Source organism: Bos grunniens, chromosome 7 (assembly GCF_055505025.1).
Source record: "Bos grunniens cultivar Pamir isolate PY7600 chromosome 7, Bosgru_T2T1.0, whole genome shotgun sequence".
NCBI classification, from domain to species: domain Eukaryota; kingdom Metazoa; phylum Chordata; class Mammalia; order Artiodactyla; family Bovidae; genus Bos; species Bos grunniens.
The window spans coordinates 40,629,607-40,773,785 of record NC_141171.1 but is presented as its reverse complement, the minus strand read 5'-3'; the positions used below and the strand labels follow the sequence as shown (position 1 = coordinate 40,773,785).

The following is a 144,179-nucleotide window of genomic DNA, read 5'->3' as shown; positions in this document are numbered from 1 at the left end:
GCCACTTGTTAAGGATTTTCTCTCCGGGACTTGGAAGCGACGAACCTGAAAGAAGGACACTCGGACAGTCTCTTGCAAGGACTGACAAGTTTATTTCTGCAGTCAAGCCTTTTTTATAGAAGTAGGAACGAAGAGCTTAGAGTATACAGCCAGCAGAGTGCGTAGGGGGTTAACACCTAGTCAGTAAAAATATTTCAAGGACAGCGCGCTCTAAGTGACCCATGTACTTATCCCATAACCCGTTTTCTCAAGCAACATCCTTAATATTTATTATTAAATCTTGGCGCCAGGCATAACCAAAGGCAGGAGATGTTTTTCTGCCCGAGCACACCAAGCTGGGGTATTTCTGGCCCTTCGCCATTTTCCCAAGGACTTCCTCCAACTGGCTATTTTGTACTGGGCTTCCCAACAAAGCTGAAACTCCAATACTTTGGCCACCTTATGCAAAGAGCTGACCAATTATAAAAGACCCTGATTCTGGGAAAGATTGAAGGCAGGAGGAAAAGGGGACAATAGAAGACAAAATAATTGGATGGCATCACTGACTTAATGGACATGAGTTTAAGCAAGCTCCAGGAGATGGTCAAGGACAGGGAAGCCTGGTGTGCTGCAGTCCATGGGGTTGCAAAGAATAGAACATGATTCAGTGACTGAACAACAACAACAACAAAACAGTGTTTTATTTAGCTCTTTAAATTGGCGTTGGCACTACCTCTTGCAATAAGACAAGAATTTCTTTGAGAAGTTGTAGAAAACAGAATATATATGATTTTCTTGGAGCCCAGCTGGTCACACTTCATTAATTTAAAGAATACAATCCTACATACAGTTTAAATTATTCTAACTTTATATATAAAGAAATTAATTTCCAGACACGTTGTGAACTCAAAGTCAGGTCACTAATGGCCAGTGACTACCAAATAGGACAAGCTCTCAGACCTTCTTAACACACAATATTTCCATGAAATCAGATAAAATGCAATGCTACTCATTGAAGTAAGAGATAATTAGTAATAAGATTCAAACTATGCTGTTAAGGCTACAAGTTTAAGCTCTTGTTTTTGTAGAATAAAAATATGTGCTCACTGCACAGGATTCTGTCTTTTCTTGGACTTTGAAAATAGGAAGGCTTATGGAAAATTGGAGAGAATTTTTATATTTGGGCCTAAATCTAATACCTTTTCTCTTCTGTAGTATGCAGCAAGACATTGAGGATCACTTATCACCTAATACCTGTCAGAATGGCTATCATCAAAAGACCACAAATAAGGACTTCTTTGGTCATATGGTAGTTAAGAATCCTCCTTGAAATGTAGGAGACATACATTTAATTCCTAAGTTGGGGAACTAAAATCCCACATTCCATGGAGCAACTAAGCCCATGCACCACAACTGAGCTCTCATGCTCCAGAGTCTGTGCATTACAACTAGAGAGCCCGCATGCCACAACTAAATAGTCGGTATGCCACAATGAAAGATCCTGCATGACACAATGAAGATCCTACATGACATAATGAAGACCCAATTCAGTCAAAGAAATAAATAATTCTTTAAAAAGAATGCCTTGAAAAAAATACCACAAATGATAAATGTCTGTGAGAATGTGTGGAGAAAAGTGACCCCTTGTACACCATTAGTGGAAAAGTAAATTTGCACAGTCACTGTGGAAAACAGTATGGAGGTTTTTCAAAAAACTAAAACTGGTACTGCCATGCTGCTGCTGCTGCTAAGTCATTTCCGTCGTGTCCAACTCTGTGCAACCCCATAGACAGCAGCCCACCAGGCTCTGCCATCCCTGGGATTCTCCAGACAAGAACACTGGAGTGGGTTGCCATTTCCTTCTCCAATGCAGGAAAGTGAAAAGTGAAAGTGAAGTTGCTCAGTCATGCCCAGCTCTTAGTGACCCCATGGACTGCAGCCTACCAGGCTCCTCTGTCCATGGGATTTTCCAGGCAAGATTACTGGAGTGGGTTGCCATTACCTTCTCTGGGTACTGCCATATGACCCAACAATTCCTGGGATTCCTTAAAAAACTGGTAATAGAACTGCCATATGACCTAACAGTCCCACTGCTGGGCATATACCCCTAGGAAAACAGAATTAAAAGAGACACACACACCCCAGTGTTCATTGCAGTACTATTTACAATAGCTAGGACATGGAAGCCACCTAGATGTCTGTTGGCAGATGAATAGATAAGAATGTTGTGGCACATATATACAATGGAATATTATTCAGCTATAAAAGGTAATGCATTTGAGTCAGTTCTAATGAGATGGATGAACCTGGAGCCTATTATACAGAGTGAAGTAAGTCAGAAAAAGAAACACAAATACTGTATATTAACACATATATAGGAATTTAGAAAGACGGTACCGATGATCCCACATGCACGGCAGCAAAGGAGACACAGATGTATAGAACAGACTTTTGAGCTCAGTGGGAAAAGGCAAGGATGGGATGATTTGAAAGAAAAACATTGACACATGTACATTACCATATGTAAAATAGATGACCAGTGCAAGTTTGATGCATGAAGCAAGGCATCTAAAGCTGATGTTCTGGAACAGCCCAGAGGGATAGGGTGGAGAAGGAGGTGGGAGGGGGCTCAGGATGGGGGGACATGTGTATACATGAAGCAAATTCATGTTGATATATGACAAAAACCATCACAAAATTGTAAAGCAATTACCCTCCAATTAAAATAAATTAATTAATTTTTTAAAAATTCCACTCCTGGATATTTATCCAAAAAATATCAAAACACTAATCCAAAAAGATACAATGCACTCCAATGCTATGTTCATAGAAATATTATTTACAATTGACAAGATATGAAAGCCACCTAAGTGTCCACCAACAGATAAATGGATAAAGAAAAAGAGATGTGTTGTGGGGGGGACCTCCAAGATGACAGAGGAGTAAGACATGGTGATTACCTTCCACCCCCACAAATACATCAAAAATACATCCGTATTTGAAACAACTACATAACATCAACTGAAAACTGGCAGAAGACCACAGACTTCCAAAAAGGTCAGTTAATTTCCCCATAATGGAGTAGGACAAAAGAAGTAAGGAAAAAGAAAGAAAGAGAGAAAGGAATCATGATGGGACCTGTGCCTCTGGAAAGAAGCTGTGAAGGAGGAAAATTTTCCATACATTCAGACACCCCCTCACTTGTGGAGACAGTAGGGAGCTTCAGAGCCTCAGAGAAGAGTGCAGCAGCAGGGGTGCAGAGGGAAAAGTATAGAGAATTCCACACAGGGATTGGTACCAACCAGCACCCCCCAACCTGAGATGTTTGTCTGCATGCCTGCTGAGGCAGGTGGAGACTGGGTACTGAGGCTTAGGCTTTGGAGGTCTGACCCCAGGGAGAGGACTGGGGTTGACTGCCATGAAGACAGTCTGTGGGGTCTAATATGACATAGCCAAGGGAATCCAGGGAAAAGCTTCTGCTAGCCAGAGAGGCAAGAGATCCCTGTCATGGGGTATACAAGAAGAAGGGTAGGCCTCCCAAAGACCCTCTAACTCCATAAATCACGGATGGCAGGGCACCAACATCATGAGTTCCAGAGGCAATGCAAGCTGTGGCTTCTATCTCTGACCCCAGATGTGGCCACAACAGCTACCACTGATGCCACTAAGCTGTGAGCAAGTACAGGTCACTGCCCACACCATCCCAGAAGATTGTGCAGCCTGGCAATGCCAAGGGACCCAGGGCCAACTCCCCAAGGAGAATGCATGGCCCCCCTCAGGCTGTAGCAACATCCTCAAGATCTCTACCACCACAGGTGCATTCCAATTGTAACTGCTGGATTCCTCACTCTGGCCAAACTGAGCAAGTGAAGTTGAACCAAAGTGAAGTTGCTCAGTCATGTCCAACTCTTTGCGACCCCATAGACTGTAGCGTACCAGGCTCCTCTGTCCATGGGATTTTCCAGGCAATAGTACTGGAGTGGATTGCCATTTCCTTCTCCAGGGGATCTTCCCAACCTAGGGCTCAAACCCCAGTCTCCCACATTGTAGACAGACGCTTTACCGTCTGAGCCACCAGGGAAGTCAGACTGAGCAAGAGAGCCCTAATTAACCACTGCTTTTGCCCCCCTTCTGTCTGGGCAGGGAACTGGAGAGCAGCATATAAGCAGAGGTGGGGCCAAAACTAAAACTAAGCACAGTGGCTGTGTGATTAAAGAAGAGGACAACTGTGGACACTGGAAGCAAGTACAAGCTGGAGTAAAGCCAGATTAGAATCTGAACTGGCCCCACAGTGCTCATAGCAGGTCCAAATACCTTCCTAGAAATATTGAATGACTTCCTGAGTAGGCAGATTGGCTGGAGCTCACTGTGGGGAGCACGAACACTGACAGTTGAGGCCACAGGAAAATAATCTTCTTACTACTACTGTCTCTATATTTAATTTTCTTCTGTTCTTTTCTGTTTTGTTCTATTGTTATTTTTATTGTTCTTTAATTTTTTATTTTTTACTTACTTTTTAATGCTTTCATTTTTAAATAAATTTATTTTATTTTATTTCCTATTTCTACTGCACTCTTTTGTTATATTGCATTTTTCTGGACTTAGAAAAGGCAGAAGAACCAGAGATCAACTTGCCAACATTCATTGGATCATAGTAAAAGTAAGAGAATTCAAAAAAAACATCTACTTCTGCTTCATTGACTATGCTAAAAACTTTGACTCTATGGATCACAACAAACTGGAGAATTCTTCAAGAGATGGGAATACCAGATCACCTTACCTGTCTCCTGAAAAACCTATATGCAGGTCAAGAAGCAACAGTTAGAACTGGACATGGAACAAAAAACTGATTTAAAATTGGGAAAGGAGTACTTCAAGACAAAGGTGTCCACTCTCATAATTATCATTCAATAAGATTTGGAAGTCCTAGTCACAGCACTCAGAGAACATAAAGAAATAAAAGGAGTCTAGATTGGAAAAGAAGTAAAACATTCACTGTTTGCAGAAGACATCATGCTATACACCTAAAGAAAACCCTAAAGATGCCACTAGAAAATTACTAGAGCTGGTAAATAAATTTAATAAAGTCATAGGATATGAAATGAATACACAGAAATCCCTTCCTTTCCTATACACTAACAAGGAAAAATCAGAAATAGAAATTAAGGAAACAATCCCATTCACCTTTGCAACAAAAAATTAAAATATCTAGGAATAAACCCACCTAGAGAGACAAAAGACCTGTATGTACAAAACTATAAGATACTGATAAAAGAACTCAAAGACAATACAAACAGATGGAGAGATATATCATGTTCTTAGACTGGAAGAATCAATAGTGTGAAAACCACTATACTACCCAAAGCAATCTACAGATTCAATGCAACCCCTATCAAATTACCAATGGCATTTTTCACAGAACTAGAACAAAAAATTTCACATTTTGTACAAAAACATAAAAGAGCCCAAATAGCAAAACAAACTTGACAAGGAAAAACTGAGCTGGAGGAATCAACCTGCCTGACTTCAGACTATACTGCAAAGCTACAGTCAACAAGGCAGTACGGTACTGGCACAAAAACAGAAATATAGACCAATGGAGCAAGATAGAAAGCCCAAAAATAAACCTATGCACCTATGAGCACTTTACCTTTAACAAAGGAGGCAAGAATATATAATGGAGAAGAGACAGCCTCTTCAATAAGTGGTGCTAGGAAAACTGGACAGCTATGTGTAAAAGAATGAAATTAGAACACTTCCTAACACAATACACAAAGATAAACTCAAAATGGATTAAAGACCTAAATGTAAGACCAGAAACTATAAAACTCTTAGAGGAAAATATAGGCAGAACACTCAGTGACATAAATCAGAGCAAGGTCTTCAATGACCCACCTCCTAGAGTAACAGAAATAAAAGCAAAGGTAAACAAGTGGTACCTAATTAAACTTAAAAGTTTTGCACAGCAAAGAAAACTATAAACAAGGTGAAAAGACAGCCCTCAGAATGGGAGAAAATAATAGCAAATGAAACAACTGACAAAGGGTTAAGTCCCAAAATACACAAGTAGCTCATACAACTCAATACCAAAAAAAAACAAACAACCCAGTCAAAAAGTGAAAAAAGACCTAAGCAGACAGTTTTCCAAAGAAGACATACTTAATGGCTACCAAATACAGGAAAAGATGCTCAACATCACTCATTATTAGAGAAATGCAAATCAAAACTACAATGAGATATCACCTCACACTGGTCAGAATGGCCATCATCAAAATGTCTAAAACAATAAATGCTGGAGAGGATGTGAAGAAAAGGAAACCTCTTGTACTGTTGGTGGGAATGCAAATTGATACAGCCACTAAGAAGTATGGAGTTTCCTTTTAAAAGTAGGAATAAAACCACCGTATGACCTACCAATCACACTCCTAGGCATATACACTGAGGAAACCAAAACTGAAAAAGACACATGTACCCCAATGTTCATTGCAGCACTATTGACAATAGCTAGAACATGGAAGCAACTTAGATATCTATTGACAAATGCATGGATAAAGAAGTTTTGGTACATACACACAGTGAAATATTACTCAGCCATAAAAAGGAACACATTTGAGTCAGTTCTAATGAGGTGGATGAACCTAGAATCTGTTATACAGAGTGAAGTAAGTTTGAAAGAGAAAGATAAATATCGTATACTAATGCATATATATGAAATCTAGAAGGATGGTACTGAAGAATTTATTGGCAGGGCAGCAATGGAGAAGGCAATGGCACCCCACTCCAGTACTTTTACCTGGAAAATCCCATGGATGGAGGAGCCTGGTAGGCTGCAGTCCATGGGGTCGCTAAGAGTCGGACACGACTGAGCGACTTCACTTTCACTTTTCACTTTCATGTATTGGAGAAGGAAATGGCAACCCACTCCAGTGTTCTTGCCTGGAGAATCCCAGGGACAGGGGATCCAGGTGGGCTGCCGTCTATGGGGTCACACAGAGTCGGACAAGACTGAAGCGACTTAGCAGCAGCAGCAGCAATGGAGAAGTATGGAGACATAGAGAACAGACTTATGGACACAGGGAGAAAGGAGGAGAGGGTGAGATGTATGGCGAGAGTAACATGGAAGCTTATATTACCATATGTAAAATAAATAGCCAACGGGAATTTGCTGTATGTCTCAGGAAACTCAAACAGGGGCTCTGTAACAATCTAGATAGGTGGGATAGGAAGGGACGTGGGAGGGAAGTTCAAGAGGGAGGGCACACATGTATACCTATGGCTGATTTATGTTGAGGTTTGGCAGAAAACAACAAAATTCTATAAAGCAATTGTCCTTCAAGAACAAAACCAAGAGCATTAAAAGAAGTAACCAAGAAGGAATCTAGCTTCTCTATTCAGCTTTAAGTAAAGTCACATTTATGACTTCCTTTAAAAAGTCATATAGGACTCTTTTCTTCTTTCAGGAGAAAAAAGAGTAGTCATCATAATTGTATGTTTGAAAAATTGAAAGATCACTTATTAAATAAAGACCATTTATTTTAAAAAAGAATGAAATTAGAACCCTTCTTAATGCCATACACAAAAATAAATTTTAAATGGATTAAAGACTAAATATAAGGCCAGAAAGTAGAAAACTCTAAGGGGAAAACATAGACAAGAATACACTTTGACCTAAATTGCAGCAAGATTCTCTTCACACTGCCTAGAGTAATGGAAATAAAAGCAAAAATAAACAAATGTGACCTAATCAAACTTAAAAGCTTTTGCACAGCAAAGGAAACTATAACATGATGAAAAGACAATCCTCAGAATAGGAAAAAATATTTGCCAATGAAGCAACTGACAAAGAATTAATTTCCAAAATATGGGCAGAATATGGGAGGGGATATGTGTACACCTACAGCTGATTCATGTTGAGGTTTGATAGAAAATAGCAAAATTCTGTAAAGCAATTATCCTTCAATAAAAATTAAATTAATTTTTTTTAATTTACAAACAATAAATGCCAGAGAGGATGTGGAGCAAAGGGAACCCTTTTGCACTGTTGGTGGGAATGTAAATTGATATGGCCACTATAGAGAACAACGTGGAGATTCCTTAAAAAACTAAAAATAAAACTACCATATGACTCAGCATTACCACTTCTGAGCATATAATCTGAGAAAACTATATTTTAAAAAGATACATGTACCCCAGTGTTCATTTCAGCACTATTTACAATAGGACAACAGTCTATAAAATACTTTTGCTTATACACTGGGGAAAGTAAGTACTTGTCTGCACATTTTCAGCCAACTATTTTTCATTAAACAGTTGCAAGGGAGTATGCTATGGTGCATTATTTACCATCTGCTTGACTTAAACATGTTAATCACACTTTGGATTTGTAGGTTTAGTTTATTAACTCTTTGAAAACGTCTCCCATCTACCTCCATGACCCAGTTGTCAATTTCTAATGAACAAGTCTATTAGATTTATTATTCATCTGAAAAATCTGAAAATAATAAAACTATTTTTATTAAATGTGTCTTTAAAAATACATCCCTGTGACATTGTTGTCAAGTCTGCATTTTAACCTAGAAATAGACATTAATATGTAGATGAGAAACAGAGAAAAAGTAAATTGGCAGAGATAGATCAATTTAGTTAGATGAGAGGGGGAAGGCATGGGACTCATCATATTCATCATCGTGGGAAATGAGGCAATCCTGCCTTCAACATTTCCTACCTAACCTCTCTTGGGCCCTCTGCTATAAGTGATACTCCTTTAAAAGTGATACTTTAAAAAAAAAAATCATCCCTTTGTTTTAATTAGCCCCTTGTTTGCAATATAGAGTCATCTACTCAGAAATATTCGGGATGAGTGAAAGAAATACCTGTTCTGCTATATGTGTGTGTGCATGCATGCTAAGTCACTTCAGTCACAAAGTGTCTGACTCTTTGCAACCCTATGGACTGTAGCCCACTAGGCCCCTCTGTCCAAGGGATTCTCTAGGCAAGAATACTGCAGTGGGTTGCCAAACTCTCCTCTAGAGGATCTTCCTGACTCAGGGATCAAACCCACGTCTCTTTACATCTCCTGCATTGGCAGGCAGGCTCTTTATCACTAGTGCCATCTGGGAAGGCCATATGTGGGCTATATGTGGGAGGAGATTAACTGTGTAAAGGAAGATGGGGAAGAAAAACTAGCAGTCAGCTTCTGGATTGTCAGAAAAGCATTTTGGGAGAAAGAACACGTGAAAGTTGAAGCGTACCTCCCATAGTATCTATCAAACATCGTCTTTCAGTTTCTTTGTAATACCTCTCATGAAGCCTTTGTGAATTTCAGAAATTATTTAATTTTATAATGAAAGATTGTACAGGTCAGAAGCTGTTTGGCTCCTGATCCTAGAAATTGTGAAAACAATGTTATCTGGAAGATGAATCTGTACTGAGAAAATCTTCCCAGTGCTGTGTCCTAAATATCTGAAATATTCCCCGAAGCAGAACAAGGAAGAACAAGAAGCTACAGAGGTGTGGCATCACACGGGGACCTCAACATTCAGACTCAGAACTGGAATGGTAGTCTAAACAGAGCCTTAACTAAAACCAGATTACAAGAAGTAACATCATAAGGGTTTGCTGGTAGCTCATTTCTGTGCTATACAGCGGGTCCTTGTTGGTTATCTATTTTAAATATAGAAGTGTGTACACTTCGTCATACACCTGAAACCAGCACAACATTGTTAATCAACTCTACTCCAATATAAAATAAAAAGTTAAAACATAGAAAGGTAGACAATTATATAGGTATGTTTTACACAATGTACATAATTATGTGATTTATATTATATAGTATCAATATAAATATAATATAAATGAGCATGTATTTTAATATGTATATGCTGAGAATTCTGTGGATGCAGAGACCTATATTGAAGAACACATCAGCACATTCATGTTGTCAGGGCAATGAAAGACAAAATGTTCTGGAAAGAAAAAGAGTGATAAGCAGAGAGAATGGAAGACAAGTCTGGAGATCTGGATAGCCCCTGATTTTGCTCAGAGCTCTTCCTGCTCCTACTTTTGCCACTGACAGCATCTCTCATTCATTTCCTGCCTCTCGTATCTTGTCAAAGCCACAGCAAGTATATCATAAAAATAAGGCTTCTTATTTTTCTCACCCATCTGGACAATTTTCCTTATTTTAATTTAATTATCCTATTTAATTTGAGTCTAAGCAAGAAACATGGCAGACGGTATGGTCCAGTGGTAATGCATCCTAAAGCTGGTCTGAAAATAATTACCTGTATTTTTCTTCTCCTGGTCTCCCATGAAGCATGTAACTATCTCTGCATAGCCTGTTAGCGGTGCACTCTGATGTATCAGTTGAATAATTACAGCAACTATCTGGAAGCACTTATAAATTAACTATTCCAGAAAAACCTCTAGTAGTCATAAGGCATTAGCAAACATAAAGTTTTAATTCAGGGTCATACTCTCAAATGTCCTGGAAATGATTTTAATAGTATAGTGTTTCAAAAATATAAATTAAAACCTGTCATGTTGTCTGTAACACTGTCTCTCATAAACGGTGCTATTTAATCATTGTTGTTCCTTCTTTATCAGTCTTTCTATTCTCTTTTTTCTCCTAAAAAAATCTTAGTTTTTTTTTTTAATTTTCTTAATTTTATTTGTTTATTTTTCCCAAATATTATAAGTCTTTATTTTTTCCCATTTGGTTTTTCTTATTTGGTTAATCTGAAAATACAGTCCTTATAAACCAAATTTAATTTTGAAACATTTTTCCCACAGAAGCAGTCCTTCATTTTTCTTTCATTAATGGTGGTGGTGGTGGTTTAGTCTCTAAGTCGTGTCTGACTCTTTCGACCCCACGGACTATAGCCTGCCAGGCTCCTCTGTCCATGGGATTCTCTAAGCAAGAATACTGGAATGGGTTGCCATTTCCTTCTCCAGTGGATCTTCCCAACCCAGGGATCAAACCCAGGTGTCCTGCATTGCAGGCAGATTCTTTACCAGCTGAGTCGTGATTCATACCTACATGACTGAGATAAAGTTGTCTGAAATGGGTTATTAATTTATGTACAACATATGATGACTTTAGTATGCTTAACATAATTTTTATTGTGACACAAATAAAATTTGATGATCTGAAAGGAAATCTTGCTTTTCTTTTTTTTTTTCATTTTAATTGGTTGGAATAGATGCCAAAGAGACCAAATCATGGATGTTAATAAATAATGATCTTATCATCTTCTATTTATTTCTGAGCATGGGTCTTATTCCATATAACTAGTAAAGGTCTTAGCATACTAATCAGTGAACCATTTGACATGGATACTATGGATGTTGCCTACGGGGGTCCAGCCCCGGTGGATCCAGGGAATTCGAAGTGGGGACAGCGTGGGCGAGGATCAGGAAACAATTGCTTAATTAAACGTTAATTAAGGATATACAGAGTGGTTAAATAAGGATAGTTCAATGAGGAAATTCAGTGGAGAAAAAAGGCTGAATAATTCAGCCAGAAGGTGAGAGAAGGAATGACATGGGGAGACCAAGCTTCGGTGAACAAGGCCCGCACTTTATTTTCCAAAGTAGTTTTTATACCTTAAGTTATGCATAGAAGATAATGGGGGAAGGGGTAGAGTCATGCAGTAAGCCAGGCTTTCTTCCTGCAAACTTATCATATGCAAAAGTTTAGGTGATTTGCATCATCTTCTGGCCCAGAGGCCTGTTAACGTTTTAAGACCCTTTCTTCAGAAAACTTATTTTTCTCTAAAGGTGCTTAGTCAGGCACCACCCTCCAAAAGCATTAGATTAAGTTGCATTCCTACAGGGCAAAAGTGTGGTGGGCTATAACAAGAAAAAGAATTAACTTCAAGGGTCCAAGGTTACAAACATTAAAGCTACTACTTACATTTCTATACACCAATCATATCAATCAATACACTGCCAGGGACACAGTAGGTAAGGGATATGGAGACTTAGCAGCAAACATTGGCCCAACAAGTGAAAAACCCTTCACCAATACAATTTCTAATCAATCTTTTAACTGCTCAAAGGAATCTGTATTTAGACAGTTTAGAACATCTCATGCCTCTCACAGTTGGGAGGCTTTGAACAATCACATGTGGCCGGAAAAACCTATTCAGGCGGGCTAGAGGACTTCCAAAGGAGTTTGTAGGTTGAAACACTATCACATCCAGGAACTTTATTAACTGTAGCTGTAAGTTAACCCTTTTTTCAGAGAGAGGTAGTGGGGGACAGTCCCCCATAAAGTCAGAGGTGTAGGTGAGAGCACAAAGCAGTAAAGTAGGCAGACTCTGGTTTTGGGGGTAGATGCTCGAGAATTTCCAGGGGGACTCCTGAGGCTCCATCCCGCCTTTGCGTATGCCAAGCCTCCTTCATTATGACCTTTGCCATGGGTGGAGTTCCTCACGCTGGCTCCCAGCAGTTGCCATTCATTAGGGTAGGTCAAAGGTACTGAAGTACAATAATTACCCATGACTGCGTCACATAGATTGCATGTTCTGCTCAGAGACAGATCAATTCCAACATCTTTATGGGTTTAAGACAGATATAACTCAGAAGTGTGATTATGTGTCATCTCAGTCAGTGCTTGCCAATGAACATCCCTGAAGGTCGAAAACCCAGGTCTCCTGAATTGCAGGCAGATTCTTTACAGTCTAAGCCACCAGGGAAACCCAAGAATACTGGAATGGGTAGCCTATCCCTTCTCCAGGGGATCTTCCTGACCCAGGAATTGAACTGGGGTCTCCTGCATGGCAGGCGGATTCTTTACCAGCTGATCTACCAGGGAAGCCCAAGTATAAACTACTATTTATTAAATTATATACCATGAATACTAAGAAATTTGCATCTATTATTTCAGTTTTCCTCATAACAACCCAGGGCTCAGATAGTACTATTTCTATTTTACAGATAAATAGACTGGGCCTCAGAAAACTTTTGCAACTCATTCAAAGTCCAATAGTGAATACATGGGTACTGGGATGAGAATTCAGTTCATTTCATTACAAAAGTCTATTTTTCACCACCAATTTTTACTGATTTCATGTTCAATAAATATTGGTCTGGAGATGTTTCTTGTGGTTATCAGGTACAAATATTTTTCTCCTTTAATTTTAACCATACCTGAAATAACATGAAATTCCAGAAATATAGGCAATCTGTATTATACCCTCCCCCTCCACAAGAGAACCTTCCAGTTCATTCCAAGGAGAAGAGGCATCTCTCTTCTCCACTAACCATAGCCACATTAAGTATTTTTATCACATTTGATCATTAAACTGATCATTCATTTGTTCACTATTAATTCAATTATTAATCTATTTAATCCATATCAAGACAGACTGCTTCAGGTTATATTCTCCCAAAGTTTGGGAGATTGTTGGAAATACTGATATCAATACCTTTTTTATAGCCTATAATATAATAATTTTAAGAAAGAAATTTCAGAAAATCTTGAAACATCTGTCATAATTAGGTTCAGCTTTCTAAAGCATAAAACCAAATTGGTGCTAAAAACAAAGTGGAAGACTCTCTCTCATATCACAGATGCTAGAGGTCAACAGCTCATGGCACTTCCATGATCATCAGGGACCCTGGCTTATGTGAATGCTCCATCATTCATAGTGTGCAGCTTTCATCTTCAAGTTTGTCTCAAGGAGAAATATGGCTGCTAGAATTCCAGCCATCAAGTCTAAACTGGACACCAAAAAAATGGAGAAAAGAGGACTGACAAATATTTCTATGAGATTTCCCAGCATCTCATTCATCTCATTACAGTCTTCTATCAAAGAAAGTGAAAAATATAACTCCTTCACAAGGTTCCTTACAGTCTGGAGTAAAAAGGACTGCCAAAAATAAGAGTGGCACAACAGATATTTGAAGTGTGGAAGTTGATCATTAGTATAAAGAGACTCTGTCTCAGTCCTGAAAGTTTCTATGTATACCAGCATTTCCTTATCACCAAACTCTAAATTTCATCTATTTTTTTCCACCTTCACATATATTTAAGCCTCTATACCTTTGGAAATCATCCCATCTAAACATGAAGACGATTCCCAAGAATTCCTACATCCCACATCTGGCTCACCATGAAAGAGAGCACATGTGAAATAAATTGGAATCAGGGAATTGCCCCTCCTTATCAGTGTCAAAGAACGTTCAATCTACTGTATGCTGCTGCTAAGTCGCTTCAGTCGTGTCCAACTCTGTGTGACCCCATAGACAGGAAGCCCATGAGGCTCCCCTGTCCCTGGGATTCTCCAGGCAAGAACACTGGAGTGGGTTGCCATTTCCTTCTCACTGTATAGTCATGCTCACTTCACATGCTAGCAAGGTTATACTCAAAATCCCTCAAGCTAGGCTTCCATAGTACTTGAGCCAAGAACTTCCAGATATAAAATCTGGGTTTTGAAGAGGCAGCTCATATAGCCAACATTCACTGGATCATGGAGAAAAGCAAGGAAGTTCCAGAAAAATATCTACTTTGGCTTCATTAACTACACTGAAGCCTTTGACTGTGTGAATCACAGCAAATTGTGGGAAATTGTTAAGGAGATGAGAGTACCAGACCACCTTACTTGTCTCCTGAGAAACCTATATGCAGGTCAAGAAGCAACAGTTAAAACCAGGCATGGAACAATGGACTGGTTCAAACTTGGGAAAGGAGTACGACAAGGCTATATATTATCACCCTGCTTATTTAACTTATACGAAGAGTACATCATGTGAAACGCCAGTTTGGGTGGAATTACAAGTTGGAATCAAGATTGCAGGGGGAATGTAGGAACTCTTGGGAACTGTCTTATTGTTCAGATGGGATGATTTCCGTTGCTGGGGGAAATGTCAACAACCCCAGATATGCAAATGATATCTCTCTAATGGCAGAAAGTGAAGAGGAACTAAAGAGCCTCTTGATGACTATGAAAGAGGAAAGTGAAAAAGCTGGCTTGAAACTCAACATTCCAAAAACTAAGATCATGTTATCCACTCTCATAACTTCATAGCAAATCAGATCAGATCAGATCAGTCGCTCAGTCGTGTCCAACTCTGCGACCCCATGAATCGCAGCATGCCAGGCCTCCTTGTCCATCACAAACTCCCGGAGTTCACTGAGACTCACGTCCATCGAGTCAGTGATGCCATCCAGCCATCTCATCCTCTGTCGTCCCCTTCTCCTCCTGCCCCCAATCCCTCCCAGCATCAGAGTCTTTTCCAATGAGTCAACTCTTCGCATGAGGTGCCCAAAGTACTGGAGTTTCAGCTTTAGCATCATTCCTTCCATAGAAATCCCAGGGCTGATCTCCTTCAGAATGGACTAGATTGGGAAAAAGTAAAAACAGTGACAGATTTACTTTTCTTGGACTCCAAAATCAGTGCAGACAGTGACTGCAGCCATAAAATTAAAAGACACTTGCTTCTTGGAAGAAAAGCTATGACAAAACTAGACAGTGAATTAAAAACGCAGAGACATCACTTTGCCAACAAAGGTCCACATAGTCAAAGTTATAGTTTTTCCAGTAGTCATGTACAGATGTGAGAGTTCAACCATAAAATAGGCTGAGCGCCAAAGAATTGATGCTTTTGAATTGTGGTGTGGGAGAGGACTCTTGAGAGTCCCTTGGATTGCAAGGAGATCAAACCAATCAATTGTAAGGGAAATCAGTCTGAATATTTATCAGCAGGACTGATGCTGAAGCTGAAGCTCCAATACTTTGACCACTGGATGCAAAGAGCCGATTCCCTGGAAAAGACCCTGATGCTGGGGAAGACTGAGGTCAGATGGAGAGGAGGGAAACAGAGGATGAGATGGTCAGATGACATCACTGACTCAATGAACAGGAAGTTGAGCTAACTCTGGGAGATAGCAGAGGATAGAGGAGCCAGGCATGCTGCAGTCCATGGGATCGAAGAGTTGAACACGACTTAGTGGCTGAACAACAAAAACCCACCTCATCACCCAGGCACAATTCACCATCTTTTTTGCAGGCAAGCTTTCTATCCTCATTCTAATCCTAGACAAAACGCTTCCTAAAACCCCAGAGGATAAAAAGAAACCACTGCCATAAACTGATATCATGCCAAATCAAGACATCTAGAACTATAGGCAAAAATAATTAAGTTGAAACATACAGAGTAAAAATAACTCTCCCTAAATGTCACTATCCATCGTGTTTTATGGTACACACTAACTTTTATTTCAGAGAAGGCAATGGCAAGCCACTCCAGTACTCTTGCCTAGAAAAGCCCATGGACGGAGGAGCCTGGTAGGCTTCAGTTCATGGGGTCGCTAAGAGTCAGGCACGACTGAGCGACTTCACTTTCACTTTTCACTTTCATGCATTGGAGAAGGAAATGGCAACCCACTCCAGTGCTCTTGCCTGGAGAATCCCAGGGATGGGGTAGCCTGGTGGGCTGCTGTCTACGGGGTCGCACAGAGTCGGACACGACTGAAGCGACTTAGCAGCAGCAGCAGCAGCTTTTATTTACATGAATTAAAACTTGTACCACTTCACACTGGCTGCCTACCAAAAGATGTTTTTATCCATCCTTTCCATGTGACAAATAGAACAGGCAGTTGAAACCATGTGTAGTAGTCTGAAAAAAAAAAAAAAAATCCAAAGCTATTACTCTGTGCCAGTCACTATTCTGAGTGCTTTATGCTTTATAAAAATCAACTCATTTTGCACTTATAATAGACTGAATGATGACATGAGGGTTTCCTGTAGTTTTCTGATCATGAGTGAGGCACACAGAAATTAGGTAACTTGCTCAAAAATACACAGACGGTGACTAGCTGAGTTTGGTGCTGAAGGCTGTTCAATGTCCACTTTCAGGTTGAATTATGTGCTAGACAGATTAATTTTTCACTCTGGTTTTAAAGCATTCTTGAGCTACCCGAAAAAGTTAAAAATACAGAGTTCTCATTCCTCATTATTGGTCCATTTCCTCTGGTCTTCTGGTCTTCTAGGATTTACCATTAATTGCAAGTACTCCAAACTCTCAGACTACATCAATTATCAGATAACCCCTCAGACACTAATTAAACAAAACATCAGGGATAACTTACAAGCCAGAGGAGAACAAGGTTTTTCTCTCAATGTCTGGGGAGAAAGAACAGAGCCCTTTTAGAAATAAATGTAGACAAGGAGATCAAATTTCATCTGAGGGATAATTTTGAAGTGAGCATGGAGCATGACATAGGAAGGTTTGTCATCTTAGAGTCTTATCCTCAGAGGTAACCTCCACTACATAAGCACATAAGCTTGCTCCACCAAATCAAAATGTCTGCAGGGACTCTGGAGACCAAGACTATAGCAGATCCATGGAGCTCACCCAGAAGGCACTTAGTCTCCGCACCAATCGTGTTGTGACGGAAGGCAGTCTTTTCTTCTAGACTAAGAATAACCTCTCCACATGTACTCAGAGGACAAGCTTCAGGTAAGGGTGAAGTCCTAGCAACTTCATGAGAGAAAGCATGTTGTATCTTTCTAGAATATGTTTCCAGTGGCTTCATCCCTAAATGTCTCTGCCCAACAAAAAGCACCACATGCTGCTAATAAAGCCTCCATTCCTTAACCAAGCTCTCTGTATAAGTTAAGAAGTTAGCCCTTAACTCCAGACAAACTAAAGCCGGCACCATGCAGTAGAGGTGGTCAGTCTGTGGTATGAGGAACACTGGACTGCAATGGAGAGCAAGATGATATGGGACAGAGGACAGGCAGATCAATGAAGAGTGACCAAGCATTAAGCAGCTTATACAATACTGTGCACCATAGAAGCTAGAAAAGGCATCCAGGAACAGAACAGGCTGCCCCTGCCTCTAGGTAGATGAGCTATTCAATATTCACTGGAAGAGTGGATGTTGCTCCGCGTAAATGAGACTCCAATCTCATTTATGCTGCCTCTGAATATTTTTGACAATGTTGAGTCATAGTCACAAAAACAATATTAAACCCTGCATGGTCATGAAAAAAGATAAACAGAGCAAGTAAAGCCAAACAGTCCCAGAGACAGCAACTTTACAGATGCATTTTAGCAGGGAAATGAAATATAAAGAGAGCATCAAAAGGCAATGGAAATGGGTGGGGGACCAGCTTTATGCAGGAGAGGCCATCCTGTCTCAGTGACATGTGTCTGCTTGCAGAAGCTGGTGCCCCCGCTGTGAGGGTTTGTGTCCCTTCTTTCTGGTCCCAGAGACCCATCACTACTGAGTTCCAGCTCCTTCTTCTTCCTTCCTCCCCACCCCAACCCCACCACCACAAGAAAGACTAACCCATGCAGCTCAGCACTCTACATACCATCTGGAATAAGGAGTTATTTGAAGAATGAGACCTTTGGATTTGTGAACATAATCAGTAATCACTTCATAAATTAATTGCATTACTCATGCTAAGTGCTTTGAATGGCACAATGTGTAAGATTCTCACTTTTAGAGAAATTACAATCTTCCAAAATTAAAAATTAACATATTGGAAATTATTAACAAAAAACATAACACTTATAAGATTTTCCTTTACACAAGGTCTTGAATATTTTTCAGAATATTTAACTAAGATTTGTGAATATAAAAGGGAATTGTTCATACTCTGGAGGCAATGATGTCCTGGCTCAGCAGTTATGACATCTGGGGGCTTATGAGGAGGTAACTTACCCTCTGGATGAACCAATATCAATGGACTTAAATATCTTACCCCATGGAGTCATACTGCAGCTTCAGCCTGAATGAGGAAGATGTTCTTAAGCTTTGTGAACTTCTGTTTTCCCAGAGTTATTGAAGTAGGAACTGAAACAGTCCATATATAGTGTCTGGTACACAGACTAAGTGATGACACTCATTCAGTGCTGATTTACTTCCTATCCTTTCTCATGGTTTGCTAGAAAATGTTTGTTTGTCTGTTTTATAATCTCTATAAGTAAAACACCTTGAAAAATCATACCTCAGGCTTCTTGCGAGGATATGGTTACCTATGCTCTTCAAACCTCTCTGTCTATGGGATTTTACTGGGGATGACCCACAGTGAGGATCAGTGAGGATGCTTGATGAAAGAAGTAGAGGTTGAGCTATAATGAAATCAAGCATATGATGTAAAGTAAAACAGCCCAGATTTGCAGTTGAGGTGTGTGTGTGTGTGTGTGTGTGTGTGTGTGTGTGTGTGTGTATGCGCGTGCGCACGCACGGTCATCCAGAAATGCCTGATACACTGAACTGGAAATTACAAAAAATCTCTTCTCAATTCCCTTACCACTCTCCCTCCTCTGACATTACTTTTCTCTTTCTGGCATTCTTTTCTGTCTTAGTCATTTGCACAAATGCTGCTGCTCTCCCAGTCACTAACTGCTTTTACAAAAGCAAAGTTCTAGAAGAAAAAACAGCAAAAGCAAAACTAAACAAGAGGGATTACATCAAACTAAATTTCTGCATGGCATAGGAAATTACCAGAAAAATGAAAAGGCAACTTACTAAATAAGAGAAAATATTTGTAAATTATAATAACTGATAAGGGGTTAATATCCAAAATATATATATAAATTCATACAACTTAATAATAAAAAACAATCAATTCAATTCCAATGTGCAGAGGGCCTGAGTAGACATTTTATCCAAAGGAAACATTATAAACAGCCAGCAAGAAAAGGTGTTCAACATCACTAATCATCAGAGAAATGCAAGTCCAAACCACAATGAAGTATCACCTCACACCTGTCAGAATGGCTGTCACCAAAAACTCAGCAATTGTTGGTGAGGATATGGAGAAAAAGCCACCCTCATTCACTGTTGGTGGGAATGTAAATTGGTGCAGCCACTATGGTAAGTGGTATGGAAAAAAATAAAAGTGGGACAATTAAATATGATTCAGAAATTCCACTTTTGGGTGTTCATCTGAAGAAACCAAAAACAATCCTGGCATAACTCAGAGATATCGTGGGTTCTGTTTCAGACCACAACAATAAAGCAAATATCGATAAAACAAATGACACATTTTTTTTTTTGGTTTCCCAGTGCATATAAAAGTTACTATATTGTAGTCTATTAAAAGTGTAACAGAAGTATATTTTAAAAAATGTACATACCCTAATTTTAAAATGCTGTATTGCTGAAAAAAGAAAAAGGCTAACCATTATCTGAGCCTTCAGGGAGTTATAAGTGTTTTGCAACAGTAATATCAAAGATCACTGACCATAGGGAATTCCCTGGAGGTCCAGTGGTTAGGACTCTGCTTTTGCACTGCTGAGGCCCTGAGTTCAGTCCCTGGTCAGGAAACGAAGATCCCACAAGCCATGTGGTGCAGCTAAAAACAAAAAGAGGACAGGATCACTGATCACGAATCACCATAATAAATAAAATAATCATTAAAAAGTTTGCAATATTGTGAAAAGTACTAAAATGGGACACTGAGATGTGAAGTGAACAGATGCTATTGAAAAAATAATGCCAATAAATTTTTCAGTGCAGGGTTGCCACAAACTTTCAACTTGTAAAAAATATAATAAATGAAAAGGCCAATAAAGTGAACCTCAATAAAACAAGCTATACGCATAATTCAAAAAGATGTATATACACACCCACTGAAGCATTATTTGCAATAGTCAAGATATGGAACCAAGCTAAATGACCCATCATTCATCAATGAATGAGTGGATAAAGAAAATGTGGTATATATACACATGAAATACTACAGGACGATAAAAAAATAAAATCTTGCTATTTGTGACAACATTGATGGGCCTTGAGGGCATTATGCTAAGTGAACTAAGTTAGAGAAACAAAAATACCATATGATTGATTGTACTTATATGTGAACTACTAGGGGAAAAAAAAAAGCTCATAGACACAGAAAACAGACTGGCAATTGGCAGAGGTGGGAAGATGGACAAAATGGACTAACAGGGACAAAAGGTATGAACTTTCACTTATAAATTAAATAGGTAATGGAGATGTAATATACATCATGGTAACTATAATTAATAATACTGCTGCTAAGTCACTTCAGTCATGTCTGACTCTGTGCGACCCCATAGACAGCAGCCCACAAGACTCCCCCATCCCTGGGATTCTCCAGGCAAGAACACTGGAGTGGGTTGCCATTTCCTTCTCCAATGGATGAAAGTGAAAATTGAAAGTGAAGTCACTCAGTTGTGTCCGACTCTTAGCGACCCCATGGACTACAGCCCACCAGGCCCTCTGTCCATGGGATTTTCCAGGCAAGAGTACTGGAGTGGGGTGCCATTGCCTTCTATTATTGCCTTAATAGTAGTGTATTGTATATTTGAAAGTTGCTAAGGGAGTAAATTGTAAGTGTTCTCATAACAAGAAAAAATTGTAACTATATGAAAACAGAATGTCAAATAGAATTACTATGGTAATAATTTTCCAATATATATGAATAGAGAATCATTATATTGTACACCTGAAACTAATATAGCGTTATATGTCCATTAGACCTTAATTTAAAAAATTAAAAGGCAAAGTGCTAGAGAGAATAATGATTAAGATCATAGCTTTCAGTATTGATTATCTCTTGCTGCTACATAAATAATCTAAGGTAAACGAGTTATCTTCCCCAAGTCAGTCTGCTTAGCAGTAAAACAGGAGTGAAAACATCTGCCTTACTGGATTGTTAAAGCCCTAAAGCCACCTCATGCGAAGAGTTGACTCATTGGAAAAGACTCTGATTCTGGAAGGGATTGGGGGCAGGAGGAAAAGGGGACGACAGAGGATGAGACGGCTGGATGGCATCACCGACTCGATGGACGTGAGTTTGAGTGGACTCCAGGAGTTGGTGATGGACAAGGAGGCCTGGTGTGCTGCAATTCATGGAGGTCGCAAAGAATCGGACACGACTGAGCGACTGAACTGAACTGAACTGAACTGAAGATAATCATATAAAAGTGAAAGCGAAAGGAAAGTGAAGTTGCTCAGTCGTGTCCGACTCTTTGCAACTTCATGGGCTGTAGCCTACCACGCTTCTGCGTCCATGGGATTTTTCCAGGCAAGAGTTCTGGAGTGGGTTGCCATTTCCTTCTCCAGGGGATCTTCCCAGCCCAGGGATCGGACCTGGGTCTCCTGCATTGTAGGCAGACGCTTTACCATCTGAGCCACCACGGAAGTCAATCATGTAAAGCTGTTATTAAAGAATCTCACTCACACTGAGTGCTTACTCAAATAAGATAAAAAATAAAGCCAAGCCAAATCTGAAAAAAGAATAATTTGTATTTATTATTACAATAGCCTGTATCTATTTTTCTTTCTTCCTCCATACCTTTAGGATTCCTTGGTGGCTCAGACAGTAAAGAGTCTGCCTGCAATGTGGGAGACCCAGGTTTGATCCCTGGGTCAGAAAGTTCTCATGGAGAAGGAAATGGCAACCCACCCAGTAATCTTGCCTGAAATATCACATGGATGGAGGAGCCTGGTGGATTACAGTCCATAGGGTTGCAAAGAGTCAGACACAACTGAGTGACTTCACTACCCCCATACTTTTATCTTTTTTCAATATCCCTGCAACGGTTCCCTTTCTTGTATATTTTAGGTTCTGAGAGGAAACCTTAGAATCAGAAATTAGGAAAGGAAAGCGACATGATCACTTTTCATTTTAAAAAGGGAGAAAACCCTACTTTGCCCTGCTGCAACTCATGTATCAAAATCTGAGTGCTGATTTCCCATTAGAGATAAAATAATGAAATTCAGTAAGAACTATCCTAGAAGTACTTTTGATAGAATGGGTGGGGGGTGGGGGGAGAGATGCAGCAACTGGATGTTCCACAAGAATATAGGAAATATTATAATATAGCTTTGAAAAAGCAGAGGAAGAAAGGTAATTTGCATTTATTTATCCATTTCAACCCCAGAGTTTGAATTCTTTTCAAATGTATTAGAGTTCTTTAGAATGTAAGACTGTGGGGGTGGGAGGAAATATGCTTATTACCTCATCTAGACTGAAGAGCAATGTCACCCCACTCCAGTACTCTTGCCTGGAAAATCCCATGGACAGAGGTGCCTGGTGGGCTGCAGTTCATGGGGTCGCTGAGAGTCAGACATGACTGAGCAACTTCACTTTCACTTTTCATTTTCATGCATTGGAGAAGGAAATGGCAACCCACTCCAGTGCTCTTGCCTGGAGAATCCCAGGGATGGAGCCTGGTGGGCTGCCATCTATGGGGTCGCAGAGAGTTGGACACAACTGAAGTCATTTAGCAGCAGCAGCAGACTGAAGAGATCTCTATGAATTTTAGATTTTATGTATAAAACCAAACATGCAGATGTAGAGAATGAACATGGGGTCGGGGGGAAGGGAGGGTGGGATAAATTGGAAGAATAGGATTGACACACATATATATATATTACAGTACCAAGTGTAAAATAAATAGCTAGAGAGAAGCTGCTGTATACACAGGGAGCTCAACTTGGTGCTCTGTAATGACCTAGAGGGATGGTGGGGAGTGGGGAGGGAAGCTCAAGAGGGAGAGGATATATGTATACATATAGTTTATCCACTTCGTTGTACAACAGAAATTAAAACAACATCGTAAAGCAATTCCAATTTAAAATACAATATAATTGTATTTTAATGCCAGTTGTATAATTGGCATTAAAAATACCAATTTTTAATAAAATTGGAGAAGGGGCAACAGAGGATGAGATGGTTGGATGACATCGCCGACTCAATGGACATGGGTTTGGGTGGATTCCAGGAGTTGGTGATGGACAGGGAGGCCTGGCATGCTGCAGTTCATGGGATCGCAAAGAGTCGGACATGACTGAGCAACCAAACTGAATTTGGTATAAATAATTTTAAAATGAATACTTCATAGGTTACCTGCACACAGGACTCAATTCCCTTTCAATAGTTTCATGGATTATATCATCTCCACCAAGAACTTGAGGGTGTACAGTCCTATGGGGAGTGCAGGAGTTTGGAAATTGACGCAGCTCAGTAGTAAGACCCCTTGAATCAGCAAATAGCAACCCAGTTGCTTTCTGACAGCAATGGAATCAGTTGTGTCTTTCAACTCCGAGAGGAAACAGCTCCTTGGCAAAGAAGTTGTAGAGGGAATTCAAATGTCATTCAAACTGTCTGTTTTCTCTAGAGGCAATTGTATCTTTCAGTAGAAAACTTGAGGTGCTATGTTTCTTCCACTGACCAACACTTTTCTCCGTTTGCTCAGAATTCTACGTTCTGGGGTCTCATTTGTTGACATGACTGAGTCAAAGGTGGGCGCGACTTAACTCCTCCACTCAGAAGATGTTGGACTGTGCTTTCTATTTACTGACAAATTGAATAATCGTGCTGCACATGTATGAACTGTCATGGGGGGAGAGACCAGCATGGTACAGAGGGTCAGGGAGGCAATATAAGCCTTAGGAGGTAAGTAGGATGTGTTCTTATCAAGAAACCCCTTATCTGTTTACAAAGCCCTTATTCTTATTTTATACCACCTTTAAGCTCCCTCCCACTACCACCTCCAAAAGGCAAAACAAGAATGCCTGAGAAAATGACCAATGCCTTGTTAATGACTATGTAGAGAGAATTCAAACCTTCTGACAGTGATGGGAGCTATGGCAGACTTCGACCAAACTGGAAGAAAATTGCTTTCACAAACCTAATGTCCCTTTATCATCCTCAAGACTCTGTAGTTGAAGCAGGTACTTTCTCCACACATTACAGATGCAGAAATTAAGTTTCAGAAAAATTAAATGGCATAGTCAAGGTCAAAGACTATGAAGGAGAGCAAGACATATATGTAACTCTTCTAATTCATGGTTCTGATTTCCCCAATATTTCAGTGTCCCTACAGAGATAAGGCTTCCCCAGTTGCTCAGCTTGTAAAGAATCCTCCTGCAATGCAGGTGACCCCAGTTTGATTCCTGGGTCAAGAAGATCCGCTGGAGAAGGAATAGGCTACTTATTCCAGTGTTCTTAGGTTTCCCTGATAGCTCAGCTGGTAAAGAATCTGCCTGCAATGCGGGAGACCTGGGTTTGATCCCTGGGTTGAGAAGATCCCCTGGAGAAGGGAATGACTACCCACTCAAGTATTCTTGCCTGGAAATTTTCATGGACTACACTCCATGGGTCCTGAAGAGTTGGATATGACTGAGTGACTTTCATTTTCACTTTCAAAGAGGTAAGGAAAATCAGATAGGTGGAACCTGTGAAAGCAAGAGCAAGCACAGGAATGAGAAAGACAATTTTTCATTTATTTATTTATTTATTTTATGCCAACTTTCTCAATTCATCCCAGGTGCTGGAAAATGCCTCAGCATGAGAAGTGACAACCAAAGCATTTGGGGGGATCCCCCTAAGGACTTCATCCTTCTGGGTGTTTCTGACAGGCCATGGCTGGAACTCCCTCTCTTTGTGGTCCTCCTAGTGTCCTATGTGCTGGCCATGTTGGGGAACATTTCCATCATCTTGGTGTCCCGCCTGGATCCCCAGCTCCACAGCCCCATGTACATCTTCCTTAGCCACCTCTCCTTCCTGGACCTCTGCTATACCACCACCACTGTTCCTCAGATGCTGGTCAACATGGGCAGCTCCAGCAAGACCATCAGCTACAGTGGATGCACAGTACAGTATGCAATTTTCCACTGGTTGGGATGCACTGAGTGCATCATTTTGGCAGCCATGGCCCTGGACCGCTACGTGGCCATTTGCGAGCCCCTCCGATATACCATTATCATGCACCGCCCTTTATGCCAGCAGCTAGTGGCTGTGGCCTGGCTCAGTGGCTTTGGCAACTCCCTCGTCCAAGTGGTCCTGACAGTGCAGTTGCCTTTCTGTGGGCGACAGGTGCTAAATAACTTCTTCTGTGAAGTGCCAGCCATGATCAAGCTATCATGTACTGACACAGCTGTGAATGACACCACACTGGCGGTGCTGGTGGCCTTCTTTGTGCTGGTCCCCCTGGCTCTCATCCTTCTCTCCTATGGCTTCATTGTCCGTGCAGTGTTCAGAATTCAGTCCTCCAAGGGTCGGCACAAAGCCTTTGGGACCTGTTCTTCCCACCTGGTGGTGGTCTCCCTCTTCTACCTACCTGCCATCTACATGTACCTGCAACCTCCTTCCAGCTACTCCCAAGAGCAGGGCAAATTTATCTCCCTCTTCTATTCCATTATCACCCCCACCCTCAATCCCTTCATCTATACCCTAAGGAACAAGGATGTGAAGGGTGCTTTGAGAAGGCTTCTGGCAAGGATCTGGAGGTTCTGCATAAGGTACAGACCTGAGATGTGGTAGTTTCCATTAGTTAGAGAAAACTAGGCAGGTGTATTGTGTGCTTAGAGTACTTTTCATTAAGGAGTCAATAATGAAACAGTGTACTTGTTTTTGAGAGAGCCCAAAATTCGCTACCCAAAGTATCTCACTTCCTGTGTTCTCACAGTATCTAAAGTCCCACCTTTCCCAGGGATCTTTAATTCTAAGAGGCCATAATTAGGAACCATTTAAACAGAATTGATGAAAAGATGCTTGCTCCTTGGAATAAAAGCTATGACCAACTAAGACAGCATATTAAAAAGCAGAGACATTACTTTGCCAAGGTCTGTCTAGTCAAGGCTATTGTTTTTCCAGTAGTCATGTATAGATGTGAGAGTTGGACTATAAAGAAAGCTGAGTGCTGAAGAATTGATGCTTTGAATTGATCTCTGCAAGGAGATCCAACCAGTCCATCCTAAAGGAAATCAGTCCTGAATATTCACTGGAAGGGCTGATGTTGAATCTAAAATTCCTATATTTTGGCCATCTGACACGAAGAACTGACTCATTTGAAAAGACCCTGATGCTGGAAAAGATTGAATGCAGGAGGAGAAGGGGGCGACAGATGATGAGATGGTTGGATGGCATCACTGACTCAGCGGACATTAATTTGAATAAACTCCAAGAGGTGGTGATGGACAGGGAGGCCTGACATGCTTCGTCCATGGGGTCACAAAGAGTCGGACACGACTGAGCGACTAAACTGAACTGAACTGAATTGATGTCCAGTAAGTGTCAAATTATTTAGCTTCTAATTTCCTGATCTTTTCCCCTTTTCATGTTCCTGTTTTTCTTCTGCTTCTCCCATTTATCTCTTTCTAAACTTTCTTCCTTTTCGCATTACTTTTAAGCATAAATAAGGTGAAACTAAGCAATCTTATACTACTTATAAGAAATTTATGCTCTTCTTCATATATTTAAATCTTCATAAATTATATGTGCTTTTGAAAAAATTCCAAAACTGAAGTAGATTACTTTCTTATTCCTGTCTTAGGTGGTGCTTTTTTCAAGTTAAAGTTTTTTCTATAGAAAGTTTTTTCCACCATTTACTGAGAACTAGTACAAGCATATGTACTGTGAGTATATAAAACTCTATATTGGTTCTATGAGTACAAAAACAAAAAAAAAAATGGCATAATCTCTTTTCCAAAAAAGGGAATGCATTCTAATTGAGAACACAGGATATAAATACAATCCTAACTAATGACAATAAAAACTTTAAATAACAAGTTCAAGTTTATTGCAATAGCTAGTATTTGTAGCAGACTTCCAAAATGTAAGTACTACATTAAGTGCATTTACACAGACCATCTTGTTTAATCTGCAAATAACTTTATAGTATAATCACTGTTATGATTCTTCATTGTCATAAAATAAATTAATTATTAGAGAGGTTGCAATAGCTTGGCCAAGGTCCTTCCAGTAAATGAAAGAACTGAGGCCAGAACTAAACCAGAACCGTGTGGGCCACTTCTCTTAGTAGTAAAACAGATGATAATGTTAGAACCTTATATTTGTATTTTGTTTTTTCCTGTTCTAGATTTCTTTAAATTTAATTCATTCATTTTTATCCCCCTGCCATGCATATGCCACATATGCAAGCATAAGAAATAGTGTATAATAATAGTAATATAAATAATGTATAAAAATTAAGAAAAAGCAAAATTGAAGAAGTCCTTCTACAGTAAGGACAAAAAAAGGAATATGAATCAGAAAGCTAAAGCATTTGATTTAAGAGGAGTGAAAAAGTGAAAAAATCATGACTATTCCTGGTACCAAGACGACGAAGGACTTTTCCCCCCTGGGCGACCATATAGCAGCCACTGGGTAGTAGCAAACATACATAATGATGCATGAGAGCTTAGTCCTCTCGTTTTTCCTGATGACACAGATCCAATTCAACAAAGCAGTGTGACCTGGAAGAAAGTCAATCCACACATATAGCTATGAAATGAACTGACCTAATTCTAGAACACATGGAGAGTATTAAGTTTCTCAAAAGACATGCTAGATTAAAGATGATCTCAAGGTCTTTTCTATCTTGCAATGAGAAGTGGAGACTAATTTTCTTTTTAAATGAGGACTGACCTTAGTGACTTGATTGACCATTTGAATGAACTTATGGTTGCTGGGGGAAAGGTAGGGGAGGAAGGATAATTAGGGAATTTGGGATGGACACGTACACACTGCTATATTTAAAATGGATAACCAATAAAGACATAATGTATAGCACAGGGAACTCTGTTCAGTGTTATGTGACAGCCTGGATGGGAGGCGAGTTTGGGGCAGAATGGATACATGTATATGTTTGGCTGAGTCCCTTTCTTGTTCAGGCCTGAAACTATCACAACATTGTTAACTGACTATACACAATACAAAATAAAGATTTTTAAAAAATAAATAAATAAAGATAGGGTTGTAAGAAAAACCTGGCAGCTTCCAGATAATAATATTCCTTCTGGGTCCCTAAAATCCCTAGGTAAGAAGTCCAGCTATCCTAAGACATCCTTGCTAGGGAAACTGCAGGTAAATTCTACTATACAAAATGAACGAGGCTTCCAGCCAGCTGTGCCACACCTGAGTGGAACCATCCTAGACCTCCCCACTAGTTGAAGACCTTCTAGTGACCTTGGTAGACATAACATGGAGCAGATGAGTCTCCCTCCCAGCTGAGCTCTGCTCAAATTCCTAACCCACAAAATGGTGAGACAGAGAAGCCTGGGGGGCTACAGTCCATAGGACTGCAAAGAATTGGACACAACAAAAGTGACTTAGCAATAAAATAGTTGTTACTCTAGTAATAATAGTTGGAGAAGGCAATGGCAACCCACTCCAGTACTCTTGCCTGGAGAATCCCAGGGATGGTGGAGCCTGGTGGGCTGCCATCTGTGGGGTTGCACAGAGTTGGGCACCCGACTGAAGTAACTTAGCAGCAGCAGCAGTTGTTACTCTAAGCCACTAAATTTCACTCTGGGTGGGACAGCAGAGGGCAGTGGCAGGCAGCCATAGATAACTAGAATACTAGGAACCCCTAGACTATTCAATATTAGTTATATAAAGCCACAGGTAAACATGGTGAATTTTCCAGAAGCATCAATGTTATGCAACATTTTAGGGGAAAATATTTAAATAACTCAACTAATAAATAAATTAAAACATGTTTATATTACAATCAACTGACATGATAGATATAAAAATATAGGTAAATTTTTATAATGAAACACAAGACTCCAAATATTTTATATGCTCTTGGTGCTCTGCTTTGTTTTACAGTAAACTTCTTGAAATTCACTTTCCTCTGCCTTTGTAACTACTTTGTAGAAAAATGAGAAAAACTTATGAAAAGGAAATAATAGAATGTGTGTGTTCTTCATGTACTCTTTCAAAAATATCATTTTTCCCAAGAAAGATTTGGAAATATATTGGTTTGTACTGTGAATATAGAGAGACTCTTTGAGAGGTTCTTGGAAGTAGTTATATGTTGCCAATTAAGAGCAAAGCCATGGTCTTCAATGGTCACATCTTGGATACTTTACTCAAAATGACTCAATGCCTAACTTGGTGTCTCAAGGTGTCTACCCTGAGTAGACACCCTCTTGAAGTGAACATGAAAGTCAGCAGAATATCAAAATCTTCCTCAAGAAAGCTTGGCAATATATATTCTAAAATTTCACTGCCACCTATAGAGGGTCAGCCTTTGATCGATAAAGGTTTTTCACACACTAAATATGGGGTTTGCAAAATATTCAGGTAGTTGTTAGCCATATTACCTTGTGGCAGAATCATTAATTATTGAGATTTGTATGGAAAAAAAGAATGATATTAACTCTAGGGTTTCCATGGCACTTATTTCTTTTTTATTTTTGTTTATTTTTATTGGATTATAGTTGATTTACAATGTCGTGTTAGTTTCTGCTGCACAGCTCAGTGAATCATTTTTAGACTGTTTTCCCATCTAGGCCACTACATAGTTTCGAGTAGTTTCCTGCACTACCCAGTAGGTATATCTATTTTATATGTAATAGTCTGTATATGTCAATCCCGATCTGCCCATTTATTCCTTCCTCCCTTACCCTCTGGTAACCATAAAATTATTTTCTACATCTGTAACTCTCTGTTTTGTAAATAAGTTCATTTGTATCATTTTTTAGATTCCAGATATAAGTGATATCATACGCTATTTCTCCTTCTCTGTCTGATTTACTTCACTCACTATGACAACCTCTAGGTCCATCCATGGTGCTACAAACAGCATTGCTTCATATTTTCTTATGGCTGAGTGATATTCCATTGTATTATACATAGGTACCACATCTCAGTTTATCCATCCCTTGGTCAATGAACCTTTAGGTTACTTCCATGTCCTGGCTATCGTAAATAGTGCTCCGGTGAAGACTGGAGTACATGTATCTTTTTGAATTATGGTTTTGTTGTTGTTTTTCAGTTGCTAAGTTGTGTCTGACTCTGTGATCCCATGAACTGCAGCATGCCAGACTTCACTGTCCTTCACTGTCTCCCGGAGTTTGTTCAAACTCATATCCATTCAGTCTGTGATGCCATCCAATCATCTCATCCTCTGTCACCCTCTTCTCCTCCTGCCCTCAATCTTTGCCAGCATCAGAGTCTTTACCAATGAGTTGGTTCTTCACATTAGTTGGCCAAAGTATTGGAGCTTCAGCTTCAGCATCAGTTCTTCCAATCAGATATTCAGGGTTGATTGCCTTTAGGATTAATTAGTTTTATCTCCTTGCAGTGCAAGAGGCTCTCAAGAGTCTTCTCCAGCACCACAATTAGAAGGCATCAATTCTTTGGTACTCAGCCTTCTTTATGGTCCAGCTCTCACATCCTACTGGATGACTGTAAAAACTATAGCTTTGACTATATGAATCTTTGTTGGCAAAGTGATGTCTCTACTTTTTAATATGCTATCTAGGTTTGTCATAGCTTTTCTTCCAAGGAGCAAGCATCATTTAATTTCATGGCTGCAGTTGCTTTCTGTAGTAATTTTGGGGCCCAAGAAAACAAAATCTGCCACTGTTTCCATTGTTTCCTCATATATTTGCCATGAAGTGATGGGACCAGATGCCTTAATCTTAGTTTTTTAATGTTGAGTTTTAAGCCAGCGTATGCATGTCACTTATTTCTGACATTAATCATTTAGCAGACCCAAAGTCTAATCAGGTCACTCTTAGTCCATGAAGATAAAATAAATAAAATAAATGTTTTAATTCTTTATTTCTCTAAAGAATTACTACAATCTTCCATGTTTCCCTCATTAGCAATTATCAGATGTTTTAAAAATCATGTAAGTTAAGCACACAAATTTGACCTTTTTCAAGTGCTTTCACTTTTTTAATGCCTTTGGAACTCATTATATTTCAAGAAAAACCCGAATTTCTAAATAAAACATATGCTTATCCTTGTCCTTTCTCTTAGTTTCATCTCCTGTGATGGCTGTCCATCCACCAGGCATTAGTTCTTCCTCTGCTCATCCTTGTCTCCTATATCCATATTGCAGTTGTAAAGACTGATTCAAGGCATAAGGTTCTAATGCAGCATCCTTTTTTCAGTTGATTTTGAAAACTACATTTTCATTCTACATAAATTCCAGCCAAATTCTCCGGCATAAGGATAACCATTTTATGTTATATCACATAAACATGTAAGTCTTGTGCAGTTCAATTCAGTCATTCACTTGTGTCTGACTCTTCACAACCCCATGGACCACAGCATGCCAGGCCTCCCTGCTTCCAGAGTTTACTCAAACTAATCTCCATTGAGTCGGTGATGCCATGCAACCATCTCAACCTCTGTTGTCCCCTTATCCTCCTGCCTTCAATCTTTCCCAGCATCAGGATCTTTTCAAACGAGTCAGCTCTTCGCATCAGGTGGCCAAAGTATTGGAGTTTCAGCTTCAACATCAGTCCTTCCAATGAACACCCAGGACTGATCTCCTTTAGGATGGACTGGTTGGATCTCCTTGCAGTCCAAGGGACTCTCAAGAGTCTTCTCCAGCACCACAGTTCAAAAGCATCAATTCTTCGGTGCTCAGCTTTCTTTATAGACCAACTCTCACATCCATACATGACTACTGGAAAAACCATAGCCTTGATGAGATGGACCTTTGTTGGCAAAGTAATGTCTCTGCTTTTTAATATGCTGTCTAGGTTGATCATAACTTGTTACTCTCATTTTATTCTGGGGGTGGAGGTGCAGTTAAGTCATCACAGTGTTTCTCTAAGTGCTTATTTTACTGAAAATGACAGGCCTGGCATTTTATAATACAATTATGGTGCATGGTTTATATTAATATTTTCAAATTCATCACATTTGGCCATCTCTAGAACATAGTAACAACCAATGACCTTGAGAGATGTTGAAAATAGATATTACTGCTGGCACATCTTGACAATTTCTTTTTTCATTCCTTTTTATCCCAAGGATATCTGTTCACTATGTTGCTGAACTCAGGTTTGGCTGCTCGCTTCTCAAAAGTCATGAAAGAGGTCAGGTTGGTGGAAATGAAAACTTGCTTTGTTTCAGAGCCTGGCAACCGGTGGGAGGTGGAGGGAGTGGATGCCTGTCCAAAGGCCAACTCCCCTTGACAGAAACAGCACAGTCAGCTCTGGCAGTCATCTTGAAATTGGTCATTGGTAGTCCAACAAGCATCATCTTAATTCTTTTTGTTTGTTTGTTTGCTTTAACTTTTTATTTTATATTGGGATATAGCTGATTAACAAACAATGCTGTGACAGTTTCAGGTGAACAGTGAAGAACTCAGCCATACATATGCATGTATCCATTCTTCCACAAACTCCCCTCCCTTCCAAGCTGCCACATAACATTGAGCAGAGTTCCATGTACTATACAGTAGGTCCTTGTTGGTTATCCATTTTAAATATAGAAGTGTGTACATGTCTATCTCAAACTCCTTAACTGTCCCTTTCCCCCTTACCTTGATTATTTTAAGTACAGTTGATCTTCGGTTCCAGGGTCAGTTTGTTCCCATTTCCTTGAGGCCAGTTATCAGAATTCTGGCAGGTTATGTCACCACTACAGTCTGGTCATCATGTAATTAACTTGTCCACAGGGTAGATGTTTCAGTATCTATAAGACAGCTCACAGGACATGATTCAGAATATTATCTATAGCCTCTGAGAAGGAAGCAAAGGTCCTTGACTATGCTTAATGACTAAACTATTATTATTTAGTCTCCTTTGTCTGCTTTCCTTTGTTTCTGTATGTTCTCATTTCTCTGATGAAACTTATTATTTGCCTAATGTTTTTCCACAGAGAAAGGCAAGCTGAGAACATGTGGAGGTGGGGGCAAGGACCCTAGGGTCTTGCTGTTTCAACTATATAATGTGTGAAACACACATCATGAAAATTAGAATCATGATCTTACCCCAAGTATATTGAGATTTATCGTTTTCTTCCTTTGAACCTCAATATCATCTATTTTATGAAATCTTCCTTGCTGAACTAAAAGAGGCACACCAAAACTTCCCCTAGTCCCATCTCCTCACCCCTAACTCCTGAAACCTCCCTTGGTCATCTCTTGGCACACATACTCAATTCTCATGTTCACTTATTTTTATTCACACTCCATACTAAATAGTACTGTGCTGGCTCTAAAGTTATTGCCTCTCAATGTCAAGTTGACTCCTTTGCATTCCTCTTTGCAGAACTGGGACTCTGAGTAAAAGGCTTCTTACTGGTTGGCTGCTTCCTATAAATTCTTCCATTTAGAAGCATGGTACTCAGGCTAAAAGAGACAGAATTACTATTTCATCCTGCTTTCTTATATGTCTCAAATTCATCTCAGCAACACTGCTTTCCCTCAGCTGCAGCAGCTTATTCCAGAGGCAGCAGCTGCTCCAGTATGCAACACTTGAAGAAGCAGACCTTCATATCCCTCTGGAACACCAACATCAACCCAGCAGCTCTCCTTTCTCAGAGGCTGAGATTCAACCCCATGGGACCCTCTTCCAAAGATCCAATAAATCCAACTCACCTGCTAACTGAAGTTGCTTCCCCCATGAAACTTTTGTTTTTCTCTCTCTTGTCAAGTGGACAATCACTAATCTAACCATCTGGTTTCTATCATGACTGTACTCAAAGGGGGCAAAGACAATACAAAGAGTGCATAGGGTCAGTGTAGAAAAAAGTGAAACCAATGTTAGTGGAGTGTAGACTTCATAATATGTCAAGGTTGGACATAGAAGCAAGTCAGTGGAGTAAAAATGAATCCTTGTTAATGCATTTCAGATCATTGCCCGAATGTCCATGAATATAATTCATTGTCATCCTCGTCCATACTCAGTGTCAGCCATGCCACGGGGGAATGTCATCCCCCCACTGTGTCCACCAGGAGAGGCAGTAGTTTGAAGCAGTCTCTCCACCTGGAAAAATATTGCAGTCAACAGTTTACTGCATAACATCCATTTTTTTAAGGATAAAAATCTAAGCTTTAAAAAATCCTCTATAGTGAGAGAAAATGTCAAAGGACTAAATCTTCAGGAAAAACATGTAGCAAAATAACCCTCTGAGATATACTTTTATGTTTAAAGCCAATGGTTTTATTGAGGTGTTACTTCATATCACACAATTCATTCATTTATAATGTACAATTCAATATGACACCTAAAGCACAAGCTACAAAATTTTAAAAATAAACAAGTGAAACTGAAAATGTTCTGCACAGCAAAAGAAACCACCAGAGAAATGAAAAGACAACCTAAGGAATAGGAAAAAATATTTGCAAACAATATATCTAATACAGGGTTGATATTCAAAATATATAGAGAACTTGTACAACTTAATAAAAAAAAAAACAATTAAAAATTGGCAAGAACTTGAGTAGAATATATGAAAGGCTAAAATGTACATGGAAAAATATTCGACATCACTAGTCATTAGGGAAATGCAAATCAAAGTCACGGGAAGCTATCACTTCACACCTGTTACAATAGCCATCATCAAAAAGCCAAGGGCTAAACACTGGCATGAATGTGGAGAAAAGGGAAGATTTGTGAACTACTGGTGGGATAGTAAATTTTTTCAGCCCCTACTGAGGTTCTTCAAAAACATAAAAATAAAACTACTATATGATCCAGAAACTCCACTTCAGGGATAGGAATATATCCAAGAAATGAAAACACTAACTCAAAAACATATTTGCAGTTATGTCTATAGCAGCATTAGTTACAATAGCTATGACTTCGAAACAGTCTAAGGGTCTATCAATGGAAGAATGGATAAAGAAGTTGTGACATAGATATAAGTATAGATAGAGATAATGAAATACTATTCAGCCATAAATAATGAAAAAGTCCTGCCAACTGTGATCTGAATGGACCTTGAAGGCATTATGCTAAGTGAAATAAATCAGACCAAAAAAGACAAACATTATATAATCTTAGTTTATGTGTAGAATCTAAATAAAAATAAAACCTCATAGGAAAAAGAGATAAGACATGTCTGGTGAGGAAGAAGGAGGTGAGAGAGGGAACTGGAGAAGGGAGGCCAAAAGACACAAAGCTCCAGTTATAAGATAAATAAGTAATAAGAATGCAATGTACAGTGGGATGATTTGAGAGAATAGCATTGAAACATGTATATTACCATATGTGAAATAGATCACCAGTCCAGGTTCAATGCATGGGACAGGGAGCTCCAGGCTGGTGCATTGGGAAGACCCTGAGGGATGGGATGGGGAGGGAAGTAGGAGGGGTTTCAGGATGGGGAACACATGTACACCCATGGCTGATTCATGTCAATGTATGGCAAAACAACACTACAATATTATAATTAGCCTCCACTTTAAATAAATTTTTTAAAAAAGAATGCAAGGTACAACATGAAGACTACAGCTAACATAGCTGTATGCTATATAGGAAAGTTGCTAATAAAGTAGACCTTAGAGTTTTCAACACAATGATTTTTTTCCTTCTTATTCCTTCTTTTTTATTGTTTCTATATGAGAAGATGGATATTATTGAATCTATTGTGGTAATCATTTCATACATATATAAATCAAACTATAAAGCTGTAACCTTGAACTTGTATAGTGAAGTATGTCAACTACCTTCAATAAAACTGGAAAAATGGAAAATTCAATGGCTTTTAGTATATCTACAGATTTGTAAACTCATCACAATTTTAGATTTCTTTTCTTCAGAGAATGCTCACTCTCCTTAGTCACCACACCGCTAAAAGTTCATTCCACCACACCCTAGTCCTAGGCGACCATCTACTTTCTGTCTCTATAGATTTGCCTATTTAAGACATTCCTCTGAAATATTTGAGGTGCATTTTTTCTTCCCAGTGATTACTGGTACCCTAGAGTTTCCCCACTGAGACTGAAGCATCTGCTGTTTCAGTGGTGTAAAGAAACCGTTCTTAACCTTGACATTTATCTTTAAAAGCCTAAAGGAAAACAACCCTGAAAATTCATTGGAAGGACTGATGATGAAGCTGAAGCTCCATACTTTGGCCACCTGATGCAAAGAGCTGACTCACTGGAAAAGACCCTGATGCTGGCCAAGATAGAAGGCAAAATGAGAAGAGGGTGGCAGAGGATGAGATAGTTAGATAGCATCACCGACTCAATGGACATGAATTTGAGCAAACTGTGGGAGATAGTGAAAGACAGGGAAGCTTGGAATGCTGCAGGCCATGGGGTCGCAAAAAGTCAGACACAACTTAGTGACTGAACAGCAAAATTCAGTTTCTCAACAAAATTTCCTGGAAATTGTTCTAGCCTTTCCATATGGAATAGTTTTGGTACTCTTGTCAAAAATAACTTGACCCTATATGTGTGGTTTTATTTCTACATTCAATATTTTATTTCATTGTTTTATATAACATAATTTCTATATATATGGAATAATTACTTGATAATTATGATTAAAACTTTAAGAACCATAGAGTCTATGTAAAAGAAAAAAAAAACTAAATGGAAAATATGGCCATGATTATTTGAGGGTCAGGAATTTAGGCAGGACTCTACTGAATGGTTCTTCACTGACATCTGCATGGTCCCAAAGAATCAGAGTCAGGAGCTCTGGCTTGGTGTGGTGTTCCATAAGAGCTAATAGGAAAAGGATATACATTCAAACTTTTCAAACTTAAGACTACAGAAGCAGGGACTTCCTGATTATCCAGTGGCTAAGACTCCATGCTCCCAATGCAGGGGAATTACTAAGTTATTAAGATCAAACCTGGGTTTGATCCCTGGTCAAGGAATTAGATACCACATGCTGCAACTAAAGATTCTGCACACCACAGTGAAGATTAAAGATCCCCATGCAGTCAAATAAATTAATTAATTAAAGTAATATATACTTTTTTTAAAAAGGACTACAGAAGCAGCAGTCAAAACTCAACAAGAAATGACCATTTTCCACCTTTTCCTCCCACATATAGTCATGCACTCCCTCATTCTCTTCATTACCTGCAAGGTATTTGTCTTTGTCCTTCTTACTTTCTTCTCAGTCTCCCCATGTAGTTTCCCAACTAAACAACTTCAACCTGAGAAGAGAATGCAACATAACCAAGCACTTTGGTGGTTGTGTTCTAGGATGTTGGTCTCTCTGCTGGTCAAGGTAAAACTCACCCCCCAGCCTTCCTCTCTAATCTACCTCCTAACCCACCCTGTGGCAGGTGGCCTGACAATTTGGTGCATGAGAAGAGTTTTCCCTAGTACTCCAGACCTACATATTTTTACAGAACCAAATGAAGGAGATGAAAATGGGTAGGCAGCAACCAGAAACAGCTATGTTGATAACTTCTCAGTTCTTCCAATAGATATATAAACCCTGGTTTCACAATGGTACCAAAATATGCATTCACTATTCAGAGATGTTTTTATTTCAGGCATTGGCATCTGCATTATGTAAGTCATTGTTATTAGTAGTTACTTGATAGTGTAGCCATAACAAAATCTAAGTGGCAAAGGGAAGGTGCAGGCATCCTCTAGTCCAAGGCCACGGTATAAAGGAAGAGGAAATGGAGTGCCCAAAAGTAAGGTAATATTCACAGGCTTCTAAATGATAACTAAGTGATAACTGATCTGAGATGGAAACTTAGGAAATATGTTTGTGCTTTTTAGAAACACAGCACTTCCCCTCTAGCATATTGTGGATTTTGGCTTTTGTAAAATTTTTTGTACTTTGTGCCATGAAGTAAGAGAAAGAGAAAACCTACAGATAGATCTCTCCCCCTTGATGTTTTTCAGCCTATCATTTTGTCTCTACCATAGGGAAAAAAGAAGCTTCTCTTCTGTGTAGCTCAGTCGGTAAAGCATCTACCCGCAATGCAGGAAACCTGGGTTCAATTCCTGATCCCCTGGAGAAGGAAATGGCAACCCACTCCAGTATTCTTGCCTGGAGAATCCCATGGACAGAGGAGCCTGGCAGGTTACAGTCAATGGGATCACAAGAGTTGGACACAACTTAGCACTATCTTTCTTTCTTAGGAAAAAAATATGTATATAGTTGGCTTTGCATTTGTCCTTATGTACATACATAAAACTATGATGGTGACTACTGCAGGAAAACAGAATGGAGTTAGAATGAGAAAGTTTAATGCTTCTTTTTACATAAACTCAGTATACATGAGGGGGCTTCCCAGGTGGCACTATCGGTAAAGAACCCTCCTGCCAAAGCAAACGATGTGGGTTCAGTCCCTGGGTCGGGAAGATCCCCTTCTCCCCCTGGGAGAAGGACATGGTAACCCACTCCCATATTCTTGCCTGGAGAATCCCACGAACAGAGGAGCCTGGCAGGCTACAGTCCATAGGGTCCCAAGAGTAGGACACAGCTGAAGCAACTTAGCACACGTGCACGCAATACGTGAATTTTCTTCTATAAGGACATATATAATTTATTTTGTGCATGTGTTCAACTGCTTTTCACATTTTTCAGTTTCCATATCAAACATTTTAATTTACACTTAAAACAATTTTTGGTTACAAAAAAAAAAATACTTGGTTGGCCAAAAAGTCATTTGAGTTTTTCCTTAACATCTTATAGAAAACCTAGACAAACTTTTTTTTGCCACAGTAGCCCTTTTCAGCTGACAGAATTTTTAAAAATATTTGGATCAGTATTATAAACACAAAGATGACCCACCAGTTGAAGGATACATATAATTTAGAATATAAATATATATATATATGAAATATTTTCTCCTGAATCCCAAAGTCTTTTCTGAGTATCTTTACATTTTTGTCCATGAGGAAGAAATCACTAGATTCTGAATCCAAACACCAGACTAGGGAAAGCATAAGAATGGGACCCAAACTGAGAAGGCTCCAAGGTCAATAGGATTTATTGAGTTTTCTGCTTACTGAATGGTTTAAAAACAGTAAAATCTAACTTAGATGAACAGAAAGACAGGGCAAAAGTCCCTTAAGGTGGATACCTATAAATTTTCCATCTCTAATAACTAGGAGCAGATATGGTTAGATCCCAAGGTGATGGAGAACTCACCATAGGAGACATTCAGACACAAAGCTGATTTTCTTCTGGGAAGGGAGTCCCAGTTGCCTCATCAGTCTCAGCAAGCTGAGGCTTCTTGAAATAGGCAGGAAATTTCCACAGCACTAGTACTGTCATCTCTTCATGATTCTGTGCCCAGGATGCTAATAAAGACAGGTCTCTAATTTCAACACTTCTTCAATGACCATGGTGTCCTGGAGGTAAGCCATTTATACCCTTGCTAAGGCTATGATCAAACTTGGGCTGATATACTATAAAATGCACATGAGAAGGGAAAAGGAACATGTGATGCCTTTGGGAATGGCTATGATTAGGTACATCGAGGGGAAAAGTAAACCTACTCCATGCACAAAGAACAATATGAGCAAATCACACTGGTAAAAATAAAAATAAGAAAACCAGAACTGTCTTACGAAGTATGAGGATGTGAAGTTCAAACATGATAGGATATTATTGAGTTATGAGAAAGAAGGAAATCCTACCATTTGCAACAACATAGATAGAATATGAGGGCATTATGTTAAATGAAATGTCAAGACAAAAGTAGGTAAATACTATATGATATCACATGTGTGGAATCTAGAAAAACTGAACTCACAGAAACAGAGTAGAGTGGTGGTTGCCATGGGCTGATGGGTGCAGAAATCAGGGAGATGATCAAAAAGTACAAACTTACAGTTAGAAGGTAAATGACATCTTGGAATCTAATTTATAGCACAATTATAGTTAAAAGCATCATATTATGTACTTGTAAGTTACTAAGTCTGTAGATCTTAAATGTTCTCACTAAAACAAAAACAAAGAGTAATTATGTGACATAATGGACCTATTATTGAGGTTTTGGTGGTAACCATTCTCAATATATAAGCATATCAAATCAACACATTGTACACTTTAAACTTATACAGTGTTATATGTCAATTAAATCTCAATAAAGCTGGAGAGGCAGGGAAAAGAAGCAACTTCATCTGAAAAAAAATTATGCCCAGAGTACTTGAAGGCAGAACAGTTAGTCAAAGGATAAAAGCAAGATTTCTCTTTCTAAAAGACTAATTAACCTGGATTTAACAGTGGTCAGCTGAATGAGGAGAAGGCAAAGGCACTCCACTCCAGTACTCTTGCCTGGAAAATCCCATGAACGGAGGAGCCTGGTGGGCTGCAGTCCATGGGATCTCGAAGAGTCGGACACGACTGAGTGACTTCATTTTCACTTTTCACTTTCATGCATTGGAGAAGGAAATGGCAACCCACTCCGGTGTCTTGTCTGGAGAATCCCAGGGATGGGGGAGCCTGGTGGGCTGCCATCTATGGGGTCACACAGAGTCGGACACGACTGAAGCAACTTAGCACCAGCAGCAGCAGCTGAATGAAACCCAATGAGAATGATTACCATTTTTTGTGTGTGGAAGATAGCATACAAATATTTGTGGGAATGCTATTTTTTAATTAATAAAATTCGTTTTCAGAGAAATTTTAGGTTCACAGCAAAATGGAGGGTAAAAAATTCCCATATATTCACTCCCCCTATACATGAATAATCTCCCCACTATCAACATCCCACATGACAGTGGTACATTTGCTACAACTGTTGAATCTACAGTGATAAATCATTATCAAGAGTTTACCTTGAGATTCACTCTTGGTGTTGTACATTCTATAGATTTTGATAAATGTATAATGATGCATATCCACCACTATAGTATTGTACTATAATTTCACTGCCCTAAATATCCAATATGGTCTGCCTGAGAAAATGGTCTTTGTTTGAAAATTCTGTCATTGATTTGTCTGTCTTTGCCTGGATTTATAAAGTGAGGAAAACATACAAATCAACATTTTCTATAATCATTTTGGACATTTTTACTACCAATTAGCTTGTGTTATAACCAAAAGTTTATCACAATAGATACAGTTTATCTGTGCTTCACAACATTATGATTTTTGTGTAATGCTTTGTATTCATTTTACATTAAATTATTTTCCAAATAAGTAGTAGAGATAGATGTGAATTCACCAAGGATGAGCCCAGTTCCACTCAAACCAATAGATTTTAAGACTGGTGCTTTTGCACTGCAGTATTCTGACAATTCTCCCCAGATGATCAGCTCTACTGGTCATGCCGAGTATGTGGTCCAGGACGGGTGAATTTCTCAAAACCAAGAAAGGCTAAGGAGAGTTCACGGAGAATGGCAAAAAGTGGGGCTCCAGACTGCTAGGACATGGCAACTGAGAACCAGAAAGGTGATAAAGTCAATCGACATTTTCCACCTCCTAGGATCTGTTATTGCCCCTCACTCTCTATAATCTCTGCCCCGGTACATGCCAGCTTTCAGCATCAATGATGTCATTACGTAATGGGAATACTTTATGGCAAGTGGATCTGCATTTGTTCACTCAAGAGTGCTCTGGAAAAAACATAGGTTCTGGTAAGAACAAAACAAGTAAAAGAAGTTTCCACGAATTCTTGGGTCCTCAAGGATTTGTACTAACCAGTGTTGGGAAGATTGACATGAATAGCTGGAGCTTTGATTAGAAGGATCACAACAGCTGTGAAAATAAAGAGTTTCAGAAGTTAATCACTGATAGACTAAACATTGTATGACTGAAGATTTGCCATTATAAAATAGGATGCTGCAACACAGATAATGGATGATGCTTTCTGAGCTTCAAGTACAAGGACCAGGGTTTCTAGAACAATATAATCCTAGACCTGGAAATATTATATTTCATTGTTTATAAATTATTAAATTAGAGGCTACAGATAAAGTGAATATATTTCAAATAAACACATAGTAATTAAGTGTTACTCACTCAGTCATGTCCAACTCTTTGAGATCCCAGGGACTGTCACCCACCGGCTCCTCTGTCCAGGGGATTTCCCAGGCCAGAATACTGGAGTAGATAGTCATTCCTTTCTCCAGGAGATCTTCCCAACCCAGGGATTGAACCAGGTCTCCTGAATTACAGGCAGATTCTTGACTGTCTGAGCCTCTAGGGAAGCCCCAAAATAAATAAACCAAAAATAAACACATCAGTTCAGTTCAATTCAGTTGCTCAGTCGTGTCCAACTCTTTGCGACCCCATGAATCGCAGCACGCCAGGTCTCCCTGTACATCACCAACTCCCGGAGTTCACTCAGACTCGCATCCATCAAGTCAGTGATGCCATCCAGCCATCTCATCCTCTGTCATCCCCTTCTCCTTCAGCCCCCAATCCCTCCCAGCATCAGAGTCTTTTCCAATGAGTCAACTCTGCATGAGGTGGCCAAAGTACTGGAGTTTCAGCTTTAGCATCATTCCTTCCAAAGAAATCCCAGGCCTGATCTCCTTCAGAATGGACTGGTTGGATCTCCTTGCAGTCCAAGGGACTCTCAAGAGTCTTCTCCAACACCACAACTCAAAAGCATCAATTCTTCGGCTCTCAGCTTTCTTCACAGTCCACATCAGATCAGATCAGATCAGATCAGTCGCTCAGTCGTGTCCGACTCTTTGCAACCCCATGAATCGCAGCACACAAGGCCTCCCTGTCCATCACCAACTCCTGGAGTTCACTGAGACTCACGTCCATCGAGTCAGTGATGCCATCCAGCCATCTCATCCTCTGTCGTCCCCTTCTCCTCCTGCCCCCAATCCCTCCCAGCATCAGAGTCTTTTCCAAAAAGTCAGCTTTTTGCATGAGGTGGCCAAAGTACTGGAGTTTCAGCTTCAGCATCATTCCCTCAAAAGAAATCCCAGGGCTGATCTCCTTCAGAATGGACTGGTTGGATCTCCTTGCAGTCCAAGGGACTCTCAAGAGTCTTCTCCAACACCACAGTTCAAAAGCATCAATTCTTCGGCGCTCAGCCTTCTTCACAGTCCATCTCTCACATCCATACATGACCACAGGAAAAAACATAGCCTTGACTAGACGAACCTTTGTTGGCAAGGTAATGTCTCTGCTTTTGAATATTCATAGTAGTGAACAAAATAAACTCTTCATGGAGCCATTAAGTGATAGCTGAGTACTCCCCTAGAAGATAAAGTAGGATTAACACACAAATCTCATGACACCTAACATTAGAGGCTTCCCCTATCAGAAGTGCAGAGCATTTATCAGTAGCATGTTATGTTGGAAAAGAGAAACTTGGAGCTACAAGGGAACAGAGATCATTTAGATGAATATATATATATATATATATTCATGATGTATATATATATATATAGAGAGAGAGAGAGATACACACATATATATAGCTAAGGAGTCAAGGAATATGGTAAAAGGAAGGCGGAATTCACCAGAAGGAAACTTAATCTACCTTTGGCACATCCCTACTATAGCATGGCCCAGAAAATACCTCTTCCCTTCATACATTTCCATAGTGCCATGTTAAGCTAGCACATTCCAGATTCAGCTTCCAGCTCCAAGTAGGTATCTCCTACCTGAATTGATCACAGGCTGGGGCGTAATGAGAAAATGAATGAAACATAAATTCCTCCTTGAAGAAAATGATCCTGATACAGAAATGCATCATAAGGATTGTTTTGGGATAAATGATATCAGTTAGAAAGTAAATAAACGTAGTCACAAATATTGAGCAATAATTAATATTGGCATTATTACCGAAAAGTATTAATGAGAAACAGATACTATTATGATGCCTGCTTTGAAAACCAGTGGTCAGAAATGGCACTGTTCTCCTAAGTGTTAAAAAATGGGCAAAAAGAAAAGAAATGGCACCTTTTTAACTGAAGTTGCAAAGTGATAAATATTTAGTGAGTGCTTTACTTTGAAAATCCCTTAGAGGGATGCTGAAATGAATTAAGTGAAGTTCTTGTCTCAGGGAAGTGAAAATCTCATAGGCATATATGACAACTTTCTTATTCAAAGGGCTCAAGCTCATTGTGTATATTTCCCCTAATTGAAAGTTCTATGCATTTTTGGAAGCCAGAGAAAGTAATATCTGTGAATAATGAGCAGAGCAATTTGGTATTTACTTGGAGTTTCTGATACCAGAGATTTGTCACAATATGTCAACATTTAGGACTGCTATTTAGAAGAGAACACAATAGATAATTGTCACATGAGAATGAAAATGAATCTAGTATGAAATTAGATGAATAAAAGTATAAATAGATAGGATGCATTTTTTTAAATTATCAACTATTAATGTAAGAGAACTACAGTAGGAGTGCTTGGGTGATACAAACTGAAATTGTCAGCAATCCAAGTATTTAAGATTTAGACCAGGATAGAAATGTGAATATATTAAAGTCTTTGATAGCAACCAAGATAACATTTTCCTAGATTTAAAGTAGCTGAAATAACACTAATCTCCATTTGGCCTCAGAGGTGGCAGGCACCATGATGATATGATCATCAGAGTAGCCAGAGGGCATCGGAAAGAAGCTCACTGCACTTGTACAAGGACAGGTTCAGCATGATGCTAGCTAATGGCAGGGCTGTGGGGAGGTGTCAGAAGATGGTAAATAATCAGAGATCCCTAGCAGGGTGAGGAGGGGACCTAGTTATGACTGTTCATCTAATTAATTAAATTTATGCTATGGGAAAGTGAAGGTCCTAAGCAGATGGAGGAGAAGGAGGATGAGAGAACAGCCATTTCCCAGAGGACTGTGTGTGAAGCTCAGGACTTGCTGCAGCATCCTAGCACGAGGGAAGCCGGACCTGCACTGCTAGTAGTGAGTAATGAAGAGGAAAATGCCAGGGAACACTGCCAGTAACACAAGGGAAAGTTTGGGCATGCACTTAGCTTATGTGTTTAGCAGGGAGTGGAAAAGCTTCATTATTTCTCCTATGCCATACTTTATATCATTATATTATATCCGACTCAGAAACACTTTATGATTCCCCAAAATATGCACAAAGTCCAGGTGAGACATTGCCCTTCCATCAATGACTACCTCTTTTGTTGTTAGTTTTCTCTTTTATGTTTTCCTGGAGTATAGGATCATATACATGGATTCTCTATTCTTCTCCACCACCTGTAACCATGACTTCCTTTAGTTTAGGCCCTGAATGGGGTTTCCATGAATTATCAAGACTAGATAAGTAGAAAGACAGGGGAGGAAAGGCAAGTTAGGGACCAGCATCCTGAGGAGGAACCACAAAGCCGGCACCTCAGGGTTTTGGCGGAGGTTACATCCTAAGTGCAGCCCATTAGACCACCCAGTGCTGGTTAGAGAGGAAAGACTTGCAGTGAAGGGTAGGATGTCCTTACCCTTTTTCTGACCCACCTCTCACAAGCAACACCATCAGTAAAATCAATCCCTCCTAGCATCAGAGTCTTTTCCAATGAGTCAACTCTTCACATGAGGTGGCCAAAGTACTGGAGTTTCAGCTTTAGCATCATTCCTTCCAAAGAAATCCCAGGGCTGATCTCCTTCAGAATGGACTGGTTGGATCTCCTTGCAGTCCAAGGGACTCTCAAGAGTCTTCTCCAACATTACAGTTCAAAAGCATCAATTCTTCAGCGCTCAGCTTTCTTCACAGTCCAAATCTCACATCCATACATGACCACAGGAAAAACCATAGCCTTGACTAGACAGACCTTTGTTGCCAAAGTAATGTCTCTGCTTTTGAATATGCTATCTAGGTTGGTCATAACTTTCCTTCCAAGAAATAAGTGTCTTTTAATTTCATGGCTGCACATAGACATGTATTATTAGGAAAAAATCACAGGCAGCTCCACGGAGTTGGGGGTAAAATGGGACAAGCATATCTTATAAGCTAAAATGTTTTGGAAGGAAGATCAATTAGCCAAGGCTTTTCCAGATGTGGGAAGAGAGTATCTAAGAGGCTGCTTGTTGCCAACCTCTGAGCACCTGCACACACACTGACAAAAAGTACGTATCCGCTCACAAAATCTTGGTGGCTTCATTACTGCTTGATGGAAATGCCATTCAGTGACACAACATTAGATGTCGAATTCTGCTCACTAGCAAAGAGTAGATGTGCCTCAGGATGAGTACAGAAATGGATTGCTTTTGGGGGAGGGGGGTGGTAGAGGGAGTGGGATGGGTGCAGAGTTCCAGTTAGAGTAAACAGATTTCAATCAAAATCACTTACATAGAAGCTAAAGGGCAGCCTGGATTCCAAAGAAGAGATTAGAAGAATCATTTAATGCTACTACCGAAGGATGGCAAGGGTTGAGGTGTTTTGTGGAGGCTTTATTGCAGTTTTACTGAGTTATAGTTAACATACATCACTGCATAAGTTTAAAGTGTACAGCATAATGGTTTGACAGACATACATTATGAAATGATTACATGCTTCATCTCGTATAGATAGTATAAAAAGAAAAAGGGAGAAAAAAATCCTATCCTTGTGATAAGAACTCTTAGGATCTGTTCTTAGTAACTTTCATGTACATCATAAAGTGAGAGTCTAATTGCTCAGTCATGTCCTACTCTTTGCAACCCTATCGACTATAGCCCACCAGGCTCCTCTGTCCACGGAATTCTCCAGGGAGTGGATAGCCATTCCCTTTTCCAGGGGATCTTCCAGACCCACGAACTGAACCCAGGTCTTTTGCATTACAGGCAGATTCTTTACCATCTGAGCCACCAAGGAAGCCCATTATAAAACAATGTTAACTATACTTATCATGTTGTATTATATCCCTTACTATTCATTTATCTTATACTGGAAGTTGGTACATTTTGACAACCTTATTCCAATTCCTATTCCCCCAACCTCTGCCTCTGGTAACAACAAATCTGATCTCTTTTTATAGGAGTTGTGTTTCGTTCTTTTTGCATTCCACATTTAAATGATGTCATACTGTATTTGTCTTTCTCTGTCTGACTTACATTCAGAAAACAAAGATGATGGCATCCGGTCCCATCACTTCATGGGAAATAGATGGGGAAACAGTGGAAACAGTGTCAGACTATTTTTCTGGGCTCCAAAATCACTGCAGATGGTGACTGCAGCCATGAAATTAAAAGACGCTTACTGCTTAGAAGGAAAGTTATGACCAACCTAGATAGCATATTCAAAAGCAGAGACATTACTTTGCCAACAAAGGTCCGTCTAGTCAAGGCTATGGTTTTTCCTGTGGTCATGTATGGATGTGAGAATTGGACTGTGAAGAAGGCTGAACGCCGAAGAATTGATGCTTTTGAACTGTGGTGTTGAGGAAGACTCTTGAGAGTCCCTTGGACTGCAAGGAGATCCAACCAGTCCATTCTGAAGGAGATCAGCCCTGGGATTTCTTTGGAAGGAATGATGCTAAAGCTGAAACTCCAGTACTTTGGCCACCTGATGCGAAGAGTTGACTCATTGGAAAAGACTCTGATGCTGGGAGGGATTGGGGGCAGGAGGAGAAGGGGACGACAGAGGATGAGATGGCTGGATGGCATCACTGACTCGATGGACATGAGTCTGAGTGAACTCTGGGAGTTGGTGATGGACAGGGGGGCCTGGCATGCTGCAATTCATGGGGTTGCAAAGAGTCGGACATGACTGAGCGACTGATCTGGTCTGATCTGATCTGTCTGACTTATTTCACTTAGCATAATGTCCTCAAGATACAATGACATTGCCGCAAATGGTAGGATTTCCTATATATATAGGATATATATATTTCCTATATATATAGGAAATCCTATATTTATAAATATAAATATAAATATAAATATATATATATATATATATATATATATATATATATATATATCACAGCTGCTTTATCCATTCATTCAACAGACAGGTTGTTTCCAGGTCTTGGCCATCGTAAACTCTGCTACTATTAGCATAGGAGTGTAGATATCTTTTTGAGTTATTGCTTTCATTTCCTTTGGCTCTATTGCCAGAAGTGGATTTGCTGGATCATACGGTAGTTCTAATCTTAATTTTTTGAGGATCTCATATATGTTTTCCATTATGTCTGCACCAGTTTACAATCACACCAACAGTGCACAAATGTTCCCTTCTCTCTATATCTTTGTCAGCATTTGTTATCACTTGTCTTTTTGTGATGGTCATTCTAGCTGATGTAAGGGGATATATCATTGTAATTTTGATTTACATTTCCCTAATAGCTTGTGATGTTTAGCATTTTCTTGTATTCCTATTGGCTTCTTGTATATCTTCTTTGAAAATATCTATTAAGGTTCATTCAGTTCAGTTCAGTTCAGTCTCTCAGTCATGTCCGACTCTTTGTGACCCCGTGAATCGCTGCATGCCAGGCCCCCCTGTCCATCACCAACTCCCAGAGTTCACTCAGACTCATGTCCATCGAGTCAGTGATGCTATCCAGCCATCTCATCCTCTGTCGTCCCCTTCTCCTCCTGCCTCCAATCCCTCCCAGCATCAGAGTCTTTTCCAATGAGTCAACTCTTCGCATCAGGTGGCCAAAGTACTGGAGTTTCAGCTTTAGCATCATTCCTTCCAAAGAAATCCCAGGGCTGATCTCCTTCAGAATGGACTGGTTGGATCTCCTTGCAGTCCAAGGGACTCTCAAGAGTCTTCCTCAACACCACAGTTCAAAAGCATCAATTCTTCGGCATTCAGCCTTCTTCACAGTCCAACTCTCACATCCATACATGACCACAGGAAAAACCATAGCCTTGACTAGACGAACCTTTGTTGGCAAAGTAATGTCTCTGCTTTTGAATATGCTATCTAGGTTGGTCATAACTTTCCTTCCAAGAAGTAAGCGTCTTTTAATTTCATGGCTGCAGTCACCAACTGCAGTGATTTTGGAACCCAGAAAAATAAATTTTGTCACTGTTTCCACTGTTTCCCCATCTATTTCCCATGAAGTGATGGGACCGGATGCCATGATCTTCGTTCTCTGAATGTTGAGCTTTAAGCCAACTTTTTCACTCTCCACTTTCACTTTCATCAAGAGGCTTTTGAGTTCCTCTTCACTTTCTGCCATAACGGTGGTATCATCTGCATATCTGAGGCTATTGATATTTCTCCCGGCAATCTTGATTCCAGCTTGTGCTTCTTCCAGCCCAGCGTTTCTCATGATGTACTCTGCATATAAGTTAAATAAGCAGGGTGACAATATACAGCCTTGACGTACTCCTTTTCCTATTTGGACCCAGTTTGTTGTTCCATGTCCAGTTCTAACTGTTGCTTCCTGACCTGCATACAAATTTCTCAAGAGGCAGGTCAGGTGGTCTGGTATTCCCATCTCTTTCAGAATTTTCCACAGTTTATTGTGATCCACACAGTCAAAGGCTTTGGCATAGTCAAGAAAGCAGAAATAGATGCTTTTCTGGAATTCTCTTGTTTTTTCCATGATCCAGAGGATGTTGGCAATTTGATCTCTGGTTCCTCTGCCTTTTCTAAAACCAGCTTGAACATCAGGAATTTCATGGTTCACGTATTGCTGAAGCCTGGCTTGGAGAATTTTGAGCATTACTTTACTAGCATGTGAGATGAGTGCAATTGTGCGGTCGTTTGAGCATTCTTTGGCATTGCCTTTCTTTGGGATTGGAATGAAAACTGACCTTTTCCAGTCCTGTGGCCACTGCTAAGTTTTCCAAATTTGCTGGCATATTGAGTGCAGCACTTCCACAGCATCATCTTTCAGGATTTGGAATAGCTCAACTGGAATTCCATCACCTCCACTAGCTTTGTTCGTAGTGATGCTTTCTAAGGCCCACTTGACTTCACATTCCAGGATGTCTGGCTCTAGGTCAGTGATCACACCATCATGATTATCTGGGTCGTGAAAATCTTTTTCGTACAGTTCTGTGTATTCTTGCCATTTCTTCTTAATATCTTCTGCTTCTGTTGGATCCATACCATTTCTGTCCTTTATTGAGCCCATCTTTGCATGAAATATTCCCCTGGTATCCCTAGTTTTCTTGAAGAGATCTCTAGTCTTTCCCATTCTGTTGTTTTCCTCTATTTCTTTGCATTGATCGCTGAAGAAGGCTTTCTTATCTCTTCTTGCTATTCTTTGGGACTCTGCATTCAGATGCTTATATCTTTCCTTTTCTCCTTTGCTTTTCACTTCTCTTCTTTTCACAGCTATTTGTAAGGCCTCCCCAGACAGCCATTTTGCTTTTTTGCATTTCTTTTCCATGGGGATGATCTTGATCCCTGTCTCCTGTACAATGTCACGAACATCCATCCTTAGTTCATCAGGCACTCTATCTATTAGATCTAGGCCCTTAAATCTATTTCAGGTTCATTACCTATTTTTAATTGGATTATTTGGTGTCTTTTTTTTTGTTTGTTTGATTGCTTGGTTGGGATTTCAGGCAATGTTTTGCTCTTTTTTTTTTTTTTTTTTTTGATATTGAGTAGTATGAGTTTTTTATATATTTTAGATATTAACCTCTTATCAGATAAAGGATTTGCAAGTCTTTTTTCTCCCATTTTGTTGGTTATCTTTTAATTTTGTTGAACATTTCTTTTTGCTGTGCTGAAGTATTTTAGTTTTATGTAGTCACGTTTATTTTTTATATTGCTATTTATGCTTTAGGTGTCACATTTTTAATATTGCAAAGACCTATGGGGTTTTCTTCCCTATGTTTTCCTCCAGGAGTTTTATGTTTCAAGTCTTACACTTAAATCTTTAATCTATTTTGGATTAAGCTTTGTGAGCTGTATAAAAAAGTTTCGTTCTTTTTACATATGAATATTCAATTTTCCTAGCACCATTTGTTGAGCTCTCTTATTGTTGGCTCTCTTGGCAAATGTTAGTTAAAAGTATGTACTAAGTTTGTTTCTGGGCTCTGCGTTCTATTCCAATTATTCATTAGTCTGTTTTTTTGCCAGTCTCATACTGTTTAATTTCCTAATTTTATACTATAGTTTGAAATGGAAGTGTGAAACTTCTCACTTTGTTCTTTTTCCTCAAAGTGAAAATGATAGTTGCTCAGTTGTGTCCGTACATTAACTTTGTATCCTGAAACTTTAATGACTTTGTTAATTTGATTGAATAGTTTTTAGATGGTGCTTTTAGGATTTTCTATACATAAAATTCCCCTTCATGGATCACTGCCTTGTTGTAGCAAAGGGGCTTGCATAACTCAATGAAGCTATGAACCATGCCGTCATGCAGGGCCATCCGAGATGGATGGGTCATAGTGGAGAGTTCTGACAAAATATGATCCACTGGAGGAGGGAATGGTAAACCACTCCAGTATATGTGCCGTGAGAACTCCATGAACTGTATAAAAAGGCAAAAAGATATTGTTGTAGCCAAACACCCCGGGAAACAAACTCACTCAGAAGGACAGTGCAGATAGTGGAGTGCAGTTTATTACACCAGCAGGTCCAGGGCAGAGTTTCCTCTTTAGCCAGGGACCCTGACCATTTTTTGTGTCTGCCTTTTATACCTAGTGTGTATGTACCCAAGCCCACATTCCCAATTTTCTCAAGTCTGCTCTGGAAAATGTTAGAAGGAGATATAATTAAGTTACAGTCATGTTTCACATTCTGAAAGCCAACTAGCTATGCAGTGTAGCCCACATCAGTAAGTACCATTAGGTTTACAGAAGGTATTCAATAACATAGTAAGTTATCGTATTCTTCTCCTAAGGAGTCTAGGTATGAGGTCAGCCTGGTCTAGTGTTCATCCATCCAGGAGGCCTGCTCACCCATTGGTATATTATCTCCATGGTTACCAGATGTGTAGTCCAGAGTTCATTAAAAGTATAAGGTGGAATTGGAGACGGCAATGGCACCCCAATCCAGTACTCTTGCTTGGAAAATCCCATGGACGGAGGGCCTGGTGGGCTGTAGTCCATGGGGTCACTAAAAGTTGGACATGATTGAGCGACTTCACTTTCACTTTTCGCTTTCATGCATTGGAGAAGGAAATGGCAACCCACTCCAGTGTTCTTGCCCGGAGAATCCCAGGGACGGGGGAGCCTCGTGGGCTGCCGTCTATGGGGTCGCACAGAGTCAGACATGACTGAAGCGACTTAGCAGAAGCATAAGGTGGAGTTAGTTCAGTCTGGGCGATCTGCTTCTTCCCTTCTTCAATATGATACTGAAAGATGAGCCATCCAGGTCAGAAGATGTCCAATATGCTACTGGGGAAGAACGGAGAACAAATACTGATAGCTCCAGAAAGAAGTGCCTGGGCCAAACTGGAAACGACACTCAGTTGTGGATGTGTCTGGTGATGAAAGTAAAATCCGATGCTGTAAAGAACAGCACTGCAAAGGAACTTGGAATGTTAGGTCCATGAATCAAGGTAAACTGGACCTGGTCCAGCAGGAGATGGCAAGAGTAAAATGACATCTTAGAAATTAGTGAACTAAAATGGATGGGAATGGGTGAATTTACTTCAGATGACCATTATATCTACTACTGTGAGCACGAATCCCGTAGAAGAAATGGAGTAGCAAGAGTCTGAAATGAAGTGCTTGGGTGCAACCTCAAAAATGACAGAATGATCTTGGTTTTTTCCCCAAGGCAAACCATTCCACATCACAGTAATTAAAGTCTATGCCCAAACCACCGATGCTGAAGAAGCTGAAGTTGATCAGTTCTATGAAGACCTTGGGCTTCCGTGATAGCTCAGTTGGTAAGGAATCCACCTGCAATGCAGGAGACCCTGGTTTGATACCTGGGTAGGGAAGATACACTGGATAGGGGATAGGGGCTCAGCTGGTAAAGAATCTGCCTGCAATGTGGGAGACCTGGGTTCTATCCCTGGATTGGGAAGATCCCCTGGAGAAGGGAAAGGCTTACCCACCCCAGTATTCTGGCCTAGAGAATTCCACGGACTGTATAGTCCATGGGGTTGCAAAGAGTCAGACACGACTGAGTGACTTTCATTTCACTTCATGAAGACCTCCTAGAATTAACAACAAAAAAATTTCTTATTCATCATAGAGGATTGGAATGAAAAATAAGAAATCAAGAGATACCTGGAGTAACAGGTAAGTGTGGCCTTAGAGTACAAAATTAAGCAGGGCAAAGGCTAACAGAATTCTGCCAAGAGAATTCACTGGTCATAGTAAACACCATTTTCTGAAAAGAGATGACTTTACACATGGGCATCACCAAATGGTCAGTACCAAAATCAGATCAATTAAATTCTTTGTAGCCGAAGATGGAGAAGCTCTCTATACAGTCAGCAAAAACGAGACCGAGAGCTGACTATGGCTCAGATCATGAACTCCTTATTGCCAAATTAAGACTTAAATTGAAGAAACTAGGGAAAACCACTAGACCATTCAGGTATGACCTAAATCAAATCCCTTACAATTATACAGTGGAAGTGACAAATAGATTCAAGGTATTAGATCTGATAAACAGAGTGCCTGAAGAACTATAGACAGAGGTTCATAATATCGTACAGGAGGCAGTGAACAAAGCCACCCCAAAGAAAAAGAAAGGCAAGAAGGCAAAGTGGTTGTCTGAGGAGTCTTTACAAATAGCTGAAGAAAGAAGAGAAATGAAAAGCAAGGGGAAAGGGGAAAATACACCCAACTAAATGCAGAGTTTCAGAGAACAGCAAGGAGAGACAAGAAGGCCTTCCTCAATGAATAATGCAGAGAAATAGAGGAAAACAGCAGAAGGGGAAAGACCAGAGATCTTTTTAAGAAAACTGGAAATATCGAAGGAATATTTCATCCAATGATGGGCACGATAAAGGACAGAAAAGGTAAAGTCTTAATAGAAGAAGAGATAAAGAAAAGATGGAAAGAATACACAGAAAAACTGTACCACAAAAAAATCTTAATGAACTGGACAACCACGATGGTCTGGTCACTCACCCAGAACCAGACTTTCTGGAGTGTGAAGTCAAGTGAGCCTTAGGACATGCTGTCAATAAAGTGAATGGAGGTGATGGAATTCCAGCAGAGCTATTTAAAATCCTAAAAGATGGTGCTATCGAAGTGCTGCACTCACTATGTCAACAAATTTGGAAAACCCAGCAGTAGCCACGGAACTGGAAAAGATAAATCCTCATGCCAATTCTCAAGAAGAGCAGTATTAAAGAATATTCAAACCACCGGACAATTGCACTCATCTTCCATGCTAGTAAGGTTATACTCAAAATCCTTCATGCTAAGCTTCAGTATTGCATGAACTGAGAAAACCAGATATTCAAGCTGAGTTTATTTTTTTTCACCATATATTTAAGGTTTCTTTATTTAAAAACACATAGGGGATGCAAATAAGAAGATATACTTTGAATCTAAGCTTGCAGATTACACCTGTTCTTTAATAGCCTGATTTGCTGAAAAAGTATATGATAAATTGTTGAAAATGAAGGCTGTTTTTTCAGTAGTTACTGAGTTTTAAGGTTTCCTTGGTGATGGTAAATAATCTGCCTGCAATTCAGGAGACCCAGGTTTTATCCCTGGGTGGGGAAAGACTCCATGGAAAAGGAAATGGCTACTCACTCCAGTATTTTTTGTCTGGAGAATTCTATGGACAGAGGAGCCTGGTGGGCTGCAGTCCACGGAGTCGCACAGAGTTGGACATAAATGAGCAACCAACACTTTTACTTTTTCACTCAGTGTTAAATTCTAAGATGGATATTAACACCACATATACATACATACATATATGATATTAAAATAACAATTGATTCAGACTCATCAGATTCATACATACATATATTAAAATAACATTTGATTCAGATATATATATATTTATTAAAATAGCAATTGATCAAAATAACAATAGCTTAGACTCATTAAAACAACTTTCTTGTTAAGTAATAATTATTTTTCTTCCCTCACACAATTCATTTCTCATCTAGATTTTTCCAAAGAAGGCTATGTTATTGTCACAGACCCTTCTGTTATTAGAACTTAGGAGGTCATTTCTTATAGAGTAAAATGTCTCATACTTACATGGAGATTTCCAAAGATTTAGCATCTTTATTAGTTCTTAAGATCTACTATGATATCATTGCACAGAAAGTCAACTTCTAGTCAACAATTTTAAAATAATCTGACTCTGGATGTTCAGAACTTTAGTTAGCTCTCAATTGCTGTAACTGTGGATTTTTTTTACTCCTCTCTTGAAAATACATATCAATAAAACCAGAAAGCAACAGTCATTCACTGGCAAGTAAATAGCTGCCACACTGTATATGTTTTATTTAGAGCACCAGTGTTTTGGTCATTAAATGGAGGCAAAATGATTTGTGAATACTAAGTGCCCTGCAAACAGGTATTAGCATCTATGAATTTTGCATGCCACTTGGACTAGGCTGTTAATCAAGCTGGATTTAGAAAAAGCAAAGGAACCAGAGATCAAATTGCCAACATTTGTTGGAACATAGAGAAAGCAAGGGAATTCCAGAAAGACATCTACCTCTCTTTCATTGACTACGCTAAAGACTTTGTCTGTGTGGATCATAATAAACTGTGGAAAACAAAGAGATAGGAATACCAGAAGATCTTACCTGTCTCCTGAGAAACCTATATATGGGTCAAGAAGCAACAGTTAGAACCTTGTAAGGAGCAACTGACTGGTTCAGAATTAAGAAAGTAGTACGACAATGCTGTTTATTGTCACCCTGTTTATTTAACTTATATGCAGAGTACATCATGCAAAATGCCAGGATGAATGAAACACAGGACGGAATCAAGATTGCTCAGAGAAATATCAACAACCTCAGATATGCGGATTATACCACTTTAATGTCAGAAAATGAAAAGGAACTAAAGAACCTCTTGATGAGGATGAAGGAGGAGAGTGAAAAAGCCAGCTTAAAACTGAATATTTAAAAAACCAAGATCATGACTAGAGAAGGAAATGGCAACCCACTCCAGTATTCTTGCCTAGAGAACTCCATGGACAAAAGAGCCTGGTGGGATACAGTCCATGGGGTCACAAAGAGTTGCACACAGCTGAGCGACTAACACTGAAGATCATGGCATCCAGTCCCATCACTTCATGGCAAATAGAAGGACAAAGAGTAGAAGCAGTGCCAAATTTCCTCTTCCTGGGCTCTAAAATCACTGTGGATGGTGAGTGTAGCCATGAAATTAAAAGATGATTGATTCTTGGGAAAAAAGCTATGACAAAACTAGACAGTATGTTAAAAGCAAAGACATCATTTTGTCAACAAAGGTCCATATAATCCAGGCAATAGTCTTTCTAGTAGTCATGTATGGATGTGACAGCTGGACCATAAAGAAAGCAGAGCACCAAAGAATTGATGGTTTTGAATTGTGTGTTGGACAAGACTCTTGAGAGTCCCTTGGACAGAAAGGAGAATAAACGAGTCAATCCTAAAAAAACATCAACCCTGAATATTCCTCAGAAAGACTGATGCTGAAGCTGAAACTCCAGTACTTTGGCCATGTGATGTGAAAAGCCAACTCTTTGGAAAAGACTCTGATGCTGAGAAAGATTGAAGACAGGAGAAGAGGACAACAGAGGATGAGATGGTTGGACGGCATCACCAATTTAATGGACATGAATTTGAGCAGCCTCCAAGAGATGGTGAGGGACAGGGAAGCTTGGCATGCTGCAGTCCATGGGGTTATGAAGAGTCAGACATGACTTGGCAAATGAACAGCAACACAGAATTAAATCATCTTCGAATTAAATCATCTGCAAATTGGAATCCTTTCCAATTCTATTGCCTTTTGTATGTCTTTCATGCCTGATTCCTCTGGCTAGGACTTGTAGAACTATGAGTGGTAAGTGAGTGAACCCCCTGTATTATTCCTAATCTTAAAGAAGAAGCTTTCAAACTTTCACCATTGAGTATGATGTTAGCTGTGGACTTGCCATATATGGCCTTTATTATGCTGAAATAGGCTTCCCTGGTAGCTTGCTGGTAACCAATCCACCTGCAATACAGGAAAAGACCCTGGTCCAATCCTTGGGTCAGGAAGATCCCCTGGAAAAGGGATAGGCTACCCTCTCCAGTATTCATGGTCTTCTCTGGTAGCACAGATGGTAAAGACTGCCTGCAGTGTAGGAGACCTGGGTTCGATCCCTGGGTTGGGAAGACCCCCTGGAGGAGGACCTGGCAACCTAGTCCAGTATTCTTGCCTGGAGAATTCCCATGGACAGAGAGGCCTGGAAGGCTACAGTCCATAGGGTTTCAAAGAGTCGGAAATGACTGAGTGACTAAACACAGCACAGCATGCTGAGATACTTTCCTTCTATACCTAATTTGTTAAAAAGTTTTATCATGAACAGATGTTGAATTCTATCAAATGATTTTCTGTATCTATTGAGATTGTCATATGATTTATCATTTCATTTTATTAATGTGGCGTATCACACTGATTGATGTACCTATGTTGAATTATCCTTGCATCCCAAAGCCAAATTCCATTTCGTCATGGTGCATGATTCTTTAATGTGCTGCTGAATTTGATTTACCAGCATTTTATTGAGAATTTTTTCACCCATAGGTATCAGGGATATTGGTTTTAGTTTTCTCTTCCAGTAGCATATCTAGAATCTGACTTTGGTACCAGGGTAATGCTGGAATCATAAAATGAGTATGGGAGTTTTTCCTCACCTTTGATTTTTTGGAAGAGTTTGAGAAGGTTTGGCATTATTTGTTCTTTGGGTATTTGAAAAGATTCACCAGTGAAGCAATCTGATTTTGGGTGTTTCTTAGTTGGGAGATTTTTGATTATTCATTCAATCTCCTGACTAGTAATTGGTCTATTTTGATTTTCCATTTCTTCCTGATTCAGTCTTGGTTGTTTGATAGTTCTAAGAATGTTTCCATTTCTTGTAGGTTGTCCAGTTTTTAGCATGTAGTTGACTGTAGTGGCAAGGGTTAATTTTGAACATTCACTTACCATATTCTTGGTTTCTAGGAAAATGCTAGAATTATCCAAGTTTGAAGAAATGAACAGATGAAAATATCCAAAAATTAACAGGATGAATAAAAGGTCAGCAAAACATCAGAAAAAATATTAATATAGGATAATAGAGACAGTTTTCTAAAATCACAAATCACTTTTCTCTGCTACCTCTAGGTGATATTCTAATTGATGTCTTGCTTCTTGCAGTCCCAGATGGGCACTAGATGGACATGTCAATGGCACCATCCCAGATGACTTCATCCTTTTGGGTTTTTCAGATAACCCCAGCCTTGAAATGACCCTTTTTGTGACTGTGTCTATCTCTTACATGGTCACCCTAATGGGCAACACCACAATCATACTTCTGTTCCACCTAGACCCCCACCTCCACACCCCCATGTACTTCTTCCTCACCAACCTCTCCCTCCTGGACCTCTGTTTCACCACCAGCTGCATACCCCAGATGCTAGTCCATCTCAGGGGCCCAGACAAGACCATCAGCTACCTGGGATGTGCAGTCCAGCTCTATATCTTCTTGGGACTGGGAGCTGCTGAGTGTGTGCTGCTGCTGGTCATGGCCTTCGACAGATATGTGGCAGTATGCCGACCCCTACACTATACAGTCATCATGCAGCCTCGAGTGTGTCACAAGCTAGCATTTTTGGTCTGGACAAGTGGGATATTTGGCACCTTGGTGCAGTCACCCACCACCATGAAGCTCCCCTTTTGCCATCATCACCGGGTGGATGACTTTGTCTGTGAAGTCCCTGCACTGATCCGTCTGGCCTGTGGGGACACACATTCCAATGAGCTCCAGATTTCTGTTATTGGCTCTGTTTTCCTGATGGTGCCACTCCTGCTCATCCTTATCTCCTATGGTCACATTGCCCGGACAGTGTTGGCCATCCAGTCCCATGAAGGGAGGAGGAAGGCCTTCCAAACCTGTTCCTCTCACCTGGTGGTTGTTTTCCTCTTCTACTGCACAGTCACTGCTGTCTACATCCAGCCCCGAAGCCATTTTTCCCAGAAGGGAGGAAAGTTTCTAACTCTTTTCTACACTGTGGTGACCCCCACTCTCAACCCTCTCATCTATACCTTGAGGAACAAGGACATGAAGGGGGCTCTCAAGAGGCTATTTGGGAAAGACAGAACATCCAATGTGCAGTAAGCAAATCAGCTCAGATTCATGAGCTAATTTGTCAGCCTTTGTCCAGTTCAGTTGCTCACAGCATTAAATATGTGGTATTTCTTTTGTGGGAACTCTCAATTATCAACAAGAATATGAAAGGTCAAAAGCCTTATTTGTCCAGACAGAGGATCCATCAATACTAAAATCTGATGCATCCTGCAATATTGTTCTTAAATTTAAATGGAAGTGCAACATTGCTCCCATCAGGTTACCAGCACATAATAGACACCATATATTTTATTTTTTTCAGTTTTTATTGGAGTATAGTTGCTTTACAATGTTATGTTAGTTTCTGCCATACAGCAAAGTGAATCAGTTATACATAGACATATATCCCTCATTTTTAGTTTTCCTTCCCATTTAGATCACCACAGAACACTGAGTAGAGTTCTCCGTTCTAGAGTAGCTTCTTATTAGTTATCTGTTTTATATATAGTGGTGTATATATGTCAATCCTGATCTTCCAATTAATCCCATTTCCTTCCTCCTTGGAATCCATAAGTTTGTTCTCTATGTCTGTGTCTCTATTAAAAGAGAGAACTTATTATAAGGAATTATTAACTAGCTATTGAAGGAAGGAAAGGCAAAAGGAAGTAGCTACAACCCCTAGCACTAAGGAAGCACAAGAAAATGACTGAAATTGCTAAATCTGACTATTGAAAAGAGCAACCTCAAGATGCCACCAAGCAACAAGCAAGGTCACCTGGACAGGCTTTTTCTACCTGCAAAGGTTTTCTCTCAATGGAGACCAGTTAGACCAACTCCCGCTCATTGTCAGCACTGTCAGGTTTACCTTCTGTGCTGTTTCTTTTAGTAATACCTGGTTGGGAGACTGCCTTCGAAGGGATAGTATCTATAATAGTAAGTGGAAATCTTGACCAATTTTCACAGCTAATGACATCACCTCAGTTTTGGCCCTAAAAGTGGATCTGCTGCTGCTGCTAAGTCGCTTCAGTCGTGTCCGACTCTGTGCGACCCCATAGATTGCAGCCCACCAGGCTCCCCCGTCCCTGGGATTCTCCAGGCAAGAACACTGGAGTGGGTTGCCATTTCCTTCTCCAATGCATGAAAGTAAAAAGTGAAAGTGAAGTCGCTCAGTAGTGTCCGACTCTTTGCGACCCCATGGACTGCAGCCTACCAGGCTCCTCCGTCCATGGGATTTTCCAGGCAAGAGTACTAGAGTAGGGTGCCATTGCAGGCTGCATCAATTCTGGCTGATAGGTCTCTGGGCCAGATATTCCAGGACTGGGAACAATTTGAACAACAGGAATGAAGAAGGGAAAAACTTATTAAGTTATGTCACCCAGTTTGGCCACAATATCAGTTCGGAAATTGAAAATGGAATGAAGTACACTGTGTTCAAATTTTCATGGCCTTGCATTTAGGTAATAGAACCCAAAAAGAAGTTAAGGCATGTGTAACTTGGAGGGATAAATCCAGGAAGTACATAGAGGACATTTTAATAGACCCTCCCTACAGGACCATGCAGTCAGTATACTTAGTTGGGAACGAGGCCATCTGTGAGGGAAATCCACAATGGAATTACTTGGTGAATTCAATTGGTAGAAATAGATGGGACCATATGATTACCCATTTAATAGAAGGTATGAAGAAATTTACAGTAAAACTTGTTAAATATGAAAAGGCAAAACAGGTCCAATAGGGGTCAGATGAAAATCCTGTAGTATTCCAAAGGAGACAAGTGGAGATTTTTTAAAAGTATACAAACATAGATTCCTCCTCTCCTGAAGGACAGGCCCTTTTGGATTCCATAGGCCAGTCTTTCCCAGACATCAGGCACAAAATTCAGAAAGTGATTTCTGAATCACTTCAGTGTGAGTTGTTCCAATTAGCTTAGTCAGTTTCAATAATAAGCATATGGCCTTATATGCTGAATGCACCCAGAGAAATATTTTAAAGGCCCAAATGTTGGAAGTAGCTTTTTCTGCTCGGAGAGCCCCAAAGGGGAAGCTGGTTTTTCTGATCCAATCTGGCCCTGGCAGACCAGCCGGCTTACAAGTACCCAGGCAGGACTAGTGTACTCCATGCAGATGAAAGGGGCACTGGATGAGGATTGCGATCAAGGAGACCCTGGCAAACAAGCAGCACATTGGAAGAAGGAATGCCCCAGATGCCAGAGAGTGGTGGGTGGCCCCTGGGCCATCGATAGTTTTGCAATCAGAAGACTGAAGGAATCAAAACGTAGCTCTGACTAAAGATACCATCTACCTAAGTAATGTAAAGCCTTGGGTGGTCTTTGATGTGATGGACTGCTTGATAGAATTCCCTATAGATTCTTTTTTTTAATTTTATTTTTTAACTTTACAATATTGTATTGGTTTTGCCATATATCAAAATGAATTCGCCACAGGTATACATGTGTTCCCCATCCTGAACCCTCCTCCCTCCTCCCTCCCCAGACCATCTCTCTGGGTCATCCCAGTGCACCAGCCCCAAGCATCCAGTATCGTGCATTGAACCTGGACTGGTGACTCATTTCATACATGATATCATACATGTTTCAATGCCATTCTCCCAAATCATCCCACCCTCTCCCTCTCCCACAGAGACCAAAAGACTGTTCTGTACATCAGTGTCTCTTTTGCTATCTCATATACAGGGTTATTGTTACCATCTTTCTAAATTCCATATATATGCGTTAGTATACTGTATTGGTGTTTTTCTTTCTGGCTTACTTCATTCTGTATAATAGGCTCCAGTATCATCCACCTCATTAGAACTGATTCAAATGTATTCTTTTTAATGGCTGAGTAATACTCCATTGTGTATATGTACCACAGCTTTCTTATCCATTCATCTGCTGATGGGCATCTAGGTTGCTTCCATGTCCTGGCTATTATAAACAGTGCTGTGATGAACATTGGGGTACACGTGTCTCTTTCAATTCTGGTTTCCTCAGTGTGTATGCCCAGCAGTGGGATTGCTGGATCATAAGGCAGTTCTATTTCCAGTTTTTTAAGGAATCTCCACACTGTTCTCCATAACTCTTTTGTGACCCTGGGGAATGTAGCCCTCCAGGCTCCTCTGTCTATGGGATTTCCCAGGCAAAAATACTGGGGTGGGTTGCCATTCCTCCTGCAGGGGATCTTCCTGACCCAGAGATCAAACCCACCTCTCCTGCACTGGCAGATGGATTCTTTACCACTGCACCATCAGGTAAACCAGTCTTTTCTGTAAATATTAGTAAAAAGATTTAGCCGTCTAGAAAAATGAGTTTGATTTGTTCCATCTGCCAGAAGCCTAATTGCAATCCAACAGTTTGTAGCTGATGAGTTTTATGATATTGTAGCTGACTCAAGGCTGAAATTTTGTAATGGGAACTATGAGACCTCTGTGTGTGTGTGATTGTTAAGAATTTGTGTGTTACCGCTGCATGGTATTGCCAAAAATTAATTCAAAAGAGTTCTATTTAATTGGCTTAAAGGAAATTGAGTGCTTATACAAATACTCAGAAATAGAAAATAATCCAGCCAGAATAAATTTCAGGTTCATATCATCTGGAAAATATTCAGTACTAAACTCATATTTAGTACTAAATGTGGCTTAACCTTGTTGAATTAATATATACATGTCTTTAGAGTCATCAGTGTTAAGTACAGAACTTCTGTTGTACCTATATTTACTAGAGATCAAATAAGACCTTATTCTGTTACAAATTTGTTAACAGGAAAGGTGAACTTAATGTGGAAAAAACTTTTAAAGAAAGTAGAATGTGTGTTTTCAGTAAAGAAGATACAAGGAATGAAATTGTATTTTATTAAGGGAGAAGAAAGTAACTCTGTCTTAAAGCTGACTATTTCTGAAGAGAAAAAAATTAAGTGATATATATAGAAAATGATGGGAAGGTTTTTGGAAAGTGGACCCTGAGGAAAGTGTTTTGTGCATTGTCAGGATTGACTGTGTTTAGGATAAATTTAACTGAGTAATGAATTTTAAAAGTAAGCTGATGTAAGACTTGAATGGGCTTCCCTGGTGGCTCAGACAGTAAAGAATCTGCCTGCAAATGCAGACCAGGGTTCAATCCCTGGGTTGTAAAGATCCCCTGGAGAAGGAAATAGCAACCCACTCCAGTATTCTTGAATGTGGCTTTTCTCTCTGTTAAGAAGACAGGAGACCCAGGTTTGATCCCTAGCTAAGGAAGATACCCTGGAGAAGGGAATGACTGCCTACTCCAGTATTCTTGCCTGGAGAATTCCATGGACAGAGAAGCCTGGTGGGCTACAGTCCATGAGGTCACAAAGAGTCAGTTAGCAACTGAGCATGCACACATACATACATTGTGAAACAATCATCTCAATCAAGCTAACTAACATATTCATTATCTCACATAGTTGCACTTTTCCTTTTGTGTATACATGTGTATTTGTGTGAGCTGAGAACATTTAAAACCTACCCTCTTAGCAAACTTCAAGGATACAATTCAGTATTGTTAACTATAGTCACATTGTTGTACATATAGCTTTGCTTTTAAAGTTTGTCTTCATTACATTTGTAATTTATTTGTATTATATAAGGCAGAAATATAATGTTTCTATGTACATGGCTGCTTGTCCCAGTCAGGTTCATTGACTAGTCTTTCCTTTTCTCAACGTTTTTGGTGTCATAAATCATATTACCATGCATGCCTATGCTTGTGCATGAATTCTATCCTGTTTATATTACATCAGTCAGTTATTAATCTCTAGTGTGTCAAGTTCTGCTATGTTGTTGAGTTTCTTCCAGATATGCTTTGATTCTTATTTTTCATATTCATTTAAACATTATCTTGCTCAATTCTGTGGAAATCTCTGTCAGTATGTTAATAACAATTGCATTGAATTTCAGTTTGAGGGGAGGGATAATCAGCAGTGAATGCCGCTGAATCTTCCCATCCATGAATATGACATATCTCTCAATCTCTCCATTCATTCAGGTCTTCTTTTGTATGATTTTTATACAATTTTTAAGAAATTTATTCCAGGTGAATATTGACTGAAAGAAAAATATACAAGTTAAATTTTATTCAAGATCTTACTGAGGACTTTAGCCCAGGAGACAGCCTCTCAGATACCTCTGAGGAACTGCTCCAAAGAGGTAGGGGAAGAAGCCAGTATACATGAGATAAATCCAAGACAAATTCTTAAAACTGAAGGCCTTAGGGAATGAGTATAGCAAAGAATACATCTTGGTAAAAGATTATTGCTAGTCACAAAGAAAAAATATCTCAAGTTAATGATTACTGTGCTTTTTTATGTAAGGTAAGATGAAAGAAACTGGGCTTAAAATTCTTCCTGAGATACATCTAACTAAGAAAACTGTTTGCCCACAACACAAAGCATCTTGTAGTCATCTTTAATTTCCTCTGTCTGAAGCACAGAGTGCACTGTTGGTCAACGACTACAGTGGATGTAGTAATTCAATTCAATTTAACTTGTAGACTTCAGTTCAGTTCAGTTCAGTCGCTCAGTCGTGTCCGACTCTTTGCGACCCCATGAATCGCAGCACGCCAGTCCTCCCTGTCCATCACCAACTCCCAGAGTTCACCCAGACTCACGTCCATCGAGTCAGTGATGCCATCCAGCCATCTCATCCTCTGTCGTCCCCTTCTCCTCCTGCCCCCAATCCCTCCCAGCATCAGGGTCTTTTCCAATGAGTCAACTCTTCGCATGAGGTGGCCAAAGTACTGGAGTTTCAGCTTTAGCATCATTCCTTCCAAAGAAATCCCAGGCCTGATGTCCTTCAGAATGGACTGGTTGGATCTCCTTGCAGTCCAAGGGACTCTCAAGAGTCTTCCCCAACACCATAGTTCAAAAGCATCAATTCTTCTGTGCTCAGCCTTCTTCACAGTCCAACTCTCACATCCATACATGACCACAGGAAAAACCATAGCCTTGACTAGACGGACCTTTGTTGGCAAAGTAATGTCTCTGCTTTTGAATATGCTATCTAGGTTGGTCATAACTTTCCTTCCAAGAAGTAAGCATCTTTTAATTTCATGGCTGCAGTCACCATCTGCAGTGATTTTGGAGCCCAGAAAAATAAAGTCTGACACTGTTTCCACTGTTTCCCCATCTATTTCCCATGAAGTGATGGGACCGGATGCCATGATCTTCGTTTTCTGAATGTTGAGCTTTAAGCCAACTTTTTCACTCTCCACTTTCACTTTCATCAAGAGGCTTTTGAGTTCCTCTTCACTTTCTGCCATAAGGGTGGTGTCATCTGCATATCTGAGGTTATTGATATTTCTCCCGGCAATCTTGATTCCAGCTTGTGCTTCTTCCAGCCCAGCATTTCTCATGATGTACTCTGTATAGAAGTTAAATAAGCAGGGTGACAATATACAGCCTTGACGTACTCCTTTTCCTATTTGGAACCAGTCTGTTGTTCCATTTCCAGTTCTAACTGTTGCTTCCTGACCTGCATACAGGTTTCTCAAGAGGCAGGCCAGGTGGTCTGGTATTCCCATCTCCTTCAGAATTTTCCACAGTTTATTGTGATCCACACAGTCAAAGGCTTTGGCATAGTCAAGAAAGCAGAAATAGATGTTTTTCTGGAACTCTCTTGCTTTTTCCATGATCCAGCGGATGTTGGCAATTTGATCTCTGGTTCCTCTGCCTTTTCTAAAACCAGCTTGAACATCAGGAAGTTCACAGTTCACGTATTGCTGAAGCCTGGCTTGGAGAATTTTGAGCATTACTTTACTAGCAATTGTGCGGTAGTTTGAGCATTCTTTGGTATTGCCTTTCTTTGGGATTGGAATGAAAACTGACCTTTTCCAGTCCTGTGGCCACTGCTGAGTTTTCCAAATTTGCTGGCATATTGAGTGCAGCACTTTCACAGCATCATCTTTTAGGATTTGTAGACTTGGATGGTGACAAAAATTATCTTTGCTTTTCTTTTGCCTGTACACTTAATAACTTTTATTGCTATGATTAATAGGATTTTGTTATATTTTAAGTGGCAGGTGTTTAGAAATAGTATTTCTTTTTAATTAAACTTTTTATTTGGAAATAACATCATATGTACATAAAAGATGCATGAACAAGAACAGTTTAAAGGATAATTTAATAACTCCCCCACCCCAACATCTACCCATTATTAACACTGACATTGACATTCTTGAATATAGTCTCCTTTACCTTTTCATAGAACTTCCTCATTTGGAGTTTGTGTGGTGTTTGCTAATTAAATTTTGGGTTCTCAACCAGAAACACGCAATAATTGATATCAGTTTCTCCTCAAGTCATCTTACCTGAAAGAAGGTGTCCATCTGCCCTCCCTGATATTTTTTATTAGATGGTCAGGGTACTGTCTAGTTTCTGCTTTTTATATAGTTAGTATTTTTCTTTTGCAACTGATTAGCCAATGTAAAAAGATAATTTCAGACTACATAAGAATCCTGCTCATCATTTAAATTTCCTATTAGGTTTTAGCACCCATTGCTGCTTCATGCCTGACTTAATTTTTACTATGATGATTGGAAAGAATGATTTCTTTCTAACTGTTTGTGTTGATGTTTGCATATTGATTTTCTATCCATCATCTTTACTTATTTTTTAGCTCTCCTAGTGAGGAAAACTTCATGGATTTTTCCAAGTTAATAGTTATACTGTGGGGTCTTTATTCAGATATTTCTCTTGACCTTTGAGAGGTAAAATCTTAATTCAATTTTGAGAGCCTAGTGCACAGAAATGTTTCTATCTTTCCAGCTTAACTGTGTGTTTCTAATTATATTTTATCCTGAATGTCAAGGTATTTTTAGCAGAGAGGCAGTCTGCAATACCTCACTTTACTAAGATGCAAAAATACAAATATTGAGACTGGAGTTACTCAAAAGTGCTGGTACTACAGAAGACAAAGACTTTGCATCAGAATATAAATTACATACTGCTTCCCTATTGAAAGAGTCTTACCATGAAAAAAAGTTAGCTCATCTAAAAAAGCAGTTTTGATCCCTGGGTCTGAAAGATCCCCTGGAGAAGGAAATGGCAACCCACTCCAGTATTGTTGCCTGGAGAATTCCATGGACAGAGGAGCCTTGAGGGCTATACTCCATGGGTTGCAAAGAGTTGGACATGATTGAGTGACTAACTTTCACTCTTTTCAGAAATCCAATGGCTACACTTTGACAAGCAAGGTCTAGATGACTCACTTGAAAAAGGAAGTAGTATTTCTATCTTGAACAATTCCATGTGGTTCGAGAGTTTCTCCATGTGTGGAAAAGTAATTAATCAATACATATTAATGAGTTAATGCTGTGTGAAGTGTGATAGATGAAATGCTCTTGTGATGAGATAAATCCAAGACAAATTCTTAAAACTGAAGGCAAAATGCATTTTCTACATAATACTTCTGTTTATGAATATAGGCTCCATCTACTCTAAAATTTTCCTTTGCATGATTTTCAACCTCCTGTCTTACCAGAACTGAAATTTCAACCATCAGAGTTAGAGGGATTTTTTTCCTCATTCATTACAATTGAATCATTTGGCAAAGAGATTTTTTTAATACATGAAGCAATTTAATTTATCTTTAGTAGTTTAGATAAATAAGTAAACGGCTTTCTAGGCACCCTCTCTTAAAACCAAGGAAAGGAAACAATTTAACTCAATAAATACAGTAAAGATTTTTTTCTATTTTCAAAACTTCCAACCAGCTATAATACAATAAAAATCAGTTATTTTATTAGAATATATAACAGTTAAAAAATTAAAAATAAATAAGTTGCTGCCACAAAATTGCAGCATAATATATAGTTAACTCATTCTGTTATGGTCAGTTAAGAGAAAGATGGCAGGAAAGATGATATAGTCAAAGAAAAAAAGTGGGGAGAGGTACAAAGGAAAGGAGAGTTAGAGTAAAAAGAGAAAAAGAAAGAAAAAGTGTTTTCCTGAATGAGTTACATACATGAGGTCACCAAGAGGAACACATCCTCTGACTGAGCCACTGCGGTAAGAACTGTATCATTTGATGATTTTACTGCACTGGTGTCTTCAACCTAGGGGTAAAGGAGATTCTCACATTCACCAAGCAGAAGGACCATCAGCAAGTTTTCACTCTTCCTCACTGGACCAGAAGAATTGCAGAGAGGTGATCTTAATGCTGAAGGAGGAATGCTCACTACCATTTGTCCACACCTGAATGGCAGAGTGCTTCCACCACTACCGAGAAGGCTCAAAGACAATGGTTAATTCAGGCTTTTCTTCTTGAAGTGTTTCTAGGGCACGTTTTGTGTCATAGTTGAAATACATTTCACACAACCTATAAAAGCAAAAAGAGAGCCTTGGATTACACTCTTCAAATGAACACTTTGAGAGTTTTGGGCTTTAAAAATCTCGTCTCCTCTCTTAACCTCATACTTCTAAGCTTTCCAGTGCTACATATCATGCCTAATGTGATTTCTGTTACATTTTTAAGCTTCATGTTTGGAAATGTTTAAAAGTGCAAATATAAAGAGAATAGTATAATTAATCCTGCCATCTAGCTTTGACAGTTAACAACTCATGGCCAGTCTTATTTCATCTATTACCCACCCAACTCCTCACATCAGTGGATTATTGTAAGCACAGCAGTTCAAGCATCTATAAATATATCAATGTGTGAAATGAAACAACTTTTAAAAGAGAATTACAATGCAATTATCATACCCATAAAGGTTAACAATAACTTTCACATATCAATATATGTCCAACCAGTGTTTCAATTTCCTCAATGGTCTGATAAAATTTTTATATTATGTTAATTTAATCAGGAGCCATATAAAGCCCACACATTGAGAATTCCCTGATGGTCCAGTGGTTAAGATTTGGTGCTTTCACTCCTGTGGTTTAGGTTCAATTCCTTGTCAGGGAAACAAGTTCCCATAAGTCACAGCCCACCCCTCCACTCTGCCAAAAAAACCCCATATATTGTAATTTCTTGGTACACCTATCAATGATATGAGTTCTTCCTCCATCTCTCTCTCTTTTTTTTTTTTAATCTCCCTTACAACTTAAGTAAGAAATTATGCCATTTGTCCTGTATCATTTCTAGTAATCTTGATTTGGGTATGTTACGGATGCTTTATGTTCCTTCAAAATTCATATATTAAAGCCTTAACCCTCAATGTGATGTTATTTGGAAATGGAGCCTTCAGGATGTAGTGAGGGTTACATGAGTTCATGGGGATGAGTCCTCAAGATGGGATTAGTGCCCTTATAAGAAAAGATACCATAGCATGTACTCTCTATCTCTGTCTCTGTCTGTCTGTCTTTCTCTCTGTGTACCACGTAAGGGCACAACAAGCCCAGAGGAAAGCTCTCTGCTGCTGCTGCTAAGTCACTTCAGTCGTGTCCAATTCTGTGTGACCCCATAGACGGCAGCCCACCAGGCTCCCCCGTCCCTGGGATTCTCCAGGCAAGAACACTGGAGTGGGTTGCCATTTTCTTCTCCAATGCGTGAAAGTGAAAAGTGAAAGTGAAGTCGCTCAGTCGTGTCTGACTCTTAGCGACCCCACGGACTGCAGCCTACCAGGCTCCTCCGTCCATGCGATTTTCCAGGCAAGAGTACTGGAGTGGGGTGCCATTGCCTTCTCCAGAGGAAAGCTCTCACCAGAAACCAAATCAGTCAGCACCATGATCTTGGATGTTCCACCCTCCAGAACTATGAGAAATGAATGACTATGATTTGTTTAAGGCATATAGACTATTCTGTTTTGTTATGGCAGCCTAAGTTCACAAGGCAGGTTGACTGCATCCATGGATTCCCCAGTCTGTGTTGAGCTTATCCCTCATCTCCAGAGTGTCCTAAAGATACAGATAATAAGTAAACAAGCAAATGATATAGCTTATATGATGGTGTTCAACACAGTGGAGGAAAATAAGCAGAGAACAGGAAAGGCATTGCTGGGTTGCTATTTTCATTAGGATGGTTATAGTCAGACTCACAGAAAAGACCTCTGAGCAAAGAATTTAAGGATTCACAGGAATAAGACATGTGGACATCAAAGTGTAAGAAGTCCCAGGCAGAAGGAACAGCAAGTGTATAGTGTCAGAGGTGACACTGTTTTTTGAAACAGCAAAGAGAACAGTGTGAATGGAGAAGGAACTAGGGTTAGAAGATGACTGCAGAAATAGCAGGATTATGTGGGGCCTTAGACACTGCCATGAGTTTGTGGCTCTTGCTTTGTGAAACAAGCATGCTAGTAGGAGTGATATGCTCTGACTCACATTTTAGCTATACCCTCCATCTGCAGTGGTAGATGCAGAATAGCCTAGTAGAATGCCATCAGGACAGTCCAGACAAGAGGTGACAATGGCTTGAGCCAGAAAAGGACCTGTGAAGCTAGCTAAAAGTGGTCAATGAGTGGGCATGCTGTGAAAACAGAGCTAAAAGGACATGCCAATGGACTGGATATTCACATAAAGAAAAAGTGTCAAAGACAACACAAGGCTTTCTGTACCTGAACAGTTCAGACTGAGTTACCATTGACTGAGATGGGTGAGAAACGGATTTTACACAGAGGGGACAGCACAGGTTTGGGTTTGGACACGTCAAGTTTGGATGGCTTATTAGATATCCAAGCATAAAGGTGAGACAAGCATTTAGACATGGAATTCAGGGAGATATGAACTGGAGGGAGGGGTACAGCACATATGTGGTAAAACCAGAAGGCTAGATGATATTAAAAAAAAAAAAAAGCAGAAAGTATAGAGAAGAAAAATTAACTCAGATTGAGTTCTGGGTATTCAGCATGCAAAGGTCAAGATGAGGAAGAGAAACCAGAGGAGACTGAGCAGAAATAGCCAATGTAATAGGAGAAAATTCAGAGTAGAGTATGTCGTCCCTAAAACCAAGTGAAGGAAATGTCTTTCGTGAAGGATGTGATTACCAATGCTAGCAGAAGTTACGAAACTAATTAGGAAGCTCTTACTAGAGAGGTAATCAATGAGTGGCTTAGTGGTATCATTGATGATGGAAGGGAGCAGATGGTCCCAACACCCTGAAGATAGGCCAAATTTTATGAATTTGTGATCTTGATGTTTCTGGAGCACTTTTCAATTAGAAATTCTCAGAAACAAGATGCACAACACCCTACTATGCAAGGACTTTTACAATAGATGGGTCTAATTTTACAAAGTACAATACCTTGTATAGAAATGTAATTCTATTTAGCTACTTTCTTTGCGAATTGTTTCTTTCAAGAATATGGATGGAAAGTCTTTTCACACCCAACTGAAATTTAGTTATTCCAAACATCTGGACGAAGTTGAATATGGAGTTCATGACTCACATACAGTATATAGTAAAAAAAAAAAAAAAAATCTGCAATTGAACAAGGCTCAACCTTCAGACTGAGCAACTAAACTGAACTGAACTGAATAACCTTACCCAGAGTGCAAATGAAGCCATCCTGGATTTTGGAAACTGCAAAAATTTTTCTTTAGCACTGTGAGCCCTGCCATACAAATCTCTGCAGGGCACACTTACCTCAGGCTTTTCAGGAGGCAGCCCTGCTGTTTGAGCACTTCACAGAGAAGCATGACCCCCAGATCACCCAAGTCGTTGTTGCCTAGGCACAGCTTTCGCAGGCTCTGGTTAGAAGTTAGAAGTGTAGAAAGATCCCAGCAGCAGTGTGATGTGAGGCTGCAGTTGTCTAACCTGCAAGAAAGAAGGCGACTTTTTAAAAATGTCCCCTTAATTATCCTACACAGGTTTCCCAGATCTTAGCCTGTAATGTTTCAAATGTAGGAAAAGCTCAGGATTAACAAGCTTTGAACTGCTTTATGTGCCAAGAGTTATTCTCTCTTCTTTAAATGAGAATATTTTTTCCAGTCTACTGGATTGTGCAGATCAAATTAGTAACAGCAGTTTGTGAAACAGTTCTTCCCAATTCTGTGCCTCCTCACAAATTTTCCTAAAACAAAAGTGCGTACCAACCCCAAGGAACTCTAGTATTCACCTTTACACTATCTAGAAGTACAGCTCCTCCCAGTACCATAATCCTGTAATAATCCAAACCCTAGGAAGACATATCGCTTCTCATCATTCTCCCAAACGATCCCATTCCCTGGGGCCACTATGCATTCCCATCACCATAATAAGCTAAGAGACTTACTCCAACACCTGAAGCTTGCAGTTGCGGTGCAAGAGTCCCTCACAGAGTAGCTTGACCCCCATGTCTCCAAGAGCATTGCCCTGTAGGTAAAGGTGGGTGAGATTCTGATTTGTACTGAGCACTGAGGATAGAGCTGGACAACAACCTGATGTAAGGCCAGAATTCACCAACCTGTGGAAGGAATAAGGAAAAGAAAATTCAATGTGGGGTGGGGAGGATAAATCAGGAGCTTAGGATGAACATACACACACTACTATATATAAGATGATAACCAAAAGGACTATATAACACAAGGAATTCTACTCAATATTCTGTGACAACCTATATAAGAAAATAATCTAAAAAAGAATGAATATAGGTATATGTATAACTGAATCACTTCACTGTACACCTGAAGCTAACACATTGTAAATCAACTGTACTCCAATAAAAGTAAAATAAATTAAAAAAAAAAAAAAAGAATCCTCAATGCCCAACCTTTCTTGGACATCACATAGCTGTCTCAACATAGGAATGTCATCTTATCTGAAAAGTTTCATCCCTCAACTTACAGACCAGAAGCCAGCATCTTGAATATAATCTGTAAACAGTATGACTCCTTATCTCTGGCCTCATAAAAGATACAGATGATGTCTAAGCAGATGCTTTCCTGGGGTCAATAGAAGAGACAGAGCAAAAGCAAACTGATTCACATTACCTCCACATTTCTCCTTCTTCCTACATATATTCCCTCTGGCTATACATGTTCCTCACAACCACTTCTTCAAGAAAGACATCCCAGATTATCTCTTACTAGTAATACTAATTCTCATTATTTTTATATTAACAGTGCAGAGACTACCTTATTTGATTTTTCTATCAACTGGGCAAGGGGGCAGTGTAGCTCTAACTGTAGAATATTTTTTTACAGATGAGAAAGCTGAAGCTCATCAAATCATGTTCCCCTTAAGGTCAAAGAGAAAGTATTTGGAAGAGAAGGAACCTATACTAACACCTTCTAGAATCATCCCCTGCTCCGTTGCCCCTTCTATCCACCTCATACTATGTTCTGCACTATAAAGGGCCTCTCAGAGTATAAAGCCTAGTTTTGCATTATACTCAGTAAAATTAAGACTGTTGATGTACGACTACTCTTGGGTCAAGTTGAGCATACACCATATATTTGTGAAATGTATACCATATGTTTGTGAAAAAGCATTTCACAAGCTGCTCAACTTTATAACTAGATAATATTATAATATAGCATTGTCACCCAACAACAGCATGAGGGCTCTGAAATAGAGAGCTGTGTCACTTCTGAAAAGAAGCTCAGAGGGTGGTATAGTATACAGAAAGTCACAATGTGAGACCTTGAACAAAGCCTTTATTTAAGAGTATCTCATGCAGGCACATTCCTTTCTGCCAAAACCCTTAACCATGATATGTTTTTAAATTCTAAGGTGTCTTGGAATCAGGAAAAATAGAAGAAAGTCATTCAAATAGTATAGCATGAACAGATGACCAAAAGGAAACAGAAGTACTTACCCACCCACTGGTCTCCATCTTCATAGTTAAGGATGAATCACAACAAAAAGACTGAGCAAGCAAGACAATGAGGGAAATGAAGCCCGAGATGGGTGAGCAAAAGAAACTGAGTGGTTTATAGCAAGTTTTATCTCCAGCTAAGAAGAATTTTATCAGAGGATCTTTAGTGAACGTGCAGAAGGGTTTTTCAGGACTCCTGGCTGTTAGAATGAACATTTGTAGTCCCTTACCCCCAAATTTCGTACGTTGAAATCTTAACTCCCAATGTGATGGTATTAGAATGTGGGGCCTTTGAGATGTGATTAGGTCTTGAGGGTGGAGTCCTCATCATGGGATTAGCACCCTTATAAAAGAGACCCCAGAGATTTGCTTTGCTCCTATTACAATGTGAAAAAACCAGAGTGGCTGTATGCAAGGCAGGAACAGAGTTCTTATCAGGAACCAGGTGATCTACAGGCCTAACCCTAACCCTAACCTTGGATTTCCAACCACCAGAACAGTGAGAAAGAAATATTTGTTGTTTGAGCCACCCAGGCTGTAGTATTTTTGTTATCACAGTCCAAATGGACTAAGATACTGGTAAAGATGAAGAACGCTCCAGAAGTCTAGAGATAGTCATCAAAAAGGAAAGGAAGAATATTTTGAAAGTTACAGAATAGTAATTTTTACCACTGTTTCCAAAAAAGGGTTGGAAGGTATTATACAACAAATGTCTGAGGAGAAGTACAATGAAGTGGCAGCAATTACCAGCAGATAGGGTGGTTTTGTTAAGAATAAGTCACATCAGGCTTACCAAAACCACTGAGATTGACTGAAGGGTACACAGAGCATATAGTGAAATGTTTAGAAAATCAAACCACCAAGCCCTACCAAACAATCTATTAGGTTTGAGGAATGTAACCAACATCCTATATCTTGGTTTCACCCAATCCATTCAACTCAGATCTACATTTACATTTACTGAACATAGATATTTCACCATGTATTATATGGTGATTGATTTTTTAAAAATTATTAATGATTTTGTGATTTATGTCACAAAAATGTCTCACAAAGAAAACTGAGGAAGAAGGTCTAACATCTACTGAGTATCTACTAAGTGCCTGGCTGTGTGATGATACATTTAAATAGGATTATTTCATTGAAGTATTACAAAACCAAGATGCAGGTGTTATTTTTAGCTTTATTTTTAAATAGAAAAACTGAGAATCAGAGAACTTAATTGAATAAGAAGGCGTTTTCTAGATGAATGGTGGGAATGGGAGAGTAAGGGTAACCCTTCAGGCAAAAGGAAAATGCTACACAAGGGTGAGGAAGGGCGAAAAACTAGCCAGATTCTTAGAATTAAAAATTAATTTAGTATGACTCAAAACAGAGTGAAGGGCCTGGTAGGCAAGAGGGAAGGAGCAGTGATCTAGGGCTGACTTCAAAGAAAAACTTCTGAAAGTTTTTTGAGCAAAAGTCCAATATTAACCAATATGCACTTTAGAAAATTCCCTGCAGTGTTATGTAAAAGAAAGATGAAAGGCAGAGGGGATTGAAAGTAAAAACAAAATAAAAATTATCCTCTGTTTACTTGTCAGCTGCCTGGAAAGTCCCACTATTCAACAACATGGAATAGACAGGGCAAGAAGAGGGCAAAGGAGAGGGATGAGAAATAAGTTACAAGAAATAAAGATTTGCAAATGCTTAGTATGCGATGCTTGTGTAACACTGTGGAGGGGGCAGGGGCAATATATAGTCAGAAAGAAAGGTCTAAAGTTCAAAATAAGGAAATTTGACTGTTTCTAACAAAATATAAAATGCCTAAGTTTTGCCTTATTAATTCTACTTATAGGTTTCTGTCTCAAAAGAAATATGCTTACATAAAGTATATACAAATATGCATTTTTCAGAGTTATTTGTAACAGTAAAAAAGAAACTCATATAATAGTACATCATTCAATGAGCAGCAAACTACATTACTGTAATGAATACTACAGAGCATTACCAAAATCTGTAGATTTGTATATAGCAGCATGGCAATGTGTCCACAATAAATGAAAAAAGCAAATCATGGAAAAGTATCCACATACTGATTCCTGTTTGGACAGACATAGTGTTATGGGTTGAATCATGTCCCCCAAAATTTCATATGTTGAAGTCTTATCCCCTAGTACTTCAGAATGTGACCTTATTTAAAAATATGGTTATTGAAGGTGTAATTAGTTAAGATGAGGTAATTAAAGTAAGCTCTAGTCCAATAAGACTGATATTATTATAAAAGGGGGACATTCAAACACAGAGACAGACACACATCAGCACAGTTAGAATACCAAGTGCTGAAAAAACTAAGATTGAAGTAATGCACCTACAAGGAATGTCAAAGATTGACAGTAAACAATGAGAAACTGGAAGAGAAGTATGAAACAGATTCTTCCTCACAGCCATCAGAAAAAACCAACCCTGACAACACCTTGATCTTGGCCTTTTAGCTTCTGCTATTGAAATAAAATAAACTTTGGTTGGAACTATTTTAACAGCAGAATACACATTCATCTCAAGAGCACTTGAAATATTTTCTAGGATGGATCATATGTTAGGCCACAAAACAAATCTTAAAAAATTCAATAAGACTGAAATTATGCCAAGTATCTTCTCTGACCACAGTGGTACAAAACTAGAAATCAATAACAGGAGGGTAACTGAGGAAACTCAAATACATGAAAATTTAAACAACACTCTTCTGAACAACCAATGGGTCAAAGAAAAAATGTTACAGGAAATAAAAAATAGCTTGAGTTAGACAAAAATTAAAACACAATATACCAAAACTTATAGGATGCAGCAAAATCATTTCTGATAGGGAAGTTTCTAGGTATAAATGCACACATCAAGAAAATTGAGAGATCTTAATTAAGCAGCTGGACTACCCTGATGGCTCAGAGGTAAAAAATCTACCTGTCAATACAGGAAAAACAGGTTCAATCCCTGGGTCAGGAAGATCTCCTTGGAGAAGGAAATCCCAACCCACTCCAGTATTCTTGCTTGGGAAATCCCATGGACAGAGGAATTTGGCAGGCTATCGTCCATGGGTCCCAAAAGAGTCAGACACAACTTAGCTACTAAACAACAGCAACAATTAAACAACTAACTTTACACCTCAAGGAACTAGAAGAAGGGGAATAAAGTAAGCCCCAAAGTTAACAAAAGGAAGGAAATAAAAAAGATTATAGCAGAAATAAATAAAATAAAGAACAGGGAAATAATAGGAAAAATATTAGCCAATTAAGTAGGCCCTTAGACAATTTACAAACGTTTAGCTAGGAAAAAAAATAATAATAATAATAAAGAGAGAGAGAACCCAAATCAATAAAATTATAAAAAAGGTGAGACATTAAAACTGATACCACAGAAATACAAAAGATCATAAGAAGTGCTATAAACAACTATAACCACCTGGACAATCTACAAAATCTGAAAAATTCTTAGAAACATGCTAAATACCATTGACTCAGAAATAGAAAATCTAAACAGACTAATCACTAATAAAGAGAATGAAGTAGTACTCAAAAAAACTCACAACAAAGAAAAGCCCAGGACCAGATGACTTCACTGATGAGTTTTAGTAAACATTTAAAGAAAAATTAATGCCAATTCTTCTCAAATTCTTCCAAAAATTAAAGAAAAAGGAAAAATCACTAACTCATTTTATGAGGCCAGTTACCTTGATACCAAAAAGGACACTATAAGAAAAGAAAACTAGAGGCCAATCTCTTTGATGAATATAAATTCTCAACAAAACACTAGTAAATTAAATCCAGCAACACATTATTAGTATCATGCACCATAATCAAGTGGAATTTATCTTCAGATGCAAGGACTGCTCAACATATGCAAATCAATCAATGTGATATATCACATTGCTGCTTCTGCTGCTAAGCCGCTTCAGTCTTCTGTGACTCTTTGCGTCCCTATGGACCATAGCCCTCCAGGTTCCTCTGTCTGTGGGATTCTTCAGGCAAGAATACTGGAGTGGATTGCCTTGCCCTCCTCCAGGAGATCTTCCCCACCCAGGGATTGAACCCATCTTCCCCACCCAGGGACTGAACCCATTTTCCCCACCCAGGGATTGAACCCACATCTCTTGGATTTCCTTGCACTGGCAGGCAGGTCTTTACCACTAGCACCACCTAGGAAGCCTGATGTATCACATTAATGAAATAAAATTTAAAAATTAAAACAGACTTATGGACATGGTAGAGGGGAGAAAGGAGGGGGTGGGGTGTACGGAGAGAGTAACATGGAAAACATACAATACATATGTAAAATAGATAGCCAACAGGAATTTGCTAGCCAATGGGAATTTGCTGTGTGACTCAGGGAACTCAAACTGGGGATCTGTAACAACCTAGAGGGTGTGATAGGGAGGGAGGTGGCAGAAAAGTTCAAGAGGGAGGGGTCATAGGTATACCTAATGCTGATTCAAAAAGTTTCATTCTTTTACATGTGAATATTCAATTTTCCTAGCACCAGTTATTGACAGACTATCTCTTCTTCTTGAGTATTATTGGTTCTCTTGGCAAATGTTAGTTGAAAGTGTATATTAACTTATTTCTGGGCTCTATATTCTGTTCCAATTATTCACTTGTCTGTTTTTGTTGCCAGTGTCATACTGTTTAATTTCCCTAATTTTATACTATAGTTTGAAATGGAAGTGTAACACCTCTCACTTTGTTCTTTTTTCTCAGAATGAAAGTGTACATGAAAGTTGCTCACTCATGTCTGACTCCTTGTGACTCCATGGACTATACAGTCTATGGAATTCTCCAGTTCAGAATACTGGAGAGGGTAGCCATTCCCTTCTCCAGGGGATCAAAGTATATTATAAAATCATAGTAATCAAAACAGTATGGCAGTGGCATAAAAACAGACAATAGGTCAATGTAACAGGATCAAGACCCAAGAAATAAATCCATAAATATGCAGTCAACAGATATTTGACAAAGGAGCCAAGAATATTCAATGCTGAAGATAATCTCGTCAATAAATGGTGCTGGAGAAATAAGACATTCATAATAAAGGGAATGAAGCTAGATCCCTGTCACACACTACTCCCCAAAATCAACTCAAAATGGATTAAATACTTAAATGTAGGGGTGTCCCTGGACTCAGTGGTAAAGAATCCGCCTGCCAATGAAGGACACAATGTTTTGATCCCTGACCTAGGAAGATCCCACATAACATGGAGCAACTAAATCTGTGTGTCACAACTATTGAGCTTGTGCTCTAGAACCCAGGAGCCACAGCTAGGGAAGCCCACATGCCCTAGAACCCGAGCTCCACCACAAGAGAAACTACCACAGTGAGAGACCCATACACCATGACTAGAGAGTAGCCCCCACTCACAGCAACTGGAGAAAGCCCACACTCAGCAACAAAGATCCAGCACAGCCATAAATAAATAAAATTAAAAAAAAAAAAGATTGAGAGGGACACAGGAGGGAGTTTTAAAAAAAAAAAAAAAAAAAGACTTAAATGTATGAAAGCATAGAACTCTTGAAAGAAAATATAGGAAACAAAACTCCTTGACGTGGAATTAGTGATCATTTTCTTTAATATGACACGTAAAGCATTAGCAACAAAATTTAAAATAAACAAATGGGACCACGTAAAACTAAAAGCTTTCACTTATCAAAAGAGACAATTAACAGTGAAAAGACAACTTATAGAACGGGAGGAAATATTTGCAAATCATGTATCTGATAAGAGGTTAATAGTTATATCCAAAATGTATAAAGAACTCATACAACTGAATAGACAAAAACAAAACAATCCAATTTAAATATGGGCAAAGGACCAGAATAGATATTTTCCCAAATATATTCAAATAGCCAATGGGTACATGCAAAGTCATCTGGAGAAGGGAATGGCAACCCACTCCAGTATTCTTGCCTAGAAAATTCCATGGACAGAGCAGCCTGGAGGGCTACAGTCTATGGGGCCCTAAAGAGTTGGACTGGAGGAGGAAATGGCAACCCACTCCAGTATTCTTGCCTGGAAAATTCCATGGACAGAGGAGCCTGGCAGGCTACAGTCTACAGGGTCGCAAGAGTCAGACATGACTGAGCGACTAAGCACACACATACAATGCAAAGTCATACTGAGATATGACTACTCACCAGGGATATGTAAATTAAACCACAATGAGATATTACCTCATGCCTGTCAAAATGACCATCATCAAATGTGTGTGTGTGTGTGTGTGTGAAGCCACTCCAGTCATGTCCGACCCTTTGTGACCCCATGGACTGTTGCCTGCCAGGCTCTTCTGTCCATGGAATTTTCCAAGCAAGAATACTGGAGTGAATTTCCATGCCCTCCTCCAGGCAATCTTCCACATCTCTTATGTGTCCTTCATTGGCAGGTGGGTTCTTTACCACTAATGCCACCTGGGAAGCCCATCATCAAAGATGAGTGATAACAAATGCGAGGATGAATGTGCAGAAAGGGAACTCTTGTACACTGTTGATGGGATTGTAAATTGGTATAGCCACTATAAAAAACAGTATGGAAGATCCTAAAAAACTTAAAAATAGGACTACCATATGATCCAGCAATTTTACTTCTGAGCATATATCCAAAGGAAATGAAACCACTATCTCTAAGGACTTGAAATTAGTATGTCAAAGAGATATGATAAAAGTATAGATATCTACAATGGAATACTCATCAGCCATAAAGAAGAAAAAATGATCACAATTTGCAACAATGTGGATGGATCTTGAGGCATCATGCTAAGTAAAATAAGTCAGACAGAGGAAGACAAATACTGTATGACCTCATTTAAAACAGAATATTTTAGAATTTAAAACAGAAACAGAAACAAAAAACTCAAACTAAATTCATAGAAAAAGAGATCAGATTTGTGATTACCAGAGGCAGGGGAATGCAGGAGGTGGGGAGGTGTAAGATAAATGAGTACTAGGGATATAATGTACACCCTGATGACTAAAGGCAACGTATCTGTATGGTATATTTCAAAGTTGCTAAGAGAGTGATTCTAAAACATTTTTGTAGCTGAGGTGATAGATATTATCTATGGTAATCATTTTGTAATATATGTATATCAAGTCATTATGCTACACATCTTAAACTTACAGTGCTGTGCATCAACTATATATCAAAAAAATTGAAAGAAAAAAAGTGAAAACAGAGACTTCCCTGACAGTCCAGTGGTTAAAACTCCACACTTCCCCTACAGGGGCTCGGGTTTGATCCCTGATTGGGGAACTAAGATCCCACATGCCACGAAGCACAGCCAAAAAAAACCAGTTTGTTAATTTTAAAAAGAGAATATAAAAAACGATGTCTGTTGTTTAAGTCACTCCCTTTGTCATACTTTGTTACAGTAGCCCTAGAAATCTAACACCCACAATATATTAAAATAGGTGGGTAGATGGTCAGATAAATGGATGGATAATTGCTCATTCATAACAAAATGTCTGGAAGTTTGCTCATCAGCCTGTTGCAAATAGTTCTCTCAGGAAGTGAGCTGAAAAGGAGCTTTCACTTCTTACTTCACATATCTTTATTATTTAATATTTTACACTAAGCATGTATTACTTTTGTAATTAAAAACTTTGCAAGCAGGACTTCCAGTTTCCAGACCAGCAAGTAGAAAGCTTAGAAGTTGCTGTTCCAGCCTAACAATAAGTTAAAAGCTGAATAAGTTGACAAATCAATTCTTCTTAAATCCACAAGAGAAATGTGGTCACAGCACAACCCACTGACCCTAAAATGACACAGAGGCAAATACAAAGAATCACAACTTCCTGGATCAGAAACCGATGAGCTTAAACCTCCATGGGAATCACTGGCCAGGTAGGAAAGCCTGGTGGCTCAGTCAGTAAAGAATCCGCTTGTAATGTGGGAAACCTGGGTTTGATTCCTGGCTCAAGAAGATCTCCTGAAGAAGGGAATAGCTACCCACTCCAGTGTTCTTGTCTAGAGAATTCCATGGACAGAGGAGCCTGGCAGGCTAGTGCGCATGGACTCACAAAGAGTCAGATACAACTGAGCAACTAACACTTTCACTTTACTTCAAAGGCTAGTTGTGGACAAGTCTGAGAGATTAAAAACATTAGGAGGACCCAGTCATAGAGGGATCTACATACTTCTGGGAGTTTTACTTCCAGGGGTGCTCAACCAGGTTCTCACACTAAATATAAGAGAAAAATCCCTCTGTGCTTCCAGCTGGGGAAGGAGTAAAGAACTACTTTATTTTATTTTGCCTTGCTTTGTTCTACTTTGTTTTATTTTTTAGAGAATGCCCAGTTTATTATTGGAAGGGAGTAGGGGAGAAGGACATGCACATGAGAACCATTTGTGGCTCAGACCTGGGACTCTGGGGGTGGACAGAGTTGTTCAAGGGTCTCTAGTCCTGAGTGTCCTCCTGAGTTTGGTCTTGCAGGCAAGACACTATGGTTCCAAGAATAAAAAGAATGGAGGAGAGAAGCCAGGTGCCCAGCCATAAGCGATACGTAGAGCTGAGTGACAGGCACTGAAGGGCTCGGGATGGACTAGAAGCAATACCCTTAAGACAAATTCCTCCAACTTATTTTTCCTTTTTGGCTATACCACGTGGCGTGTAGGATATTAGTTCCCCAACCAGCGATCACACCTGCACCCCCTGCAGTGGCAGCACAGTGTCTTAACCACTAGACAGTCAAAGAAGTCCCAGGAACCATTTATAAATACAAAAAAACTTCAGAGATACTGTGAGTTCAGTTCCAGACTACCATAATAAAGGAAATATCTCAAAAAAGTGAGTCACATGAATTTTTTGGTTTCCCAATCAGGAAGATCCCCTGGAGGAGGAAATGACAACCTGCTCCAGTGTTATTGCCTAGGAAATCCCACAGGCAGAGGAACCTGCCAGGCTACAGTCTATGGGGCCGAAAAGAGTGGAACATGACTGAGCAACTGAGCACAACAGTAAGTGCATATAAAAGTTACTTTTACACTATTCTATAATTAAGTCTGAAATAGCATTATGTCCAAAAAAACGTGAATACTTTAATTAAAAAATACTTTATTACTGAAAAATGCTAACCATCATCTGAGCCTTCAGTGAGTCATAATCTTAGTTGGTAGGAGGCCTTGACCTAGTGTTGATGGCTGCTGACTGATCAGGGTAGTGGTTGCTGTGGGTTAGGGTGGCTGTGGCAATTTCCTGAAATAAGACAACAGTGAACAACAAGGTCCTACTGTATAGCACAGGAAACTATATTCAGTATTCTGTAATAAGCCATAATGGTAAAGAATATGAAAAAGAATGCATATATATGTATAACTGAGTCAGGTAGCTATATGGCAGAAATTAAGACAATATTGTAAATTAATTATACTTCAATAAAATTTTTATAGAGAGACAACAATGAGGTTTGCCACATCAATTGATTCTTTCTCTCACATGAACACTTAGAAGAACTGTATGGTTATTAATTGACCTATTTCAATATTGTGTCTCAGGCCCATTGACAGGGAGAGACATGGAAACAACCAGTTAGTAGAGCAGTCAGAACACATACATTTATTGATTAAGTTCACTGACTTATACAGATGTAGTCTGTGGTGCCCCCAAAACATTTCTAACAGAAACATCAAAAATTGCTGATCACAGATCACTGTAACAAATATAACAATCAAAAAGTCTGAAATACTGAGAGAATTTCCAAAATGTGACACAGAGACACAAAGTGAGGAAATGCTATTGAAAAATGGTATGAATAAGACTTACTCAATACAGGGTTGCCGCAAACCTTCAATCTGTAAAAAATGCAATGTCTGTGAAGCATAATAAAGCGGAGATAAAAAAAATAGAGGCATGTCTATATACCAGAGTACTCTGTTCCTTTCACCTATACTTGTCCTCAGGAGAAACTAATTACCCAAAGCCTAACCTGCTGGGATAGTATTAGTCTAATTGATCTCAAGGAAGAGAAATATTCAGCTTCAGCCCTCTCTGGCCATCTTGTTCTGCTGAGAAGGGAGAAAAGAACTGAGATGCAGTTGAAAACCACTGAAAAGTCACAGTCCAGAGGTATAAATTCACTAAAACTGAGACCTAATCACAGGACTGCTTCCTCTCTCCTCAGCCTGCATTACCACATTATTGAAGTTCTATTTACAGTAGTTCCCTTTCCAGCACAACATGTTCAGTCTTCAAGAATAAGTTACAGGACATTTTAAAAGGCAAAAAAATAAAGTTTGACGAGACAGAGAAAACATCAGAACCAGAGTCTAAGATGGCAGGAATGTGAAATTATCAGACCAGGTATTTAAAATCATTATGATTAATACCCTAAGAGCTTTAATGGATTAAGTAGACAGTGTGGAAGAACAAACTGGCAAAGTAAGAAGAAAGATGGAAATTCCAAGAAGAAAACAAAAGGAAATACTAGTGATAAAATAGTAAATTATTTTTTATAATAATAATAAATAATACTATTTACTATAATAATAGTAAATAGTAAATTACTATTTACAAATAGTAAATTAAAAAAAAACTGTAATAGAAAAAAGAATGTCTTTAATGGGATTGTTAGTAGTAGTAGACTGGACATAGCTGAGAAAAAAATCTCTGAGTTTGAAGATATCTCAACAAACACCTCCAAAACTGAAAAGTACACAGGGGAAAAAGAAAAAAAAGCAGAATATCCAAGAACTGTGAAATAACTATAAAAGATGTCATATGAGTATAAGATACACATAATGGGAATACTAGAAGAAGACAAGAAAGGAACAGAAGACTTACAGGGAAGGAGTATGACCAACAATTTCCCCCAAATCACAGATCCAGGAAGTTCAGAGACACCAAGTAAGATAAATACCAAAAAATGGGCGGGGGGAGGGGGGGGGGGTGGAATCCTACAGATTGACATATCGTTTTCAGACCACAGAAGATCAAAGGTAAAGGAAAAATCCAGAAAGAAGCCAGAGTAGGGAGAAGTACTTTATCTGTTTAGGACCAAAGATAAGAATTACAACTGACTTATTATCAGAAACTATGTAAACAAGAAAAGAGTGGACTGAAATATTTAGTGTTGAGGGAAAAAAAATTCTAGAATTCTGTACCCTTTGAAATTAGCCATCAAAAATAAAAGAGAAATAGTTTCTCAGACAAACAAAAATTGAGTGAATTTGTTGCCAATAGAACACCTCACAAGAAATAAAATTTTCATAAGTTTTTAGAGAGAAGAAAACAATATACAAAAGATGTGCAAAAAAAAAAAAGCACCAAAGAAGAAACAAGTGAAAGTGAAATAAAAATTTATTTTTCTTATTTTTAATTGATCAAACAGATAGCATCATGTTCAAAATAATAGCAATAATGTATTCAATTATTTATATTTATGTGTATATATACACTCATAAATTGACTGAATGACAGTAATTATATAAGGATAGAAGGAAGGAATTAAAATTACTTTATTATAAAATAGTTACATTGTAAATGTCATTTAGGGTCATTTGAAAGTAAATTAGTTGTAAATGTGTACTGCAAACTCTGGAGCAACCAGTAAGAAAAGTTTCTTAAAAGTAGGATGGAGGGAATTTCCTGGCCTTCCAGTGATTAGGAAGGTGCTTTCACTGCCGTGGGCCAACTTCAATCCCTAGTTAGGGAACTAAGATCCCACAAGCTGGACAGCAAGGCCAAAAAAAAAAAAGAGGCAAAATGGAATTATAGTAAAGGTTTAATTAAAGTCACAAAAGGCAGAAAAGGAGATGAAAACAACAATAAGATCAAAGAACAAGAGCAACAAATGGAAAACAGGAACAAATATGAGATATTAGTTCAATTAAGTCGATAATTAACTTGATTATCAATGATCTAAATGAATCAATTAAAAAGCATGTATCGGAGAGCAAACAAAAAAGTAAGACACAACTGTATATTGTCTATAAGAAATCTACTTTAAAAATAAACACAGTTTAAAAGCATAGGAACAGAAAATATAAAAAATAAAATAAGTGTAAAGGAATAGAGAAGGATATACCATGCTAACACTAACCAAAAGAAAGCAGGGGGAACAAAGGAAGCAGAAACTACGTGGTGTATATACACATATATATGCAATGTAATATTATTCAGCCTTAAAAAGGAAGAGAATCCTGCCATTTGTGACAACATGAATGAACCCAGAGGACATTATGCTAAGTGATAAAAGCCAAAGATCTTAAAAAAAAAGTCAGACTCACAGTAAACAGAGTAGAATAGAGAATGAGGGGATAGGGGAAAAAGGAAGACACTGATCAAAGGGTACAAACTTTCAGTCCTAGGATGAGTGCATGCTGGAGACAATGTACAGCATGGTGACTGTAGTTAATATGTTGTGTGTTTTATATTTGCCAAGAATAGATTCAGACTGGGCTTCAGATCCAGGCTGTCCAACTTCAGAGCCCACAGTCATAACCACTCTTATTCCAGAGTAAGGGGAGGGTCATCCTTCTAGCCATAATTTAACAATCCTGAATACTCATTGGAGGGACTGAAGCTGAAGTTGCAATACTTTAGCCACCTGATGCAAAGAGCCAGCTCATTGGAAAAGACCCTGGGAAAGATTGAGGGCAGGAGGAGAAGAGGGAAGCAGAGGATGAGATGGTTAGATAGCATCACCAACTCAATGGACGTGACTTTGAGCAAGCTCCGGGAGATAGTGAAGGACAGGAAAGCCTAGTGTGCTGCAGTCTTTGAGGTTACAAAGAGTTGGACATGACAGAGTGACTGAACAACAGCAATGGACTTCTTCATCTAACAACAGAGGAATACACATTCTCTTCAGGTTCACACATAACATTTACCAAGACAGGCCACATTCTGGGTTATAAAATGTATCTTAACAAGCTTAAAAAACAGAAATCAGACTGCAATCAAATGAAACTAGAAACAAATAACAGAAAAATAGCTGGAAAATTCCAAAATATGTGGACACTAAACAACACACTTTTAAATAATGTTTTAAATATTCAACACAACATACAAAACAAAGAGTGAACCTTAATGTAAACTATGAACTTTGGGTGATTATGATGTGTCAATGTAGGTTCATTAGTTCTATCAAACAGCCACTCTGGTGGGACATGTCAGTAATGGGGGAAATTAAGCACATGTGGTATGGGGGCATATGGGAAATCTCTGCATCTTCCTCTAAATTTTGCTGTGAATCTAAGTTGACTCTAAAAAAAAATGCCTATTTAAAAAGAAAAAAGCACAAGAGCAATATCTAAGTTTGACGAGCCACCTGTATACAGGTTGTTTTCAAAGCTGAGGATCTTAGGAGAATTCCCAAGGAGTGTGGAAACATTTAGTGAAAAAGAAAACCAATGGTGAAATCCCCAGATGACAGGAAGAGAAGTCAACGCAAACCCTGAGAAGCAGAAGCTATAAAATTAGTAGGAAAGACTGCTGCTGCTGCTCAGTCAATTCAGTTGTGTTGACTCTTTGTGGCCCCATAGACCACAACCCACAAGACTCCTCCATCCGTGGGATTTTCCCAGCAAGAATACTGGACTGCAAGTTCGATGCATGAAACGGGGCACTCAAAGCCGATGCACTGGGACAACCCCAAGGGATGGGATGGGGAGGAAGGTGGCAGGGGGGTTCAGGATGGGGGACACATGTACACCCATGGCTGATTCATGTCAATGTATGGCAAAAATCGCCACAATATTATAAAGTAATTAGCTTCCAATTGAAATAAATTAACTAATTAAAAAAAAAAAGAATACTGGACTGGATTGCCATGCCCCCCACTCCAGGGGATCTTCCCGACCCAGGGATCAAACCCACATCTCCACAATGGAAATTCTAGGAACTTCCTAAAAATAAGAGAAAAGGATTTCAAGGAGGAGATAAACAGAATTAAAGGCAGCAGGTTTCAACTAGGATTAGGATTGAGAAGGATCTACAAGAGTCAGAAATAGGATCATTGAAGGTCAACTGAGAGTTTATGCTCTGAGCCTCTTTGCTTTGTATGGAGTGTTTTCCCCTGGCTTCTTCACGGATCCCATGTCACCTGCATGAGAGGCATTTACTGAACACCTGGACAAGGATGTAGCTCTCTCTGCCACTCCAGTTTTTATTATACTATATATATATATAATTTTACTTGTCTATTGTCTAGCGTCTATCATCATTCCATATGAGAATGTTTGTGAAAACAAGGTCTTGGTTTGTTTTAGTCACTGCTGCTGTCAGCACCCATGACTGAGCCCCCAGAGTACCTAGAAAATAAAGTGACCAAATCATACCTGTTGGACAAACCAAGAGTGGCAAAAGCCAAATTGTTGTGGCAGAGCAATAATATAAGGGAAGGAAATGAAGGCATTGAATATAGCCTTTTTTACTAAATTGATGTGGCAATATCTGAAGAAGAGCAATGGGGAGAGGCTCAGGGAGGTAACAGGGCTTTGTTTTTATAGATTTTGATTATGGACTAACAGATTATTCCTCAGCAAAGACCGTTTCTGCTCCACTTAGTAATGGTCTAGTTGGTATTTATGTCAGTAATGTGAATGAAGACATTTACAGTTTGCTTGTTATATGTCTGGGTAATATTGACAGGATCGTGATTCAAAAATGCCTAGACAATGAGTCAAAAGAAAGATAAGATGAAAATTAACAGAGCTAAATGTGAGAACCCATATAGTTGGATAGAGCAGGATATAGAAGCCCTTTAGACAGCCTATTGCTGCTGCTGCTGCTGCTGCTAAGTTGCTTCAGTCATGTCCGACACTGTGCGACCCCATAGACGGCAGCCCACCAGGCTCCTCCGCCCATGGGATTTTCCAGGCAAGAGTACTGGAGTGGGGTGCCATTGCCTTCTCCAGAGAGCCTATTAGCCAACTCATTATGAGGTTTTTCTGGAGTTAAGGGAGGGTTTGGTGGGTCACACTGGACTCTGTCTGCATTGGGTTCCACTGCCTTTTATCTGGGTGTCCTTGGACAAAGGTTTTAAATTCTTTGAGCCTCATTTTATCCTCTTTAAATTAGAGATACCAATATCTACTTGTCAGTTTTTATGAGGCCAATGGAGAATAAACCATGCAAAAAACACAGAAGGGCAGTGTTACATGGTCAAGTGCATGTAACAGAGGGTATTTCTGTGGTATAATAAGAAATATATTTGGTCTTTGTCCCTCATTCCTATCTCAGAGGTCCTAAAAACCTTGGAATTTCCTGGGGGCTTCCCTGATAGCTCAGTTGGTAAAGGATCTGCCTGCAATGCGGGAGACCACGGTTCAATTCCTGGGTCAGGAAGATCCACTGGAGAAGGGATAGGCTACCCTCTCCAGTATTCTTGGGCTTCCCTTGTGGCTCAGCTGGTAAAGAATCTGCTTGCAATGCAGGAGACCTGGGTCGATCCCTGGGCTGGGAAGAGCTCCTGGAGAAGGGAAGGGCTACCCATTCCAGTATTCTGGCCTGGAGAATTTCATGGACTGTATAGTCCATGGGGTCACAAAGAGTCAGACACAACCGAGTAACTTTCACTTTCAAGAGTGTCTATTGCTAATCAAAGGAGCCTCTTTTGATCACATTTGAGTTTATGTTAATGGGGTGACTTAAAGTGGGGCCCTTAGATTGGCTCAGGATAGGGCTAATCATCAGAAAGGCCAAGTGGTTAGAAAGTTGGAACTTTCAGCCTCACCCACTAACCTCCAGCAAGGAGAAGGAAGGAAGGCTGGAGATTAGGCTCTATAAAATCTCTTGAACAATGAGTTTTGGAGATCTTCTGGGTCAGTGAATCTAACCAACCTGGCATCTACATACCAGGAGGATGGAGCACCCCAACTCCATGGAGAGAGAAGCCCCTGGGCTCCAGACTCTTCTCTACCTCATCCTATGTGTCTCTTCATCTGTTTGTATACCTTATAACATCTTTTATTTAAAACTGTAAACATAAGTATCTCCCTGATTTCTGTGAGTCAATCTAGCAAAGTTTCACACCTGAATAGGGGGCTGTGGGAATCCCCAATTTGTAACCAAGTCAGATAGAAGTGTGAGTAATCTTGGGACTCATTACTAAAAATTGATGTCTGGCATTGGCAGGGCTAGGGAGGCAATCTTGTAGGACTGAGCCCTTAGCTATGGGGTTAGTGTCGAAATCTAACTGACTTGCAAGACACCCAATTGGTGCCTGCAGAGAATTGGTCACTGGTATTACAAAACATCCAAAGTTGTGTGTTACTATTTCCCACAGACTTCCAATAGAACTCATGATCTGATGTGACTGCCAAAAATATAAGGAAACCTCAGTCCTCACCACTGACAACATAGTGCCCTACCATAAGAGGTGAAAGTTCCACCACACATCGTTAGGAGTGTCATGTTCAGGTCTGAGTACTGCACTTCAAATAGGGACATTAAAAGACCAACTCTTACCTAGGAGAGCATAACTAAATAGGTGAAAGTACTAAACCATGTCCTAGTTAAATATTTAGAGACATCCAAGTAAAAGATGAGAAGAACTAGAGTGTGAGTGCTGCCTCTAAGGAATCAAGATCAGCATCTCTTAGCAGACTCTGAGGAGCAGAACAAGGGCCAATGCACAAAACAATAGAAGGGGCTATATGGAAATAAGAACTGCAGGCATTGCAGCAATGACTAGCATGCTTACAAGTTTTCACACATAAAACGGGTGAATGTCTTAGAAGCAAGTGTTCGTTCAATGATGAACTGGACTGTACAATTCCTAGGGTTTCTTTCGACTCTGAGAGTCTCCAGACTCTATATGTAATAGGAAAGAACAAATCTGACTCCATATTAGACCTAGTTCTTTCATTTTAACCTTGGGCCCTGTTGACTGTGCTTAGTCATGCTGGCTCTGCACCCTTGTAAAAGAATGTTCCTGGGTTTCCCTGGGTGGCCTAGTGGTTAAGAATCTGCCTGGCAGTGCAGGGGACAGGGGTTTGATCCCTGGGCCAGGAAGATCTCACATGCCTCAGATCAACTACTGAAGCCTGAGGATCTAGAGCCCATGCTCTGCAACAAGAGAAGCCACCACAGTGAGAAGTCCATGCAACCACAGTGAAGTGTAGCTTCTGCTCACCAAAAGTAGAGAAAGTGCTCACAACAACGAAGACCCAACACAACCAAAACAAACAAAAATTAATTAATTTTAGCCATTTGCAGCAACATGGATGGACCTAGAGAGTGTCATACTGATTGAAGTCAGATAGAGAAGGAAAATATCACATGATATCCCTCATATGTGGAATCTAAAAAGAAATGATGCAAATTAACTTACTTACAAAATAGAAAGAGACTCACAGACTTAGAAAACAAACTTATGGCTGCCGGGGGAAGGAGAAGTTAGGGACTTTGGGAAGGTCATGTACACACTGCTGATGCTCCTGCTAAGTAGCTTCAGTCGTGTCCAGCTCTGTGCAACCCCACAGACGGCAGCCCACCAGGCTCCCCCGTCCTTGGGATTCTCCAGGCAAGAATACTGGAGTGAGTTGCCATTTCCTTCTCCAATGCAGGAAAGTGAAAAGTGAAAGTGAAATCACTCAGTCGTGTCCGACTCTTAGCGACTCCATGGACTGCAGCCTACCAGGCTCCTCCATCCATGGGATTTTCCAGGCAAGAGTACTGGAGTAGGTTGCCATTGCCTTCTCTGCATGTACACACTACTGTATTTAAAATGGATAACCAGTAAGGACCCATTGTATAGCACATAGAACTCTGCTCAATGTTATGTGCCAGAATGAATGGAAGAGGAGTTTGGGGGAGAATGGATACATGTATCTGTATGGCTGAGTCCCTTCACTGTTCATCTAAAACTACCCCAACATTGTTAATCGATTATACCTTAATACAAAATAAAAAGTTTAAAAAATAATAATAAATTAATTTTTAAAAATTATTGTTAAAAAATGTTCCTATTGCCTGAAATATACAGAATAGCCTATTCTCAAGGCTCTGATCTTTAAGAGTCATTTGGAGATAAAGAGTTGCAGAACAGAGAATAACATTTATCTTGGAGGTTTACAAGAACAGCTTTACCTGCCCTACATGGACAACTACAAGAACAAAGGATTCCGACACTAAGGAGTTTGCAACAACCAACCGCATCCCTCCCTCAACTTGCCTTTAAAAGTGCTTTGCTGAAACCCTTAATGGAGTGCAAGGTTTTGAAGTGCAAGAGCCACCGATCTCCTTCATGGCCGGGCAATAAATCTTTCTCTGTTCCAAACTCCAACATTCCTATTTGTTTGGCCTCACTGTGCTTTGGGCATAGGAACTTGCATTCAGTAACATGTAGACATAACAATTTTGGGGGGACCCAAAATCATTGCAGATGGTGACTGCAGCCATAAAATTAAAAGACACTTGCTCCTTGGAAGAAAAGTTATGACCAACCTAGAGAGCATATTAAAAAGCAAAGACATTACTTTGTAATGTCTTTGACATTACAAAGACATTACAAAGGTCTGTCTAGTCAAGGCTATGGTTTTTCCAGTTGTCATGGATGTGAGAGCTGGACCATAAAGAAAGCTGAGAGCCAAAGAAGTGATGCTTTTGAACTGTGGTATTAGAGAAGACTCTCAAGAGAACATTGGACTGCAAGGAGATCCAACCAGTCAATCCTAAAGGAAATTAGTCCTGAATATTCATTGGAAGGACTGATGCTGAAGCTGAAACTCCAATACTTTGGCCACCTGATGAGAAGAACTGACTCATTTGAAAAGATCCTGATTCTGGGAAAGATTGAAGGCGGGAGGAGAAGGGGACAACAGAGGATAAGATGGTTGGATGGCATCACTGACTCAACGGACATGAGTTTGAGTATACTCCAGGAGTTGGTGATGGACAGGGAGGCCTGGCATGCTGCAGTCCGTGGGGTTGCAAAGAGTCAGACATGACTGAGTGACTGAACTGAACTGAGACATAACAAACTTATTAGCAGTAGGTAGTATCTAGTACTTCAAACTACTTTAGACATTGTCTCTTCCATTCTCTACCCTCAACTCCATCTGATTAATCCTTTTTAGAGTAACCCCATTCATATTTTCCAAATAATGTATCACTGAAAAGAAGTTGCTTTATTGCTGAGACGTTCATGAAGACTTACCCCAGTTTTTGCAAGTTACAGTGTGGATTCTTTACTTTTTCACACAAAATCCCAACTCCTGAGTCTCCCAGAGCATTTTCCCCCAAGTAGAGTCTGGTCAGGGAATGGTTGGTGCTCAGGACAGATGCAAGGTCCTCACAGCTTGCCGATGTGAGACAGCAACTGACCAACCTTTCAGAGAGATGGCAGATGGTCACAACACCTCTCTCAGCCCAGTCCACGCACTGCTGTGAGTCAAGACAGCACTTGTCCTGTCCTTGCCTATAGTCCAGTCCGCACATGAGAAGAGTATATCCAAGCTCTTTACCAACTTTTTGTTTCTTTTTCTGTTTGGTGAATTAGCAAGAAAACACCCTCAAAGCCCATGCAATGTTACATCTTCCTAGATCTCTACCTTTATTTTTATTGAGGCAAAATATGTATAGCATAAACTGTACCATTGTAAACATGTGTTCATTTATAAGTGTTACAATTTAGTAGCACTTAAGTATATTCACATAACTGTGCAACTATCACCAGAACTCTTTTCCATATTCCCAAACTGAAATTCTATGCTCATTAAACAATAACTCCAAATTCCCTTCCCCCAAAACCCTGGAAACCACCATTCTACCTTTTGTCTCTATGAATTTGACTATTCTAGGTATTACATATAAATGGAATCATACAATATTTTCCCTTTTGCTTCTGGCTTATTTTACTGAATGTATAGCCCTGTTGTGTTTTGCTTTTTTATAATAGCCACCCTAACAAGTATAAATTGGCCCTACCATTTTCAAGTGATTTTTTGTCTTCTTCAAAATTCAAGTCTCCCACAGGCATTCAGAGAAGAGCTACATAGACTGTCAAGCAACTGCATTGCTTTAGCCCCATTTTTCCTATTTAACGTGAACCAGGGCCTTATCATCAAGTCCCAAAACTCTTCTAAAGCAAAATACATTGGTTTTATTTTCTTAGCTAGGTTGTAAATACCTTAAAGGCAAGCATAATATTTCTGATTTTTTTAAGTTCCCCTCCAGGTCTGACTATGTGACTTTTCCCACAAAAAATGCTAACTAAATTAATTATTGACAAACATGCGGAGATAAACACAAGGAATCCTCTAAGTAGCCCAAGGCCATTTTCACATTAAAATTCTAACACATCATGGCTCATTAAAGCCACAGCTATTACTTCATGAGGGAAATTAGTTCAGCCTCACCAGAGCTTCTTCAGATTGCAGAATAGATGCCTCAGTCCCACACACAGAAGTCTGATCCCGAAGTCTCCCAGGGCATTGTGGCTCAGGTCCAACTCCACCAGCTTCTGGTTGTTGCTCAAGACTGAGGAGATGTTGAAGCAGCACTGATGGGAAAGGCAGCACTGTCCCAACCTTCATGACAAGCACAGAAACAGAAAAATCTCAGAGCATAGGCCGCTTTTCTGTCACTGCCTTCTGGCCTCTGCTGGGTTTTAGCACCAGGCAAGGGCACTGTGTTCGCATGTTACAAAGAGAATTAAACTCAATTTATAATTAAATTTTCATGAAGGAAAGTATCATCTTGGGACTTCCCTTGTGGTCCTGTGGGTAAGGGTCTGTGGTCCCAATGCTGGGGGTCTGGGTTTGATCACTGGTCAGGAACTAGATCCCACACTCCACTCTGAATATCAAAGATCCTGAGTGCTGTAACTAAGACCCAATGAGGTCAAATGTAAAAATAAATATTTTTTTAAAAAAAGGAAAGTATCATTTCATCAGAAACTCCTGACTACAGCTCAAGACATATTGGGAAAACAAATTCGACTCAGTTCTAGTGAAGTGGATGAACCTAGAGATTGTCATACGGAGTGAAGTAAGTCAGAAACAGAAAAACAAGTATTGTATATTAACACATATATATATATGGAATCTAGAAAAATGGTATTGTTAAACCTATTTGCAGGGAAGGGATGGAGACACAGACATAGTCAGCGGACTTGTGGACACAGTGGGGGAAAGAGAGGGTGGGATGAATGGAGAAATAGCATTGACATATACACACTCTGTTAAAGTAAATAGCTGGTGGGAAGTTGCTACGCAACACAAGGAGCCCAGCCTGGTACTCTGTGATGACCTAGAGGGGTGGGTTGAGGGGAGGAGAGGGAGGCTCAAGACGGAAGTGATATATGCATAATTATGAGTGATTTACTTTGTAATATGGCAGAAACCAATACATTATAAAGCAATTTTCCTTCAATTAAAAAATAAGTAAAAAAAAAAAAAGGCATATTGGGAAGATAGTTCTCAGGCTCTGTGGCTCACAATCTGTGACCATAGCTGCCAGGGAGCACCCTCTAAATAATGGGCAATTCTCAAGTATTTAAATGGCATGTTTCTGTTTCATAAATGAAAACAATGGTTAGCCGATGAGCTCCACGTCTTTACCACATGTTCCTAATAGCTGAAACTCCCTCAGATGGATACTGCTCTCTCTAGGGCTGTATGCATCTTCCTTTTCCCTTGGACAGTCTTGTCCCTGCTGTTTTGTTTGATGTTTTAATCCCAGCCCTACATCTACACTGAAGGAGTGAGCATCTCTAATTCTTGATTTGCTTTCCACAGACACACACCATCACCATCATCACCACTATCAGCACCACCACCAAAACAATTATTGCTCTCCGAGAAGCAAGAACAGTATTCCAGCTCATTTCAAATGTCCTAGGAGCTTGTGGGACTACCTTTTCTGTCTCCATTTCCACACCAACTAGAAGCAAATAGATAACTAAATCTTTATCTGCAGAACATCTCATGCTCACACATGTCTCCCTGTTTGTGTCTCACTTTCTAGAATCACAGAGGGGCATCTCATCCACAGGGGTGATGGAGAGAGCGGCATGGTATAAAGGTAGGGAGGAATGTTAAATGTTAAAATCAGCCAGAACCTCGAAGGCAAAAAGAACACTTTATAATTTATCAAAACAGGTAAGAAAAAGCTCTTAAGCAAGGAACTGCCATGATCAAAGCATAATCTTTTAAATATTAAGTAACCCTCTGTCTTCTGTACAGAGAATGAATGGTGGGTGGCAAAAGTAGATGCAGGGACACCAAACAGACAACATTCATCTGATACGTATTTTTGAGCACAAACAAATGGTAAGAGCTTGTCCAAACATTATAGAGACGATTGCAGGACAAACATGAATCGTGTTATGAGAAGTTAATGGTCTTGGAGGGCATTGCAATATCTAAGCAAATAATTGTGGTTGTTGGATCTGGGCTGCTGGAGTTGAGACAGGCTGGGACCTGGGACCCTTTACTGCAGTGCTTGCACCAGGATGAAAGTCTCTTCGGGCAATAGAATACAAAAGAAACTGTAAGGGAGGAATTCCCTGGTGGTCCAGTAGTTAGGACTCCACAATTCATATGTAGGGGAAGGGGCCTGGCCACACAAGGTAGCGCAAGAAAAGGGATATTAAAAAAAAAAGGAAAGAAACTATAAGGGACTAAAAATAACTGCATGCACGCATAGTTGAGGCAAATTATGAATAAAAAGATACAAAAAGGCCAAAATCCCGACTGCCATTTCTGAAGTACCAGGAGCAAAAGTACGGTAACTGCACATGATCCCTGCACACAGTACCGCTGAGGGGGTGAGCAAACCACCTAAGCCATCCCTCCGGTCCAACCCACTGATCTGCCCCTACCCTCACTGCATTTAACAAACCAACTCACCCCACCTCAGAGAGCCAGCAAGGGTACCTTTTCTTGTTTTCACTCCCTCATGCTGCAACACTACCCCCAGTAAAGCCATGGCTTTACTTCCTTATTTACTTAAAGTTTCTTATCCGGCATTTTACTGATTTTTGTTGATTAAAGAGTCTATGGGGGGATTTCCCTGGCAGTCCAGTGATTGAGATTCTGCACTTTTAATGCAGGGAACATGGGTTCAATTCCTGGTCAGGGAACTAAAATCCCACATGCCCAGTGGTGTAGCCAAACAAAAGGCAAAAAGAGTCTAAGGGACTTGCCTGGTGATTCAGTGGTTAAGACTCCGCTTCTACCACAGAGGACATGGGCTCAATCCCTCATCAGGGAACTAAGACCCCATATACTGTGTGGCACAGTCAAAAAAAGAAGTCTAAGGACCCTGGATGGATGGTAACAAAATAAGAATGAGGAAAAGTGGAAAATGGCTTGTACAAGGGTGAAATTAAGAAGACTGATGATAGGGTGGTTATTAAGAGTAACACAGAAAGGTATGAAAATGTCCTGAGGTGGTGGGCTTTAAAACTGGCTGTGAAGTCCAGATTTGTGATGCAGGAGGGTTGCAGAGATGGCCCCTACAACTATGTACTTGATTCAGGGCATGTGAGTCTAATTCACAGTGTGGGCTCATCACTTCAGTCACTCAGTCGTGTCCAACTCTTTGCTTCCCCAAGGACTGCAGCACACCAGGCCTCCCTGTCCATCACCAACTCCCGGAGTTTATTCCAACTCACGTCCGTTGAGTGGTCATGCCATCTAACCAATCTCATACTCTGTTGTCCCCTTCTCCTCCCGCCTCCCACCTTTCCCAGCATCAGGGGTCTTTTCCAATGAGTCAGTTCTTCACATCAGGTGGACAAAGTATTGAAGTTTCAGCTTCAGCATCAGTCCTTCCAATGAATATTCAGGACTGATTTCCTTTAGGATGGACTGGTTGGATCTCCTTGTGGTTCAAGGGACACTCAAAAGCCATTAAAAAGAATACATTTGAATCAGTTCTAATGAGGTGGATGAAACTGGAGCCTATTATACAGAGTGAAGTAAGCCAGAAAGAAAAACACCAATACAGTATACTAATGCATATATATGGAATTTAGAAAGATGGTAACAATAACCCTGTATGCAAGACAGGAAAAGAGACACAGATGTATAGAACAGTCTTTTGGACTCTGTGGGAGAGGGACGGGGCCGGCGGGGGGGTGATTTGGGAGAATGGCATGGAAACATGTATAATATCATATAAGAAACAAATCGCTAGTCCAGGTTCGATGCAGAATACAGGATGCTTGGGGCTTGTGCACTGGGATGACCCAGAGGGATGGTACGGGGAGGGAAGTGGCAGGGGGGTTCAGGATTGGGAACACATGCACACCCGTGGTGGATTCATGTTGATGTATGGCAAAACCAATACAATATTGTAAAGTAATTAGCCTCTAATTAAAATAAATAAATTTAAATTAAAAAGAACACTGAAACTGATTATAATTTGATCAGCTAATGAGTTATAATAAATGTAATCCAACTGAAAAAAAAAAAAAGAGTCTCCTCCAACACCACAGTTCAAAAGCATTAATTTTTTGGCACTCAGCTTTCTTTATAGTCCAATTCTCATATCCATACATGACTACTGGAAAAACCATAGCTTGGACTACATGAACCTATGTCACAAAGTAATGTCTCTGCTTTTTAATACCCTGTACCTGGGATTTCTTTGGAGGGAATGATGCTGAAGCTGAAACTCCAGTACTTTGGCCACCTCATGCGAAGAGTTGACTCATTGGAAAAGACTCTGATGCTGGGAGGGATTGGGGGCAGGAGGAGAAGGGGACGACAGAGGATGAGATGGCTGGATGGCATCGCTGACTCAATGGACGTGAGTCTGAGTGAACTCCGGGAGTTGATGATGGACATGGAGGCCTGGCGTGCTGCGATTCATGGGGTCGCAAAGAGTCGGACAACTGAGTGACAGAACTGAACTGAACTGAACCGGTTGGTCATAACTTTTCTTCCAAGGAGCAAGCATCTTTTAATTTCATGGCTGCAGTACCATCTGCATTGATCTTGGAGCCCAAGAAAATAAAGTCTGTCATATTTCAAGTTTCCCCATCTATTTGCCATGAAGTGATGGGACCGGATGCCATGATCTTCAGTTTTTGAATGTTGAGTTTTAAACCAACTTTTTCACTGTCCTCTTTCACTTTCATCAAGAGATTCTTAAGCTCTTCTTTGCTTTCTGCCATAAGGGTGGTGTCATCTGTATATCTGGGGTAATGATATTTCTTCAAACACTCTTGATTCCAGCTTGTGCTCCCTCCAACCCAGCATTTCACATGATGTACTGTGCATAGAAGTTAAATAAGCAGGGTGACAATACACAGCTTTGACTTACTCCTTTCTCAATTTGGAACCAGTCTGTTGTTCCATGTCTGGTTCTAACTAATGCTTCTTGACTTACATACAGATTTCTCAGGAGGTAGGTAAGGTGGTCTGGTATTCCCATCTCTTTAAGAATTTTCCACAGTTTGTTGTGATCCACACAAAGACTTTGGCATAGTCAATAGAACAGATGTTTTTCTGGAACTCTCTTGCTTTTTCTATGATCCAACAGATGTTGGCAATTTGATCTCTGGTTCCTCTATCTTTTCTAAATCCAGCTTGAACATCTGGAAGTTCACAGTTTACATACGGTTGAAGCCTGACTTGGAGAATTTTGAGGATTATTTTGCTAGCATGTGAAATGAGTGCAGTTGTGCAGTAATTTGAACATTCATTGGCATTGCTTTTCTTTGGGATTGGAGTGAAAATTGACCTTTTCCAGTCCTGTGGCCACTGCTGAGTTTTCCTGATGTACTGAGCACAGCACTTTAACAGCATCATCTTTTAGGGTTTGAAATACCTCAATTGCAATTCCATCACCTCCACTAGCTTTGTTTGTAGTGATGCTTCCTAAGGCCCACTTGCCTTTGCATTCCAAGATGTCTGGCTCTAGGTGAGTGATCACAGCATCATGGCTATCTGGATTATTAAGATCTTTATTGTATAGTTTTTCTGTGTATTCTTGCCACCTCCTCTTAATATCTTCTGCTTCTGTTAGGTCCATACCATTTCTGTCCTTTATTGTGCCCATCTTTCCATGAAATGTTCCCTTGGTATCTCTAATTTTCTTGAAGAGATCACTAGTCTTTCTTGTTTTACTGTTTTCCTCTATTTCTTTTTTTATGATTTTTTTAATTTTATTTTTTAACTGTACAATATTGTATTGGTTTTGCCATATATTAACATGAATCCACCACAGGTATACACGTGTTCCCCATCCTGAACCCTCCCTCCTTCCTCTCCGTACCATCCCTCTGGGTCATCCCAGTGCACCAGCCCCAAGCATCCTGTATCCTGCATCAAACCTGGACTGGTGACTCGTTTCATATATGATATTATACATGTTTCAATGCAATTCTCCCAAATCATCCCACCCTCTTCCTCTCCTACAGAGTCCAAAAGACTGTTCTATATATCAGTGTCTCTTTTGCTGTCTCATATACAGAGTTATTGTTACCATCTTTCTAAATTCCATATATATGTGTTAGTATACTGTACCGGTGTTTTTCTTTCTGGCTTACTTCATTCTGTATAATAGGCTCCAGTTTCATCCACCTATTAGAACTGATTCAAATGTATTCTTTTTAATGGCTGAGTAATACTCCATCGCAGCCCTGTTTATAATAGCCACAACATGGAAGCAACCTAGATGTCCATCAGCAGATGAATGGATAAGAAAGCTGTGGTACATATACACGATGGAGTATTACTTAGCCATTAAAAAGAATACATTTGAATCCTCTACTTCTTTGCATTGATCACTGGAGAAGGATTTCTTATCTCTCCTTGTTATTCTTTGGAACTCTGCATTCAAATGGGTATATCTTTCCTTTTCGCCTTTGCCTTTAGCTTCTCTTCTTTTCTCAGCTATTTGTAAGGCCTCCTCAGACAACCATTTTGCCTTTTTGTGTTTCTTTTTCTTGGGGATGGTCTTGATCCCGGACTCCTGTACAATGTCACAAACCTCTGTCCATAGTTCTTCAGGCACTCTGTCTATCAGACCTAATCCCTTGAATATATTTCTCCCTTCCACTGTATAATCATAACAGATTTGATTTAGGTCACACCTGAATGGTCTAGTAGTTTTCCCTACTTTCTTCAATTTAAGTCTGAATTTGGCAATAAGGAGTTCATGATCTGAGCCACAGTCAGCTCCTGGTCTTGTTTTTGCTAACTGTATAGAGTCTCTCCAGCTGCGGCTACAAAGAATATAATCGATCTGATTTCAGTACGGCCATCTGGTGATGTCCATGTGTAGAGTCATTTCTTGTGTTGTTAGAGGAGGGTGTTTGTCACAGTGTGGGCTCATAGCAAGCACTTTATTATAGACCCACATGATATGCCCTGTGACAATTTAATCCACGCAAAATATTTTAATGGGTTCCAGGTCAGGCAGCCATTTCTGTATCTGAGGAAACTCTTCTATTCTCATCTATAAGCATGACTAATGAAGAAATGGAAGACACTAAAAGTCATGCCCTTTCCTTCAACAAATGACTTATTTTCAGTTCCCCTTTATTCTTCCCCATCTGAAACTTCTCAAATAACTGTCCTCCAAACCATTTGGCCTTCCCATTTGTAATAGGCTGAGCTGCGTCCCCCCAGAAAAGTTCATGTTGAAGTCTCAACCCTTAGCACGTTAGAATATAACTAAATTGGATTTTTAAAAGGTAATTAAGTTAAAATGAGGTCATTAGGGCAGGCCCTAACCCAACATGACTGGTGTCCTCGTATGAAGAAGAGATCAGACACACACAGAGACCATGTAAAGACACAGGGAAAGGACAGTGATCTACAGCCAAGGAGAGAAGCAGCAGAAGAAACCAACACTTCTGACAACTTCATCTTGGACTTGCAGCTCCCAGGATTGTGAGAAAGTTAATTTCTATTATTTAAGTCTCCCACTCTGTGGTACTTGGTTATGCCAGCCTTAGAAAATTAATAAACTGCTAAAATGGTCCTTCTTCTCCCTTTCTCTCTTTCTCACATACACATACACACATATACACACAGATTCTTACCACAATCTACGAATGTTACAGCCAGGTTGTTGGAGTGTTTCACATAACACGTTCATGCCTGGGTCTCCCAGGGTATTGCCACTGAGGTTCAATTCAGTGAGATTCCAGTTATTGCTCAGGACTGAGAAGATGCCCCTGCAAATGCTGGAGGTCAGATAGTTCACCAATCTAGAAATTGGAAGGAAGGAAGAAGAGAAAACAAAGTGAATCTCTAAGAATAGCAAACTGAAGTTGGAGCCAGGAGTGGATGACACTAGTGCAAAGGCATCCTAGGAATTAAGAAATGTGTCACAGAACCAAAGACTGGGCTCTGAGGAATGCAAAAGGCCAGAGGAGTCCTGGTAAGGCTATTCTGCACATTTTATGATTAAAAGAGTCTGTGATGCACCAAGGAAACCAGAATTGAAAAAGACACGTGTACTCCAATGTTCATAGCAGCACTGTTTACAAAAGCCAGGATATGGAAGCAACCTAGCTGCCCATCGGCAGACCAATGCATAAGAAAGCTGTGGTACATATACACAATGGAATATTACTCAGCCATTAAAAATAATGCATTTGAATCCGTTCTAACGAGGTGGATGAAACTGGAGCCTATTATACAGAATGAAGTAAGTCAGAAAGAAAAACAACAATACAGTATACTAACGCATGTATATGAAATTTAGAAAGATGGTAACAATGACCCTATATGTGAGACAGCAAAAGAGACACAGATGTAAAGAACAGTCTTTTGGACTCTCTGGGAGAAGGCAAGGGTGGATGATTTGAGAGGGTAGCACTGAAACATGTATATTATCATATGTGAAGCGCATCACTGGTTCAGGTTCGATACATGAGACAGGGTGTTCAGGGCTGGTGCACTGGGATGACCCTGGGGGATGGGATGGGGAGGGAGGTGGGAGGGGGGTTCTGGCTGGGGAACACATGTGCACCCATGGCTGATTCATGTCGATGTATGGCAAAAACCACTACAATATTGTAAAGTAATTAGCCTCCAATTAAAATAAATAAATTAATTTTAAAAAGGAAAAAAGCCTGTGATGAATAGATAAAAAAGGTGTGATATATACATACACAAACACAAACGCACAACAGAATACTACTCAGCCATGGAGACTCAGACACAGAGAATGGACTTGTGGACACAGCAGGAGGAGAGAGTAGGACAAGTTGAGAAAGTAGCATTGACATATCAGTTCAGTTCAGTTCAGTTGCTTAGTCAGTCATGTCCGACTCTTTATGACCCCATGGACTGCAGCACACCAGGCTTTCCTGTCCATCACCAACTCCCAGAGCTTGCTTTGACATATATACACTAACACATGTCAAATAAATAACCAGTGGGAAATTGCTATCTAACACAGGAAGCCCAGCCTGGCACTCTGTGACAACCTAAAGGGTAGGATGGGAGTGAGGAGGCTCAAGAGAAAAGGGATATATAGAGAGAGAAAGAGGCAGGATTGATTCATGTTGATGTATGGCAGAAACCAACACAACATTGTAAAGCAATTATTTTCCAATTGAAAAATACAAAAATAATGAAAATTTGTCATTTGCAACAACTTGGATGGACTTAGAGGGTATTATAGTATATGATATCACTTATATGTGGAATCTAAAAACTAATACAAATAAACTTATTTGCAAAACAGAAAAAGACTCACAGACATAGAAAACAAAATTACAGTTATCAAAGGGGAAGGGGGAGGAGGGATAAATTAGGAGGTTGGGATTAACATACACATACTACTATATATAGCTTCCCAGGTGGCTCAGTGGTAAAGAAGGCCCCTGTCAAGCAGGAGACATGCGTTCAATCCCTGGGTCGGGAAGATCTCCTGAAGAAGGAACTGCCAACCCACTCCAGTATTCTTGCCTGGAAAATCCCATGGACAGAGGAGCCTGGTGGGCTAAAGTCCATGGAGTCACAAAGATTCAGACACGACAGTAACTAAACCACCACCACTGCTATATATAAAATTGATAACCAACAAGGATCTACTGTATAGCACAGGTATACAGTATTGTTACAACAATAACTTGTAACAACCTATTAGGAAAATAATCTGAAAAAGTATATGTATATATACATATATATAAAACACACACACACACATATATATATATATATATAACTGAATCACTGTGCTATAGATTTAAAAATATGACATTTCAAATCAACTATACTTCAGTTTAAAAAACTAAAATGGGAAAAGATGAGGGGAGGGAATCATTTGGAAGTTTGAAATGGACATATACACACTGTTATATTTAAAATGGATAACCAAGAAGGATCTACTTGCATGGCACATGAAACTCTGCTCAATGCTGTATGAAAGCCTAGATGGGAGGGGAGTTTGGGAGAAAATGGACACATGTATATATATGGCTGAGTCCCTTCTCTTTTCACCTGAAACTATCACAGCATTGTTTGTTAATTAGCTATATCTCAATACAAAACAAAAAGTTAAAAAAAGAAGTACACATTACTATGTGTAAAATAAATAAAATACTAGAATAAGTTGTACAACACAAGGAATATCACCAATAGCTATAAACGGAATGCAACCTTTAAAAATTGTGAATCACCATATGTAAAATAGGTAGCCAATGGGTATTTGCCATATTACTCAGGGAAATCACACTGGGGGCTCTGTGACAACCTAGAGGGGTGGGATGGGAAGGGAGGTGAGAGGGAGGTTCAAGAGGGAGAGGACACATGTATACCTATGGCTGATTCGTGTTGATGTATGGCAGAAACCAACACAATATTATAAAGCAATTATCCTTCAATTTAAAATTTTTTTAATAAAAAAAACAATTTTTTAAAAACTATGAATCACTGTGTTATACACTGGAAACACTGTATATCAACTATATCTCAATGAAAAATAATAATAATATTTTTAAAATTACAAAACAGCCTGTGACTTTGGCTGACTGTGAAGAGCCTCTGGTTCCTCCCTCAGGAATCCTTCTCCTCCTTCATCAATTGGCTACCCTGCCCATGGCCCTGGACACTGCTAAATGACCCAGAGGCTGGTTCTTACATTAGCTGCATAATAGCATCAGTACTGATCACAAAAATCCCTATGCCAGGCCATGTCATAGGAATAAAGCCAGAATCTCTGAGGTAGGACCAAGCATATTGATATTTTTAAGACTTCCGGGTGATTCCAAAGTGCTACTCCTGTTAAAATGAAGATCCCATGGGTCTAGGATCAGGCCTGCGGTCCTTCACTTCTAACAGGCACCAGGTGGGTGCTCATGCTGCTAGTCCTTCGAAGGCTCTACAACACACTAGGCAAGCTCCTGTCTGCAGAAGAAGGTAGCTGTCATCTACCATGATGGGCATCAGGCTTTTTCTTCAAGGTTTTAGTCTGAGTTTCTGCCAGCCTTCTTCACAATCCTGTGATCGTAGGTGTCTTGTTTTCTGAGCCTCATTTTTAGTGCCCTAGTGAGATCTTATCTCAAAATATGGTAGCAGATGGGGCTGTATAGTTTGAAAAAAAAATCAATATGTAAAAAAGCTAGAAGTCTGGGACCTTGAGGAATTCAGACTGCTCATGTCCAGGTTGTCCTCAGAACTGAGCCCTTGGTGGCACAGTACCAAATCTACCAAATCTTCTTTCTCTCGACAGGTATCAACTGGTATGCTTCTAAGAATGAGATACTGCCAGAAAGCCTTCACATTCAGTTGCATTAACTGAGAGCACTGAAAGGCCATCTCTTGTAATAAGTGACAAGTGGAACATCTACAGAGATTTTATTTATAAGACTGAACAAACTAAGCAAAAATCTTTCTTGCAGTCATAATATGCATGCTTATTTCTAAAGACTGAAAATGAAAGTTCACAGGATTTGCAAACTATATTAGGCTCTTTCATAGGTGCTGTAGTCCCCCCTGTTCTCGCTCTCTCCCTCTTCCATCTTCTTTCTAGCTATTCTGAACTATTTGCCATTGTTAAAATGTACCCTGCTTTCCCATCCCATCTTTGAACCCACCATCCCCTTGGTCTAGGCTGCCCCTTGCACATTCTTGGCTCTTTCATACTCCATGCTTCAGGATCCAGCTGGTCAAGGGCTCCCCCTGTGTGCTTCAGATGCACTCCACCAATATTCTTACCAAAACCCACCCCCTCTACCAACAGCCCTGGTTTCCTTCCTGGCCCCACAACCCAACTGTAAGTTGTTGTGAACAGGACCTGGGTCTTAGCCACTACTGAAGCCCCAGCAGGTAGTCCTTGATGACCGAAAAATAAATAGAAAAGTCATCCTGGTAGCAATGCCAAGGAAAAGAGAGGGAGCTAAAAGCTTATTGCTGCCAGTGAAAGGGCCAGCTTCTTTTCTCCTTAATTTTGTCCCATGTCAAGTGTCCTCTATAGAGGTCAAACCCAAGCATTCACAGAGCAGACAGCTCCCCACAGCCACTGAAGCTGTGGTAGTTTCTGCCCAAAGATTTAGAAGTCAAGGAACTCAACCCTTTCAATGAACACACACAACTGATTTCCACCCCTCTAGCAACTGAGTAAACAGACCTTGAAGTGGGTGCTGTTGACAAACGACAGTGTTAGTTCTTCAGTCATGTATAACTCTTTGCGATCCCATGGACTGTAGGTCACCAGGCTCCTCTGTCCACTCTCCTGGCAAGAATAGTGGAGTGGGTTGCCATACCCTTCTTCCAGGGGTCTTTCTGACCCAGGAAACAAACCAGGGTCTCCTGCTTTGCAGACGGATTTTTTGCCATCTGAGCCACCAGGGAAGCCCTAGCTGTTGACAAATGCCTGGCTGCAAGCACAAAGTGAGGGCCTTGGAGCACTCTATCCTTTCCAGCCCTATTTCCCTTCATTGCTTGTTCCAGTGAAGCCATGTCCCTCCCCATTTTCTCCTACGTAAATGCTCTTCCTCAGACCATATCCATGTCTCCTTCATATAAGACCCCACTGCCAGGACTTTTCTGGTGATCCAGTGGTTAAGAATCTGCCTGCCCATGCAGGTGACATGAGTTCCATCCCTCTTCCTGAAAGATTCCATCTGTACAAGCCAATTAAGCCCACGTGCCACAACTACTGAAGCCTGCATGCCTAGAGCCTGTGCTCTGTAACAAGAGAAGCCACCCCAGTGAGAAGCCTGTGCACCACCACTAGAGACTGGCCTCTACTTGCAGCAGCTAGAGAAACCCCACACACAGCAAGACCTAGCATAGCCAAAAATAAATTATTTTTTTTTAAGAGATTGTCTAGGTAATAAAAATTTCCTTTTCCTTCTCTGCCACCCACCTACATTCTCTCAATCTTTCAAGGCAAGCTCAAACTTCACTCCTCCAAGAAATCTCCCCCAAGCATCCCACACTGAGGTCCTCTGTCCTCTGTGTTCCTGGGCAGAATCATACTGGTTGTTCTGCCCCTTAGGTGACAGGCTATTAAGCAATAAAGTCCCAAGTAAATTACAAGCAATTTGAGTTTATGAACATTTGCTTCCATTATTTTTTTCACATAACACATTGTGCTAAATTGGCATCCACCAAACATTTGCTTATTGTTTCATTGGCTTTTTTCTCATGTCCTTTGTCCACCTACTCTTCCTCTGCTAGTCAATATCTGCCAATGAAGGGGTCTGGTAGAAATAAGTAATGCTGGCATTGTTTTGTAGCTGTGGAAACTGCATTTGCAAGACTGGTGAAAACAAAGGAAAGAGAGCAAGTGCCAAGAATCAGATGACCAGAAAGTAGAAGACATATAGTACCAATTGCCTGAAGCAAGATCTCCTTACCCCTGAGAATATGCCACCTCAAAATCAGAGAGAACAGAACGGTCCATATGAGAGTGTCTAACTTCCTCCTCCTCTTCTTCCTCCTCCTTGGGTGAGTTATGGAGCAACCTCAAGGAAAGGGATTCCATATGGCGACAGTTCTCAATACAAAAAGAAGAAACCACATGGTCCATTCTGGTGGACAGCTTGATCTCAATTTTGGGGAAATGGCTCATGGCCCTTTGCACAAAGTCCTCCTCCTGCATCTCATACAAACAATAGAACAATTCCAGCTGGCTGGGCTCAATCTGTAGTGTCTTGGCCTTGGCTTTTGCTTCAATCCATTTCAGCAGCTCCAGCCTGATTTTCTGAGAGATCTTACAACTCAGTTTTTTCTCTAAGTAGGAGGTTCTCTCCTGGTTTATAAGGCCAAAGAGGAAACGGACAACAAAAATCAGATATCCCTTTTCGAATTTGCCATAGTTTTCGAGAAGGACCTTCACATCTCGGTTGGGAAGCTTTGAACAAGCCTGAGGCGTGTTCCTCATCTCCCCATGATTATCTTCTTCCAGCAGGTAGTACATGGCAGCAAAGAACTCCTGGAAAGTCATGTGGATGAAGCTGTAGAATTTCTCGCAGTCCACTTCCTTTTGGAACAGGTTCATCCTCAAGAAAGCAGACACATCTGCCTTCTGCAGGCCATGATTTCTGAGATCACACTCCTGAAATAGGATTTTCTGGTTCCAGATTCCATCTGCAGCCAGTGAGCAGAGACCCCAGAGGGTAGCAGAGTTGTGGTTCTCCTGGCTCCCTCCCTGAGATTGCAACAAACTGGAGAGGAAGAAGATATACACTGCAGTGGTGGTCTTGGATGTCCGAGCAAGACTCTTACCACTATCCATCTGCTGTTTCAGCCCAGTGCACACAATCCAGCAGACCAGAGGAATAAAGCACATGGTGAAGAGGATCTCATTCTCCTGAATCAGTCTGAAGGCTTCCCTTGCTTGCTGCTCATCTGAGAAATACTTTAAGAAATATTCCTTCCTCCTGGCCTCTGAGAAACCCAGGATCTCCACATGACGAGCCTGGCCCAGCAAGTGCTGAAGTTTCTCCAGGGCCACGGGTCTTGTGGTGATGAGGAGGGAGGCCTCAGGAAGCAGTCTTTTTCTGATGAGGCTGCTCAGGAGAATGTCTCCCCGCTCCACCTTCCGCCAGTTTGTGCAGAGTGCTTCTGTGTGCTCATCAAAGGCACCTTGCAGCTCATCAAAGCCGTCCATGAGGAAGAGGATCCTGGAAGGCTTGCTTACAATCTTGCCTATCGGTGGGTTTGGGCCAGGGCAGCAGCTGGCAATCAGGTCCCCCAGACTCCTCTGCGTCCCAAGGCTCACCTCCCGGCAGTGAATGTAAAACAAATAGTCAAATCTATCCTGGTAAAGTTTCTCTGATGCCCAGTCCAACATGATCTTCCTAGCCAGTATTGTTTTCCCAATGCCCGCTGCTCCCTGGAATACCACTGTGTGCACAGGCTCAGAGTATTGGTCCTCAGGATCAAACAGCAATTCCAAGTTCACAGAACTCACAGGGCTATCCTGTATCTTGGCCCAGGTCCTACCAATGGCCAGGAGCTCATGCTCCCTCTCCTGTTGGCTCCTGTGTTCCTTGATGAGACGCAGCCTGGTGAAGCGTTTGTTGAGGTTCACGCTCTCACCCAGACGGGCATTCCTGTCTTCAATACACTGGAATTTGCTTCTCACATATTTTCTGTACTTCTTACAGTAATCTGTGTCAGAGACAGAAAGTTAGACTTCAGAAGAAGCTTGATCACATCCACCAGAGACAAGCTATCAACAGGGGCTGGTGGTCTCTAAGGAATGGAAACTGATATTGAAGAATGGGAGTTGCAATTTCTCGCCACTGCCTGGGGTATGGATAGCCCCAGAAAATGTAGGGTGTCGAAATCTTCCTAGACACAGTTGAACAGAAGAACAACAAAGTGTCATATGCTTTGGCCCTGGCCAGAAAGTCTTTCTTCATTCAATCTTACTCCTTTACGTAGTCTGCAGCTCATGCCCTATAAAACCTGAAACATTCAGTTGCCCACCCACGGTTCCGGGACTGCAAGGAGTGAAACATGCATCTATTTCTTAAGCTAAAGTGGATTTCCTAAGACAGACCTTTTCACCCCAAGGAACATGTTAGGATCACCAAGTTATCCACCTTCTGAGCTTCAAGTACCTACAGAACCAGGTCTCTAAACCCAATCAGAAATACCAACTACATTGCTTACCTTTTTTTTTCCTACAAATAGAGATTCTGGAAAGGTATCCCAGTAAACCCATCCATTCTTCTTCAAGGCTTTCCTCCTGACTTAGCACAGAAATATTTGCATTCTCTGAGAAATAAAGGAAGAAAATACAAAGTGTCAAAAACCAGGACTCCTGATTAAGGTGATGTCATTGAAACCTAATGACAAAGGTCCATCTAGTCAAAGCTATGGTTTTTCCAGTAGTCATGTATGGATGTGAGAGTTGGACCATAAAGAAGGCTGAGCACCAAAGAATTGATGCTCTTGAACTGTGGTGTTGGAGAAGACCCTTGAGAGTCTTGTGGACTGCAAGAAGTTCAAACCAGTCAATCCTAAAGGAAATTAACCCTGAATATTCATTGGAAGGACTGATTCTGAAGCTGAAACTCCAATACTTTGACCACCTGATGCAAAGAGCCAACTCATTAGAAAAGACTCTGATGCTGGGAAAGATCGAAGGCAGGAGGAGAACGGGATGACAGAGGACAACATGATTGGATGGTATCACGGACTCAATGGACATGAGATTGAGCAAGCTCCAGAAGATGGTGAAGGACAGGGAAGCCTGGCGTGCTACAGTCCATGGGGTCTCAGAGTCAGACACAACTGAGTGACTGAATAGCAAAAACAATTGAAATCCAATAGCCAGCACCTGGCACAGGTCAAAGCCACCTGCCGTGAACATCTCCCAAACCAAAATACAGCTCAGTTGAATGTCCAGTCGGAGGCATTCCTGTACTCCTAATTTCAAAGCAATGGATACCAACTAATATTGTGTCCTCATTGTATCCAGGCTTGGAATCTATCTCCCAAGCTTGGAAATCAGAAGGCAAACATATGAGGCATCAAAGTTTCTCATCCTCATTTAGCTTTGGCAGACTCCCTCCCTTGTGCTCTGGTTTTGAGACCATCCCCACACTCTCAGGTATCCCCAGGATGGCCAAAGGCCAGCAGTATTATCTATCCTTGAGCCCAAATGCCTGGAATTCATCTGACCCATATTTGGAATCTTCAAGAGCAAGAATAACCCATCTGACTTATATCTAATTCAGAATTTTGACTAACTTTAGATTCACTTAGAAAGTTTTAAAAGTATTGATTCTAGGACTCTACTCCTAATGATCCTTCTTCAGTTCTCTGAGGTGGAGCCCAGGCACCATTATATTTATCTATTTTTAAAATAATTTTTATTGGAGTACAGTTGATTTACAATGCTGTGTTAGTTTTCTGCTGTACAGAAAAGTGAATCACACTTATACATACATATATATATATATATATACACTCGTTTTTAGATTCTACTCCCATATGGGTCATTACAGAGTATCAAGTAGAAGGCACCTTTTTATTTTAAAAGCCCCACATGCATCCACAGTTGAGAATTACAGACCTAAACAATCAATAAATTACACATCCAAAAGAAGTATCTTATAAGAGAAATTAGACACAGCAGAACAAGAGATAGGTACCAGGGCAAATGCATGGGACAGGTAAATTTAGGTGGGCAGGAACTCCAGAGCTATATAAAAGATTCCTGAGGTGTCTACTTATTCTGAATGCAAATGCTCTTAACCCCCCACACACAAAACCACAAAATAAAATCTAAACATTAACTCAAACCAAGAGCAAAACTTAATTTTTACCTAAAATATAACACTAGCCAGCCCCCTGAAACAAAAAACAAAAACTTCTAACCCTAGGTATAATTCTTCCACCCCCAAAACCTACGCCAAATGGTATAATGGTTATTCGACCAAAGAGACTCTTGGCATTGAATCCAGGCTTGGCTCTGGTTAGAACAGAGCTATGGACAACTATAACTTTTTCCAGGCTCATTTCACATGGTTTTGCAACCATTCTCCAGAATTATTTTTCATCTGGTGAAAATGAAATTCTTTATATCCATTAAACAACAGTTCTTCATTCCCTATTCCTTGCAGCCCCTAGAAACCATCACTTTGTCTCTATGAATTTGTCTACTCTAGGTACCTCTTATAATGGAATCACAGAATATTTGTCTTTTTGTGATTGGCTTATTTCACTTAGTATAATGAAATTGAAAACTTATTTGAAAAAGCACAGGGTTCTTGTGAGGAATAAATAAAATCCATAAAATCTGCTTAGTGAACTACTTCTGCAACCACGATTGCAAGTGAAAGTCTCAGTCCCTCACTCTTGTCTGACTCTTTGTGACCCCATGAACTGTAGCCTGCCATGCTCCTCTGTCCATGGAATTCTCCAAGCAAGAATACTGGAGTCGGTTGCCATTCCCTTCTCCAAAGGGTTTTCCCAACCCAGGGATCGAACTCAGGTCTCCCACATTGCAAGAAGATTCTTTACCATCTGAGCCACCAGAGAAGCAACCTTGACTATTACACTTTAAAATGGTTATTGAGAATGTCAATACTGACACAATTATAATTAAGCCATTATACACAATTTGTTTATAACATCACACTGATAAACACACCTGCCTTCATGCACCTATTTTTTATCTCCCTCATTAGATCCATATTTCTTCCCCACCTCACTCTGCTTGTGATCTGCTGATCTATTTTATATTTGCCAGTATAAATACTTTTTAATTAACTTTAGATATGCCAACATGGACAAAACAAGGTTAGAAGAAAAAACAGGGTAATCCAAAAATAATTCATTAGAAAACAGAAGTTTAAGTCTATAAAACTGACTTCAAATGGCATAGATGTACTACATATACACCACCATTTTTGTCTGTTTCAGAAACACTGATTCATTTTTATTACTCTTTTTTACTAGCTCAACATCATCATCTTGTGATTTTCTAGGTTCCTCTGAGCCCTTTCTTGTACCCTTCCCTTGCTCAGAACACCAAGCCAGAAGGAAGAACCTCACCATATGTCCACAGAGATGAAGAGGATTTCTTTCACTAATTCCAACGCCCAAATTAATGGCCATAGGAAAAGCTTTTCTGCAGAAATTACAAACTTCTATAAGCTGAGAGATTGCCCCCAAGCCATGGGAAACAGAGATCTAAGTCTGTTGACCATGCAGGTAGATACTTAGATGCTAGATGAAGACTTGGAGAAAGTCCAGGCCCAGGAGAGATGTGAATAAAGTGTAACTAATTAAAGAAGGTTCTTATGGGTATGTGAGCCCTGACAGGTTTTTAAAGGAGTTAGAAAAAAGAAAACTGCTTTCCTCCATCTTCTCATAGCACTATCATGAGAAGAAAAAATAGATGATAAAGCCAAGATAATAAGTGATTAAAAAACAAACATATCAGCTTTGATTTGTCAAAGGATACCATCAACAGAGTGAAAAGACAACCCTCAGAATGGGAGAAAATATTTCCAAATCATATATTTGATAAGAGGTTAATATCCAGGATATATATATATATAAATGAAATGAAAATGAAGTCCCTCAGTCATGTCCAACTCTTTGCGAGCCCATGGACTGTAGCCCACCAGGCTCCTCGGTTCATGGGATTTTCCAGGCAAGAATACTGGAGTGGCTTGCCATTTCCTTCTCCATATATATATATAAAGGACTCCTAAAGGTCAACAGCAAAAGACAAACAACCCATTTAAAACATGGGAAAGGAATTGTATAGACATTTCTCCAAAGATAAGCAAATGACTAACAAGCACATGAGAAGAGGTTCAATATCACTAGTCAATAGGGAAATACAAATGAGATACCATCTCATGCCCATTAGGACGGCTACTATTAAAAAAAGAAAACATAAATGTTAGTAAGGCTTTGAAGAAATTAGAACCCTTGTGCACTGTTAGTGGGAATGTAAAATGGTGCATCTACTGTGGAAAACATTATGGCAATTCCTCAAAAAATTAAACTAGAATTTACCATATAAGCCAGTAATTCCACTTCTGGAAATAAACCCAAAAGAATTGAAAGCAAGATCTCAAAGAGATTTGTACAACCATGTTCATAGAAGCATTATTCACAATAGTCAAAAGCTAAAAGCAATTAGAAAGTCCATTGATGGATGAATGAATGAATAAACTGTGGTATACACATACCACAAAATATTATTCCACATTAAAAAAGAATGAAATCCTGACATATGAGACAATGTGCGTGAAGCTTGAGGAAGTTTATGCTGCTACACAAAAAGACAAATAATCTATGATTTCACTTATAAAAGGTACTAGAATAGTCAAATTCATAGAGACAGAAAGTGGTTGTCAGGGGCTGAGGGGAGGGTAGAATTGTTTCATGGGTACAGAGTTTTGCAAGATGAAAGAGAGTTCTGGAGATTGAACAACTGTGTGAATGAGCTTACCACCACTGCATCATACACTAAAAATGGCTGATAGTAAATTTTATCTTATGTATATTTTATCATGATTTTAAAAAAGTACTATCTTCATTCCACTCACCCCATTCTGGCTCTTCCCTCTTAGCTTTCTCATAAAGGTCTCTCCTGTTGATTGCAGCAAAAATCCACTTGGCCATGGCCCATGCCTTCTCTTCCCCGTTGAAATCAATCATCAGAGTGGCTAGATCCACGTGATCTGCTTTTTCTGTCTGACCCCGAGGAATTGAGGTGCAGCCCTTCTGACTGGGATAGTCTTCTAAATGCATCTTGAATTTCTTAAAGTCTATGTCTTCCAGGTCCTCCAGGTAACGAGCCAGCTTGCAGCGGACACTTACCATTCTCATCTGCACACCCGGTCAGAGTCCTTGGGCATAAATCCACACTTGGAAGTTAGGTGGTGCAAATAGCATATGGTTAAGAAGTCTTTTCAGAAATTTACCCTCAGAGAGAATTAAAGTATCAAAAACCCAGAAAATTGAAAGGAAAAAAATATCACTGGATTCGAACAAGTTGCCATCTTTAGCTTTTAAAAATGAGTCAAATTCTTACCAGAAAGTCTTTCTATTGGCTTAACCCAGGTGTGTGTCCTGAGCCATGGAAGAAAGGTGCCCCTATGGAGACAAACAAAATCACCAACACAATCACATTAACAGTGCAACGTAGTCTTAAACCGCTTCCTGATGCCGTCTTGATGTATCACCAAGAGAACTTTGATCCCACTGATTACTGGCTATGTATGACCCTGGGCAATCTCTCCACTATTTTTCAACTTCAGTTTCCTCATCTATAAAATGGCAGAGTGGAAAAGATTTTTTTACCTTCCTCCCAACTGAAAGACTCTGGTTTCTTGTTTCTGTTTCGAACCAAGGAAAGATGAATAAGGGACAAGAGAAGAAAGGATACCAGGAATGAGTAATTATGGTGATAACAGAACAGCATATGTCTAGAGAGAAGGAAAGAGAACATAGAAGCATGCAGAGGAAGGCATAATCTGCAACAAACCCTTTATCAACACATTGATTGATTAAAACTGAAATGGGATGGAACTTGGGGTAATAAGGAAGAATGATAAATATATACATTTCTTTAATGTCTCCTTGCAAAATTCACAATTATAATAATTATTAGAACTCACATTTATTGAGAGCTTCCCATGAGTTAGGTGCTATACTGATGCACAAAACTGAAAAATTATATTCCTAGTTCCATGGTATGGAAGTAGAAACTGAGTCTTAGGCTAACTGACTTGCCCAGAGTTTCACAGCCAGGAGGGACAAAGCCAGGATTTACACTAGGGTCACTGATTTCTGAGTCATGCCCCTAACATTGCATTTTTCTCTGCATAAAAAGTGTGAGACCATTTCTTCCACCATTTAAGTAGGTATCTCAGTCACGTAGGAGGAAAAAATGGTTGAAGATGATAACAAAATATAGATGAAAGTGAAAGTGTTAGTTGCTCAGTTGTGTCCGACTCTTTGTAACCCCATGGACTGTAGCCCACCAGGCTCCTTTAAAATTCTCCAGGTAAGAATACTGGAGTGGTTTGCAATTTCCTTCTCCAGGGGATCTTCCTGACCCAGAGACTGAACCCATCCTGCATTGCAGGCAGATTCTTAATCGTCTGAGCCACCAAGGAAAACCAAAAATCAGATTGTTAAAAAACAAAAGCACTTTCCCAGGTTTTATCACACAATCTCATTGTAATGTTCAATGTCTCGGTTTCCTAACTAGACTTCAAGTTCCACAAAGACTTGAAATCAGCGGCTATATCTCTTGATCATACACAATTTCTAGATTTTGGATGGATGAGCACATTGGCTTTGTTTGGAATTGAACTCTTCATATTATTGAACTTAGAAAAGAATTATAGGAAGGGAGAAGCCCTATGAGCCCAGGTCTCCTGCATTGCAGGAAGATTCTTTGCCATCTGAGCCACCAGGGAAAGCTTATGAAGCTTTCAAACTCTCCAAACTGGAATTCGTAAAAGCCCAGTTTAATGTTCAAGACATTTTAAACATGTTCAACACTCCTTCTGTCTCCATTCCTGCCTCTCCACTCCTTGCATCATGCATCGCCCACCCCTCGCTGCCCCTGTCAAGTCCATCCCCTATGCATTTGGCAGGTGGCAGGAGGAGAGGGGTTACTCCAGACAGATCCACCAGCTCTGCCAACCCTCTCAGGTCCCATTGCATCAGTCTTTCCATCCACATCAGGACTCTGCCTCTCCTCTGTGCTACCGTATCCCTAACCTTAGTGCACCCCCACCCTGACCCTTACCTTCTCTGTCCCTTGGTTTCTAAATATGCTCATTTCCTTATATGCATCCCATCTATCTACTTCCTAGGGGAATGAGTGTGAGCCATGGTCACTGTTCCTGACCCCCACTCCCCACACACATGCACTGGCACACATAGCGACCAAATATTGATAAATGTAAAAGAAACATTCCAGAAACATTGTTGAAGGATAGACTTGAAGGCTGGCAGAAGGAACCTCTAGTCAAATTCTGCCCCTTGAAACAATTTCCCCACTCTTCCCCAGGCTATTTCAGCCACCCGGCTCCACAGAGCTGGACTCACCCAGACGTCAGCCTCGGGAACAGCCGGAGAAGAAACTAGATGAATTTATAGCAGTCACAACCCAGCAGGAAGGATGTGGTCTCAGTTTGGAGCAAACAGGCTTGCATCACAGGCAAAAGCAGAGACTAACGGTTACTCACATCACTGGATTTTCCAAACCGAAGCTCTCAAAGCTGAGCCTGCTTGCAGCCAGAGATACCTGGCCTCCCCTCAATGGCCACTGGGGTAGAAAAGGGGAGGAAATTCAACTGCTGCTCAATGAATGTTCCCTCTGACTCTGACAGCAGCCATGTGAGTGTTTTGATGACACAGAGGGGGCTGTAATGGGGAATACCGTAGCAGCATAAACAGACAATTAAAAGCATAACCTGGCTATCAAACTGCAGATCCCATTCACTTTCAAGCTGTCACATGGAGGAGGTCAGTAGACAATATAGTAACCACTGACTGTTATTTTTCTTCACCACTTAATTGAGGTAAGTATATACCTGTGAAACCATCACCACCATCAAGGCTATAAGCATATTTATCACCTCCCAAAGTTTCTCCTCACCCTATTATATGGGGAAAATTGACTCTGTGTGTGTGGTGAGAACACAATATAAGATCTACCATAAACAAATATTAAGCACACAATTTAGTATTATTAGCTACAGGCTCTATGCTATAGAGCAGATCTCCGGGACTTATCCAACTTGCATAATAGAAACTGCCCACTTTCTGACTAACATTTCCCTCTTTCTGTCCCTCCCCAGCCCCTGGAAACTGTCATTCTACTCTATTTCAATGAGTTTGACTATTTTAGATCCTACATGAGTGATTTCATTTGGTATTCCTCTTTCCTCTCATTTATTTCATTTTGTCATCAAAATCCATTCATGTTGTTGCAAATAGTAGGATTTCCTTATCTATCATGGTTGAATAACATTCCATTGTGATATTTTTCATATATATATGCTAATATGCATACGAAATATTCATATGAATATATGAAATATTCCATATATATAGAATATATATAGTTCAACATATATTCCAATAATATACTCCAATGTATATTCCAACATTCTAAATATATATTTATGTATGTATATATATATCACATCTTCTTTATTCATTCATCTACTGATGGATGCTTTGGTTGTCTTTATTCATTCTTCTGATTATGAACACTTATGCTGTTTCTGTGTCTTGGATATTGTGAATAAAGGCACAGTGAGCATGGAAGCACATATCCTTCAAGATCAGATCCTGATTTCAATTCTTTTGGATAGGCACAAACTCTACTCTCCCACTCACTGACTTATTTGTTCAACTAAAATTTATGGAGTACCTAGTGTGTGTCAAGCATGAACACAAAGCTGAATAGCAGCTTGCCTTACCCAAGAAGAGCTAGAGAAGATAGATACACTCAGACCTGCTTTTCTAATTGTTACCATGTCTGCAGGACCACAGTCCAATAATAGCATGAGTTCCATGGAACATGGTAAGTGAGAGGCACTCAGCACCCCAGGGAATGCAGGAAACTTGGAGCAAGAAGAAAAAGCATTCAAGTCTAACCTAAGGGTACAGAGGCATTGGTGGATGACTTTGTCTCCCTGTGTCTCAGTTTCCTCATCTGTAAAATGGGGATAACAATAGCACCAATCAGAGATGGTTGTCATAAAAATGAAGCAAATGGGTAAATGTGAGGCCTTTGGAACAGAGCCTGAATCACAGAAACTGGTATCAGTGGTTAGCTCCTCCTCCTACTGTTGTTACAGAATGGTGTGCAAAATGCCCTTGAGAGAGTCAGTTCCTAGGTAGGTTGATAAGAAGTCTGGGGTCCCCTAGGAGGAGAGAGGGGTCTGGGGCTCCCAAAGAGTAGATAGGGATCTGGAGTTCCCAGGGAGAAGAAAAGGACATTTTTTCTACATTCCTTAGTCACATAAAATGTTTTTTTCTTTACGCCCAGAGCTGATGATTACACAATAAAACAGCTCAGCTTAAACTCTGTACTAAGGATTATATAACAACAATATGTCCAGCTTGAGGACAGTTTCTCCTACTTGAAAACCTTCTGACTAATCCTGTTATCCTAAAATGTATATTATGCGAGTGAGTCTGGTAAGATCTTTCTATTGTTAGTTCTAATTCTGTCATCTTAAAATGTAAATTGTGAGAGTGGGTCTAGTAAGACTCTTAAAAGCTTGATACATTCTTCTGATTTACTGTAATAATCAATTTAAAAAGTATATAACTCCCTTGCTAAGACTAGGGAGGGGGCACTCTCCATCCCTCTTCTGATGTCTATTTCAGAAGCTTTCTCTGTCCCTTATTATACTTTAATAAAACTCTGCTATACAAAAGCTCTTGAGTGATCAAGGCTGGTCCCTGGTCCTGAAGCTAAATTTTGTCTGGAGATCACAAATCCGACATCGTTCACAGTAAGCTATCACTCTGAGAGATGAAAGAGAGACATCTACTCCCACTGAAGCAAGGGCAGGATAGCAGACCTGAGTCTCAAGCTCTGCACGTTGTTAAAGGCCAGGGTGCATGCAGGAGCTGTGAGAACTCCAGATGCTGAGGCTACAGAGACAGACAGCAGATCAATCAACCAATAACTGAGAGGGAAATGCAAAGTAGAAAGCAGAGTTCAAATGTCATTCCAGAATTTTGAAACAATACTCTAATCATGTATAAAAACTAATCAAGAAAAAGAAAAAAAAAAAAACACCATGCTTTGCCTGCCTGTTATTCTGCATTCTGAAAACATTGTTTCAGATATGGGACTATCAAAATCAATACAAATAATAAACAAAGAACGCCATAAAAATAGAATACAACAATTCTCTTCCTATCTATTCATCACTCCCTTCTAAAACCTTGGTGAATAACAATGAAATATTGTGTACCAAAGAAAAACAAGTATACCCACGAAACACCTGCAACTCACTTCTGTAAAGCAGAGTTGATTGGAGTTCTGGGTATTGCCAAATTTGCCACAAACTCTTTCTAATTGAATAATCTACAGGAAACCAAACCAAAATGAAAGTAAATCCACATGTTGCCCCAACCCACTTCCAAGTACATATGAGCCATCCCTGATTGTACAGGTGGGAGCAAAATGAGGAAATGAGATAGGGGTTTTTTTGAACAACAACAACAAAAAATCCAGACATGAGACATAAAAGTATAGGCATGGTGACAAAGATCTAAAACATATAAAGTCAAGATTCTATTGAAAAGTCCAAAGCAAAACAGCAATAACAGTGAGAAATGGGAAAGAGAAGTTGCTCAGGTGTGTCCGAGTCTGCAACCACATGGGCTGTAGCCTACCATGCTCCTCCATCCATGGAATTTTCCAGGCAAGAGTACTGGAGTGGGTTGCCATTTCAAGTTACCCTAAATACTGCATGTGTCTCTGGGCCTGAATGCTTCCAAATCCTCACCCATCTTGCCCTTCCCTCGACCTCCACACAGTTAACGTGATATGCTAATTGCCCTTCCTGTGCCTGTGGGGAAAGTAGTTTCAGTTCTACAGGAGAAGCCGGAAGGCACATTGCTTTCCTGGCAAAGATACTCTTTTTTTTTTTTTTTAATTTATTTTTAAATTTTTTTAATTTTTAAACTTTAAAATATTTTATTAGTTTTGCCAAATATTGAAATGAATCCGCCACAGGTATACCTGCGTTCCCCATCCTGAACCCTCCTCCCTCCTCCCTCCCCTACCCGCCCTCTGGGTCGTCCCAGTGCACCAACCGCAAGCATCCAGTACTGTGCATCAAACCTGGACTGGCGACTCGTTTCATACATGATATTATACATGTTTCAATGCTATTCTCCCAAATCTCCCCACCCTCTCCCTCTCCCACAGAGTCCATAAGACTGATCTATACATCAGTGTCTCTTTTGCTGTCTCGCATACAGGGTTATTGTTACCATCTTTCTAAATTCCATATATATGCGTTAGTATACTGTATTGGTGTTTTTCTTTCTGGCTTACTTCACTCTGTATAATAGGTTCCAGTTTCATCCATCTCATTAGAACTGATTCAAATGTATTCTTTTTAATGGCTGAGTAATACTCCATTGTGTATATGTACCACAGCTTTCTTATCCATTCATCTGCTGATGGGCATCTAGGTTGCTTCCATGTCCTGGCTATTATAAACAGTGCTGTGATGAACATTGGGGTACACGTGTCTCTTTCCCTTCTGGTTTCCTCAGTGTGTATGCCCAGCAGTGGGATTGCTGGATCATAAGGCAGTTCTATTTCCAGTTTTTTAAGGAATCTCCACACTGTTCTCCATAGTGGCTGTACTAGTTTGCATTCCCACCAACAGTGTAAGAGAGTTCCCTTTTCTCCACACCCTCTCCAGCATTTATTGCTTGTAGACTTATGGATTGCAGCCATTCTGACTGGTGTGAAAAAAAATATGGAACGCTTCACGAATTTGCGTGTCATCCTTGCACAGGGGCCATGCTAATCTTCTCTGTATGGTTCCAATTTTAGTATATGTGCTGCCGAAGTGAGCACCAAAGATACTCTTTTAGGCTGCAGGCGTTGCAGTCACTTTCCAATCGTCAACCCTGCACTAACCAATAGAGTAGCTACTAGTCTAGTCACACATGGCTACTGAAATGTAAACTTAATTAAAATTAATGATTCAGGGGGGCTTCCTTTGTGGTCCAGTGGCTAAGACTCCACACCCCCAAAGCAGGGGGTTTGCTCCCTGATCAGAGAGAACTGATTTGGGAACTAGATCCCAAATGCCACAGCTAAGAGTTTGCATGAGGCTTCCCTGGTGACTCAGTGGTAAAGAATCCACCTGCTGATACAGGAGACACGGGTCTAATCCTTGATGAGGGAATATCCCACAAGCTATGGAAATACTAAGCCCATACTCCACGACTATTGAGTCTGGGCTCCAGAGACCAGGAGGCACAACTACTGAGCACACGTGCTGCAACTACTGAAGCCTGTGCTCTACAAGAGAAGCCACAGCAACGGGAAGCTGGTGTCCTGCAGCTAGAGAAACACACGCGGCAATGCCAGCTGGCAAAGCATCTGCCTGCAATGAGGGAGACCCAGGTTCAGTCCCTGGGTCAGGAAGATCCCCTGGAGAAGGAAATGGCAACCCACTCCAGTACTCTTGCCTGGAAAATTCCACGGATGGAGGAGCCTGAGAGGCTATAGTCCGGAGTGACTTCACTAATGAACACCCAGCACCATCAAAAATCAATCAATAAATCAACATTTTTAAAAAAGAGTTTGAATGCTTGAGTCCTAACGGGGAGGCTAACTAAAAACTGAACATGCTGCAATTAAGACCTGGCACAGACAAATACATAAATAAATATTTTTTAAAAATCAATTCAGTTCTGGCTGCACTGGTGGCATAATAAGGGCTCAGTAGCCACATGTGGGGATGGTACAAAAGAGTACACGTATATCACAACTGAGTTTTAATGGTCAGCCTTGGTCTGACTCGAAGGCTAGAAGGGCATCCTTGAGCTTAACTCCTAATGCTTGGAAATCTTAAATTATTTCCTGCTGAATATTATTCTATCAGACATTACATTGTTGAAGATATATATAAATATATATATGATTACTTATTTTTTAAATATATATATGCACTTAGCACTTATTAATACATGGTATAGACAAATTTGGAAGACCTGTATCTGAAACTACAAACATGAAGTTAGAACACAGAGAGAATTTTTATTTTTTGCTTTAATACAGAGGACTTTCATTGAGTATGTTGTACAATATACATTTCTTCATTGACTGGCTTTTTCCCAACAAGCATATGTAACTTTGCAATTAAAATAGGAAAAAAAAAGAATTCTACCTAGCACAGCTATCAAGTTGGTGGGTTTTGATGGCCTTGAAATAGGATAGCAGTGACAGTTGGGCTTCCCTGCTTTTCCAGCCTCCATCAGTACCCCAGTCCTCTAACTGATAACACTCCTTTTATTGCTTCTCCCCTATTAGGTGCTGATTCTTTCTCCTATGCCTTCTAATCCACGTCAAGACATGAACTGCAAAAGGCTAAACACTCTGTGATGAGTGTAGAATTTCACAGAAGTGAAACAGATGCTATAGATGGTCAGACCACCATCCAGTGGCCACCTTCTTTCTTGCTCAAAGGAACTCAATTTTGCGCAAGAATTCACCTCTTCCTCACAGAACTTGGGAAAATTTAACTCTCCTCCAATTTAAGGGGTGTATTCTGGTTTATATAACTCAATCACTAGATCCTGCTCTCCTAGTAATTATTGTTTAAGGAGTGGGCTGGTGAGTAAGTTCTGATTAAAAGACCCGGACTCCACAGAAAAAAGTCTGCTCTAAAGATTCTCCATATTTGGCCATTTGCTGCCAGTAGATGTGGTCACATTGGGATATGATGCTCCAAACTGCACGAGGGAGCACGAAACACACTAAGGATGGCACGCCTGGAGATGGAAGGAACGTGTCCGCTGAAGCAACCAGCCCAACAGTGCAAGGCCCGTTTAATATGAGTCTTCTGCTCCTTAGATCCAAAGGCAACTTACACTTACATGCCTTTGTTGAGGCATGATTGAGTTTTCTGTGAGTTTTGATTTCCCTGAAGTCAACGCTGAACTAATACTCACTACTTACAGACATAGCATGGCTGAAAACCTGTGCATGGGCTCACAGGTGGGCATCAGTGCCCTAAGAACTGTTAAATTGTTCTAAAAATAACACAGTTGCCAGCCACTACCGTTTCCTCACCGTTTGCTACTCAATTGAAAAAAAGTAACCAAGTCATTTATATTTTATTATATTGATAAAATACAAACACTTTTACATATAAAAGGGTAAATCCAATCTGTCCTAGAATTTTTTTTCTTTTTGCATAATTTTGGTGCCTTTTTCCATTTTATCTCCTTTAAAATAAGTTTGTTTTTTTTTTTTTGGCCATGCTATCCAGCTTGCAGAATCTTAGTTCCTCAACCAGGAATCAAACCCATGTCCCTTGCAGTGGAAGCACTGGAGTCCTAATCACTGAACCACCAGGAAATTCCCTAAAATGAATGTTTAATTAGTTCTTCCTTAGGAAAAGAAGGCAAATCCTTAGCTGTGAGGGTTAGAGGCAAAACTTTTAGCCTCACAGGATATTTACATTTTAAAACTGGTTGCCAACAAACAAAATCAGAGGTTTTCCATAAAACAGATGTCAGCTTTGTGTCTAAAACTTAGAATTCTAGAACCAATCCAAGCAGCACTCCTTCAATATGGAACCAGGAGCTGGAAAAGGAAGCCACACTGAGCTAACTTCAGTTTTCTGCAGTCTCCGTCACTCCCTCCAACCTCTTAGATTCAGCCCATACCTCCTTTTATGTTTGCTTGCTTGGAACTTGAATTTGAATTCCTAATTCCTCAGTCATATCTTCCCCACCCCCACCCCCAGATTTATTGAGATATAATTGACGAATAACACTGTGCACGTTTAAAGTGTAGAACATGATTTGGTACACATTATATATTGTGAAATGATTACCATAAGATTAGTTAACACATCCATCACTTAACATAGTTACCTTTGTGTGTTTGTGTTGAGAATTGTGTGTGTTGTGTGTGTGTTGAGAATATTTAAGATTACTCTCAACAATCAAGTATAAATACATATTATTAACTCTTAGTCATCATGCTATATATGAGGTCCCCATAAGTTAACTCATCTTATAACTGAATGTCTTATCTTTAAGCAAAGAAAATAAACATTTCAAGTTTTTTCATCAGAAAGAAGGGATATTTGGTAAGGTTCAGTTATATGTATATTAAAAGTCATTTTAATATACCTGTGTATAGCCAAAGGTGGAAGCAACCCAAGTGTTATCAACTAGTTAATGCATTAACAAAATATATTATATATATATACCATGGAATATTATACAGCCTTAAAAAGGAAATTCTGACATATATTACAACATGAACCATGCTGACATTATGTTAAGTGAAATAAGACAGTTACATAAAAACACATGCTGCTGCTGCTGCTGCTGCTAAGTCACTTCAGTCATGTCCGACTCTGTGTGACCCCATAGACAGCAGCCCACCACTTATATAAGATTCTTAGAATAGTCACATTCACAGAAACAGAAAGAATGGTGGCTGGAAGGGATCCAAGGCCAGGGGTGGGTGGTGGGGAGGGGGAAACAGGGATGCATTTAATGGTGACAAAGTTTCAGTTTTGCAAGATGAAGAATTCTTGGAATTCCCTGGTGGTCCAATGATTAGGACTCTGTGCTTTCATTGCCAAGGGCCTGGGTTCAGTCCTTGGTTGGGGACCTGAGATCCCACAGGCGGCATGATAAGGCCACATAAAAAAAAAATGATGAAATGTTCTGGAGATGGGTGATGTTAATGGCTGCACGATGATGTGAATGTATATCACACTGCTGGACTGCACACTTAAAAATCATTAAAATGGAAAATTGTGTGTTATATATATTTTCTACAGTAAAAAAGAATATCAATTATGTTACACATTTCCACTCCTCATTTTCTTTCTCTCTCGTTTAACCCAGAAGAATAAAGAAGTACAAACGCTACTCCTAGCACTCAGTTAAAAATAAGCAATTATATTTCGCTATACCAGCTACCTCTCTAGCTGGTATATTGCAATTGTGGATCAATTGCAATACTTAAAATGTTTATATAGAGACAGAGAAAAGATGAAAACAGACACACACCACATTTTTGCTTCCCCCAAAAGGTTATTGTGTGGGAAGAAGAAGACATTCTCCCTCGTGCAGTTCTGTATTGTCTCTATCATAATGAAGCCCCCATCGACTGAGGAGCCCGGCAGGCTACAGCCCATGGGGTCACAGAGTTGGACAGGACTGAGCAACTGAGCAGGTTGTTCATAGAAGGCAAGGACATGATGAACCTTAGAAACCTTTTAAAAGTTATGGGGAAAAGCTAAAAAGATTTCCTATTAAAGAGAGAAGGAAGAGAAACCTCTAACCCTTGTGTCTCCTCTGAAATTAATCCAGAACAACAGAGAAAAAAAAAAAGAACTTCCACTTCTATGAAGTCACCAATCATGAGAGGGCCCAGGGCTCTTGAAGCCTAGAACTGGAGTGAGAAGGGACATAATGAGAGAGACCATCTTCAGGAAAATAAAGAGAATCCAGAGTTTTCCAGAGTAGGGAACACACACTAGTGGGAAACAGCAACCCCAGTCCCACCCTCCTTGCAATTTCAAGGTCTGAGTGTTTGGGCAAATCACCAAACATCTTTGAACCCTGTGGACCACAGTAGTGGCAGGATGTTGGGATATTACGGGGACATACATGTTCAAGAGTGAGTGATTATCTGCTACTAGTGTGGGGAGAAACTGTGAGTGAACCAATAGAAGACTGATTCTTTTTTTTTTTTTTTTTTTATTTTTAAACTTTAGAAGACTGATTCTTGCTGACACTGGTCAGCTAAGGAGAAATCCAAGCTAAATCACCCAAAATCTGTGATGTGCAGAGTTTTGACACATGTCAAGGAACTTCCTGTTTTTTGGAAGGGGCCCACACCCAGCTGAGAGGAACAGCGAGAATGGGACAAAAGGCAGGAATGTTGTACTCATGCTGCAAGCCTGCTGATGTGCATGGGTCCCTTCTCAGAAGAATATATTCAAATGCATAAAATACTAGATGCTTGGGGCTGGTGCACTGGGACGACCCAGAAGGATGGTGTGGGGAGGGAGGAGGGAGGAGGGTTCAGGATGGGGAACACATGTATGCCTGTGGCGGATTCATTTTGATATTTGGCAAAACTAGTGCAATTATGTAAAGTTTAAAAATAAAATAAAATTTAAATAAATAAATAAATAAATAAAGCACATAAGATCACAAAGGAAGATGTTGAAATAGAGGTACCAAAATACTTTTAAGTTTGTGGTATTTATGCCCAATAATTCATAATTTGAAAGAAATGATGAGAGTAACTGGTATGTCAGCCTTTCTGTAAAGTGATATGAAAATAACTCTAATTTCCACTGGTGACAAATGTGTAGGATACATGGGCTGTGTTGCCTGCACTAGAGAAAAATCAAGATCAAAATTTTTCCCATCCAAAAAACAAAAAAAAATTTTTCCCATCCAAGTTAACAGACCCCACCAGACGACATCCACAGAAGCCTCGGGGATATACGCTACCTCTTCCTCCAACTGAAGTGAAGTGAAGTGAAAGTCGCTCAGTCATGTCCAACTCTTTGAGACCCCATGGACTGTAGTCCATGGAATTCTCTAGGCCAGAATACTGGAGTGGGTAGTCTTTCCTTTCTCCAGGAGATCTTCCCAACCCAGGGATCAAACTCAGGTCTCCTGCATTGCAGGCAGATTCAGTTTTTCCAAAAAAGCTGTTCAGGAAAAACTCCATTATTTTAAAGAAAAGTGATATTTTTTTTAAAAAAGAATGATCATGAAAACTATATAAAGATAACGCAGGAGGAAAAAACAAAAGAAGTAAAGGCATCTGGCAAATAAAAGATAATGACAAACACTTGAATATAGTAGCATGGTGGAAGTTAGTAGCATTCCAAAGTAAGGGGAAGTTAGTGGGGCAGGCACAATAATGCACTCCCTCCCAGCATATCCACATGCTAATCCCCATAAATCATGAGTATATAACCTTATATGACAAAGGGGAATTAAGGCAGCAAATAAATCAAGTTTGCTAATGAGGTGACAAAATTGAGGAGAGTATCCTTGATCATCCAGGTAGGACTAATATCATCACAAGGGTCCTTATAAGTGGAAGAGGAGTGAAGAAAAATTCAAAGTGATCTGATGCAAGGACACAGGGAAAAAGAGACATCTGCTGCTGCTGCTGCTGCTGCTAAGTCACTTCAGTCATGTCCGACTCTGTGCAACCCCATACACGGCAGCCCACCAGGCTCCCCCGTCCCTGGGATTCTCCAGGCAAGAACACTGGAGTGGGTTGCCATTTCCTTCTCCAATGCCTGAAAGTGAAAAGTGAAAGTGAAGTTGCTCAGTCATGTCTGACTCTTAGCGACCCCATGGACTGCAGCCTACCAGGCTCCTCTGTCCATGGGATTTTCCAGGCAAGAGTACTGGAGTGGGGTGCCATTGCCTTCTCCGAAAGAGACATCTAGAAGCTGGAAAAGGCAAAGAAACAGATTCTTCCCTAGAATCTCTAGAAAGGAAGGCAGCCTTGCTGACACCATGATTTTAACACTGCGAGACCCATATTTGAATTCAGACCTGCAGAACAGTAAGATAATCATTTTTTATTGTTACAAGCCAATAAGTTTGTGCCAAGTTGTTATGGCAGCCACAGAAAATGAATACAATTAAGAACCCCTACTTCTGGGACTTCCCTGGTGGTACAGTGGATAAGATTCCACCTGCCAACGCAGAAGACACACAGGTTTGAACCCTGGTTAGGGAAGATTCCACATCATGGGAAACAGTTAAGCCCCTGCACCACAACTATTGAGCCCTCAATCTAGAACCCATATAACACAACTGCTGAAGCCTGTGTGCTCTAGGGCCTGTGCTCCCCAACAAGAGAAGCCACCATGATGAGAAGCCCGTGTAACACAATGAAGAGTAATCCCCACTCACTGCAACTAGAGAAAGCCCGTGTGCAGCAATGAAGACCCAGCACAGCCAAAAATAAATAAAGAAATAGATAACCCCTAGTTCTCCCAGAATAGAGAAATAAACCCACATACCAATTACTCACATATCACATATAAATAAACCCACATATCAATTAATCTTTGGGGACTTCCCTGGTGGTTCAGTGACTAAGACTCCAGGCTCTCAATGCAGGGGGCTTGGGTTCGATCCCTGGCCAGGGAACTAGATTCTACATGCTGCAACTAAGACCCGGTGCAGTCAAATAAATAAAATTTTTAAATTAATTAACTAATTAATTTTAAAAATTCATCTTCAGCAAAGGAGGTAAGAATATACAGTGGAGAAAAGAGTCACTTCAGCAAGCAGAATGGGAAAAATGGACAACTGCATGTAAATCAATGACGTTAGAACACTTCGTCACATCATATAAAAAATAAACTCAAAACAGCCTAAAGTCTCAAATATAAGACATGGTATTGAGCTTCTCTGGTGGCTCAGTGGTAAAGAATCCATCTGCCAATGCACGAGACAGAAGTTCAGTCCCTGGTCTGAGCAGATCCCGCATGTCACAGAGCAACTAAGCCCATATGCCACAACTATTGAGCCTGTGCTCTACAGCCTAGGAACTGCAACTGCTGAGCCCACTCACCCTAGAACCATACTCTGCAACAAGAGAAGCCACCACAATAAGCTTTTCGCTTTGGTTCAGCCTCTTCATTCCTTCTGGAGTTATTTCTCTATTTTTCTCCAGTAGCATATTGGACACCTACCAACCTGGGGGGTTCGTCTTTCAGTGTCCTAACTCTTTGCCTTTTCATACTGTTCATTGGGTTCTCAAGGCAAGTATGCTAAAGTGGTTTGTCAATTCCTTCTATAGTGGACTATGTTTTGTCAGAACTCTCCACCATAACCTGTCTGACTTGGGGGCCCTATATGGCATGGCTCAGAGTTTCATTGAGCCATGAAAGGCTCCTGGGTTTCCTTATTACCTCCTACATATCCAGGAAGGGCACTAAAGACTCCTGTGATGAAACTCAGGTCATCCTCCCCAAAATGTAGTACCTTGGTATATTGAATATTTTGAGCTGAAGGAATTTAGAAATGGGATGTGCAGGAAGGACTTTCTGACCTTTCCTCAAAGCACATCATGAAATCCTCAGGTAAGAGGACCTTCCCTATACCTGGTAGAAAGGCAAATCCTCATCCTAAAGGGATACAAAGAGGGATCAATGAACAGGCCTTGCTAAGTTCCCCCTAGTTTACTGCACTTAGCTCATACCCTTTTTCTGTCTGATCACATCTTTCCATGACTTTCCACTTTTCAATAAATCTATCATAATGTTTATGTTTAATTGCCTTTTCAGGTCTTCATTTCCTTATGAAGGCTCTTATGTCATGTAAAATGTTAGTCATTCAGTCATGTCCAACTCTTTGCAGCCCCATGGACTGTAGCCCACCAGGCTTCTCTGTCCATGGAATTCTCCAGACAGGAATACTGGAGTGGGTAGCCATTCCCTTCTCCAGTGGATCTTCCCAACCCAAGGATCATTGCAGGCAGACTCTACCATCTGAGTGCCAAGGAAGTAAAATTTGCATTAAATAAATCCATACACTTTTCTTGTGTTAACCTATCTTTAGTTACAGGGGTCCCAATCGAGAATTTAAAAAGTTGAAGGAAAAAGTGTTTTTACTCCCCAACATCTCCAACCCAGAACCACCAAGAGCAAAGATAAAAAATGTTGCAAGAAAATAAAATTGCTAGAGGCAAAAAAGGATGGTTAGTTCAGTTCAGTCTATCAGTCGTGTCTGACTCTTTGCGACCCCATGGACTGCAGCACGCCAGGCCTCCCTGTCCATCACCAACTCGCAGAGTTTACTCAAACTCATGTCCATTGAGTCAGTGATCCCATCCAACCATCTCATCCTCTGTTGTCCCCTTCTCCTCCAGCCTTCAATCTTTCCCAGCATCAGGGTCTTTTCAAGTGAGTCAGCTGTTCACATCAGGTGGCCAAAGTATTGGAGTTTCAGCTTCAACATCAGTCCTCCAATAAATATTCAGGACTGATTTCCTTTAGGATGGACTGATTGGATCTCCTTGCAGTCCAAGGGACTCTCAAGAGTCTTCTCCAACACCACAGTTCAAAAGCATCAATTCTTCAGCTCTCAGCTTTCTTTATAGTCTAACTCTCACATCCATACATGATTATTGGAAAAACGATAGCTTTAACATCCCCTGGAGAAGGGAATGGCAAACTACTTTAGTATTCTTGCCTGGGAAATCCCAAGAACAGAGGAGCCTGGCTGACTACAGTGGGGTCGCAAAGAGTCAAATATGACTGAGCAACTAACACACACAAGGTGATAAAAGGACTGAACACCAAAATCAACTAATTGGATTCAGTTGACATATATAGACCACTCTACCTAAAAACAGTAGAAAACAAATTTTTTTCAGGGGAACACTGGAACATTTATCAAAGTATACCATGCCCTGCACCACTGAGGGAAAAAAAACAAACCCTCAACGTATGATTTAAATTCTTTGAATTACATTGAGGTTTTTTTTTTTCCTCAGTGGTTCAGGGCATGGTGAAGTGAAGTGAGTGACTGTCATAAGTGAAGTGAGTCACTCACTTCACTTCACCATGCCCTGAACCACTGAGGAAAAAAAAAAAAAAAAACCCTGAATGCAATTCAAAGAATTTAAATCATACAGAGCATGTTCTCTTGTAATAATGGATTAAACCTAGACAACAGGAAAATTGTAAGACAATGGGAAAATCTCCATGCTCTTTTCACTAGCATGAACCCAAATGACATCTACAAATGTCAGTAGATGAGAAACAACAGGGCCTCATGCAGGCCAGCCCTATATCCCACATGCTCCATATGAGTAGGCAAAACAGGAATATTGGTAAATATCCATTTAAAAAGAGCAAAATCCCCAGGAAGAGATTCAAACAGGATGTAGTAAACCATATGTTAAGAACTGAAAGTACATTTCTTGTTAGTAACCTGAGAATAAAGCCAGTTAGATACTATATATGCTTTAAATTTTTGTAAAATATTAATAATAAATTGTAGACAAGTAAGAAATACCATCTAATACACAATATTGCGAAAGAGATTGAAGCTTCCTAAAATATGTGAAAATGTCACTTGTACAATTTTGGAGCAAATGTAATTAAACATTGGGCAAACCAGTGTTAGATGAACTGACTTTGGGGCAACTGATTTGCTTCCAAAAGCAGGGGCACTAGGGAAGAGTCCCAAGCTTCTCAGTTCACATGCAGAATTGTCTGTTCACAAAACAAATCATTTTACGTCTTGGAAAAAATGTAGAGGCTTAAATTTACTTTACTTAGGTGGCCATAAGCACCACCTCTGAGGACAGATGTTGGTAAAAAGGAGGGCAGGGTTTTGAGTTTGGAAGAAGAATCAAGGTGAATAGAGAGAGTTAGAAAGAAGTGTACACTAAAAGCACCTCCTTGGCCCCTATTGTCATGTCACCCACGATTAGCCTTGATGAGGGGCAGAGACAGGTCTCAGAGATGGAGAAGATCATAGATGGAATTATTACATTTTTCAATATATAAATGTATCAAAGCAACATGTATATTTTAAACTTCCACAGTGTTATATGTCAATTATATCTCAATAAAGCTACAAAAAATAAAGCATTCAAATATATAATTTGAACTATATTTGATATACATAGAGATGTCTGTGTATGTATACCTCACTCATTCTCCAAAGAACTCAACAAGGAATTCCCTGGCAGGGCTATTATGATAGTTCTAAATAAAGTCTCCCTTACCATTTTAACAAATGTCAGAACAACTATTTAACAACAGCTATTGCTCACGTTCCTAATAGTATAACGTAATCCACTTTGCCTAGAGTCCCAAAGTAAGATCTTTGTGCTAAAAAGAAAAATTTCAAAATTTTGCATCAGGTCAAATATTTCCTTCATTCTTTTTGTGCACAAAATAAACCTGTCATAAGACATTTGCAAATGACATATCCAATAAGGGGTTGATATACAAACTATTAATATAAAACTCAATATCAAAATTTTTTAAAGCATTAAAAAACAGGCAGAGGATCTGAACGCTTTTCCAAAGACACACAGGTGGCCAGTAGGCACATGAAAAATACTCAATATCACCAATTGTCAGGGAAATGCAAATCAAAACCACAATGAAATTTCACTGCTAAGGGTGCAGATTTGATCCTTGGTCTGGGAACTAAGATCCCACCAGTCACATGGTGTGGCCAAAAAATAAATAAATTTAAAAAGAATTTAGCTACAATGAGTTACCACTTCATGCTTGGCTACTATCAAAAAGACAAAAACAACAATTGTTGGTGAGGATGTGGAGAAAAGGGAACCCTCATGCACCACTGGTGGGAATGAAAACTGATGCAGCCACTGCAAAAAATAGTATAGAAAAATTAAAAATAGAATTACCATACAATCCAACAATTCTACTTCTGGGTACCTATTCAAAGAAAACAAAGACACTGATCCAAAAAGATATGCATCCTTATATTCATTGTAAATTCCAAGATATGGAAGGAACCATCAACAGATGAATGGATAAAGAAGATATGGTTCACATATACAATGGAATATTATTCACCAACAAAAAGGAACGAATTTTAGTCACTTCCAGTGAAGTAACTTCGGAGAAGGCAATGGCACCCCACTCCAGTACTCTTGCCTGAAGAATCCCATGGACGGAGGAGCCTGGTGGGCTGCAGCCCATGGGGTTGCTAAGAGTCGGACCCGACTGAGCGACTTCACTTTCACTTTTCCCTTTCATGCATTGGAGAAGGAAATGGCAACCCACTCCAGTGTTCTTGCCTGGAGAATCCCAGGGACGGGGGAGCCTGGTGGGCCACCGTCTATGGGGTCACACAGAGTCAGACAAGACTGAAGTGACTTAGCAGCAGCAGCAGCAGGGAGATAACTTAACATAGATCCTCTCATACATTAATGCACATATATGGCATCTAGAAAAATGATACAGATGAACCTAATGCAGGGCAACTATAAAGATGCAGATGTAGAGAACAGACTTGTGGACACAGCGGGGAAGGAGAGAGTGTGATGGATTGAGAGAGTAGCATTGAAGCACAATGCATTACCATATGTGTAGTAAAGAACCAGTGGGAATTTGCTGTATGACACAGGGAGCTCAACCCGGTGCTCTGTGACAACCTTGAGGGGTGGGATGGAGTGGGAGATGGAAGGGAGGGGTTCAAGGTGGAGGGAATATATGTAAATCTATGGCTGATTCATGTTTATGTATGGCAGAAACAGCCACAGCATTGTAAAGCAATTATCCTCCAAATAAAAATAAATTAATTTTTAAAAAGAAGATATGGTATATATACATATTACTCAGTCATAAAAAAATAAAATAAAATCTTACCATTTGTGACAATATGGATGGACCCACCAAGAGGTGAAATGTCACACAGAGAAAAATAAACACCATATTTCACTTACGTGTGGAATCTAAAAACAAGAATAGATTCATAGACACAGAAAAAACTGGTAGTTGCAGGGGAAAGTGAAATAGGTGCAGGTGATTAGGAAGAACAAATTTTCAGTTATAAAATTAATAAATCAAAGGGTGTATTATTCAGGATAGAAAATACAGTCAATAATATAATAACTTTAATAGTAACAAATGGTAACTGGACTTAGTGTGGCAATTACTTCATAATGTATAAAAATATTAAACCACTATGTTGCACATATGAAACTAATATAACATTATATGTCAAACATAACTTAGTCCTTTTAATGAAAAAGTGAAAGTGGAAGTCACTCAGTCGTGTCCGACTGTTTGCGACCCCATGAATTATACAGTTCATGAAATTCTCCAGGCCAGAATACTGGAGTGGGTAGCCTTTCCCTTCTCCAGGGGATCTTCCCAACCCAGGGATTGAATCCAGGTCTCCCGCATCGCAGGCGGATTCTTTACCAGCTGAGCCACAAGGGAAGTCTTTTTAATAAATAACTAATATTTTTAAAATTTTTTAAATAAAAAGAACCTATCATTGCACTGGACCTTCAGTTTTCTGTAAATGGGAGGTTTATTCAAGGTAAATATTTAAAACACACCACAGTTTCGTAACCCTGCTCTGTCACTTCTTCTTTTTTTAATTTACAAGGATTCTCAAAACAAAAAAGGAAAGGAAAAAAAAAAAATGGAAGTGGCCTGGAACTGCTGTCACAACGCTTTTCCTGCCCACATTCTGGGCACTTCTCCTTTCCAAAACCTGGCTCCAGCTGCGTCCTGGACAGGGGTGAAGGGGTCTCAACACTTCTTAGGTTTAGCCTCTGCTCTCCTCTTTAGGGTTCTAAACAAAACCGGCCACCTGGCCTGGCGTAGCTAGGTCTACAATGGGAACAGCTAACCTCATTGCTTAACTAGAGTGGGAAAAGCCTAGTAAGTTTGCTTCTGCTATTCTCTGCTACCCTCTGCTGGTTATGATTGTTAGTAGCACTAACCCTTCCACCTTCCTCCTCCTTAGCTAAGGAAACTAAGATCAGAGACTGCAGCAAGGATCACAGAGTGCAGAGAACAAGAGAAGGGAGAAAGCTAGTCACGGAAGGAAAGATTGTGCAAGGTATTGGAATTTCCAGGAGAGAGGTGAATGATAGGATACTGGAGAAAGATGTTATTTTTCTAGATGAACATAATATAGTTACTTAAAGGGACTTTCCAGGAGGTCCATGGATTAAGACTCCGTGCTTCTATTGAAGGGGTCAAGGGTTCATTCCCAAGACAGGGGAGTTCCGTGTGCTGTGTAGTCGACAAAAAAAAAAAAAAGTTACTTATAGGAAGTAGGGGAGAAATCCCCCTTGTTGTAACCAAGAGCCCCACATGGTAAAGCATTCACCATAATGGGGCATCTCCCTCCTCCCCTCTTGCTTAGGGTGACCAAATGCCCTTCTGTGCATCCTTCATCAAAACCTTTTCACAAGAAAAGCTCTTGTGAACAGGCAGGAAAGCCTTTTTCAATTGTTTAGAAATAAAAAGATATTAGAAATCATCCAGTCTAATACTCTTACTTTATAAAAGGAGACACCAAGACTTAGAAAGATCAGCTTGTTCAAGCTTTAAAACATTCTCAAGCCTACAGTAGCAGTTCTCAAAAGAGAACCACTAAATACCCCTTTACACTCTCAAAAATAAGAATCCCAGGGAACATTTATGGAAGGAGCGTATATATTGGTATTTACTGTGCTGTGTGCTGTGCTTAGTTGCTCAGTCATGTCTGACTCTTTGCGACCCCATAGACTGTAGCCCACCAGGCTCCTCTGTCCATGGGATTTCCTGGGCAAGAATACTGGAGTGGGTTGTCATGCCCTCCTCCAAGGGATCCTCCCAACCCAGGGATGGAACCAGCTCTCTCACATTGCAGGTGGATACTTTACCATCCGAGCCACCAGGGAAGCCCGGTATTTACTGTATCAGAAATTAAAACAGAGAAAAATATGCTCAATAATCAGTAATTTATTGAAAGTCGCAATAATAAACCTATTTTAATAATAAAACTATTTTTCATAAAAATGACTATGTCCTAAAACTAAAAAATGTCTAATGAGAGAAGTAACATTGTTTTATACTTTGCACATTTCATTGCTGTCTGATTTAGTACAGAAGAGCGGAATTCTCAAATCCACTTCTGCATTCAGTCTGGTACAATATTATACATCATGTTACCTGCCAAAAATTCCACTGTACCCTTATGAGAGTGAAAATAATGTCTCAACATTATTATGAGCATGGTTTTGACCTTGTATATCCTCTGAAAGGATGCCAGGGTTCCACAAGGATTCCCTGACCACATTTTGAGAACTGTAGGTGAACACCTGTAGTCAATGTCTCTCAACTCTCCATCTGCTACCTTTACATCCTAGGACACTATTATAATTATGTTGCTGCTAAGTCACTTCAGTCGTGTCCGACTCTGTATGACCCCATAGACGGCAGCCCACCAGGCTCCACCGTCTCTGGGATTCTCCAGGCAAGAACACTGGAGTGGGTTGCCATTTCCTTCTCCAATGCAGGAAAGTGAAAGTGAAGTCGCTCAGTCGTGTCTGACACTTTGCAACCCCATGGACTGCAGCCTACCAGGCTCCTATGTCCATGGGATTTTCCAGGCAAGAGTACTGGAGTGGGTTGCCATTGCCTTCTCTGATAATTATGTTATCCTTTACCAATTAAAAAAAAGTGAAAATTTCTGTTAGAGCATTATAGAAAACTCTGAAGACTACATTAGGGATGTCAGACTTGTAAAAAGAAGTTGCATGAGTCACTTCAAAAGGTCAGTTTTCTCTTCAGGGAAGCTGAACTAAAATTATGAAATATATAGGCAAATGTTGCTGTGGGTAGTGAAAACAAGCAGTGGTTTCTAGCACTTGGCAATCCAGATAGGAGCCTTTATTTGGCACTGAACTGTTTTTCGCTAGGGAACTATATATGACACAATATAGGGTGAAAAACAGTAGTGCTGCCATTAATTTAACAATAGTTTATAGCTTAAGTCATAAAGTTTAGGACAATAAGTGAGTTTAAGACTTTTAAAGTCTTCATCCCATGATTAGGAAGACAACAAAGGTTACTGTGTGGAGGAAAGTTTCAGTCCTGAGACCTACAGAATGAAGAAAAGGCTCTGCAAAGCCAGGTATCTGCCTGTCTCCTGCTTCTTCATAGCTCTCAGCTCTGTTTAGCTCTGCTTGGCTCCACACTCTCCTACCTATGCCCTCTGTTTCATGACCCCAAGAAAGGTATCCTTTTTTCCAGATTTAATCCAGACAAGGCCCCAGGTTCCGAGCACAGCAGGGTGGGAGGTCCCAAAGCACTGCACGCACCCCTCAGGGCAGCCAGACTCGCTGGACCTGGACAATGAGCTGCAGAGAAAGAGGAGAGGAAATGCGGGGCCAGAACTCTGCTGGACGCAGGCCATGGGGGTGGCAGATCGACCCCAGGGCAGCCAGAAGCAGCAAGGCCAGGAAGCCAGACATCCTAGAGTGTGAAATCAAGTGGGCCACAGAAAGCATTCCTAGGGATGAAGCCAGTTGAGGTGATGGAATTCTAGCTGAGCTATTCCAAACTCTAAAAGATGATGCTCTTAAAGTGCTGCACCCAATATGCCAGCAAATTTGGAAAACTCAGCAGTGGCCATAGGACTGGAAAAGGTCAGTTTTCATCCCAATCCCAAAGAAAGCAATGCCAAAGAATGTTCAAACTAATGTACAATTGCACTCATTTTACATGCCAGCAAAATTACATTCAAAATCCCCCAAGCAAGGTTTCAGCAGTACATGAACTGAAAACTTGCAGATGTACAAGCTGGATTTAGAAAAGGCAGAGGGACCGAAGATCAAATTGCCAACATATGCTGGATCACAGAAAAAGCAAGGGAATTCCAAAAAAACATATACTTCTGTTTCACTGACTATGCTAAAGCCTTTAATTGTGTGGATCACAACAAACTGGAAAATTCTTAGAGATGGGAATACCAGACCACCTTATCTGTCAAACCTGTATGCAGGTCAAGAAGCAACAGTTAGAACTGGACATGGAACAACAGAATGATTCCAAATTGGGAAAGGAGTACCTCAAGGCTGTATGCGTCACCCTGCTTATTTAACTTATATGCAGAATACATCATGTGAAACGTCAGGCTGGATGACTCACAAACTAGAATCAAGATTGCCAGGAGAAAGCTAGAGCACTTTCTAACACCATACACAAAAATAAACTCAAAATGGATTAAAGACCTAAATGTAAGACCAGAAACTATAAAACTCTTAGAGGAAAACATAGGCAGCATACTCACTGACATAAATCACAGCAAGATCTTCTATGATCCACCTCCTGGAGTAATGGAAATAAAAACAATAATAAATAAATGGGACCTAATTAAACTTAAAAGCTTTTGCACAACAAAGAAAGCCATAAGCAAGGTGAAAAGACAACCCTCAGAATAGGAGAAAATTACAGCAAATTAAACAACTGAGAAAGAATTAATCTCCAAAATATACAAGTAGTTCATGCAGCTCAATACTAGAAAACAAACAGCCCAATCAAAAAGTGGGCAAAGACCTAAACAGACACTTCTCCAAAGAAGGCATACAAATGGCTAATAAACACATGAAGAGACGCTCAACATCATTCATTATTAGAGAAATGCAAATCAAAACCACAATGAGATATCATCTCACACCAGTCAGAATGGCTGCTATCAAAAAGTCTATACAATAAACACTGGAGATGGTGTGGAGAAAAAGGAACCCTCTTATACTGTTAGTGGAAATGCAAACTGGTACAGCCACTATGGAGAATAGTGTGGAGATTCCTTAAAAAAACAGAATAGAATTGCCATATAATCCAGAAATCCCACTGCTAGGCATATACCCCAAGGAAACTACAATTTAAAGAGACACATGTACCCCACTGTTCACTGAAGCACTATTTACAATTGCTAGGACATGGAAGCAACCTAGATGTCCATCAGCAGATGAATGGATAAGGAAGTTGTGGCACATATACAAAATGGAATATTACTCAGCTATAAAAAGAATGCATATTTGAGTCAGTTCTAATGAAGTAAATGAACCTAGAGCCTATTATACAGAGTGAAGTAACTCAGAAAGAGAAATACAAGTACTGTATATTAGCACATTAAATGGAATTTAAAAAGATGGTACCAATGATCCTACTTGTAGGGCAGCAAAGGAGACATAGACATAAAGAACAGACTTTTGGACTCAATGGGAGAAGGATATGGTGGGATGATATGAGAGAATAGCATTGAAACATATACATTACTATATGTAAAAAGATGACCAGTGAAAGTTCTGTGCATAAAGCAGAGCACCCAAAGCCAGTGCTCGGGGATAACTTAGATGGATAGGGTTGGGAGGGAGTTGGGAGGCGGATTCAGGGATGGAGGACACATGTGTACCTGTGGCCAATTCATGTTGATGTATGGCAAAACCATCAAAACATTGTAATTATCCTTTAATTAAAATAAATGAATTAATTTTAAAAACAGAAAAGAAAGATTGCTGGGAGAAATATCAACAACCTCAGATATACAGATGATACTACTTTAATGGCAGAAAGTAAAGAGGAACTAAAGAGCCCTTTAATGAAATTCAAAGAGGACAGTGAAAAAAGCTGGCTTAAAACTCAACATTCAGAAAACTAAGATCATAGCATCCAGTCCCATCACTTCATGGCAAAAAGATGGGGGAAAAGTGAAAATAGTGACAGATTTTATTTTCTTGGGCTCCAAAATCACTGTGGACAGTGACTGTAGTCATGAAATTAAAAGACACTTGTTCCTTGGAAGAAAAATTATGACAAACCTAAACAGCATATTAAAAACCAGAGACATTACTTTGCCGACAAAGATCCATATAGTCAAAGCTATGGTTTTTCCGGTAGTCATGTACAGACAAGAGTTGGACCATAAAGAAGGCTGAATGTTGAAGAATTGATGCTTTTCAATTACGGTGCTGGAGAAGACTCTTGAGTGTCCCTTGGACAGCTAGGAGGGTCAAACAAATCAATCCTAAAGGAAACCAACCCTGAATATTCACTGGAAGGACTTATGCTAAAGCTGAAGCTCCAATACTTTGGTCACTTGATGCAAAAAAAGCAAACTCACTAAAAAAGATCCTGATGCTGAGAAATGTTGAGGGCAAGAGGAGATTGAGGGCAACAGAGGATAAGATAGTTGAACGGCATCATTGACTCAACGTATGTGAATTTGAGCAAACTCAGGGAGATAGTGAAGGACAGGGAAACCTGTGTGCTGCAGTCCACGGGGTCGCAAAGAGTCAGATACAACTGAATGACTCAACAACAATCCAGACACTGGAATATAGTTGCAAAGCTACTAAGAAAACACACATACCCAGATCCAGTAACATATCAAAAGAGTGCAGTGAACTGTGGTGGATGAAGTGGCCAGTTAATTTCAGGGTTGTGGATAAGTTCCAATGTTAAGAAATTGTGCACTGTTGTTGGGATTGTAAATTGGCACAGCTACTAGGGAAAACAGTATGGAGGTTTCTCAAAAAACTAAAAATAGAACTACCATATGACCCAACAATCCCCTCCTGAGAAAACCGTAACTCAAAATGGTACATGCACCCTGATGTTCCTTGCAATACTATTTACAATAACCAGGACATGGAAGCAACAAAAATGTCCACCAACAGAGGAATGGATAAAGAAGACGTGGTACATATATACAAAGAAACATTACTCAGCCATAAAAAAGAATGAATTTGTGCCATTTGCAGAGATGTGAAGGGACCTAGAGACTGTCATACAGAGTGAAGTGAGTCAGAAGATAAACAAGTATTGCATATTAATGCATATATGTGGAATCTAGAAATATGGTATAGATGATCTTATTTGCAAAGCAGCAATAGAGACAGACATAGGGAACAAATGTATGGCTACCAAGGAGGAAAGCGGGGAGTGGGGTGGGAGGAACTGAGAGATTGGGACTGACAAATATACACTGCTGCTGTTGCTGCTGCTGCTAAGTCGCTTCAGTCGTGTCCGACTCTGTGCGACCCCACAGACGGCAGCCCACCAGGCTCCTCCGTCCCTGGGATTCTCCAGGCAAGAACAATGGAGTGGGTTGCCATTTCCTTCTCCAATGCATGGAAGTGAAAAGTGAAAGTGAAGTCGCTCAGTCGTGTCCGACTCTTAGAGACCTCGGGGACTGCAGCCTACCAGGCTCCTCCATCCATGGGATTTTCCAGGCAAGAGTACTGGAGTGGGGTGCCATTGCCTTCTCCAAAATATACACTACTATATATAAAATCAATAACTTACACAAACCTACTGTATAGCACAGGGACCTCTACTCTGTATGTTCTGTGGTGACCTAAATAGGAAGGAAATCTAAAAAAGAGGGGATATGTGTATACACATAACTGATTCACTTTGGTGAACAGCAGAAACTAATACAACACTGTAAATCAATTTTACTCCAATAAAAATTAGGGAAAATGGATTAAAAAAATAAGGAAATCCAGTCATTTCTGGCAACATGGATGAACCCTGAGGACATTATACTAAGTGCAATAAGTGAGACAAAGAAAAGCAAATACTGTATATTATCACTTATATGTGAAATTTTTTTTTAAAAGGCAATCTCATCAAAACAGAGATCAAATTTGTGGTTACCAGAAGCTGGAGCTGGAAGAATTGGAGGAAAATGATCAAAGGTACAAATTTCCAGTTATAAGATAAATAAGTACTGGGTATGTAATGTACAGCACAATGACTATAGTTAACAATGCTATATGGTGTATTTGAAAGTTGTTAAGAGAGTAAATCCTAAAATATGGTTTTCCTTTTTATTTTTTTGACTATGAGATGATGAATGTTAAATAAACTTATTGTGACAATCATTTTTCAATATACCTAAGTCAAGTGATTCGGCTGTACACCTTAAACATAAGCAGTTTTGTATGTCAATAATAACTTAATAAAAGTGAAAAAAAAAGAAATTGATTAATATCATTCATCATTTTAATAGAACCAACATAATATATTTAATAAAAAGGCTCATGATATATTTAATAAAATTCAATATCTTTAGGGAATTCCCTGGTGGTTTAGCAACTAGGATTCAGCGCTTTCACTGCTATGGCTCAGGTTCAATCCTTCATTGTGGAACTGAGATTCCACAAGCTGCACAGCACAACCAAAAAAAAAATCTTTATTTTTTAAAGAAAGTGAAAGTGAAGTCGCTCAGTCGTGTCTGACTCTTTTCGACCCCATGGACTGTAGCCTACCAGGTTCCACCATCCATGGGATTTTCCAGGCAAGCATACTGGAGTGAGTTGCCATTTCCTTCTCCAGGAGATCTTCCCGACCCAGGGATTGAACCCTGGTCTCCCACATGGTAGGCATTGTAGGCAGACGCTTTACCTTCTGAGCCACCAGGAAAGATCAAAGATCTATTTTTTAAATACTTATCAATTGCTGATTCTTAAATATTCTTTAAAATAATAATATAGTCATATGACTACTATATGCAGGTCAGGAAGCAACAGTTAGAACTGGACATGGAATAACAGACTGGTTCCAAATAGGAAAAGGAGTACGTCAAGACTGCATATTGTCACCCTGCTTATTTAACTTATATGCAGAGTAAATCATGAGAAACCTTGGGCTGGAAGAAACACAAGCTGGAATCAAGATTGCCAGGAGAAATTTCAATAACCTCAGATACGCAGATAACACCACCCTTATGGCCGAAAGTGAAGAGGAACTACAAAGAAGAGAAGTGAAAGGCAAAGGAAAAAATGAAAGATATATCCATTTGAATGCAGAGTTCCAAAGAATAACAAGGAGAGATAAAAAAGCCTTCCTCAGTGATCAATGCAAAGAAATAGAAGAAAACAATAGAATGGGAAAGACTAGAGATCTCTTCAAGAAAACTAGAGATAGCAAGGGAACATTTCGTGCAAAGATGGGCACAATAAAGGACAGAAATGGTATGGACCTAGTAGAAGCAGAGATATTACAAAGAGGTGGCAAGAATACACAGAAGAACTACACAAAAAGTCTTCACAACCCAGATAATCACGATGGTATGATCACTCACCTAGAGTCAGACATCCTGGAATGCGAAGTCAAGTGGGCTTTAGGAAGCATCACTACGAACAAAGCTAGTGGAAGTGATGGAACTCCAGGTAAGCTATTTCAAATCCTCAAAGATAATGCTGTGAATGTGGTGAACTCAATAGACCAGCAAATTTGGAAAACTCAGCAGTGGCCACAAGCCTGGAAAAGGTCCGTTTTCATTCCAATCCCAAAGAAAGTCAATGCCAAAGAATTCTCAAACTACTACAATTGCACTCATCTCCCATACTAGTAAAGTAATGCTCAAAATTCTCCAAGCCAGGATGCAACAGTATGTGAACCGTGAACTTCCAGATATTCAAGCTGGATTTAGAAAAGGCAGAGAAACCAGAGATCAAGTTGCCAATATCCGCTGGATCATCAAAAGAGCAAGAGAGTTTGAGAAAAACATCTACTTCTGTTTTATTGACTGTGCCAAAGCCTTTGACTGTGTCAGTTCAGTTCAGTCGCTCAGTCATGTCTGACTCTGTGACCCCATGAACTGCAGCACACCAGGCCTCCCTATCCATCACCAACTCCTGGAGTTTACCCAAACTCATGTCCATTGAGTCAGTGATGCCATCCAATCATCTCATCCTCTGTCATCCTCTTCTCCTCCTGCCCTCAATCTTTTCCAGCATCAGGGTCTTTTCAAATGAGT

At 40.0% G+C, this 144,179-nt stretch overlaps 3 protein-coding genes, 1 long non-coding RNA gene and 1 other non-coding gene across 8 annotated transcripts in view; 2 read left to right on the top strand and 3 right to left on the bottom strand.

The window, feature by feature from the left end:
• The window catches only part of LOC147369174 (uncharacterized), a 2,561-nt gene extending 2,191 nt beyond the window's left edge, over positions 1-370 (bottom strand). The window contains exon 1 of the long non-coding RNA XR_015168473.1: positions 1-370. This exon is cut by the window's left edge and continues 58 nt beyond it. This is a non-coding gene — a long non-coding RNA (uncharacterized LOC147369174).
• Positions 371-25,268: 24,898 nt separating this feature from the next.
• On the top strand, positions 25,269-26,801 carry LOC147369173 (olfactory receptor 2B11). The gene is made up of 2 exons (XM_086413800.1): positions 25,269-26,196; positions 26,773-26,801. Exons 1-2 carry the CDS (start codon positions 25,269-25,271, stop codon positions 26,799-26,801), a joined length of 957 nt encoding a protein of 318 aa, XP_086269926.1.
• A 31,961-nt stretch (positions 26,802-58,762) lies between these two features.
• Positions 58,763-59,650, top strand: LOC147369172 (olfactory receptor 2H1-like). Its single transcript, XM_086413474.1, has one exon. It carries the CDS (start codon positions 58,778-58,780, stop codon positions 59,648-59,650), a length of 873 nt encoding a protein of 290 aa, XP_086269600.1. The 5' UTR covers positions 58,763-58,777.
• An 8,520-nt stretch (positions 59,651-68,170) lies between these two features.
• NLRP3 (NLR family pyrin domain containing 3) lies at positions 68,171-117,435 on the bottom strand. 4 transcript variants are annotated; one of them, XM_086411131.1, is made up of 11 exons: positions 117,216-117,435; positions 115,186-115,247; positions 114,698-115,000; positions 110,295-110,399; positions 108,029-109,787; positions 102,254-102,421; positions 94,611-94,781; positions 93,410-93,580; positions 72,768-72,938; positions 72,140-72,310; positions 68,171-68,932 (listed from the first exon to the last, which is right to left on the bottom strand). In XM_086411131.1, the coding sequence occupies exons 3-11, from the start codon at positions 114,978-114,980 to the stop codon at positions 68,833-68,835; spliced, it is 3,099 nt and encodes a 1,032-aa protein (XP_086267257.1). In that variant the 5' UTR covers positions 114,981-115,000; positions 115,186-115,247; positions 117,216-117,435; the 3' UTR covers positions 68,171-68,832. The 4 variants fall into 4 exon arrangements, with proteins under 4 accessions (XP_086267257.1, XP_086267256.1, XP_086267258.1 ...); XM_086411130.1 differs by having other exon boundaries at positions 114,698-115,247; positions 117,216-117,257; XM_086411132.1 differs by lacking the exon at positions 93,410-93,580 and having other exon boundaries at positions 117,216-117,247.
• A 4,192-nt stretch (positions 117,436-121,627) lies between these two features.
• LOC147369170 (U6 spliceosomal RNA) lies at positions 121,628-121,734 on the bottom strand. Its single transcript, XR_015168675.1, has one exon. It is a non-coding gene; the product is annotated as a U6 spliceosomal RNA (small nuclear RNA).
• Positions 121,735-144,179: the final 22,445 nt, after the last annotated feature.

Bases quoted from the DNA above. Each gene is read 5' to 3' on its own strand.
- LOC147369172 (XM_086413474.1), top strand. From the start codon at position 58,778: ATGACCCTTTTTGTGACTGTGTCTATCTCTTACATGGTCACCCTAATG.
- LOC147369173 (XM_086413800.1), top strand. From the start codon at position 25,269: ATGAGAAGTGACAACCAAAGCATTTGGGGGGATCCCCCTAAGGACTTC. The intron at 26,197-26,772 runs CAAGGATCTGGA...ACTGACTCATTT, and splicing joins TGCTTTGAGAAGGCTTCTGG to GAAAAGACCCTGATGCTGGA.
- NLRP3 (XM_086411131.1), bottom strand. From the start codon at position 114,980: ATGAGAATGGTAAGTGTCCGCTGCAAGCTGGCTCGTTACCTGGAGGAC. The intron at 94,782-102,253 runs GTAAGAATCTGT...CTTGTCATGAAG, and splicing joins TGTAACATTCGTAGATTGTG to GTTGGGACAGTGCTGCCTTT. The intron at 93,581-94,610 runs GTGAGGCTGAAC...TCTCTCTGAAAG, and splicing joins TGCAATCTGAAGAAGCTCTG to GTTGGTCAGTTGCTGTCTCA.